Source organism: Oncorhynchus tshawytscha, linkage group LG04 (assembly GCF_018296145.1).
Source record: "Oncorhynchus tshawytscha isolate Ot180627B linkage group LG04, Otsh_v2.0, whole genome shotgun sequence".
Taxonomy (NCBI): domain Eukaryota; kingdom Metazoa; phylum Chordata; class Actinopteri; order Salmoniformes; family Salmonidae; genus Oncorhynchus; species Oncorhynchus tshawytscha.
Genome location: NC_056432.1, coordinates 33,805,612 through 33,949,790, shown reverse-complemented (window position 1 = coordinate 33,949,790; position 144,179 = coordinate 33,805,612). Strand labels below are relative to the sequence as shown.

Genomic DNA, 144,179 nt, shown 5'->3' with positions numbered 1-144,179 from the left:
GAAGAACCTTAAACTCAGCTCTCAACAGTGTAAACAATGTATCATCAGGTCTACGTGTCACATCTCCATCACACTGGGTGTAAATGTGCTTTAACGCTTCCCAACCATTTCCAGTGTGGTTTATTAGAGTGTAATGATTCTCTGTAGGTGGTTCCCTTTCTCCGATTTAACAGCACTGGGGTTGAGGGGGTAGCATTAGTGGAGGTGCTGCTGCTTCTTTCTGGTTCATCATGTTAAGTATAGCATGCTAATTAAGCATCTGTTTAACAAGATATTATTGTAGGTCCTCTAGTGTTGCTGAACAGATGTTCAGACATCATTGGGACAACAAGACTTTATCTCTAATGGAATGGAAACCTCATAGCGTTTGCTGTTTATGGCCATGTGTAGCACAGAAGTCATACATCATCTGATCATCTACGTACTGATAGAAATCACTATCTGCATTTTCAATTTGTTTCATTTAGTAGACACTCTTATCCAGAGAAACTTACATGGTTAAGTGCCCGGCTCAAGGGCACAACAACAGATTTTTCACCTACTCAGCTCAGGGATTCAAACCAGCGACCTTTCTGCTACTTGCCCAACGCTCTTAACCGCTAGGCTACCTGCCACCCTATCTAGGTTGCTAATATGTGTTGACAGTCTGTCAATATGGATTGGTAACCTAAGAATGGAAATCATAGACAGATTGCCCTGAGGGAATATTCTTGGGAGGGGTGAGGTAGCAAAGTTTGAGATTGTACTTTTGAACCCATAAGGCTAATAAGTATTGTAGGGGTTGGGATCGAAACAGAAGATGAACTTCTGTAGACTGCAAGGAAGTATGGATCAAAAAATATTCTTCTTCTTCTAAGTATTAAACAGCTACATGTGTTGATCCATCTCTGCTGATATCCAGAGGCAAATAAAATCTTAGTCTTACTGTTATAATGTTGTTGTTTTTTAAATGGTATTGTTACACTTTGGGTGAAAAGCTAAACCTCCCTTATTAATCATGTAAAACAGCGTATTCCATGTATCGGTGGAGCTAATTTTCTGTCTTGAAAAGGCCAGTTAAACAGAGGTGGAAAAACTCCCTTTACAATTAGATGTATGCACAGCCTTCTTCTGAATTCCAGGCAGGTTTTCTGTTGGTGAAATTCCTGATGATTTGAGGCGTTCCAAGCGTGCGCTGGGTGCTGATGTGCCCGACGGAACATTGGAGTGCAGGCTGGCAACTGCAGAGGATTCTGGGTAATAAAGCTGTAGGTGAGTGTGTGCGTGTATGCGCATGTCTGAGTGTGTGTGTGTGTGTGTGTGTGCACACGCGCATGTCTGTGTTAGTGTATCCTCAGTCACAGCTGTTCCTTGTCTCTCCTCTGTCTAATGTGATCTTACTGACAGACCTTCTCCTCAGTGCAGATGTCTACTACCGACAGGCCAGTGCCTGTGGGTGTAGCTCTGGTGTGGCTGGAGGTTACCCAGGTTAGAGTGCCCTCTGGCTAGGCTAACCTATTTCTCCTTTCCCCCTCTCCAGGCCAGGATAATGGATCGGTGTGGATGGAGGTCAGGAGGGGAAGTTTTCCCTGTTTTCTCTTCTCCTCCTCTATAACTGGACCTACAGTTAGTCTGTCTGGACGTTCATCTCTGGAAGCTTCACTTTTCCCCTAACGTAAACAGAATGGGGCACCAGAAGTCTTTCAATGGATAAGGTGGTCACAGTCTGGAGTTCAATCGAATCCACCAATGCTACGTTTACGCAGTAATGTACTACTGCCTGCACACACGCTTCTATTCGATTGACTATTTATTCCTTTGCGTGACCAAGTCACTTTACTATATATTTGTAAATACAGTGTAATAAAGTCCATTATAACTACATATTACCTCTCTTATTACTTCTAGCACTTGTTAATTTTGACTACACTCATTTTATTGTTTTTATTGTTATTGACTAATGTACTGCACTTCTTGCACCTGCAGTAAACTGTGTATGTGACAAATAAAATTTGATTGGATTTCTTGTTCCGAAGAAAGTGAACGCATTAGAGCCCAAGACCATTCTGTGCTTGTATTTGACCAGGGGGAAAAGAGTTACTGTATAAATACAGCAATGCGGGTTTGATTGAATCTGGTTCTGGAAGCATTCATGTCTTTCAGATGAGTGGGTTTACTACCACCTGTTTTTTACTATCCTTAGTGCCTGCCTCTCTATGTGATCAAGTCCTTTTCCAATCAGGAAACGTGTAAAACTTGAGTAAGGACAACAGTTCTTTCAATTGGGTGATACCGTCTCTATCTGCAGTTACTCATAAAGTAACAGCCTAAGAGGCTGAGGAGGTGGGCTGGATTTGATTTCAAGGATCCCCAGATGGAGCGGTGGTTGTAAAATGACAGATTTGTTTTGAAACAGCAGGAAAACTCAAAGCGAGTAGTTGACCTTTCTTCCATGTACACTCCACGCAAGTTGTGTAGTACTGATATACTGAACGTTGTTTGTGCATTTTGGAACACCAAAATGTGTGTGCATGTGAGTCTGTTTGTAATTTGTTTTGTGAAGTGCTAATGAATAACAGTTCCGTAGGCTACACACGCCCCCCCCCCCACACACACACACTCACACTCACTCACACACACACTCTCACACACCATAAAAAATCCAAACATACCAACTCCTTGTTTACTGAATGGAGTAAATACCATCACATGCCAGGATAATTTTCCCTTGGTAACTAAAAACATATGTGCAGACAGGCCAGTGTTGACACTTCCTACAGTAAGGTCTGTATTCCTTCATTCATTCATACACTTTCTTATGTTCTCTTCAGCAGTCAGCCTATCATAGTCAGCTAGGTAGGCCATCCAATATTAATCAGGTTTAAATAGAGATGTCTGCAAATACAAAAGAACTTCAGAGATAACAAGAATACATGTGCACAGACAATTGAAAACACATCAGTGCTTTCTGTGGACATCCAGTAGAGGAGAGAGACAAGAGATTCCATGGCTAGGGAAGCTGGCTCAATACAGGTAAAGGCTGTCTCTATCTCTATTTCCATGCATGCCCCCCCCACACACACACTGGAGTGATTAGCCCCAGAGAACAGAGGGAGAGGCCTTTACCCAGAGTTCACCAGTGTCAGCCCAGCTGCCCAACTGCCACTGGAAAATCGTGCCAATGCCACAGCAGAATTGTATGTGTCTTGTATGTTTTTGCACATCCACTTCCCTTTGTGTGTGTGTGTGTGTGAGATATTTTTTTTATTTTAATTTTACCTTTATTTAACCAGGCAAGTCAGTTAAGAACACATTCTTATTTTCAATGACGGCCTGGGAACAGTGGGTTAACTGCCTGTTCAGGGGCAGAACAACAGATTTGTACCTTGTCAGCTCGGGGGTTTGAACTCGCAACCTTCCGGTTACTAGTCCAATGCTCTAACCACTAGGCTACGCTGCCGCCTAAAAGCGATAAAGAGGGAGCGCTATTGTTTTCTGAAGCACACTCTAGACTCTAGCTTTTAATGACAACTAACCTCAGGGGCATGACAACAAAGTGATTTCGAGATATGGCTACACGAGACTAGATGACAACTAACAACCTGAGAATATGAACAACTGACAACACAAGTACTTTTTCCATTTCATTACCGAATTCACACCTGGCTTGAGGATGAGCTGTGGGAGGATGAAAATACCACTGTTGTGGTTAACCGAGTCAAAGGTTCCTGAAAGCCACTCTAGCACAGGTGTGATTGCAGATGTTCATAAACACATGTGAAACACAGCGGCTTTCAAATGTGCATCTTTGGTTGGGTCTTTTGCCCATTTATTAGCTGCAAAGATAAAACAATAGCAATACTTTCATATAGGCAGATTCAATTACCATAATTGCGTATCGTTGTTCCAAGGTGAGCAGGCTAAGAACTGGGAAAAGTCTAAACTTGTTCATTGGGACGTCCAACTCTGACGTCACCCCATTGAAGTTGAAATTGAAAACAGTTAAGGTAAGGTTTACTGTTAGGGTTAGGTAAGTTTTAGGGTTTAGGGTTAAGGGTAGGGTTAAGGTTAGAGTTGGGAGGGACCCAAGAACGTCCCATATAGCACTAACCATAAGATCTGTATGTTCTCCATACCTGTGCATTCCCACTTCCTGTGTGCATGTGACCAATGGCCCATGACCCATCATATAGTGCTCTCTGCTGTACAAATTACATGGCAAATACAAAAACAAACTATAGACAACATAAGTAGGCCAAATGGCTCTTACACAACATAAAAGTTACATTTATTCCAGAGAATTGGAACAGCTCTGCAATATACAGTGCATTCGGAAAGTATTCAGGCCCCTTCCCTTTTTCCACATTTTGTTACGTTACAGCCTTATTCTAAAATTGATTAAATTGTCCCCCCCCCCCTCATCAATCTACACACAATGCAGCATAATAACAAAGCGAAAACAGGTTTTTAGACATTTTTCTAAAAAACAGGAATACCTAAGGTCCCACAGTTGACAGTGCATGTCAGAGCAAAATCCAAGCCATGAGATCGAAGATAGAATAGTCTGTATAGCTCCGAGACAGGATTATGTCGAAGCACAGATCTGGGGAAGGGTACCAAAACATTTCTGCAGCATTGAAGGTCCCCAAGAACACAGTGGCCTCCATCATTCTTAAATTGAAGAAGCTTTGGAATCACCAAGAATCTCCAGAGTTCCTCTGTGGAGATGGGAGAACCTTCCAGAAGGATAGCCATCTCTGCAGCACTCCACCAATCAGGCCTTCATGGTAGAGTGGCCAGACAGATGCCACTCCTCAGTAAAAGGCACATGACAGCCAACTTGGAGTTTGTCAAAAGGGACCAAAAGGACTCAGACCATGAGAAACAAGATTCTCTGGTCTGGTGAAATCAATATTGAACTCTTTGGCCTGAATGCCAAGCATCACGTCTGGAGGAAACCTGGCACCATCCCCATCCCCACCTACATGGTGGTGGCAGCATCATGCTGTGGGGATGTTTTTCAGCGTCAGGAACTGGGAGACTAGTCAGGATCGAGGGACAGATGAACAGAGTACATAGATGAAAACCTGTTTTACAGAGCGCTCAGGACCTCAGACTGGGGGCGAAGGTTTACCTTCCAACAGGACAATGACAAGACAACGCAGGAGTGGTTTCGGGTCTATGAATGTCCTTGAGTGGCATGGCCAGAGCCCAGACTTGAACCCAAATATCTCTGGAGAGAGCTGAAAATAGCTGTGCGGCGACACTCCCTATCCAACCTGACCTAGCTTGAGAGGATCTGAAGAGAATAATGGGAGAACTCCCCAAATGCAGGTGTGCCAAGCTTGTAGCGTCATACTCAAGAAGACTCAAGGCTGTAATCACTGCCAAAGGTGCTTCAACAAAGTAAAGAGTAAAGAGTATGAATACTTATGTAAATGTGATGTTTCAGTTTTTTATTTCTTATAAATTTGCAAAAAAATTATAAACCTGTTTTTGCTTTGTCATTATGGGGTATTTAATCAATTTTAGATTAAGGCTGTAATGTAACAAAATGTAGAAAAAGTCAAGATGTCTAAATATTTTCCGAATGCACTGTATATACAGAAAAACATCTAGATCTGATCCATGTTTGGAAACCACATCTGTCATTGAAGATCCTTACCTCGATCCTTCCATTTGTTATTTGTGGGGGGGTTTCATGTTGTGTCGTGCAGATGTACAAAATAAAATTTTCTCTACCAACTTAGAAGACCCAACAAATATTGATAACTTCAAAGCTATTGAACAACGTCTTACAATACAATGGAACCGACTCATGTTCCCACAACAAACGACTGTATTTTTCTGAAACACATTTTTTACAGGGACTTAATCAGTGGGTATGAACACTGTCCCCAGGCTGATGTCTTCTGTAGAGTGTCCATGCGCTCAGGCCTCGCTGCTCCTGTTAAACGCTTTCTTCCTCTTCGAGGTCTTTGGAAGGTGAACGGTAATTGCTGAGGGAGGATTTAGCCTGAAGACGGAACAAAGCAGCTCCTTTGTTTTACCAAGGTAACCCACTGGGCACAGACGGCAATTCAACATCTAGTTTTGACTTACATTTGGTTGAGTTGTCAACTAACGTGAATTCATCAAAAAATGTCACGTCATTGGATTTACGTTAAAAGTTGGATGAAAAAATTATGAAAAACCCTTCTGTTGATGACTTTTTCTCAAATCCAATCAGTTTTCCACATTGTTTAAAGTTCGTCACATTATATTTTTTGTTGAAATGTGTGTGTGTGTGTGTGTGTGTGTGTGTGTGTGTGTGTGTGTGTGTGTGTGTGTGTGTGTGTGTGTGTGTGTGTGTGTGTGTGTGTGTGTGTGTGTGTGTGTGTGTGTGTATGTGTGCATGCTTGTGTGTAAGTGTCCGTAAGTGTCCATGCTGTGCCTCAGTCTCATTAGCAGTAGTGTGACCGCTGTGGTTATGAAATCATAGCGGCAGTATGGGATTTTACAGCTGGACCGCAGAAAGATTGGGCAAACCACAAACCACGTCACCCCTTTTAATGTTCAGATTCTTTCACCCTGACTTCATGATGTAATAGGCTTATCAAGAAACCCCAAACAGGCTGTTTTCCATTGTTTCACTGTCACATTACAGTCACGTTCACTGTCACGTTGGATGAGATGGACAGGATTTGGCTGGGGAGACAAAGTGTGTGTGTGTGTGTGTGTGTGTGTGTGTGTGTGTGTGTGTGTGTGTGTGTGTGTGTGTGTGTGTGTGTGTGTGTGTGTGTGTGTGTGTGTGTGTGTGTGTGTGTGTGTGTGTGTGTGTGTGCGTGCGTGCGTGCGTGCGTGTGTGTGGACGTGTTTAACTATTTTTGTAAAGAACAGAGGTCCCAACAAGAATAGTAAACTGACAAACATTTCACCATCTGGGGACATTTTGTCAGTCCCCACGAGGTCAAATGCTATTTCTAGGGTGTTTAGGGTTAAGGTTAGAATTAGTGTTAGGGTTAGAATTACATTAAGGGTTAGGAGCTAGGGTGAGATTTAGAGTTAGGAGCTAGGGTTAGGTTTAAGGTTAGGTTTTTAGGTTAATGTTAGTATTAGATGATGATGTTGCTCTTGTTGCGGGCGATTCCCTGATCCACCTCTACGCAGACGACACCATTCTGTATACTTCTGGCCCTTCCTTGGACACTGTGCTATCTAACCTCCAAACGAGCTTCAATGCCATACAACACTGCTTCCGTGGCCTCCAACTGCTCTTAAACGCTAGTACAACCAAATGCATGCTTTTCAACTGTTCGCTGCCTGCACCCGCACGCCCGACTAGCATCACCACCCTGGATGGTTCCGACCTAGAATATGTGGACATCTATAAGTACCTAGGTGTCTGGCTAGACTGCAAACTCTCCTTCCAGACTCATATCAAACATCTCCAATCCAAAATCAAATCTAGAGTCGGCTTTCTATTTCGCAACAAAGCCTCCTTCACTCACGCCGCAAAACTTACCCTAGTAAAACTGACTATCCTACCGATCCTCGACTTCGGCGATGTCATCTACAAAATAGCTTACAATACTCTACTCAGCAAACTGGATGCAGTTTATCACAGTGCCATCCGTTTTGTTACTAAAGCACCTTATTCCACCCACCACTGCGACCTGTATGCTCCAGTCGGCTGGCCCTCGCTACATGTTCGTCGCCAGACCCACTGGCTCCAGGTCATCTACAAGTCTATGCTAGGTAAAGCTCCGCCTTATCTCAGTTCACTGGTCACGATGGCAACACCCACCCGTAGCACGCGCTCCAGCAGGTGTATCTCACTGATCATCCCTAAAGCCAAAACCTTTCCTTCCAGTTCTCTGCTGCCTGCGACTGGAACGAATTGCAAAAATCCCTGAAATTTGAGACTTTTATCTCCCTCACCAACTTTAAACATCTGCTATCTGAGCATATATCGGTATATAGCCCACCCAATTTACCTACCTCATCCCCATACTGTTTTTATTTTATTTACTTTTCTGCTCTTTTGCACACCAGTATCTCTACCTGCACATGTTCATCTGATCATTTATCATTCCAGTGTTAATCTGCTAAATTGTAATTATTCACTCCTATGGCCTATTTATTGCCTACCTCCTCATGCCTTTTGCACACAATGTATATAGATTATTTTTTTCTACTATGTTATTGACTTGTTTATTGTTTACTCCATGTGTAACTCTGTGTTGTTGTCTGTGTCACACTGCTATGCTTTATCTTGGCCAGGTCGCAGTTGCAAATGAGAACTTGTTCTCAATTAGCCTTCCTGGTTAAATAAAGGTGAAATAAAAAAAATTAAAAAAAATTAGGGTAAGAGTACTGTGTGTGTGTGTGTGTGTGTGTGTGTGTGTGTGTGTGTGTGTGTGTGTGTGTGTGTGTGTGTGTGTGTGTGTGTGTGTGTGTGTGTGTGAACGAAAGGGGGAGAGTTAGTGAAGAATAGAGAGAGAGATGGGTAGGAAGAACTACAGTGTGTGTGTGTGAGAGAGAGACAGACAGACAGAGTTCAGTTTAGTGTTGAATTGTTAATTCTAAACCATTTCTTAGTGAAGATCAGTAGAAAATGGCATAGAGGCCTAGTTATTGGGTCTCTTGACCGAGCTTGATTTGAGCAGAAACCTCACCAGTTATCAAAGGATCTGGACCAGATTAGGGTTGCCAACTGTTCTCTCTGTGGTTTCCTGTTTTGCTGCAGGAATTCTTCGGACAAGTGCAAAAGGCACAGAACTGAACCAATCTGACAAGGTTAACCCTTTTATTGCCTATTTTTCAAGTGTCCCACTTTACATGCATATACAGTATTGACTCATTTTAATCAGCACCTCGTCTCTACAGTCTTAGAAAAAAGGGCTAAAAAAGGTTTCTTCGGCTGTATTGTATGTAGATGTTTGAAACTTTTTTTTATATTTAAATCAACAAAATGTGGAATAAGTCAAGGGGTATGAATACTTTCTGGAGGCACTGTATATCTTTCCTTTTTATCCCACTCATCCTTTCCCAATTTCCCCCTCTCCTCCTCTCGCCCTCATTTTCTTCAGCCTTCCATCTGAATTGCAAATGGCAGTAGTGCACTACCAGTTTAGCTTCTCAATATCATCAGGCCTGACCCTGTGGATCAGTGGTACTCATTGCAAGCCCTTAATTTTCGGCTCGCATGGTTTCCGATTTTCCATTCATAATACATAACAATGGTACAAATTCAATTCAATGTGTTTAATGCAGGCCTGAATCACTTCATTGAATATATATATTGTTCCCTGGACAGCAGATAGATGGCAGTATAGTGCAGCTGTTGAACAGAAAGGCCAAAATAGAACGTTTGCCGCAATAGAAAGCATCCTGTAGCTCTAACTCCAAAGGTTTTGGGACACTGTAAAGTCTATGGAAAACACCTCCTCCCAGCTGTCCACTGCACTGAGGCTAGGTAACACGGTCACCACTGATAAATCCATGATAATCGAAAATTTCAATAAGCATGTCTCAACGGCTGGCCATGCCTTCCTCCTGGCTACTCCAACCCCGGCCAACAGCTCCGCCCCCCCGCAGCTACTCACCCAAACCTCCCCAGCTTCTCCACCCAAATCCAGACAGCAGATGTTCTGAAAGAGCTGCAAAACCTGGACCCGTACAAATCAGCTGGGCTAGACAATCTGGACCCTCTCTTTCTAAAACTATCCGCCGCCATTGTTGCAACCCATTATTACCAGCCTGTTCAACCTCTCTTTCGTATCGTCCGAGATCCCCAAAGATTGAAAAGCTGCTGCGGTCTTAACCCTCTTCAAAGGGGGTGACACCCTAGACCCAAACTTTTACAGACCTATATCCACCCTGCCCTGCCTATCTAAAGTCTTCGAAAGCCAAGTTAATAAACAGATCACTGACCATTTCGAATCCAACCGTACCTTCTCAGCTGTGCAATCCGGTTTCCGGGTGCACCTCGGGTGAACCTCAGCCACACTCAAGGTACTAAACGATATCATAACAGCCATCGATAAAACAGTAATGTGCAGCCGTCTTCATCGACCTGGCCAAGGCTTTCGACTCTGTCAATCACCATATTCTTATCGGCAGACTCAATAGCCTTGGTTTTTCTAATGATTGCCTTGCCTGGTTCACCAACTACTTTGCAGACAGAGTTCAGTGTGTCAAATCGGAGGGCATGTTGTCCGGACCTCTGGCAGTCTCTATGGGGGTACCACAGGGTTCAATTCTCGGGCCGACTCTTTTCTCTGTATATATCAATGATGTCGCTCTTCCTGCGGGCGATTCCCTGATCCACCTCTATGCAGACGACACCATTCTGTATACTTCTGGCCCTTCCTTGGACACTGTGCTAACTAACCTCCAAACGAGCTTCAATGCCATAAAACACTCCTTCCGTGGCCTCAAACTAATCTTCAACGCTAGTAAAAAACCAAATGCATGCTTTTCAACCGTTCGCTACCCACACCCGCCCGCCCGACTAGCATCACCACCCTGGACGGTTCCGACCTAGAATATGTGGACAACTACATATACCTAGGTGTCTGGCTAGACTGTAAACTCTCCTTCCAGACTCATATTAAACATCTCCAATCCAAAATCAAATCTAGAGTCGGCTTTCTATTTCGCAACAAAGCCTCCTTCACTCACGCCGCCAAACTTACCCTAGTAAAACTGACTATCCTGCCGATCCTCGACTTCGGTGATGTCATCTACAAAATAGCTTCCAATACTCTACTCAGCAAACTGGATGCAGTCTATCACAGTGCCATCACCTTATACCACCCAACACTGCGACCTGTATGCTCTAGTCGGCTGGCCCTTGCTACATATTCGTCGCCAGACCCACTGGCTCCAGGTCATCTATAAGTCTATGCTAGGTAAAGCTCCGCCTTATCTCAGTTCACTGGTCACGATAACAACACCCACCTGTAGCACAAGTTCCAGCAGGTATATCTCACTGATCACCCCTAAGCCAACACCTAATTTGGCCGCCTTTCCTTCCAGTTCTTTGCTGCCAGTGACTGGAACGAATTGCAAAAATCGCTGAAGTTGGAGACTTTTATTTCCCTCACCAACTTTAAACATCAACTATCTGAGCAGCTAACAGATCGCTGCAGCTGTACATGGTCCATCTGTAAATAGCCCACCAAATCTACCTACCTCATCCCCATACTGTTTTTATTTACTTTTCTGCTCTTTTGCACACTAGTATCTCTACTTGCACATCATCATCTGCTCATTTATCACTCCAGTGTTAATCTGCTAAATTGTAATTATTCGCTCCTATGGCCTATTTATTGCCTACCTCCTCATGCCTTTTGCACACACTGTATATAGACATAATTTTCTCTACTGTGTCATTGACTTGTTTATTGTGTTATTGGATTGTTTATTGTTTACTCCATGTGTAACTCTGTGTTGTTGTCTGTGTCACACTGCTTTGCTTTATCTTGGCCAGGTCGCAGTTGCAAATGAGAACTTGTTCTCAACTAGCCTACCTGGTTAAATAAATGTGAAATAAAATAAATAATAAAAAGTGCTCAGCTACAGCGACTAGCTAATTTTGCAGTTTGGTCGACATGGATTGATTCATTGTAAAAAATAAACGTATATCTATTGACAATGAAAAGGAGGGGGAAGATCTGGAGAACAAGGTGACAGCTATGAACGAACAACCACCGGAGAACCAGGAAAATCAGGAAGATGGCGGTGGGGAAATGCAGCTAGCTAACGTAGCTAACTTGGTTAACATGGCTAAGAAAAGGATATCGTCGATTCAACAAGAACACAGAAAGTTTCAAGAGAAATGGACAGACAAGTATTTTTTCGTACTGCATGATGGGACTAGCTCACTCTGTCTTATTTGCCAGAAGGCAGTCAATTGTTTTAAACAAGAAAATATTGAGCGCCATTCCCAGTCACACCATGCACACTTTGACAAAACATATCCGCCACAAAGCAACCTCAGAAACAACAAAATAGCGCAACTGAAAGGACAGCTCAAAGGACAACAACAAATGATGGAGAGATCTAGCACTGTTGCAGAGAAAACGACAGAGGCAACATATGAGATTGCTTGGATACTTGAGAGAAACAAGAAGGCCTTCACAGATGAGGAGTTTGTCAAATAATGTTTTTTGGCCTCAGCCAAAATATTGTATGATGATTTCACAAACAAGGACGCTATTTTAAAGCAAATTAAGTGACATAGAAGACATCGGGGAGGACATCGGTAAGCAACTGATTACTAACATATTCATTGTGCCGTGTTTTAGTATTGAGGTTGACGAAAGCACTGATGTAAGTGACATTGCCCAATTATGTGTTTGGGTCCATTTCTCTCAAAATGAGTCATTCAGAGAATAGATTTTATGTTTACTGTCCCTTCAGGGACAAACACAAGGAGAGGATATTCTGTAAGCCCTTGTTACATGTTTTGCTCATAATCATATTGACTGGTGAAATCTGGCATCTGTGTGCACTGACGGCGCCCCAAACATGCGAGGGAAGGAGAAGGGACTCATAGGTCTGATGAGAAAGAGAAAGGATATTCCTGAATTTGTTATGTTTTATTTCATCATTCATCAGGAAGCACTAGAGGCTAAACTCAAAGACTTACTTACAGAATGTGATGCAGCAATTTGTGCGCGTGGTGAACATTATTATTGCGAGGGCACTGAATCACCAGCAATCCTAGGTGTTGCTGGAGGAGTACCAGACAGAATACAGCTGCTTGATATTTAACAGTGAGGTGAGATGGCTGTCTTGTGGTCTTGTGGCACAGTTTTGGAAAGAGGAACCAGAGCTGGATGATCCACAGTGGATATTAAAACCTGCTTTTTTGACTGACATCAGCTGCCACCTGAACACGGTGACTCTCCAACTCCAAGGGAAAGCTACAACCTGACAGACAGTTTGTTAATTTCCCAAAACTCAGAGCAGTCACCACATCCAACCCAGACATACCGCAGCATTTTAGCTATGATGCATTTGTGTGTGTTGGAAAAGTTGAAATTGAAGTTTGAATCAAGATTCAAGGATATCATGGAGTACAAGGAGTTTTTCAACTTCATTGAGAACCCCTTTCATGTGCCAATGTCATCTCTGACCCCAGTCATCACAGCCCTCTCTCCTGACCTTGCTGGAATAGAGAGTGAGATAGTGGAGTTGCAGGCAAATGACACATTGCAAGGTGAACTAAGGTGAATCAGCTGTTACCCATTTCTGGAGCCTTGTGTCAGACACAGAGTATCCACTTTTGAAGGAGTGTGTGCAAAATACGATTTTTTTTGTCAGCACTTATTCATGTGTAGCAACATTTTCAAAAACGAACATTGTGAAACATAAACAGAGAAACAGACTGACCAATGCACACCTGGATCCAGCCTCCAGTATTTATGCTGCAGTAGTTTATGTGTTGGGGGGGCTAGAGTCAGTATTTTTTTTGAGTATTTCTCCAATCTTATCCGGTGTCCTGTGGGAATTTAAGTATGCTCTCTCTAATTCTCTCTCTCTTTTTCTCTCTTTCTTCCTCTCTTTCTCTCTTTCTTTCTTTCTTTCTTTCTTTCTTTCTCTCTCTCTCTCGGAGGACCTGAACCCTAGGACCATGTCTCAGGACTATCTGGCCTGATGACCCCTTGCTGTCCCCAGTCCACCTGGTCATGCTGCTGCTCCAGTTTCCACTGTTCTGCCTGTGGCTATGGAACCCTGACCTGTTCACCAGACGTGCTACCTGTCCCAGACCTGCTGTTTAAAACTCTCTAGAGACAACAGGAGCGGTAGAGATATTCTGAATGATCGGCTATGAAAACCCAACTGACATTTACTCTTGAGGTGCTGACCTGTTGCACCCTCGACAACCACTGTGATTATTATTATTTTACCCTGCTGGTCATCTATGAACATTTGAACATCTTGGCCATCTTCTGTTATAATCTCCACCGGCACAGCCAGCAGAGGACTGGCCACAACTCATAGCCTGGTTCCTCACTAGGTTTCTTCCTAGGTTCTGGCCTTTCTAGGGAGTTTTTCCTAGCCACCGTGCTTCTACACCTGCATCGCTTGCTGTTTGGGGTTTCAGGCTGGGTATCTGTACATCACTTTGTGTCATCAGCTGATGTAAAAAAGGCTTCATAAATACATTTGATTGATTGGATTTCCTCACAAGGATAGCAACAACAGACTATACATTTTGAATGAATTCAGTCAAGGAGCAGAAGGGACATTTTATCTCATCTAACTACTTAGGTAAACCTTAATATGGGTCTTATACATCTGATGTAGCCTATTTGATGTGTGCATGTATATTTTTTTGATGTGCTGTACATCAAATCAATTGCATGTGCTCTGAATTTGCTCTGAATTTGCTCTCAATTGATAATATTGGGAGAAAAAGTACAATATCCATTGCCAGTTCGTCAAGTAAACCAGCATTTTTGTCATCAGCTCCTGCTTGGCTTCCCCCCTGTCCGCACTCACCTCGTCCAAGGTTCCGTTCACTTGGTCTCCAGCTGCTGATCGGGCGTTCTGGGACCTAAAACATCACTTCACCACAGCTCCCATATTGGTTCATCCGGACCCTTCCCGTCAGTTCGTGGTGGAGGCCGATGCTTCTGATATCCGAGTGGGGGCGGTCCTGTCCCAGCGTTCTGCCCTGGACCTCAAGCTACATCCATGCGCCTTCTTCCCTCACCGATTCAATGCCACGGAAAATAACTACAATGTGGGGAATTTGTGAGCTTCTCGCGGTGAAGATGGCGTTGGAGGAATGGAGGCACTGGCTGAAGGGTGCGGAACATCCATTCATCGTGTGGACCTACCACAAGAACCTGGAGTATCTCCGCACCGCCAAGCGCCTCAACTCCCGGCAAGCCAGATGGGCCCTGCTGTTCACACGGTTCAACTTCTCCCTCTCGTACCGGCCGGGATCCAAGAATGTCAAGCCGGATGCACTGTCCTGCCGCTATAGCCCACGGGTACCACCCCGGAGCCAGAGACCATCCTTCCCACCTCATGCCAGGTGACGGCACTCAACTAGGGTATAGGGAAACAGGTCCGGGAGGCGCAGCGGTCCTAGCCGAACCCTGGGGGGGCCTTGATAATCGGATGTCTGTGCCTGATGTCGTCTGCTCTGTGGTCCTGGAGTGGGCGCATTCCACCAGGCTTGCCTGCCACCTGGGCTCCCGTCAGACCCTGGCCCTCATGCGACAATGCTTTTGGTGGCCTACGATGGTTCCGGATGTCGACGCGTCCGCCTGCATGGTCTGTGCTCAGAATAAGACTCCCTGGCAAGCTCCGGCTGGTCATCTGCAACCACTCCCTGTCCCTCACCGTCCCTGGTCCCACATATCCCTGGATTTCATCACTGGTCTCCCCGCGCCTGAGGGAAACACTGCCATCCTGACTGTGGTCGATTGGTTTTCCAAGGCCGCTCATTTCATTCCTCTCCCCAAACTACCCTCGGCCAAGGAGACGGCCCAGCTCCGGATCCAGGGAGTGCCCATGGACATGGTCTCTGACCGGGGGCCTCAGTTCTCGTCCTGGTTCTGGAAGGCGTTCTGCACCCCCACTGAGTTGTCGGCCAGCTTGTCCTCTGGGTTCCACCCCCAGTCCAATGGCATGTCAAAGCGAGCCAACCAGGATCTTGAGCTACTCTGCGCTGGTCTCCTCACCTTCTGGAGCCAGTAACTGGTGTGGGTTGAGTACGCCCGCAACACTCTTCCATTTGAGTGTTCCCTGGGGTTTCAGCCTCTGCTCTTCCCTGAGCAGGAGGAAAAGGTCGGTGTACCTTCTGCCTAGATGTTTGTCCGCCTCTGTTGTCGTACCTGGAGGACAGCCCGGTCGGCCCTCCTCAAGACCACCTCCAGGTATCGACGACATGCGGATCACCATCGGACCCCGGCTCCCCGGTATTGTTTCGGGCAGAAGGTATGGCTATCCACCCGGGTGGAATCCTGCAAACTCTCCCCCCTGGTTTATCAGCCCATTTCCCATCTCCAAGATTATTAGCCACTCTGCTGTTCATCTTCTGTTGCCCTGTACCCTTCTTATACATCCCACCTTTCATGTGTGCAGAGTCAAACCGATGTCTCACAACCCTTTGTCTTCTGTTTCCAGGCCCACCCCTCATCCCTGACTCATTGACGGCCAACTGGCTTACACGGTGAGGCATCTGTTGAAGGGTCGACCTTGGGGCAGGGGGTTCCAGTACCTGGTTGACTGGGAGGGTTATGGCATGGAGGAGAGGTGCTAGGTCCCCGCCAGGGACATCCTGGACCGAGGCCTCATCAAGGATTTTCTATGCCGGGGGGGGGTACTGTCACACCCTGATCTGTTTCAACTGTCCTTGTGATTTGTCTCCACCACCCTCCAGGTGTTTCCAGTCTTCCCCATTATCCTCTGTGTGTTTATACAAGTGTTCTGTTTGTCCGTTGCCAGTTCTTCTTGTTTGTCAAGTCAACCAGCATTTTTGTTATCAGCTCCTGCTTTTCCCAGTCTCTCTTTTCTCACCCTTCTGGTTTGACCCTTGCCTGTCCTAACTCCGAGCCCGCCTACCTGACCACTCTGCCTGCCCCTGAGCCTGAGCCTACCTGCCAACCTGTACCTTTGTCCCACCTCTGGATTGTTGACCTCTGCCTACCCTGACCCTGAGCCTGCCTGCCGTCCGGTACCATTGCCCCCCTCTGGTTTACTTACCCCTGCCTGCCTTGACCTGTCTTTTGCCTGCCCTTGTTGGAAGATTAAACCATTGTCAATTCGATGTGTATGCTTTTGGGTCTTACCTTGAGTCCTGATATTGGGTTGTCTTACCCTGCTTTTGATTCAGACATTTCTGAATGAGGGGACTCTTTATGCAAATAAGTTGCAAATAGGAAGATGCATATTGTCCTAAACATGAAATACAGTTCAGTTGGCCTAAAAGCAAGTCAAATGGCCTATATATTGTTAAGCTCTTTTAATATGGAAATAATTTGTTTCTGTATTATGTCTCTTCTCTTTATTTTCCCTCTCTCTGTGCATTACAGTATATAGGTAAGCCTGTATTTCACGTGAAAACTTGCCAGTTAAATGGAAAGGGGTGTAGGCACGTCACCGCTCTAACAAGAAATGCTGGTTGAACACAACACCTGGTACCTAATAAGGTTTGTTTATGAGTGCTTCTACGTAAGTACAGTATGGAGAAGACTGGTCTACAGACAATAACACTATCAAAATGACAAAGATACCAAACATCCTTAGATTATAGCCTACAAACCAAACTAAACTAGGAACAATTGCCAATCTAAACCATAGAGATTTTATGCTATAAACACAAATCAGACACATACCAATCACCACATCAACAATGTCTGGATGATCTACTTTAGACTATGCAATGTGATACTACTACGGATAGAGAGAGAGGTGGAGAGACAGATAAGTGTGTGTGTGTGTCTTGTACCCTGTGTGGTTAGTTTACAGAGCTAACAGGACTAAACCTGATAGGTGCCATTAACAAGACAGCTAAAGTCAAAGCCCATTACAAATGGCACAGCCAAGTGTGTGTGTGTTTATGTGAGTCTGCCTATTCGTGCGTGTGTAAAGTGTATATAGTCAAAGGACCAGTTGCCTTGGAGCAGGAGCCTCATAGCAGAGCGTGCCAAACACTCACCCACAACAAATAGACTTACACTTTTAAACCAGACGGTTTCCCTTTCTCATGGATTAGTACCCGTGTACAAAACTGAGGTACCTTTGATACAGACTTCTACCCTTCACTGTTACTGAAAACCTCTCATTGAGTGGAATTAAGCCCCCTGAAAGCAAATCAAAGGCCTCTATTTTCCACTCTTACTAACAGTGGAGTGTTTTATACTGGGGCAAAGGAAGTGAACCCAGCTGAAACAATCCAACACTTCAGGTATTAATCATGCACAAATAGCTAGAGTAACAATCTTTTGATATTGATAATCCGTTTGCTATTGATAATCCGTTTGCTATTGATAATCCATCCAAAAACGTTTATTTTCTTCCTCTCTTACCTATCCATCTCCTCATTTCAATTCCATGCTGTCACTGTCACTTGTCCGCTCAAGCTTAACATTGTTATCATCTATCACCCACCTGAGCTTGACACCTTGATAAGCTAATTTCCTGAGGGTTCTTCACCGCTCGTCGTACTGGGCGACTTCAACCTCCTGAAGTCTACCTTTGATTAATTTCTTTCCAACTCTTTCTTCCCCTCCTTGCCACTTTAGACCTCACCCTTTTCCAGTCCCCTCCCACTCACAAGGCAGGCAATACACCTTATGCTGCAGTAGTTTATGTGTCAGGCTAGGGTCAGTTTGTTATATCTGAAGTACTTCTCCTGTCCTATCCGGTGTCCTGTGTGAATTTAAGTATGCTCTCTCTAATTCTCTTTCTTTCTCTCGGAGGACCTGAGCCCTAGGACCATGCCTCAGGACTACCTGACATGATGACTCCTTGCTGTCCCCAGTCCACCTGGCCATGCTGCTGCTCCAGTTTCAACTGTTCTGCCTGTGATTATTATTATTTGACCATGCTGGTCATTTATGAACATTTGAACATCTTGGCCATGTTCTGTTACAATCTCCACCCGGCACAGCCAGAAGAGGACTGGCCACCCCACATGGTTCCTCTCTAGGTTTCTTCCTCGGTTTTGGCCTTTCTAGGGAGTTTTTCCTAGCCACTGTGCTTCTACACCTGCATTGCTTGCAGTTTGGGGTTTTAGGCTGGGTTTCTGTACAGCACTTTGAGATGTCAGCTGATGTACGAAGGGCTATATAAATACATTTGATTTGATTTTGATTTGACTACTGCAACTTGCTGTTGGCTGGGCTTCTCACTTGTGCCATCAAACCCCTGCAACTTATCCAGAACTCTGCAGCCCGCCTTGTTGTTTATCCTTCCCAAATTCTCCCATATCACCCTGCTCCTCCACACACTCCACTAGCTTCCATTTGAAGCTCATATCCACTACAAACCACGGTACTTGCCTACGGAGCAGCAAGAGGAACTGCCCCTCCCTACCTCCAGGCTCTGCTCAAACCCTACACCCCAACCCGAGTACTCAGTTCTGCCACCTCTGGTCTCTTGGCCCTCCCACCCCTACGGGATGGCAGCTCCCTCTCAGCCTAGTCCAAGCTCTTCTCTGTCCTGGCACCCCAATGGTGGAACCAGCTTCCCCCTGAAACTAGGGTAGCAGAGTCCCTGTCCATCTTCCGAAAACATCTGGAACCCTACCTTTTTAAAGAGTATTTTATCTAATCCCATAGCATCCCTCCTCAACCACCAAAAAAAAAGAAAAAAAATACTTTTGTGAACTAACACTTGCACTTGACCCTTTCCCCCTTACTAGCTCTGACTTTGCCAATAGCTACTTTACCAGTGAAAAATGTACAGCCAATGTCAGAGCAGCAGTCCCAGTTTGACAACAGGCAAATATCACAGCATATCACAACACTGGTGGATAAGTAATACTGTAAAACACCATCATTACACAACGCAAAATGGAAACGTTTTTAAACATCCAATGTGTAGCACATTTAATTTACTGCATGGTGATGTCACCATGGAAGGCCAAAATTTCAGCCGCTCTCTTCAAACAGCTGTTACATTAAAAGGGCATTATCATCTTCACAGTATCATTCCAACCTCGTAGTGTGGAAATAAATATATAAAACACAGAAAAATAATGTTTTTGACTGCACTGGGCCTTTAAGAGGACTCAATATAATAGAATCCATGCATTTGGTGTAGTCGTGTGTAACTGTCAAGATGCAGTGTTCTGACAGCATTGATCGTTGAGCCATTCAGTGTGGTACGATAGCTGTCTAGTAACTCTCATTGTTACAAGACCAAGATATGCTTTACGTCTCGTGAGTAATGCATGGCCTCTACACAGCCCAGCACAACTCCTGACAAGTAATTTGTTGACTGATGTACTTTACTGCCCTCCCGTGAGAACGGTTCAATGAAACCCTATTCCCTACACAGTACACTACTTCTGATCAGAGGAATGGGGTGCCATTTGGGATGCACCCATAGTATACTCACACCAATGACAAGAGCACTGGCACTATGATTTATCTCTGCTAAGTTCATCATGAAGAACGAGACAATGGGAATGGAAAGATGTGCTCAAAGTAAACTTGTGTCAAGTGATTTTGTCTTACCTCTAAACTTTTTCTCTAATAGACAATTTAACATTATGTGGTGATTGTTTTGTCTCTGAAAACCAAAGAGCAGAGTACAGCTATGAAAATACAACTGCAGATTGATTCAGGAAATTGAAAATATTGATATTTAAATGTGTTACCGATAGGCTACCTCTAAGATTAAACACATTCATCCATCAACAACCGCACAATCAAAATGTCTGTGTGTGTGTGTCTCATTGCTGCATGCACAGATTTGACTTGCTCCCTCTGACTCCAGTCAAAAAGGATGACAACCTAGGACTATTAAAGCTGTCTTCATTGAACTACTCAAATGAAACACTAAACGTCATAAAATTAAAGGAACTATCGCCATCTAGTGGCAAGAAAAAAACACTACACCTTGGTTGTCACCATCTCTGAATGTGCAACACTTAAAAACTCATTGACAAAATCCATTCGAATCTTTATTTGACGTCAGGAACAAACAAACGAACAAGTAAACGTATAACAAAAGTAATCAAGTATAGGATATGTAATAGTAGTAAATATACAAATTCTTTGGTTTATAAATCATATTGACACCCATTTTGACAGACAGATGCATAACAAATTAAGCTAGAAAAATTACAAACAAATCTCTCTCCCATTTTTTCTCAGTGTGGTACCTTCCCCAATCTCTTGCAATGTTATTGCTCAGTAAATAATCATGTGATGTTGTCCATTAGCGATTGTTACCATCCTTATAGGTATAGTTAGATGATGGGTACCAAACCTGATGAGAAGGCAGAGCAGTTTCTACATGAGCGAGGAGTCAAGAGTCTTATAGCACTGCATTAAACTCCATTACTATTAGAGGGGCTTGGCTTGCACAGTAGCACTAATGTCATTTGTAAAGAACCGGTGCCACAGCATCAAATAACAACCAATGCCTTAGAAGTACATATTATTACTGCAAATACAGAGTCAGTGCTTTCACTGGACCAAACAATGATAAATCATTAACCATTGAGGAATAGTCTGCAATTAATATTAATTAGGCTAAGGGAAACACTGATTTTAGCTAACAATATAAAACACCATCAATTCAAATATCACCAGGAAAAGGAAATGGAGTAGAAGCTCTTTGAACCCACATGAAAATTAAAATGTACTGTAAGGGTAATGAATCTGTACATTTCACAAAAAATAAACGTCACTGGGCACAGATAATACTGTACATACAGCCAGCAATGCTAGCAAGGTCAACAAAACCCATCTACATTCATAGGTGGCATTTATTAAAACAAACCAAGGAACAGGTCACCAAAAACAAGGTAGGCAACATAGAAAACAGAAACCCCATCTGAGTCTCTCATTCCTTAGTGCTCTCATCTGTCCCTCTCACGGAGGGAGCCTCGTCTGGACAGATGGGTCTCAATGATACGAGACAGGCCCATTCTGCGGTTGGTCCGGGCTCGGATGAGAGATCGACGGGTGCCGGTTGTGCGAGTACGACTGCGGATCTGGGTGGTGGTGGTGGAGGAGAGTGCCCTGGGTGGATTGGCTGGGTTAGAGGGCGCACTGCTAGCAGTGGCTGGGGTGCTGGAAGCAGGACGAGTGGAGGAGGACCCAATAAAGGGAGCATTTGCATTGGTGGAGCGAGTATTGGTGGTGGTGTACCCCTCCGCTGCCACGGCAATGCGTTCCAGGCTAGAGCACATGGAGGACAGGAAGGGGAGTAAGCGTCTGACCAGGCTGGTGTGGCTGGTAACCATGCGTCTTACCGTCATTAGCATGACACTGAAGCGGAGGAGGCTGCGGCGGCTGTGGCCTCCACCGCCACGGGCCCGGCGAGTCCTGCCCTGCCTGGGAGGGGGGTTCTCTCTGACCTGAGGGTTGGGAGAAGCAGCACCAATGGTAGGGGGAGCCATTACTGCTGGGCTGGAGCTGGACACTGCGGTCGGTCACCTCCTGGTTGGTCTGAGAACGCACCTGAAGAAGTAAGATCAGAGGGAAGGTTGGTATGTAAATCAGATTGTGTTTCTTAGTTCATTAAGCTACTAGGGCACTGTTGTGGAACTTTCACATGGACATACGCTATATAAACAAAAGTATGTGGACACCCCTTCAAATTTGTGGATTCAGCTATTTCAGCCACACTTGTTGCTGACAGGTGTATAAAAATCAAGCACACAGCCATTCAATCTCCATAGACAAACATTGGCAGTAGAATGGCCTTACTGAAGAGCTCAGGTGACTTTCAACATGGCACTGCAATAGGATGCCACCTTTCCAACAAGTCAGTTGCTGCGGCCAACTGTAAGTGTTGTTATTGTGAAGTGGAAACGTCTAGGAGCAATAACGGCTCACCTGCGAAGTGGCAGGCCACACAAGCTCACCTCGGGTGCAACACTCACTACAGAGTTTCAAACTGCCTCTGGAAGCAACATCAGTACAATAACTGTTCATCGGGAGCTTCTTGAAATGGGATTCCAATCCCGAGCAGCCACACACAAGCCTAAGATCACCATGCGCAATGCCAAGTGTCGGCTGGAGTGGTGTAAAGCTTGCCGCCATTGGGCTGTGGAGCAGTGGAAACGCGTTATCTTGAGTGATGAATCGCGCTTCACCATCTGGCAGTCCAACGGATGAATCTGGGTTTGGTGGATGCCAGGAGAACACTACCTGCCCGAATGCATAGTGCCTACTGCAAAGTTTGGTGGAGGTGGTATAATGGTCTGGGGCTGTTTTTCATGGTTCGGGCTAGGCCCCTTAGTTCCAGTGAAGGGAAATCTTAAAGCTACAACATGCAATGACATTCTAGATGATTCTGTGCTTCCAACTTTGTGGCAACAGTTTGGAGAAGGCCCTTTCCTATTTCAGCATGACAATGCCCTCGTGCACAAAGCAAGGTCCATACAGAAATGGTTTGTTGAGATCGGTGTGGAAGAACTTGACTGGCCTGCACAGAGCCCTGAACTTAACCCCATCAAACACCTTTGGGATGAATTGGAACGCCAACTGTGAGCCAGGACTAATCGCCTAACATCAGTGCCCGACTTTACTAATGTTCTTGTGGCTGAATGGAAGCAAGTCCCCATAGCAATGTTCCAACATCTAGTGGAAAGCGGCTGTTGTACAAAGGGGGGGGGGGACCAACTCCATATTAAATCAGTGGTGGAAAAAGTACCCAACTGTCATACTTGAGTAAAAGTAAAGATACCTTAATAGAAAATAATAAGTAAAAGTCATCCAGTAAAATTCTACTTGAGTATAAGTCTAAGTATTTGGTTTAAAAATATACTTAAGTATCAAAATAAAAGTATAAATAATAAAAAAAATCTTTATATAATGCAAGCCAGATGGCACCATTTTCTTGTTATTTTTTTCATTTATGAAAAGCCACAACATTCAGACATTAGTAGAGATGTTCAGTAAATGCGTGAATTTGACTATTTTCCTGTCCTGCTAAGTATTCCAAATGTAAGGAGTACTTTTGGATGTCAAGGAAAATTTATGGAGTGAAAAGTACAATATTTTCTTTAAGGAATGTAGTAAAGTAAAATTTGTCCAAAATATAAATAGTAAAGTACAGATACCCCAACAAACTACTTAAGTAGTACTTTAAAGTGTTTTTACTTAAGTACTTTACACCACTGATATTAATGGGCATGATTATGAATGAGATGTTCGACGAGCAGGTGTCCACATACTTTGTCATGACATACTTTGTCATACTTTGTCATACTTTGTCACGTGTTACAGACACTCCTGACATCGAATTTACTTTACATGTGCAGTACTGAAAATATTATTTACTCTGCGTGTAAAATGCATGTCTGTCGGTTATATTTCTATCTGAATGAATGTTCTCATTGTGTCCTACTGAACAAGGCCCAGTGTTGACATAGCCTAAGCAGCCGCTAGTGGGCTTCCATAAAGAAGAAGCCCACTAGCGGCAGCCCAGGCTAGTGTTGACACAGCGCCAGGCCGAAGTAGCTAGCTGTTCTGGCGAAAGGCACCTGTTAGCAATCGAGTTGGAAGGTGTGTATTGGCTTTCTCCGTGCACGTTTGAGTAGTTAGTAACTTAGCTGTAACTTCTCACAAACAAAGCAAATCAAACAACCGTAGCTTGACAACATAAATTGACCAGCGCGTGTGAAGTACATAAATTTCACTCAAAATACTCACTCGGCTGCTCTCGATGGAACGAATAATGCTTTGAAGGATGGAAAAACTGAGTTAGCTAGCTAACTTACGCTGTAGCTATTCGTACTCGGCTGTAATTGGTAGTGAATCGAACTTAATACATGTGTCTGCATCTCTAAATCATGATACACTCAACGAAATCGCCATTACTAACTAAACCGTGGGATGGCACTTGTTGCACGTTTTTGGATATAAATTGATTGAGTGAACGGGTTAAAATTCCCATTCAAGAACCACAAGACACGCCCCTGTCTTTTCTAAACTGTCCACACCCACCACTGTAACGTTGATTGTTGCTTTTTCTTCGTGAGACAATTCAACATTTTTATTTTTGTTACAATGAACTAAAACATAGAGCCTCTAGCAATGTATATTTTTAATTGTGCAAAATATTTGGAGAAACTTTTTCTTTATATTTAAAAAAAATACTAATCGCTATAAATCCGAGAGTGACTTTCTCGAGCGGAGACGATGACAGGTCAGATTTATTTTCATCTTTTGAAGAAAACAAAGCTGTTCCATAACAATGACATTCAATGGAAAAGCAAAGGTACAGTGGACGACACGAGTCCACTCGGCAAAGCTGAAATTCTTCAACGTCTCAAGTCGTATTGCAAGAAAATAACGGTAGCTACAAAGTAATCTGATACGCCTGTGTGTGTGTGCGCGCGGATGAGTTTTCCTGAACCTATTTGCAATGTGTTTAGGGATAGATCACATTTACTGGGATGGAAGGGTGACCCAAAATAGGGGAGGGTTGTCAATTTAGTTATTTATTTTTGCTTTGGGGAGGGTTGTGTGTATTTTTTTTATTGGGCACAGGGGGGGTAATGTGTTTTTTCTTTCCTGGTTAACATTAACTCTTGCAGGTTTTACTATATAATTTCTTCCGTCCTAGCCAAATTTCCTCTTCTGCTTGCATGCGCTTCCCCTATGTCAAGGGTGTTTTGGTACTTCCATTATGCACTACGCTTTTCCATGTGCTAACCTTTACTATACCACAGGTCAGTACCAGTCTAAGTCTATCCTGCCATCTTTCATAGTGATAATAGTGGTAGGTGAAACATTTGTCCAGATCGGAAATAGGCTAACTAGCAATCATACCACACATAAAAGCATTCAAAAATAGGCTAACTAGCAATCATACCACACATAAAAGCATTCAAGTTGCATCAATTTTCAATATGAATTGACAAGTGCAAATATGAGTAGCTGATACTGTAGGCAGCGGACAGGTGCATCACTGCACATGAAAGAACAGTGAAGCCATGAAAAACAGCTCAAAAAGCTCCCCTATTGATCTTGTTTAGGGACAGTACAAGTATCCTACCCTAGACTAACCGACAACACCACAATGCATTGAATAATTGCATTATTGTTTTCAAGTGAGTAAAAATTCTACTCTAGGCTGAGGTGAAAATGTCATTTGAATAATGGTGCAAAAGCTCTGTGATTTGAATGTTTCATTCGATTTGGATCAGTTGTGGGTCTACTTACAACAGTTTATAAGGTCTAGAAAGGCACAGCAGGCCAGTCTGGCTGTATTTTTAATGCTGATACTGAATGCGCAGTCTGTTTCATATCATCATTCTCCCAAGTTGTCCTATAATAATGTGGCCACAAATTCTCCCAGCAGGCCCAGTTATTCAGGAAAGCTTAAAACAAGCTCTGCCTCCTCTCCAATCCATGCAGCTGTACCTAGCGCACCTAGAACCCAAGCTTCAATATAGCCTAAATATTTATCATTTAACTTATAAAAATGTAATACATCTCAAATGTGGCAAACACAATCAATCAATGTTTTAATCAGATTAGGCTACTTCAAAAGTTTCCTGTAGGCATGCACGCATCCTCAAAATGGTTTGACGTTTAGCAGGTTTCCATCAAACCCTTTTATGCTGTAAAGTAGCCCAAATGTTGAATAACAAATGTCACGACATCATGGGAAAGCATGCAGTTTCAGGCTACAGATTAAGTAAATTATGATAAACTTCACAGGGTGGTGAAAGTGCACAGTGATGAGGTTGATGCTCCTTTCAATAAATATAGAGGGTTTTATTCAAATCAAAGTTTATTTGTTACGTGCTCCGACTACAACAGTTGTAGAACTTACAGTGAAATGCTCACTTACAGGCTCTAACCAATAGTGCAGAAAAGGTATTTGGTGAACAATAGAATAGGTGGGTAAAGAAATAGTGAAAAATAACAGTAGGTAGGCTTTAAAAGTAGCAAGGCAGTATAGTTTGTACATATGATTAAAGTGACTATGCATATATGATAGACAGAGAGTAGCAGCAGCGTAAAAGAGGGGATGGGGGGGCACACAATGCAAATAGTCCGGGTAGCCATTTGATTACCTGTTCAGGAGTCTTATGGCTTGGGGGTAAAAACTGTTGAGGAGCCTTGGCACTCCGGTACTTCTTGCCATCCGGTGGTAGTAGAGAGAACAGTCTATTGCTGGGGTGGGTGGGGTCTTTGACAATTTTTAGGGCCTTTCTCTGACATCGCCTGGTGTAGAGGTCCTGGATGGCAGGCAGCTTAGCCCCAGCTTAGCCCCGTACGCACTACCTTCTGTAGTGCCTTGCGGTCGGAGGCCGAGCAATTTCTATACCAGGCAGTGATGCAACCAGTCAGGATGTTGCAGCTGTAGAACATTTTGAGGATCTCGGGACCCATGCCAAATCTTTTTAGTTTCCTGAGGGGGAAAGGCTTTGTCGTGCCCTCTTCACGACTGTCTTGGTGTGTTTGGACCACTCTAGTTTGTTGTTGCTCTCAACCTGCTCCACTACAGCCACGTTGATGAGAATGGGGGCGTGCTCGGTCCTCCTTTTCCTGTAGTCCACAATCATCTCCTTAGTCTTTGTTATGTTGAGGGATAGGTTGTTATTCTGACACCATCCGGCCAGGTCTCGGACCTCCTCCCTGTAGGCTGTCTCGTCATTGTCGGTGATCAGGCCTACCATAGTTGTGTCGTCTGCAAACTTAATAATGGTGTTGGTGTCGTACCTGGCCAGGCAGTCGTGGGTGAACAGGGAGTACAGGAGGGGACTGAGCACTCACCCCTGGGGAGCTCCGGTGTTGAGGATCAGCGTGGCAGATGTGTTGCTACCTACCCTCACCACCTGGGGGCGGCTAGTCAGGAAGTCCAGGATCCAGTTGCAGAGGGAGGTGTTTAGTCCCAGGATCCTTAGCTTAGTGATGAGCTTTGACGGTACTATGATGTTGTAGTCAATGAATAGCATTCTCACATAAGTATTCCTTTTGTCCAGGTGGGAAAGGGCAGTGTGGAGTGCAATAGAGATTGCATTATCAGTGGATCCGTTTGGGCGGTATGCAAATTGGAGTGGGTCTAGGGTTTCTGGGATAATGGTGTTGATGTGAGCCATTACTAGCCTTTCAAAGTACTTCATTGCTACGGACGTGAGTGCTACGGGTCTGTAGTCATTTAGGCAGGTTACCTTTGTGTTCTTGGGCACAGGGACTATGGTGGTCTGCTTGAAACATGTTGGTATTACAGACTCAATCAGGAACATGTTGAAAATGTCAGTGAAGACACCTGCCACTTGGTCACTTGATTCATTTGGCCACGCAGCCTTGTGTATGTTGACCTGTTTAAAGGTCTTACTCATGTCGGCTACGGAGAGCGTGATCACACAGCCGTCCTGAACAGCTGATGCTCTCATGCATGCCTCAGTGTTGCTTGCCTCGAAGCGAGCATAGAAGTGATTTAGTTCGTCTGGTAGGCTCGTGTCACTGGCAGCTCGCGGCTGTGCTTCCCTTTGTAGTCTGTAATAGTTTGCAATCCCTGCCACATAAGACGAGTGTCGGAGCCGGTGTAGTATGATTCATTCTTAGCCTTGTATTGACGCTTTGCATGTTTGAAGGTTCGTCGCAGGGCATAGCAAGATTTATTGTAAGCTTCCGGGTTAGAGTCCCGCACCTTGAAAGCGGTAGCTCTACCCTTTAGCTCAGTGTGAATGTTGCCTGTAATCCATGGCTTCTGGTATGTACGTACAGTCACTGTGGGGACGACGTCCTCGATGCACTTATTGATAAAGCCAGTGACTGATGTGGTGTACTCCTCAATGCCATCGGAAGAATCCCGGAACATGCTCCAGTCTGTGATAGCAAAACAGTTCTGTAGTTTAGCATCTGCTTCATCTGACCACTTTTTTATAGACCGAGTCACTTGTGCTTCCTGCTTTAATTTTTGCTTGTAAGCAAGAATCAGAAGGATAGAGTTGTGGTCGGATTTCCCAAATGCAGGGCGAGGGAGAGCGCGTCTCTGTGTGTGGAGTACAGGTGATCTAGAATTTTTTTTAACCTCTGGTTGCACATTTAACATGCTGATAGGACTGTTTCGAGGAACAGATCTGGGGAAGGGTACTGACACATTTCTGCAGTATTGAAGGTCCCAAGAACACAGTGGCCTCCATTCTTAAATGGAAGAAGTTTGGAAACATCAAGACCCTTCCTAGAGCTGGCCGCCCGGCCAAACTGAGCAATCGTTGAAGGGCTTTGGTCAGGGAGGTGACCAAGAACCTGATGGTCACTCTGACAGAGTCTAGAGTTCCCTTTGTGGAGATGGGAGAACCTTCCAGAAGGACAACCATCTTTGCAGCACTTCACCAATCAGGTTGTTATGGTAGAGTGGCCAGACGGAAGCCACTCTTAAGTAAATTTTTTTTTAAAAAGTCCACTTTGAGTTTGCCAAAAGGCACCTAAAGGACTCTCAGACCATGAGAAACAAGATTGAACACTTTGGCCTGAATGTCAAGCGTCACGTTTGGAGGAAAGGAAACCTGGCACCATCCCTACGGTGAAGCGTGGTGGTGGCAGGATCATGCTGTGGGGTTGTTTTTGACAGGGACTGGGAGGCTAGTCAGGTTTGATGGAAAGATGAACAGCCCAATGTACAGAGAGCTCCTTGATGAAATCCTGCTCCAGAGCGCTCAGGATCTCAGACTGGGGCGAAGGGTCACCTTCCAACATGACAATGACCCTAAGCACACAAGACAACGCAGGAGTGGTTTTGGGACAAGTCTCTAAATGTCCTTGACTGGCCCAGCCAGTGCCCGGACTCCCCAAATACAGGTGTGCCATGCTTGTTGTGTCATACCCCAAAAGACTCGAGGTTGTAATCGCTGCCAAAGGTGCTTCAATAAAGTACTGAGTAAAGGGTCCAAATACTTATGTAAATGTGATATTTCCATTTCTAAAAACCTGTTTTTGCTTTGTCATTATGGGGTACTGTGTGTACATTTAATCATTTTTAGAATAAGGCTGTAACTTAACAAAATGTGGAAAAAGTCAAGGGGTCTGAATACTTTCCGAATGCACTGTTGTGTATTTCTATCTCTCTCTGGGGATAGGCTTAAGATTATTTTCCTTTTATATAGGCCACTTTCTTATATATTAATGCATTTAGTGCTCAAATCTCTGACGGATCTATATTGTTTTAGGAAAGTAGCCTGAAAAACAAATAGGCTATGAAGTTTCGCGTATGCTACACATCAACACAAGGATTAGTGTTTTTGTCATTCTTTTATAGGCTATTTTAAGTACACTAATATGTGTCTCATTTGGCCAATATCCCTCCTTTATTGATGGAACTGGCTGCACCAAGTCAGATCTGAATGCATATGGATGTCCGTTTAAATTTCTCAATTGTCCAGTAATCTTCCCGGGCACGTTGTCCGGCTCCAAATTTTCCTAAAGGAAATCCTGGAATGATCATATTGTTTATATGCAGATTTTTAAATATTTGCATGAAAATCTGTTGCCAATTGTATGGAAACCTAGCTATAGACACCCCAAAGACAGTGGCAAGTGCGCTAGTCTAGTGTCTCTTTGATTATGCCTGCACATGATGGATCACCATTAGCTAGAAACATCTAATGAATAAGCTACATATTAGGTTTGAATATTTTCCCTGTATTTTACAAATGTTCCATCCAATAATAAAACTTTTCTCCTGGGTAACCTGGTATTTCCCACCCAAACCGTAAGTGTCATCCTAAAGCATATGTCTGGATTTGAATAGAGGTTTGGATCGGCATGAAAATTCATGTTGGATGCTACCTGAGCCTGAAGAGCCATACATGAAATACATTTTATAATCCCTACATTAAAAACCGTATGGGTCCATGCCCAAAAAAAGCTGAAATGATTGTGCCGTTATCCAATACATAGCCTATGATGGGCTACTGCACATTACGCACAACAGAAAAACATAAAAGCCCATAGATGTAGCTCTGCTCTCTTGGCTAAGTAAATGAAGCAAGCGCTAGTAAGCTAATGGTTTTGAATGTAGACTATTATTGTATTATATCGACTTGAATTACGCACCTCTTTCAAACCATGAATCTAGGAGAGAATGAGATGCTTGTACAGGACATGCAGCCTACAAATGTACAATTATAGGCTTGTGAATTTGATTTTAATTTGGACACACAGGGCCTATTTTACATTTTTATAATTAGTAGGCTGACTCATGCATACTTTTAATAATATTTCCCCTAATGTTGTGTGATGTGTGTATTAGCCTACCTCCCCTTTCTCTATTGTTGCTTCATTCCTTCTTTTCTTTCAACAGTTAGCCTAAATGAAATGTTTAGTTGTCCTGATCTTCATCATTTTAATGACATGCTTAAATAATTATATGACTAGAATAAGATGCAGATGGCTTTCTTTTCTCTTCACAAAGATTGAATGGTTACGGGTTTGAACAAATAACTGCTACAGCCTACTGCCATCCCGCATTCGCTCTTCTTTAAAACTTCCTGGCCGGTGGCCATGAGTTCTATTGGCTGCTGTATTTAACATTCAGCAAACGAGCTTGCATCCCTCTTCCAATAGTCTATTAGTATAAGAAATGCAACAAAAAAAAATTCTTCCAGCAAGATATTCTAGTCTAGCTTTTCCTGGGACTCCAAGAGCTAAGGAGCGTTTTTTAAAGGAGAGAGGCCAGCGGAGAGCATGGTATATATTGCACAAGAGACGAGGCTATAAATTAGAAGGTTATGCATAGCCCATCATTTGTTAGCTAATTATAAGGTTAATAACTGCATTTTATTTATTACCTGAAAGGGGTAGGCTAGGACATGTGTATCTCAATATCAAATTTGATCAGCATTATCTATTTTGGATTTACATTGTAGTCATTTAGCAAACACTCTTATACAGAGCGACTTACAATAGTGAGTGCATACATTTCCATTCGTTCTGGTCTCCGTGAGAATCGAACCCACAACCCTGGCATTGCTAGTGCCATGCTCTACCAACTGAGCCACATGGGACATGCAATTCAATTGATTGAGAGAGAGAAGACTGACAGTGCTCTGAAAGCCAGATGGAGATGTGTAAACTAGACTCGGATTTAGTCCTTATTACTGTAGCATATGCTGCAGCAAATGTAGGGACCACAATGGAAATAAGTCCCCACCTTAATTTTTCAATCCCTGTCATGTTTATAATTACTTGTGTATATGTATTTTATTTTTGGGGGACAAATAAAAATCAATCCAAACTGTGCAGTGGCAATTGGTGTCTTCGATATTGGTTAAGCCTACAAGGTAGGGAGGGATGTATTTTATGTTTGTCAAGTTTTATATAATCTATACTGAGCAAAAATATAAACTCAACATGCAACAATTTCTATGAGTTTTAGATCTGTCCCTTACACAGTGGGAAATGCAAAAGTATTTGCTTTTTCACTATGATCAGGTCATAAAATATTTACGGATACAATCTTGAAACCACTGATAGGGCTGTTAAGATGACCATATTACTGCCACACTGGCAGTCACGAGTCATGAACGGCAGTCAAATTCCACGTGACCATTTAGTCAAGGTAATTAGGCTTCTCCAAGCTCTGATTCTGCTGATGGTCATTAGTAGCCTACCAAACTTGCTAACTGCCTAGTACTCAGCACTCTATTGTCCCTCTAATCACTCTGACATCAATGCAAATGTTATCGACAATCTAATCAAACACTTCATGAGAGCCCATGAGGTCATGTTGCACAACATTTCTATAAGCTATGCGATTGCGTGAACAATAGTTTTGATGGCCTCTTAAAAATGGTATCCCATCAGCTTTCTATAGGCTAGGCCTACTATATTTATGTTAAGGAAAGTTGTTTGTTAGGTCTTACTCATCTTGTTGGCGAAAAAGTAAATGTGGACAGTTCTTTCAATATGCGCCTCGGAATTTGATAAGGGCCCATGCAGTTGCGTCCCGGATGTGTCGGTCTTCACTTGTAGCCTGTGAGAAAGACCTGATCACGTGACGGAGAGCCATTTGAGTGAGAGGTACTTCTGCATCAGCCAGGAGAAGGGAATTATAATATTCAGCCAAAGGGCCACATTTTTTTAGGGGGTATTTACGGTTTTATTTTCTGCCTATAGGATGGGAGCAACAAAATGGAGTTATGGTCAGATTTACCAAAGGGAGGGTGGGGGAGGACTTTGTTTGCATTGCGGAAGTTAGAGTAGCAATGGTCCAGAATGCTACCAGCTCTTGACGTGTATTCAATATGCTGATAGAATTTAGGAAGCCTTGTTCTCAGATTAGCTTTGTTAAAATCCCCAGCTACAATAAATGCTGCCTCAGGATTTATGGTTAGGAATTCTAGGTCAGGTGAACAAAAGGACTTGTTCTTGTATGTTTATGATTACACCATGAGTCGTTAATCATAAGGCATACACCCTCGCCCTTCTTACCAGAGAGATGTTTGTTTCTGTCGGCACGATGCATGAAGAAAATGGGTGGCTGTACCATCTCTGACAACATATCCCGAGTGAGCCATGTTTCCGTGAAACAGAGAATGTTACAATCTCTGATGTCTCTCTGGAAGGCAACTCGTGCCCTAATTTCGTCCACCTTGTTGTCTAGAGATTGGACATTGGCGAGTAATATGCTCAGAAGCGGTGGATGGTGTGCCCGCCTTCTAAGTCTGACCAGTAAGCCGCTCCGTCTGCCCCTCCTGCGGCGATCGTGTTGTTTTGGGTCGGCCTCTGGGATTAGATTCCATGTCCAGGGTGGAGGTCCGAACAAAGGATCCGCTTTGGGAAAGTCGTATTCCTGGTCGTAATATTGGTAAATTGACGTCACTTTTATATCCAATAATACTTCCCGGCTGTATGTAATAACACTTAAAATTTTCTGGGCTAACAATGTAAGATATTATACATAAAAAATGAATTGCTGCATAGTTTCCTAAGAACCTGAAGCGAGGCGACCATCTCTGTTGGTGCCGTCTAGTCTCTTGTTGTGTTCAGAAGAACACAACCAGTTTTTCCACTCCTAGCTTGAGGATAGTAATCCAACAACGTGTGAAACAGTTTACTTTTGTCAGTAGGCTATGAAGAACCACTATAATCCATGCAAATATTGTTTTTCATATGAATTGTATTTGATGTGCCTTCATGTAAAACTAGAGATTAACACTACCAATTTCATCTATTGACCTATTGTTTGACCTAAACACATTTTTTTATATTTTTTATTTCACCTTTATTTAACCAGGTAGGCTAGTTGAGAACAAGTTCTCATTTGCAACTGCGACCTGGTCAAGATAAAGCATAGCAGTGTGAACAGACAACACCACAGAGTTACACATGGAGTAAACAATTAACAAGTCAATAACACAGTACAAAAAAAAGAAAAAAAAGAGAGTCTATATACACATTGTGTGCAAAAGGCATGAGGAGGTAGACGAATAATTACAATTTTGCAAATTAACACTGGAGTGATAAATGATCAGATGGTCATGTACAGGTAGAGATATTGGTGTGCAAAAGAGCAGAAAAGTAAATAAATATAAACAGTATGGGGAAGAGGTAGGTAAAATTGCGTGGGCTATTTACCGATAGACTATGTACAGCTGCAGCGATCGGTTAGCTGCTCAGATAGCAGATGTTTGAAGTTGGTGAGGGAGATAAAAGTCTCCAACTTCAGTGATTTTTGCAATTCGTTCCAGTCACAGGCAGCAGAGAACTGGAACGAAAGGCGGCCAAATGAGGTGTTGGCTTTAGGGATGATCAGTGAGATACACCTGCTGGAGCGCGTGCTACGGGTGGGTGTTGCCATCGTGACCAGTGAACTGAGATAAGTCCATGATTTACCTAGCATGGACTTGTAGATGACCTGGAGCCAGTGGGTCTGGCGACGAATATGTAGCGAGGGCCAGCCGACTAGAGCATACAGGTCGCAGTGGTGGGTGGTATAAGGTGCTTTAGTAACAAAACCGATGGCACTGTGATAAACTGCATCCAGTTTGCTGAGTAGAGTGTTGGAAGCTATTTTGTAGATGACATCGCCGAAGTCGAGGATCGGTAGGATAGTCAGTTTTACTAGGGTAAGTTTGGCGGCGTGAGTGAAGGAGGCTTTGTTGCGAAATAGAAAGCCGACTCTAGATTTGATTTTGGATTGGAGATGTTTAATATGAGTCTGGAAGGAGAGTTTACAGTCTAGCCAGACACCTAGGTACTTATAGATGTCCACATATTCTTGGTCGGAACCATCCAGGGTGGTGATGCTAGTCGGGCGTGCGGGTGCAGGCAGCGAACGGTTGAAAAGCATGCATTTGGTTTTACTAGCGTTTAAGAGCAGTTGGAGGCCACGGAAGGAGTGTTGTATGGCATTGAAGCTCGTTTGGAGGTTAGATAGCAGTGTCCAAGGACGGGCCGGAAGTATACAGAATGGTGTCGTCTGCGTGGAGGTGGATCAGGGAATCGCCTGCAGCAAGAGCAACATCATTAATATACAGTGCCTTGCGAAAGTAACTTTCAGCTCATACAAGGAGAAGACTGATCAGAGATGCAGCCAAGAGGCCCATGATCACTCTGGATGAACTGCAGAGATCTACAGCTGAGGTGGGAGACTCTGTCCATAGGACAACAATCAGTCGTATATTGCACAAATCTGGCCTTTATGGAAGAGTGGCAAGAAGAAAGCCATTTCTTAAAGATAGCCATAAAAAGTGTAGTTTAAAGTTTGCCACAAGCCACCTGGGAGACACACCAAACATGTGGAAGAAGGTGCTCTGGTCAGATGAAACCAAAATTGAACTTTTTGGCAACAATGCAAAACGTTATGTTTGGCGTAAAAGCAACACAGCTCATCACCCTGAAGACACCATCCCCACTGTCAAACATGGTGGTGGCAGCATCATAGTTTGGGCCTGCTTTTCTTCAGCAGGGACAGGGAAGATGGTTGAAATTGATGGGAAGATGGATGGAGCCAAATACAGGACCATTCTGGAAGAAAACCTGATGGAGTCTGCAAAAGACCTGAGACTGGGACGGAGATTTGTCTTCCAACAAGACAATGATCCAAAACATAAAGCAAAATCTACAATGGAATGGTTCAAAAATAAACATATCCAGGTGTTAGAATGGCCAAGTCAAAGTCCAGACCTGAATCCAATCGAGAATCTGTGGAAAGAACTGAAAACTGCTGTTCACAAATGTTCTCCATCCAACCTCACTGAGCTCGAGCTGTTTTGCAAGGAGGAATGGGAAAAAATTTCAGTCTCTCGATGTGCAAAACTGATAGACATACCCCAAGCGACTTACAGCTGTAATCGCAGCAAAAGGTGGCGCTACAAACTATTAACTTAAGGGGGCTGAATAATTTTGCACGCCCAATTTTTCAGTTTTTGATTTGTTAAAAAAGTTTGAAATATCCAATAAATGTCGTTCTACTTCATGATTGTGTCCCACTTGTTGTTGATTCTTCACAAAAAAATACAGTTTTATATATTTATGTTTGAAGCCTGAAATGTGGCAAAAGGTCGCAAAGTTCAAGGGGGCCGAATACTTTCGCAAGGCACTGTATACAGAGAAAAGAGTCGGCCCGAGAATTGAACCCTGTGGCACCCCCATAGAGACTGCCAGAGGACCGGACAGCATGCCCTCCGATTTGACACACTGAACTCTGTCTGCAAAGTAGTTGGTGAACCAGGCAAGGCAGTCATCAGAAAAACCGAGGCTACTGAGTCTGCCGATAAGAATATGGTGATTGACAGAGTCGAAAGCCTTGGCAAGGTCGATGAAGACGGCTGCACAGTACTGATTTTTATCGATGGCGGTTATGATATCGTTTAGTACCTTGAGCGTGGCTGAGGTGCACCCGTGACCGGCTCGGAAACCAGATTGCACAGCGGAGAAGGTACAGTGAGATTCAAGATGGTCAGTGACCTGTTTGTTGACTTGGCTTTCGAAGACCTTAGATAGGCAGGGCAGGATGGATATAGGTCTGTAACAGTTCTATGAGGAACTATCAAAATGAGTTGAACACATCTTTTAACGGCAGTAATATACTAGTTGTTTTGAAGATTTATTGGTGGTAAATGCATTGAAAATTGATTTTTTTTTTATTTGATTTCAAATGTCAAAATTGTCCTTGTTTGTGGCATAGTCCTTGCCATTAAGTTCCCTTCAACCTTAACAAAGACCGGGAAGTACATGTCTCGTCTCTCTCTGTATTGCCAACATATCATATTGAATATCACAATAAGGGCAGAATTTACGTCCGAGAAACAAGGATAGTATTCGTTTTTTTAATGGAATTGTCTCTGTATACATGTTTTAACTACAATTCCTTTTAAAAATGTATGTTTTATACATTTTACTAGGCAAGTCAGTTAAGAACAAATTTTTATTTTCAAATAACCTTCCGGTTACTAGTCCAACGCTCTAACCACTAGGCTACCCTGCCACCCCATGGAGCATCAAGGGAGCACTTTAGGACACTGATAGTGTCAGTGGCCACCTGTACAAATGGTGCATCTTAATTTGATCACTATTTTGTCACCAAAACATTCCCTGCGCATCAGGAAATTTAAACAAGCTTTAACCTGCAGTTCACTTTTTCTCCATGAGTGGGCACCAAACAATATATATTTTTTAATCTAGTTCAACTGTTGCCTGGGGTGGCCTAGAGATTAGGGCTTCTGCCCACACCCTTCTGGCCCAAATTACTAAATTCCCCCAATTTATATTTAGTTACACGTTTCAAATAGACATTCCAGGGATAATAAATGACCATACCAGACACTTTTATTTTAGACGGTTGTATTTGATGGGTAACATAAATATGAAACAAATAAAATAATATCAGTAGGCTATACCAAGATTAGTTTCCATTCATACAGTGTTGGGTAAATTGCCACAGTAGATTTGCCTTGGTAAAGAAGGAATTACTTTAGAGTGTGCAAAGCTGTCATCAAGGCAAATGGTGGCTACTTTGAAGAATCTCAAATATAAAATATTTTGATTGAACCCTTTTAGTTACTACATGATTCCATATGTTGTTTTATAGTTTTGATTTCTTCACTATTATTCTACAGTCGTGGCCAAAAGTTTTGAGAATGACACAAATATTAATTTCCACAAAGTTTGCTGCTTCAGTGTCTTTAGATATTTTGTCAGATGTTACTATGGAATACTGAAGTATAATTACAAGCATTTCATAAGTGTCAAAGGCTTTTATTGACAATTACATGAAGTTGATGCAGATTCAATATTTGCAGTGTTGACCCTTCTTTTTCAAGACCTCTGCAATCCGCGCTGGCATGCTGTCAATGAACTTCTGGGCCATATCCTGACTGATGGCAGCCCATTCTTGCATAATCAATGCTTGGAGTTTGTCAGAATTTGTGGGGTTTTGTTTGTCCCACCTCCTCTTGAGGATTGAACACAAGTTCTCAATGGGATTAAGGTCTGGGGAGTTTCCTGGCCATGGACCCGAAATATCAATGTTTTGTTCCCCGAGCCACTTAGTTATCACTTTTGCCTTATGGCAAGGTGCTCCATCACGCTAGAAAAGGCATTGTTCGTCACCAAACTGTTCCTGGATGGTTGGGAGAAGTTGCTCTCGGAGGATGTGTTGGTACCATTCTTTATTCATGGCTGTGTTCTTAGGTAAAATTGTGTATATATATATATACACACACACACACACACACACACAAACAAACCACACATTTCATCACATTTCATTGCAAATATATATATATTTTTTGCAAAAATATAGATTTCATAAAACGGCATTAGCACTTACCCGTCCAGAAGTACCTCCTGTCCTTGCAGAAACATCTCCTCAGCTTCTGTTTGAATCATAACACTCAAAGAGTCCTCAAACAAAAAATATGTCTCACTTTCCTGATCAATCTCTTCTATAATCTGGTGCAAATCTGTATACTTAGACTTGGACTTCGCTTTTCCTGATTTATTCGCCATGATGTCTTCAATGAAATCGTTGAAAATACTACTTTCCAAAATACTGCTGTGTGTAACAAGTCACTGAAACTACTCTGAATGTCAAGGCGAGAATGGAGTTCGTTACGCGTGCGATTACAAACAAGGAATGGTGGTCCAACCCATAACCATCACATACTGGTGTTTACCTCAGCTCATTGGCTATCTACCCAGCTAGATTTCAAGAAGATCAGTGGTCATTGGGCAGAAATACAGTCAATCAACGAAGCTTCGCTAAAATTATTGGTGAGCAAGGAAGTCATTGCTCGTCATCTTCAAATCTGTTCACTTCGGTCAATACTCCCCGCAAAAAAAAAACAATCCCGTTTGGCTGTGTTGCAAACATCCAGAGGAATGCACTGAAACCAACCATGACTAGATAAACAATTGTTTACGATGTGTAATAACGTCGAATGCTCCGTAGAAAAAATTGATAGAGATGGAGTTCACGGGAAACAAACGGTTTACAAAATGTTTCGATTTAGGCTATAAAAATGGATTTTATCAAAGAAAACAGCACTTTATTTGATCACTGGGACCCTCAGGAAGAGAAATAAGGGTAAGATATCAGAATTTAAGTCATAATTTTACCTTCAGATGTGAATGTGTAAAAACTGTCATGGCGGAAAATATTTTTGTTGTTGATTGCTCTTCTCAAAAGCATGGTATTTGTTCTCTGTAATAGCTATTTTATGAATGTTTAATGTTACGACGTTGTATTTTTAGTTCTCACACTGAAATTTCCCCTGATGTTGATCCCTGTATGGGGATCGCAGCCATAAGAGGATTTATTAATAATTATAAACCTCTTATGGCTGCATCCCTTGTTCTCAATTTCCGCCTGAAGACATACCCTAATCTAACTGCCTGTAGCTCAGCCCCAGAGGCAAGGATATGCATATTCTTGGTAACATTTGAATGGAAACATTCTGAAGTTTGTGGAAATGTTAATTGAATGTAGGAGAATACAACACAGTAGATCTGGTGGAAGAAAAGAGAAAGTTTTGTTTTTTATTGTTGTAGCATCATCTTTCACATGTACTAGAATAGCCACACAGTCAGGTAGGATGCTGGAGAGTTTCAGACTGATAAGTTTCAGGAATGGGTGAGCTACATGACATTTAGCATGAAGTCACCCAGGTGTCCCACACAAGTTGCCCAAATGTACCCAAGTGGCCGAATTGGTGAAATGACCTATAACTATATACAACAGTGCAAATAACTATATACAACATATCAAAAAGCAATTCTAACACACACAACAAAAATATTAAAATGTTTTAAAAAATAAATTACACTGCTCAAAAAAATATAGGGAACACTAAAATAACATCCTAGATCTGAATGAATGAAATATTCTTATTAAATACTTTTTTCTTTACATAGTTGAATGTGCTGACAACAAAATCACACAAATTATCAATGGAAATCAAATTTATCAACCCATGGAGGTCTGGATTTGGAGTCACACTCAAAATTAAAGTGGAAAACCACACTACAGGCTGATCCAACTTTGATGTAATGTCTTTAAAACAAGTCAAAATGAGGCTCAGTAGTGTGTGTGGCCTCCTTACATTGCCTGGGCATGCTCCTGATGAGGTGGTGGATGGTCTCCTGAGGGATCTCCTCCCAGACCTGGACTAAAGCATCCACCAACTCCTGGACAGTCTGGTGCAACGTGGCATTGGTGGATGGAGCGAGACATGATGTCCCAGATGTGCTCAATTGGATTCAGGTCTGGGGAACGGGCGAGCCAGTCCATAGCATCAATGCCTTCCTCTTGCAGGAACTGCTGACACACTCCAGCCATGAGGTCTTACATTGTCTTGCATTAGGAGGAACCCAGGGCCAACCGCACCAGCATATGGTCTCACAAGGGGTCTGAGGATCTCATCTCGGTACCTAATGGCAGTCAGGCTACCTCTGGCGAGCACATGGCGGGCTGTGCGGCCCCCCCAAAGAAATGCCACCCCACACCATGACTGACCCACCGCCAAACCGGTCATGCTGGAGGATGTTGCAGGCAGCAGAACGTACTCCACGGCGTCTCCAGACTGTCACGTCAGTCACATGTGCTCAGTGTGAACCTGCTTTCATCTGTGAAGAGCACAGGGTGCCAGTGGCGAATTTGCCAATCTTGGTGTTCTCTGGCAAATGCCAAACGTCCTGCACGGTGTTGGGCTGTAAGCACAACCCCCACCTGTGGATGTCAGGCCCTCATACCACCCTCATAGAGTCTGTTTCTGACCATTTGAGAAGACACATGCACATTTGTGGCCTGCTGGAGGTCATTTTGCACAAAGGTGGAGGTAGCGGTCCTGCTGCTGGGTTGTTGCCCTCCTACGGCCTCCTCCACATCTCCTGATGTACTGGCCTGTCTCCTGGTAGCGCCTCCATGCTCTGGACACCACGCTGACAGACACAGCAAACCTTCTTGCCACAGCTCGCATTGATGTTCCATCCTGGATGAGCTGCACTACCTGAGCCACTTGTGTGGGTTGTAGACTCCGTCTCATGCTACCACTAGAGTGAAAGCACCACCAGCATTCAAAAGTGACCAAAACATCAGCCAGGAAGCATAGGAACTGAGAAGTGGTCTGTGGTTATCACCTGCAGAACCACTCCTTTATTGGGGGTGCCTTGCTAATTGCCTATAATTTCCACCTGTTGTCTATTCCATTTGCACAACAGCATGTGAAATTTATTGTCAATCAGTGTTGCTTCCTAAGTGGACAGTTTGATTTCACAGAAGTGTGATTGACTTGGAGTTACATTGTGTTGTTTAAGTGTTCCCTTTGTTTTTTGAGCAGTGTATTTAAAAAAAACAGACCCTTTGGAAGTCCTCTACACAATATTTTGCCTCCTGTGCCATGTCCCATAGCAGTCTCTTTCTGATGTAAAGCAGAGGCAAACTGAACAAGTGGTGCAGGTGATGGGGGACTTCATGAGACACAGAACACAACGACGCCTCCATGCTGTGCCCTTTTGGCCCTGAGGCACAGTCATGACTGCAGTAATGAACTATGGCATATGAACACCACTGGAGGCAGGAGTAGAGGGGGCAGAGGTAGAGCGGGCAGCTTGGCACCAGGGACTCCCAGTCGGAATCGCTATCACTGTGAAAGAAAACATTTAAAAAAATATTTGTATTGTATGAGCCTTTTATCATCACATAAAATAAACAGATATGTATTGTATAGAGCAGAGGGAACAGTCACTAAGGTGAAGTGCTATTCCATTCAACTCCGGCCATTGTTGTGGGCCTGCCCTCCCCCGAACAGCACCCAACGGCTATTTCATATGGAAATGGAGAGGAGTAGCAGGCGCAGTCGCCATGTGTGTGTTTGCTGTTCTACTCCATTCCATTTGAATAAAAAAATTGAAAATATATACAGTTGGGCAAAAACATATTTAGTTAGCCACCAATTGTGCAAGTTCTCCCACTTAAAAAGATGAGGCCTGTAATTTTCATCATAGGTATATTTAAACTATGACAGACAAAATGAGAAAATAAAATCCAGAAAATCACATTGTAGGATTTTTCAGGACCCTGTCTTTAAAAGATAATTTGTAAAAATCTAAATAACTTCACAGATCTTTATTGTAAAGGGTTTAAACACTGTTTCCCATGCTTATTCCATGGACCATAAACAATTAATGAACATGCACCTCTGGAACGGTCGTTAAGACGCTAACAGCTTACAGACGGTAGGAAATTAAGGTTACAGTTATGAAAACTTAAGACACTAAAGAGGCCTTTCTACTGACTCTGAAAAACACCAAAAGAAAGATGCCCAAGGTCCCTGCTCATCTGCGTGAACGTGCCTTAGACATGATGCAAGGAGGTATGAGGACTGCAGATGTGGCCAGGGCAATAAATTGCAATGTCGGTAATGTGAGACGCCTAAGACAGCGCTACAGGGAGACAGGACGGACAGTTGATCGTACTCGCAGTGGCAGACCACATGTAACAACACCTGCACAGGATCAGTACATCCGACCATCACTCCTACGGGACCGGTACAGGATGGCAACAACAACTACCCGAATTACACCAGGGGGCGGTGTGTCACTCAGACTATCCGCAATAGGCTGAGAGAAGCTTGACTGAGGGCTTGTAGGCCTGTTGTAAGGCAGGTCCTCACCAGACATCACCGGCAACAACGTCGCCTATAGGCACAAACCCACCATCGCTGGACCAGACAGGACGGGCAAAAAGTGCTCTTCACTAAAGAGTCGTGGTTTTGTCTCACCAGGGGTGATGGTAGGATTCGCATTTATCATCGAAAGAATGAGCGTTACACCGGGCCTGTACTCTGGAGCGGGATCGATTTGGAGGTGGAGGGTGCGTCATGGACTGGGGCGGTGTGTCACAGCATCATCGGACTGAGCTTGTTGTCATTGCAGGCAATCTCAGCGCTGTGCGTTATAGGGAAGACATCCTCCCTCATGTGGTACCCTTCCTGCAGGCTCATCCTGACATGACCCTCCAGCATAACAATGCCACCAGCCATACTGCTCGTTCTGTTCGTGATTTCCTGCAGACAGGAATGTCAGTGTTCTGCCATGGCCAGCGAAGATCCCGGATCTCAATCCCATTGAGCACGTCTGGGACCTGTTTGATCGAAAGGTGAGGGCTTGGGCCATTTCCCCCAGAAATGTCTGGGAACTTCCTGGTGCCTTGGTGGAAGAGTGGGGCAACATCTCACAGCAAGAACTGGCAAATCTGGTTCAGTCCATGAGGAGGAGATGCACTGCAGTACTTATTAATGCAGCTGGTGGCCACACCAGATACTGACTGTTACTTTTGATTTTGACCCCCCATTTGTTCAGGGACACATTATTCAATTTATTTTAGTCACATGTCTGTGGAACATGTCTGTGGAACGTCTCAGTTGTTGAATCGTGTTATGTTCATACAAATATTTACATGTTAAGTTTGCTGAAAATAAATGCAGTTGACAGTGAGGACATTTTTATTTTGGTACTGAGTTTAGATGTGGAAGAGAAGGCAAAGGAAGAGGCTAAGAAAGAGAAATTGGAGGGATTGAAGGAGAAGATTGAAAAGGGAAAAGAAATGGAGAGAGGAGTTTGGGCATAGGAAGGAGGAGGTGAAGCATGTGACTGGATATGAAAGGAGTTGGATTAAAGGAGAAGTTGAAGACTGAAAAATATGTGGTATGAAGAGATTGAAAAAGAGATGGAGTTGGTGAAGAAGGAAAAGAAAGAATGAAAGGGAGAGAGCATGAGTAAATAAAGAGGGTGAAGGAGGTGGATGATGAAAATGAGAGAATGAAGGAGGAGTAAAAGCTTTGATGGAGCTGGGGAAAGATCAAAAAAGACTGGAAAATGTCATACAGAATCTGAGGAATGTGACAGACACTGTAGTGATGGCAAACGATTCCCTCAGAAAGACTAAAGAGAGAGAGCGAGCAGCAGAAATATGCGAGAAAGATAAAAGAAATGCAAGATGAGAGGGAATTGATGAGAAGACTAAGAACAAGTTTAAAAACAGGATAGAAAATACAGGTACAGACACTTAATATAACAATCTGGTGAACTCAAATTACATTCTCTAATTATCCCAACTGTAGTCTAAAGGACTGATATCCACACCCTGATTTGTGTACTGCACATAGCCAGAGGAATAGAAGAGTAATATACAGTTACTTTCAGTGCCTTCAGAAATTATTCACACTCCTTGTCTTGTTACTCATTTTGTTACTCATTTTGCTGCTACAGCCTGAATTTGGCCTACACACAATGTCTTATGTCCAAATGGAATTATGTTTTTCGAAATGTTTACAAATTAATAAAAAATGAAAAGCTGAAATGGTTTTGAGTCAAGTATTCAACACTTTGTTATGGCAAGCCTGAATGAGGTCAGGAGTAAAAATGTGCTTAACAGGTCACATGAACTATAATAGTGTTTAACATGAATTTTGAATGACTACCGCATCTTTGTACCCCACACATCTGTTTAGGTCCTTCAGTCGAGCAGGGAATTTCAAACACAGTTTCAACCACAAACACAAATGCCTCACAAAGAAGGTAAAAAAGAAGCAGACATTCAATATCCCTTTGAGCATGGTGAAGTTATCACGATAAAGATACAGGCGTACTTCCTAACTCAGCTGCCAGAGAGGAAGGAAACCGCTCAGGGATTTCACCATGAGGCCAGTGATGACTTTAAAACAATTACAGAGTTTAATGGTTGTGATAGGAGAAAACTGAGGATGGATCAATAACATTGTAGTTACTCCACAATACTAACCCAATAGACAGAGTGAAAAAAGGAAGCCTGTACAGAATAAAAAATATTCCAAAACAAGCATCCTGTTTGCAACAAGGCACTAAAGTATCATGTTATGGGTATGGCATGGCTGCATCATGTTATGGGTATGCTTGTAATAGTTATGGACTGGAGTTTTTCAGGATAAAAAAACAATTTAGCTAGGCACAGGCAAAATTCAGTCTGCTTTCTGTCAGACACTGGGAGATGAATTCACCTTACTGTCACGGTTGTTTGTAGAGATGGACCAAGGCGCAGCGGATGTTGAGTTCCACATAATTTATTAAACGTGAAACTTTAAACAAAACAAGAAACGACCAACGAACCGTGACTACAGCGGTGCTACATACACTTACTCAAAATACAAGATCCCACAAACACAGGTGGGAACAAACACTACTTAAATATGATCCCCAAGTAGAGACAACGATTACCAGCTGCCTCTAATTGGGAATCGTACAAATCAGCAACATAGAAAATTAAACCTAGAACCCCACAAAGAAATAATAAACTAGAACACCCCCCAGTCACGCCCTGACCTACTCCACCATAGCAAATAAAGGCTCTCTATGGTCAGGACGTGACAACTACAGAAGGACAATAACCTAAAACTAGGCCAAATCTACACTGGAGTTACTACCAAGAAGACAGTGAATGTTCCAGAGTGGCCGAGTTACAGTTTTGACTTAAATTTTCATGAAAATCTGTGGTAAGAACTGAAAATGGTTGTCTAGCAATGATCAACAACCAATTTAACCGAGCTTGAAGGATTTTGAAAATAATAATGGGCAAATGTTGCACAATCCAGGTGGAAAGCTCTTAGACTTACCCAGAAAGGCTCACAGCTGTAATTGCTGCCAAAGGTGATTCTAACGTATTGACTCTGAGGGTTGAACACTTACACTGTATCTATCTAATAAAGCGATATTTGTGTTTTTTTTGTTTTGTTTTTTATAAACGTTAGAATTTTTCTTCCACTTTGACATTATGGTATTTTATGTAAATCGTTGACAAAAATGACATTTAACTCCATTTTAAGCTACTTTGTAATAAAATGTGGAAAAGGTCAATGGGTGTGAATACTTTCTGAAGGCACTGTATATGGCCACCACAGCTACTATTCACTAACATTATCTTGTAAATATAGTCAGAGCCATTATTCAGTTGAGATTGAATGAACCCCAGGTAACATTCTCTTGTTTGAATGCATAAACCACCTCAAAATAATGCTGCTGTAACTATAAAAATGAATGAATTGTTTCTTTCACTTTCAGATTTCCAGGTGGGACAGCTACTGTGATTATATCCCTGACCTCATGAAAGGGGAGTAGGAGGGAGGGAAATACACACACACACACACACACACACACACACACACAAACAACACATTTTCCTACAATTGGAAAAACTTTAAAATTTAAAATAAAGGAATGCAAAGACAGTGGTTATTTATTGGTTCTTGGTGTAATACCACCTTAGATTTAGAGGTTATAATAACGTAAGAAACACAGTGCATTCCTCTAGAGATTTGTAATGACGTCCATTTAATTTTGATGGTGAGATTATGATATTTTAGACAGTATATGGTGAGGAGGAGACTGAGGCCTCCCATACCTTACAGTACATGTTGTATATACAACACTATGTAAAAGCAGAGTCAAAACAGTCAGTATACTGTTACTGACAACACAAAGGCTCTAAAAGCAAAGTAATGCGTTTCATTTTCTATTCCACCGATGCTAAATAAAGCCATATTTTCTTGTTATAGATTTGACTACAATCGTCAGGGCAGATATTTGTGCAGATTCAGAATGGTGTTACATATGTTACCATGACTACAACATTTGGCAATTGAGGATTGTGGCAAAATACACTTTATGATCAAGACCCTGAAAATCCAGATGAGATTGATAAAAAAAAAAAATTGTAATGGTTTCAAAATGGTTGTTTTCCTCATGAAGTTAAAACTAAAACAACCCCCGAAATGGCACCATTTGTAACATAATGTCAAGGATTATGTTACATGTGGTGCCATTTTGACAACAAAGGCCTCTAGAATGATATGAATGTGTGTGAATGGAATGGGAAGGTTCCCTCAAGTTTCCATCTTAGAACAATGCTGAACTGTCTGGAATGCAACCATCTGTGGCAGGAGGCAATCTGAGCTGGGAACCTGAGTTACTGTATGGTTGATCCCGAATGGAGAGCAGTAGTGCTATACCAAAGATTTTTTATAACTAAACCAAGAGACCACAGCCTGTCGTTTCCGATAGGAACATATGAGTCATAGTGGGCAGAACAAGCAAGGAGGTGGGCAGGGCCAAGCACAAGCTAGCGTTCTAGCAAACATCTGCATATTTCTGTTAGGGAACGCCTACTCTGTGAAATTCGCTTGTGTGATAACCAATATGACTTTTGCATTCCTTCTAAACAACGCGATTTTAAAAAACTTTGACAATGGCTAAAGTCTACAAAACTTAGTCAACTCTATTCATAACAGGTTATAGTTTTGGGAAAAGAAAACTGTATTGACATCAAATGTTTCATCGGATGAGAACATTTGCAGAATGTAGGCCATAATCCATCTCGTTCCATTTTCTACCACTGCGCGCCAGTGGGCTTTCTCTCACTACCATATTTGGTAGTGAATGGAAACACCAAGTGGATGCTTCATATTTATACATCCAGTGAAATATCTGTCTCATTGTTCTATCTGTGGATATACCATACAGGAACAAAAAAAATGCTGTGACCTCTTGCACCCACCCAATCCATACAGTACTGTAATGTTAACACCATGAAGCATTCGCTTCCTAGTTAGAACTATACATAACACTGCACAGTATAACAGCGTGTCTCAAACAGAGACTCGTTACTACACATTCAACATTCAATAAGTACATTGAAAAGACTGATCAATATATTATGAATCAATATATATTATTTACCCATTTTTCTCTTCTCTTGGTAAGAATATATTACTCTATGTATACGTTTCACTTGAGGAAAAAGACGTTAGCCATGGCCAGCCCAAAAGGGTGAGTGGTATTACAGTAGAACTGTGACAATAATTAGTATAATTTGTCACAACTTGGCAGCTTGCTACTGGATGGGCTTGGCATCTGGAACTTAGTAAAACAATATACTCAGCAATTAAACATTAATAGTCAACCATAATATGCATTATAAAAATACAAATCATATCACACAAGTAAAATGATTGCATAAAAGGGTTGGTAATAAATTCTCAAAAGGAGGGTGGGTATAAGTTACAATTCATGTAGTTGCTACTGTAACTGTTACTGTAGCTAGACCCTCAGGTCAAGGCAGAACCACTATGCTTTAACTCGGGATGATATGGTACCCACTACCATACAGTTAACTCATTATGATAGTTTAATTAATTTATGTAGATATAAAAAATAAAAAAAACATTATATATTTCAGTGTTCTTCAGTCCAGGTCCTGGAGAGTGACATTACGTGCAGGATTTTGTCCCAGTTTAGCGCTACACCTCATTCAACTCATGGAGGCCTTGTTTGGAAGAATCAGGTGTGTTAGTGCAGGGATGGAACAGAAGCCTGTACACTTTGTAGCTCTCTGGGACCAGGGTTTGTGACCACTGCATCCAAATAGGTAGGCTATGTCCAAATAGATATTATTCATATGACAGCTTTCCCTCCGCTTACAGCTCAGCTGGTGAGTACAGTTATGGGTAGAATGCGTCTGAAATGGCACTCCATTCCCTACACAATGCCCTACTTTTGACCAGAGCCTGATGGGAGCCTGATGGGTCAAAAGTAGCACACTACTATATATAGGGAATAAGGTGTTGTTTGAGACGCAGACTGGTAGAAGGCTCAGTTGTCCAGTCACATCGTGTTTGGCCCAGTGAGGTCAGAAGAGGCTCCAGCTCTGCCCCTTCACTCCGTCTTCCAGACCGTGTTGAGAACCTTGACCACCTCCTCATAGATGATGAAGACGATGGCCACATCCAGGCACACACGACCCAGCCGAGGAACCGTCCCCTTATAGAACCTAGAGAACACAGAACAAGGAGAGTAGAACATCATGTACGTAGAACTCAGGATCTCTATGGAGTAGAACCTCAGGAATGAGACGGAATGAGCCGTAAACAATACCATTAGGTTTCTTAAGGGAGTTATACATAACGTTTGATCGTATAGAAGTGTATAGTGGTGCACTTACGCTCGTACACCCTCGTGTCTCATGATCTTCAAGGCACAGTCCAGCGTACTCTTGTACTTATGAGACTCCAAACCCTTAGAGAGAGAAAGACACAGGGTTATTCACTTAGACAGGGGTGGAGTTACGCCATACATGTATTTCAAACACATTCAATCCTTTCAGATGTACACAAGTGCCTGTAGCGGTACCCCATCCTGTACCTGCATCCTGGTCTTGATGACATCCAGGGGGGTGTTCCCAAACACGCTGGCTGCTCCTGCGACGGCTCCAAACGTTCCCGTCACCACAGGGTTAATAGCCTTATTGGGGTTATCCCCTGGGGAGAGGAGATACGGACAGAATGCTCTTTCACACTCACCCAAGTGGGATATACCCAGTACGCTTATCAAAGTGAGTACCTTTTTACAGGTGACCACTAGAGGTCAGCATTGTCTGTGTGGTGTCGACAGGCATCCAGGGCCGGTATTCATAAACGTGTCAGAGTAGGAGTGGATCAGGTCCCTTCTGTCGATGCAATCATACTCATTGTGATCTAAAGGCTAATCTGATCCCCAATCAGCACTCCTACTATGAGACACTTGATACATATGGCCCCTGGAATCCTGATAATGATGGCTGACACTCCCGTACCTTTGTACCAGTTCCTGAGGGAGGTCATGACATAGAAGCGGATGGCCTGGTTGGAGCCCTGCTTCAGGACGGTGGCCGTCAGACCCTGGTACGTCCCCTTAATACCTGGGGGACAGTAGCAGAGAGCAGCAGTTAGCATCACTGGATGTAGTAGCAGCATTATGCACTACCCTCTTTAAAGAGTGACTGAACGCACCAATTCTGCATGGGTTTTTCTGTTGCTCATTAAGAAAAATAAGATTTCTATCTTGGTTGGTTCAATGTGGCAGTTACTGATCTTTGTCCCCCATGAGACACCATAGGTACAAAGCCATTATCACTTCCTCAAAATTGGCAGAATTCATTTAAGAGAACACAATAAATAATTTTGAAATTCTTTAGGCACTTTTAGTCGCACAATTGGACATCTAGCTAATGTGTTTGGTGCAGTATTTCTCAAGTTCAAAAATATATGTGTTCTCTTCTATAAACAAAGTCGTCTCCACTGTGCTGCCGGGCAGGTCTGTCTCCCTGTCTATGTGTTCTGACGTACTATTGAATAGACCGCAATCACCACAGCTGTTTATCCCATGGTTGTGGGCAAGTGGGCATTGTCAAAATCAAAACCCAACCCACAAGTACACTGAGTATACAAACATTAGGAACACCTGCTCTTTCCATGACATAGACTGACCAGGTGAATCCAGGTGAAAACTATGATCCCTTATTGATGACACTTGTTAAATCCACTTCAATCAGAGTAGATGAAGGGGAAGAGACGTGTTAAAGAAGGATTTTTAAGCCTTGAGTCCATCGACATGGAGTGTGTATGTGTGCCATTCAGAGGGTGAATGGGCAAGACAAAAAATGTAAGTGCCTATGAACAGGGTATGGTAGAAGGTGCCAGGGGCACTAGGTTTGAGTGTGTCAAGAACTGCGACGCTGCTGGGTTTTTCACGCTCAACCGTTTCCCGTGTGTATCAATAATGGTCCACCACCCAAAGGACATCCAGCAACTTTACACAACTGTCGGAAGCATGGGAGTCAGCAGGGGTCAGCAAACCTGTGGAACGCTTTCGACACCTTGTAGAGTCAATGCCTAGATGAATTAAGGCTGTTCTGGGGGAAAAAGGTGGTGCGGCTCAATATTTAGATGTTTCTAATGTTTTGTATACACAGTGTCAGTCATGACGAACTCTTGCACACAAATCTGTTTTGGATGATAGTGATTTGATTTAGACATTACAGACAAAAGTCGACAATTACATACATATAAAAACATTAACAAGTAGTGTGTATCAGGTATACATATACACCACAGTTCAAAAGTTTGGGGTCACTTAGAAATGTCCTTGTTTTTGAAAGAAAAGCACATTTTTGGTCCATTAAAATAACATCAAATTTATCAGAAATACAGTGTAGACATTGCTAATGTTGAAAATGACTTTTGCAGCTGGAAACGACTGATATTTAATGGACTATCTACATAGGCATACAGAGGTCCATTATCAGCAACCATCACTCCTGTGTTCCAATGGCACGTTGTGTTAGCTAAGCCAAGTTTACCATTTTAAAAGGCTAATTGATCATTAGAAAACCCTTTTGCAATTATGTTAGCACACCTGAAAACTGTTGTTCTGATTAAAGAAGCAATAAAACTGGCCTTCTTTAGACTAGTTGAGTATCTGGAGCATCAGCATTTGTCGGTTCGATTACAGGCTCAAAATGGCCAGAAACAAAGAACTTTCTTCTGAACCTCGTCAGTCTATTCTTGTTCTGAGAAATTAAAGCTATTCCATAGAAAGAGGAGTGGGAGTGACTGTCCAATAAAAATACAAGATTAAGATGGGCAAAAGAACACAGACACTGGACAGAGGAACACTGCCTAGAAGGCCAGCATCCCAAAGTCGCCTCTTCACTGTTGACATTGAGACTGGTGTTTTGCAGGTACTATTTAATCAGCTGCCAGTTGAGGACTTGTGAGGCGTCTGTTTCTCAAACTAGACACTAATGTACTTGTCCTCTTGCTCAGTTGTGCACCGGGGCCTCCCACTCCTCGTTCTATTCTGGTTAGAACCAGTTTGTGCTGTTCTGTGAAGGGAGTAGTACACAGCGTTGTACAAGATCTTCAGTTTCTTGGCAATTTCTCACATGGAATAGCCTTCATTTCTCAGAACAAGAAGTTATTTGTTTCTGAGCCTGTAATCGAACCCACAAATGCTGAACAACAGTTTTCAGCTGTGCTAACTTAATTTCAAAAGGGTTTTCTAATGATCAATTAGCCTTTTAAAATTATAAACTTGGATTAGTTAACACAATGTTCCATTGGAACACAGGAGTGATGGCTGCTGATAATGAGCCTCAGCCGTTTCCAGCTACAATAGTAATTGACAACATTAAAAATGTCTACACTGTATTTCTGATCAATTTGATGTTATTTTAATGGAACAAAAATGTGCTATTCTTTCAAAAACAAGGACATTTCTAAGTGACCCCAAACTTTTGAACGGTAGTGTATGTCAGTTCATACACACAATAAGTAGGTCACATGAGGAGAGGCGTTGTGCCATGAGGTGTTGCTTTATTTGTTTTTTGAAACCAGGTTTGCTGTTCACTTGCGCTATATAAGATGGAAGAGAGTTCCATTTACTCATGGCTGTATAATACTGTACGTTTCCTTGAATTTGTTCTGGACCTGAGGACTGTGAAAAGACCCCTGGTGGCATGTCTGGTTGGGTAAGTGTGTGCGTCAGTGCTGTGTAATACGTTGACTAGGTAAACAATTAGGAATTTCCAACACATGGATGTTTCTTATAAAAACAAGAAGTGAAGCAGTCAGTCTTTCCTCAACTCTTAGCCAACAGAGACTGGCATGCATAGTAATAATATTAGCCCTCTGATTACAATGAAGAGCAAGAAGTGCCGCTCTGTTCTGGGCCAGTTGCAGCTTAACTAGGTCTTTCTTTGCAGCACTTGACCATATGAACAAAACTAACCTACTTGCACTTTTTAGTCAATTTTGGTACTGTAAATGTTTCTGACTAAAATCGATGTCACATAAGCCGTTTTCAAAGAGAGAAGTTGATTCTCAAGTTTCGTTCATCTTTAAACAATAAATGTCAGTGTGAATCTCAAATGACACTCTATTCCCTAGTGTACTACTTTTGGCCAGAGCCCTATGGGGGCTATATAGGCAATAATATACATGGCCTTTGTTGATCGTTCAAGGTCAGGGTGGTAGGATCAGATTACCCTCCCTAAACCCTAGCCTTAAATCAGTGTCTAGTCTAGGGCAACTTCCCCCTCCTCCCTTACCTTGGGTTCTGATGATCTCCCTGACTCCATGGTAGAAGCCTCTGTATTTGGGGTTGGCTGAAGACTGGTCGTGGATGAATTTAACCTTGAGAGAGAACACAGGGACAGCTTGATCACCAGACAGACAGACAGACAGACAGACAGACAGACAGACAGACAGACAGACAGACAGACAGACAGACAGACAGACAGACAGACAGACAGACAGACAGAACCTTGAGACAGAGAACACAGGGACAGCTTGATCACCAGACAGACAGACAGACAGACAGACAGACAGACAGACAGACAGACAGACAGACAGACAGACAGACAGACAGACAGACAGACAGACAGACAGACAGACAGACAGACAGACAGACAGACAGACAGACAGACAGACAGACAGACAGACAGACAGACAGACAGACAGACAGACAGACAGACAGACAGACAGACAGACAGACAGACAGACAGACAGACAGACAGACAGACAGACAGACAGACAGTATTATTAAGAAACCCAACTGTGCTCCAGGAAAAAGAGCATTATCATGTTTTTTTCTTTATTGTATTATCAGTTTGACAGAGCACTAAGAGCAGACAGACAGCCTCGAGAGATGTTCTTGTCTGTCTGACCTTTAATTCGGAGAATATTAAAGAGTATGATTGAAGGAAATGCATTCCTGGAAGGCTCGGGTCAATCCTCATTCAGCTGTTGGATTAGATTTGTAACAAATAGAGACTGATTTGGGATGAGGTCTTCCTATTCAGAACAAAACAATTATCAGCTAGACAGCTGACTCCTTACCAGTGGGTAGTGGGTATCAGTGACACCAAATCTGAGAGGGGAGTGGAGGGGATAAAGACAAGAGAGGAGAGAGGAGAGGGGGAGAGAGCGAGAGACAGAGAGAGGTGGGTATGGAGGAGAGGAGGAGGAGACTATAGTGGAAAGGTGGAGAGAGACTGGAAGAGGAGACAAGGCTATAGAGGAGAGGTGGAGAGAGACTGGAAGAGGAGACGGAGCTATAAAGAAGGCGATAGAGATGCTCCGTCTCAGACATACCTTGACAGTCTCCATGGGACAGACTATGACTACAGCCTCCATGACTCCAGCACCAAGCCCACATAACAGACCCCTGGTGCTGTTCAACTTCCCTGCCTCATCACGGGCATGGTTACTGAGATACTCAAACACGCCAAACCTGAGATGGGGAGGAGGGGAGGCGAGAGAGAGGAAGATGGAGAGAGATAACATGTTAGTGTACAGCCCAGTCGATTAGTTCAATCAATGTTGTTCTCATGAGTGAGAGTCATTGATAACAAGCAGAGTTGTTGTTGCTCAGGTTTGATACTGGTACAGTGATATCAGGAAGAGGAGTTAGGCTTGATTCTAGACTTGAGTTTGAATATTGTCTAAAACAGTGGTCAACAACGGGTCGATCACAATCTACTTGTTCATCTCCAATGCATTTCTAGTCGATCGCCAAACATTTCTGTTAAAAAAAACAACGATAAAGCCTTGTGTTTCTATTTTTTTTTATTCGTCTCGCGCGCTGTTGCTGGGAGGTGCGGCCAATTCAACTGCCGTGCGCGCCGGGTAGGCAAACTGTTGCCATTTCATGTGTCTGAAGGTACAAACTCTGCCTTCCTGGAGAGGAAATCAAGCGCACTATGCCACCACTGGCCAATCAGATTGCTCAGATGATCGAGTCCGCAGTAACGTGGCAGGCATAAAAGAAAGCTACGGCAAAATTGATACTGTGAGTTTTCAAAACGTGTAAAACCATGACTAGAGAGAGACTGTCAACGAATACAGCAAAGAGCTGCTGTTTTTATGAGTGAGTTCATGTTTAAGTTCTCACTCAGCACTGTCATCACTTTGTATTCAACACTTTTATAGCCCATAAAATGCGCGTTCTTCCTATTTCCACTCAGCGCTACAACAAGCAGTGCGGCAGTAATGAATGAGTAGGAAAGTGTATCTATAGGCTTGAGTTGTTGTTATTATTAGCGGCTTGGGTCTTTTTTAATATCATGGGATATTTCACTTTCTCTGTTCACAGGAGTAACAACATGAATCTGTGGTGCGACTGGAGTTCGCCATCAGCTGGAAGACGGTGTCCCTTTTTGGTCAGTGTCAGTGGAGGAAAGGGAGAGCGGGGGGATGTTGAGAGACGGACCCTCAGTCTGCTGCTCTCGCCCTCGGCTGAGACTGACCATCAGATACAGGCACCATCAGCCCAGTAAAAAAAAAGCACATTATTTAAATGTATGCTCACTCAGCTGTGCCTCACAAGTAATACAACAATGGATCGATTACCGGTGTGATTATATAGCCTACCTCAAATGTTTTAATATAAAAAAAATTAAATGTCCTGAACAACAATTCATTGGCAGGTAAATTCAAGCAAAGCCAGTATGCAGTGATAATGTATTGGGCCTATAGCTTACTACACAAACCTCATTGCTAAAGTACTGTTTTTAATGTGTTATTGTTGCATAGGCTTACATTTTTTAAGTCATGTTAATAAAAAATAAGAGCGGTAGTTCCTGGCATGCATTTTGACTCAGAAAGTGATCTTGACTCAGAAAATGTTGGTGACCACTGGTCTAAAATCGAATCCTAGAATTTCATAGAATATCAGACTAGAACCTTCAATCTAGAAAGTTTTAGAATCATAATTAGAATCTCATTAGACCCTCTATAGAATATCCCTCTATCCTGGCTCTTTGTTACCTAGGTGACAGTAAAACACATAGACTGATACTGTATAACTGTGAAAATGAGAAGGGTCAGAGTTGCTGATATCTCTGGATGAGATATGGAAACAACAAAGAGTCTTCAAAGAGTTCTAACTCCACTGGACACCTTAGAGGAAGCCAGGTTGGGTTTAATCAGCTGATGAGCAGAATTTCACACCAGTTTCCTCTCTGAGCATCATACAACTGCTTAGTAATCTTAGTAGAAGTCTTTGCCCAGTCCTATCACTAGTAAACAATGCCACTTTATATAATGTTTACATACCCTACATTACTCATCTCATATGTATATACTGTACTCTATACCATCTACTGCATCTTGCCTATGCCGTTTGGCCATCGCTCATCCATATCTTCATATGTACATATTCTTATTCATTCCTTTACACTTATGAAATTGTGAACTTGTGAAATTGTTGGATTACATGTTAGATTTTACTGCATGGTCGGAACTAGAAGCACAAGCATTTCGCTACACTCGCATTAACATCTGCTAACCATGTGTATGTGACCAATAAAATTTGATTTGATTAGAGGCAAGAGGCAAATTACTTTGTTCGATGCACAGGTGAAGTGAAACAAACTGCTAATGTTGCAGAATGTTTTACTACCCAGCAGGTAAGGCACATCCTTGTTTAAAAATGTAGCCATAAAGTCTGATGACTCAGCAAGCAACGGATGCCCAGCAACTGCTACCATGAAAGCGAGCTGAGCGTTCTGTCTCACCCCAGGAGTGTGTGTATGTGTGTGTTAAGTTTCACTGTAATCAGTTAGGAGATGCTGTGCCAGGGAGTCCTTCCCTGGGAAGGTTATTTATAGCAGGAATTGGATTGTGGTGATTTCAGGACCAAACACAACATGGAGGAAGAGAGGAGGAGAGGGGAAGGAGGGGAGAGGGGGAGGAAAGACACTTTTCCACTTAGTGTTGATTAAAGGTTTGCTTTCTTGTAACCTGGTAAAAAAAGAATACTGATATTTTATTGTGTTAATTCATTGTGTTACTATTGTCTCGTTATCTATTTGTTAATTTTATACTTTTTAACTGCATTGTTGGGAAAGAGCTCGTAAGTAAGCATTTCAAGGTAAAGTCTACACTTGTTGTATTCGCCGCATGTGACAAATAAACATTGCAAGATCAGGCGGGTTTCATGTCGCTAGGTTTCTTGTGCCTCTGCCTTCTCAACCCGAAAGTTTCTGGTCTGACCGATGTCTTCTTGTCTGTCTCGGACGTTGACGATCTGTCTCTATCTCTGGGTGTGTCTCTCTGTTCTATTTCCTCATCTCATCTCATTTCTTCTCCCTCCACCCCTCCTTTTGCTCTCACTCTCTTTCGCTCTCTTTTTTTTGCCTCGTATTTTTTTGTTCATTAAAATGCAGCATCTGTTTCTCTGTCTCTACTCAATCATGTTTGTTTGTTTGAGTGATAGCCGCTTCACAACTCACATACTCTGTAGTGCAGGAACACAGACACGGCCTGGCAAACAAAAGGCAATGATGCCTTTATAAATTGAAACAGGTCTCTCTCTCTCATCCACCTTAATTGGACTGCAAGGAAGTGGCAGTATAGTTGTTTTCACTATACTATACCTTACATCACCCCATTAAAATTACTTCAATGTGCTAAGACTAAACAACCTCTTCTCTTTAGCCAATTACAAGTGACAGATTTTTTTTAATCATCCCAACATGATGGATAATAGCTGGGCCGGCAGCCAAAGTCCAGGATGAGTCAGAGGCACCTTGGTCGTCACAGAGACCATGGCACATCTCCTAAACCCCATTAGGGCTCTATCTGCAAAGTCAGTTACCCCTCGCCAAGAGATGAGGGGTAGAGGGAGGTATTTGGGAAAGAAAGGATGAGAGGAAAAGGAAAGGGGTGGATGAGAAGGCAGGTGGAGTTAAATGGGAGGATGAAAAAGGTCAGTCTCTCTCCACTAAAGCCCAGTGTCACTCTGACCTCACCCTCACCACTCTCTTATCTCCTTCACTCCCCGTCCTTCCCCCCACTGCTGCACACTGTACATAACAGGCAATCAGCTAATGGGATGGGGGAGATGGTGAGAAAGGGGAGAAAATGATGGATTGGTAGGGGGAGGGGGACAGAGGGAATGGGAGAAGAAAAGCACTCCCTTCTTTTTTCGTAACCCAATTATGTTAAGAATACACACACACACACACACACACACACACACACACACACACACACACACACACACACACACACACACAGCTGTCAGACTAGACAGATGATGTGGCCTACTCTTGTTGCCCTGTCCTCTATGCACTGTTTCCCTACTGAGCCCTTCCGCGAGGCTGACTGACTGACTCTCACACACACACACCAACAGGTTTTCCTCTCTGTATCTCCACTGATACAAGAATTGGCAGCTCTGCTCCGCATGGCTGGGTCTGTCCACTCTAAAGACAGGCTCTGCGCTGTAACACACATACACACAAACAAACACATTCAGAGAAAGAGAGATGCTAAATACCCCTGTCTGAGACTGAGGTCTCCATAGAACGGTCATGTGTGAAATAAATATAATCTCTGGGAAAGAATAACATAATTACACACAAGACCAGCGGGACATTTCAGCTACGTATTGTGGGTAATAGACCAAAATAATTGGTGTGTGTGTGTGTTTAGGGCTAGATGCCATCCACATACCTGACAGCTGATTTGGGTATGGATCCGTAGAGCAGTGAGCTGAGTCCTCTGTACAGTCCTCTCACCCCGTGACCTTGTACCGTCTGCTTTACACAGTCACCTACACACACATCAATACATGAACACACAACCAGCTATGGACACACAGAGAGTATTCAAATAACTTCATATTCACACATGGAGAGAGAACTCCTTGACGAACATAGCTATTTAGTATGAGGCAGAGACAGCTGTGTGCAGAGCTCATTAAGATGGTCTCAGATCCTCAGAGCTCCAGCCAAGAGAAGCCAGACTGACTGTGTGTGTGTGTGTGTGTGTCATACAAACAAGTAGCGTGACAGCCTGCCAGAATCACTAATGCACCTGAGGATGATGGGTAATTTGATAATTAGATCCTAAGAGGGACAGAGAAAGAGAGAGAGGGAGCGAGATAGTGAGAATAAGAAATGGAGCATGAGCAAGAGATAGAGATAGATGGAGATGAATTGATTTGGTCGACACACTGGTGACCTTGTATCTCAGAAAGGTTAGATGCATCGGGGAAGAAGAGGTAGAGAGGTATGAAGGGAGATGGATAGAGAAAGTCGTTGTGTTGCCGGGTGAGAGGACACACACACACACACACACAGTCAGACACTCACCGATGCCCCTGTATTTTGGAGGGTTGGCCTTCTCGTCCAGCTGTAGCTGAGTCTTCACATACTCAGTAGGGAAGGTGATACAGATCTCTATACCCCCTGCTATACCACCTGTAGAAAACACAGAGCGGAGGTCAGATAAAGCTTTACAATCTGTCGAATGAGATGGACAGAAAGGAAAGCGACATTTAGTTACTGTAAATGTAAATGGCATCAGACTTGAACCAAACGCAAACGTTGTCGAACCGTCTGTGCTTGCTGGGGTTCTGTATGTCATGTCATTTTGTAGCGAATGAGTCTGAACTATGCAGAAAACAGAAAGCATTGGTCAGCTACATCTTATCAACCAGAAGATTCCTTTTGTGAATCTTTGGGTAGCTAGTCTTTGGTACCAGACTGTTGGTGCCAACAAATTGCCTTCTACAATGACAGGCTGGCTAAAGCAGGCATTCACTTTGGGCAGAGCCAGTACATCATGGATCATAACAATAACCCTAAATATGGCTGCCATCCGTGAACCTTAAAAGCCCAGAGAGTGTGAGAGGAATGTAATGTACTGGATAAAGATGGATGGAGCCGTTTTCTTTATGCATGAACCTGTAGCTATTAGATCCAATGAACGAAGAACAAAAGAATGAATGAATGATGTAGGATGTTGGACAGCTCTATATTGTGGATTAGTTCAGAGGATGGGGATGAGAGTGTTAAGAGCAGCACTATGTGCAGATGAGTCACTTAGAAAAGAGGGATGGGAGGGCGAGAAGGAGAGGAGAGAGGGGGGAGAGAAGGCTGACGTTAATTAAATGATCTGCTCTGTCCAGAGGGAGGGGCTCCATTACACAGGCCAAGCCCTCCATTAGCTCAATGACACACAGAATTACCCCATTTTCATTTATTCTCTTTCTCTCTCACTCTCTCGCTCTCTCTCTCTCTCTCTCTCTCTCTCTCACACACACACACTCACATTCAAATCCCATAGGCCCATCTGTATAAAGAAATAATGGGAAGGGTTCAGATATGTCATCCAACTGCGTGACAGCTTGGCATCCATCCAACTTCTGCCGTTATTGTAGGCCAAACCTCTCTATCTCTTCCCTGCAGCACTTAGAATTACATTATTCTGGAGGTGATAGGAGATATATTTAACCCATTACATATACAGAAGATATAGAAGGATTTTAAGTGGTTGCTGGTTATATTTCAGTTAAATTACACAGTATGGTTGAGTGAGAGTATTCAGAAGGGCTTAATGCATTTGCACAGTATTTCCCTCAGCCAAGATAAGGTTGTACAACAGTCTAGAAAGCTAAGTCATGATCCCTGTACACACACACACACACATACACACACACACACACACACACACACACACACACACACACACACACACACACACACACACACACACACACACACACACACACACACACACACACACACACACACACAACACACACACACAGCTCTAATTCCTCTAATCCCAGTGTTAAGTAAGGTTCAGCAGATCACATGAGCTCTACTACATTTCACACTAACACACTGACCCAGGATGTACAGGTCAGTATGTCTACAATAGGCTTCATTCATTCCAGACAGTACTACAGTTTTACATGTGTAGGCTATTGGTGAAGCAGTGTCATGTTACAAATTTGCTAAATGTACTATATGGTACAAATTTGCAAAACATATGATATGTTACGAATTCCAATTTGTTGTGGTTAACGTTAGCTAGGTGGATAATGCTAACATTAGCTAGCTGGCCAATGTTAGCTAGGCTAGGGGTTAAGGGTTAGGCTTAAGGTTAGGAGTTAGGTTAAAGGGTTAAGGCTAGGGTTATGGGAAGGGGAAGGGGAGGGGATAGCTAACACCCTAAGTAGTTACAAATTAGTAAGTAGTTGAAAAGTTGCTAATTAGCTGAAATTATAAAGTTGTCTGTGATGAGACTCGAACAGGCAACCTACTATCCTTATGTTTTTACCTTAAGTAACCTTCTGTCTTATGTAACCATACCAACCATAACATATCATACTAATTTGTCTCCTGGATTTACTACGTTACGTCTAGTCTATGAGACCAGTCTGATCTGCAAGCTGTAATCTAGAGTGCACATGCCAAGACCAGAGTAGGGTCATTTGCTATTTAATGCTATGGAAACACATTGACATTGACATTTTTATTAGGTACATGAAAACTTAAGCAAAAAAAATACATTTTGTGTGCACTACCTGATTTTTTTATCTGCAACAAATCATTTTGGTAAACAACCTGGTCTCAGAGCATTTTGTATTATTCTGTAAGGAAATCCGAGACACTCAATTTAGTATATGTTACGTTTGGTATGTATTAATTTGTGGATGTCCATCACCCATTTCGTATGATATGTTACGAATTACAATTAGTACAATATGTTACGAATTTGGGTTGTGGCTAGGGGAAGAGTTAGCTAACATGCTAAGTAGTTGCAAAGTAGCTAAAAAGTAGTAAGTAGTTGAAAAGTTGCTAATAATGCGAAAATTGTCTGTGACATGATTCAAACTCTCAACCTAAATAGAGCCCATCCAACCCTGTCCACCCTTACTCTATATAACCCATCGACAAATCATTCTCTTTCACAACCATCCCTCATGCACACACACACATACACACATACTCCACCCTTACAAAGCAGATTTACAGTGCTTTCAGAAAGTATTCATACCCCTTGACTTATTCCACATTTTGTTGTGTTACAGCTTGAATTCAAAATTTAAATTTATTTGAAAATGTATTGAAAATTAAATCCATAAATATACAATTTATAGTTCTGTAATCACACCCCTGAGTCAATACTTTGTAGAAACAGCGATTTCAGCCGTGAGTCTTTTGGGGTAAGTCTCAAAAGTATTCCACACCTGGATTGTGCAACATTTGCCCATTATTCTTTTCAAAATTCAAAAGGCACTCGCACATCTGAGCTATCTTTTTTGCAGGTGCATAGTAACAGTTGAATAAAATGAATTATGAATTGATGCCACCATTTCAGATTACTCTGACATTTTTCTCACGCTGTATCCAATGATTTATGAAAACTTGCTTGATGTGTCGATGTCCTCATTGTGTTTTTACAGACGTGTTTAATATGTTTTATATACACACTTTATTTGAATACTTATGAAATACACATTGTTATATTTGGTGAAACGTACTTATTTTCCCTCAACTCCAACCCCATTTGATGCATTGAATGGATGTGGGTGGAGCTATGTCTACAAAAGGATGCTAATTGAAAAAAACTCACAAAAGCTCTGACGAAGGCCTTGAGGTCGATACGTAAAGCTTATTAAAGAGCAGTGTTGCTATCAAGGGCAGTGTGCGGGTTTCTTCTTTTTTCACATTATTCTTTTCACAATTCTTCAAGCCCTGTCAAATAAATTAATTGTTGATCATTGCTAGACAACCATTTTCAGGTCTTGCCATAGATTTTCAAGTAGATTTAAGTCAAAACTGTAACTTGGCCACTCAGGAACATTCACTGTCTTCTTGGTAAGCAATTCAAGTGTAGATTTAGCCGTGATTTAGGTTATTGTCATGCTCAAAGGTTAATTAATCTCCCAGTGTCTGGTGGAAAGCAGACTGAACCAGGCTTTCCTCTAGGATTTTGCCTGTGCTAAGCTCCATTCCATTTCTTTTTTTTCCTTCTGAAAACTCCCCAGTCCTTAACGATTACAAGCATACCCATAACATGATGCAGCCACCATTATGCTTGAAAATATGGGGAGTAGTTACTGAGTTACTGAGTGGTACTCAGTAATGTGTTTTATTGAATTTGCCTGAAACATAACACTTTGTAATCAGGACAAAAAGTTTATTGCTTTGCCACAATTTTTTGCAGTATTACTTTAGTGCCTTGTTGCAAAGAGAATTAAAGTTTTGGAATATTTTTATTCTGTACATGCTTCCTTCTTTTCACTGTCAATTAGTTTAGCATTATGGAGTAACTACAACTTTGACGATCCATCCTCAGTTTTCTCCTATCAAGGCCATTAAACTCTGTAACTGTTTTAAAGTCACCATTGGCCTCATGGTGAAATCCCTGAGATGTTTCCTTCCTTTACAGTGACTGAGTTATGAAGGACACCTCTATCTTTGTAGTGATTGGGTGTATTGATACACCATCCGAAGTGTAATTAATAACATCACCATGTTCAAAGAGATATTCAATGTCTGCTTTTTGATTTTTACCGATCTACCAATAGGTGCCCTTCTTTGTGAGGCATTGGAAACCCTCTCTGGTCTTTGTGGTTGAATCTGTGTTGGAAATTCACTGCTCGACTGAGGGACCTTACAAATAATTGTATGTGTGGGGTACAGAGATGAGGTAGTCATTCAAAAATCATGTTAAACACTATTATTGCACACCAAGTGCCGAGTCCATGCATCTTATTATGTGACTTGTTAAAAACATTTTTTCTCCTGACCTTATTTAGGCTTGTCATTACAAAGTGGTTGAATACTTAACTCAAAACATTTCAGCTTTTCAATTTTCATTAATTTGTCATATTTTTGTAAAAACAAAAAACATTATTCCATTTTGACATTATAGGGAATTATGTGTGTAGGCCAGTGACAAACAAATCTGAATTTAATTCATTTTTAATTCAGGCTGTAACACAACAAAATGTGGAAAAAGTCAAGGGGTTTGAATACTTTCTGTAGGCACTGTATAGTTTAATCAACACCCTTCTGACTTCACAGCTGGGTTCCTGCTTGTATCACAGCCACTCAGAGTGCACACACACACACACACACACACACACACCACTGGGGCTGATCTTCATAATACAGAACATGTATTGTCTTGAGCCTGGTTGAGAGGACAGGTTGCAGCCCAGCAGTAGAGACACACATCCCAGCCAAACAACCAATAGGAACCCTCCACACCATTACACACTATTAGATCACCTATGGAGGAGAGAGACAGAGAGAGACAGAGACAGGAGAGAGACAGGAGATAGAGACAGGAGATAGAGACAGGAGATAGAGACAGGAGACAGAGACAGGAGATAGAGACAGAGACAGAGACAGAGGGACAGACTGAGAGAGGGAGGGAGACAGAGAGAGAGAGAGAGAGAGAGAGAGGGAAAGAGAGATAGGGAGAGGAAAATAGAGATAAAGAGGGTTGAGATAGAGAGAGTAAGACAGAAAATGGTGAAGAAAGGGGATATCAACAAATGGAGAGCGAGCAAGGGAGAAAATAAGTGCAAGAGCAGAGAGGGCGATAGAGAAGACCTCTGAAGTGCTATCTATTTGCCTGCTGTTGAGGTAACTCTAATGAGTGGTGGCCACATCATCTGCTCCTGATGAGAACTTCACTGAGAAAAACTAACTTTCAAAATCACCAGACCTGGCAAACAATAAACATAACCCAATCTTGCAACCCCACAGTTTATGGACCAGGACACCATAATGTGTAAGAACACAAAAAATACTAAACACGGGAACATGATGTATTCTTTAAATATATTCTTACTTATCCAAGCTAGTCATATTAAAATGAAATATATTCTTTAACAACAGAGACTAGAGAGAGAGAGAGAGAGAGAGAGGGAGAGAGGGCGAGAGAGAGAAGTGGAAGATAAAATGAAAGGCAGAGAGAGTATATGTGTCTGACAGGAAGGGCAACAGGGGTTTCGTGATTTGACGTTTTGCCCTCGAGGGCGCTGGTGGGTCGTGAGTCAGATTCAGGGAGAGTGTGTAGAGTCTATTACCTAGTGTATTGGGTGCAGTGGCGTGTGAATGAGCAGGGAGTGAGTGCACACTTTGACAAGCCCTCTGAGTCTGAGAGGAGACAGCCACTCAAAGAACTTAACTGAAGCACGAGAGAAAGTAAAAAAGAGGGCGAGAGAGAAATGGAGAGAGGGAGAGAGAGAGGGAGAAATGTTGCTCCAGACAACCATCCAAGCACAGAGCAATACAAAAGTACTTTCTCAAACCTCACACACACTTACACAAACACACGCACGCACAAAGCATGAACACACGTACGCACGCACACACACACATAGAAAACCCATCAGAACCAGAAACCCATTTAAAGCTGTCATCCCCCAGGCCAATAATGCCTCATATCAACAGCCTCCACCTCTCAACATCACCCATTGCCATTAGCTGCTAGGAGTGCAGGAGAGGGAGTAGAAGGAGCTCAAACACCCATCATGTGCCTCAAAGCCATTGTCTGGGTTTGTAAGACATGTAGGATTTTTCTTCCATTAAGCTACGACTTTCTCTATTCTGTCCATGTCACTTCCCCCCTCCAGGCCTATACAAGACCTATACAACCACACATGTACACATACAAAAGTCACTCCACCCTTTCACCCCTTCCTGCATTACACCAGTGCCAAAAGTGGAATATTTCTCAAAGGCTAAGCTACATCAGTTATGACACCACACACGTGGAGTCAAACTACTGTAGAGTCATACTGAGTCCAACTGGCTGTAGTCTTTATCTACTATGAGTTAACCTTTTACTGCAGTGGGTTAAATCAGGGTCACACGGAGTGTTTCTTGGTAGTCAAGAGTATACAGCTCACACACATGGTTTTGGGCTTTAAAAAAAGACACCTGTTTCATTTCAGATATAGATTTGAAATGTATTACATTTTGAGTTTGCATCCCAATATTACACTTTATATGCATCACAGAAGACTGAAATATAACAAAGCCGTTTGACATAGAAACACAAAAGTTTATTAATTATGAAATTAATTAAGGATATGTACTCCAGTTGCTAAACAAAGACTGCCACCAAACAAGCAGTACACACTCACAATCTCTCGCATACACACATACTCCTCCTTACCACTCCAAGTGTAGAGAAAAATAACCAGATATAGCCAGTCGTGTACTACTTATGTCGTTTTTTGGGGTATCTGTACTTTACTATTTATATTTTTACTGTGCTACATACATTCCAAAAATACATAGATACTTTTTACTCCCATACATTTTCCCTGACACCCAAAAGTACTCGTTACATTTCGAATGCTCAGGCAGGACAGCGATATGGTCCAATTCACGCACCTATAAATATAACACGTTGTCATCCCTACTGTCTCTGATCTGGCGGACACAATAAATACAAATACGGCATTTGTAAGTCATGTCTGAGGGTTGAAGTGTGCTCCTGATTGTCGTTTGCTTAATATAAGGAATTTGATGTATAGCATTTACTTTTACTCAAGCATGGCGATGTCATACCTTTTCCACCACTGTGCTTAAGTACATTTAAAAACAGATACTTTTAGCCATTTACTCAAATAGTAGTTTACTGGGTGAATTTTACTTTTACTTGAGTCATTTTCTATTAAGGTGTCCTTACTTTTACTAAATTGTGACAATTGAGTGCTTTTTCCATCACCGGAAATATCTGTGGTTCAATGTCTAGGCACTGAGAGAAGTGCTAGTCCGATTTATTAACTGTCAAACTGGGTGTCAGGAGGATTCTGTATCTTCTTGGTGTAGTTAAACATTGGCTTGGCTGTTCATTGAGTAATATCTCAGGTCAGAATTAGACACAAGAGCACTTTACCTGATTACTTTTATCTCGCTGAGTAGATCAGGTCCTTGGGTATGACACTGTGACTTCAACACACACACTCATATACTATAAATGTTTATACATTTTTATTTAACCTTTTTTTTAAACTAGACATACACACACAAGCTATTAATCTACGTAACAAAATATCCTTGTTCTCCCCTTAAATTTGCACCCATAGATTCAGACTGTAATAAAAACAGGGACTGAGAGAAAGAAAAATATTCTACAGATAAGCAGTAATCAATTGGCTAAGAGGAGTGGAGTGTACAACTAGAACAAACAGGTTAAATAAGAGTTTGGCTGACAGAGAGAGTAGCCTGTTCCTTTGGCTGTTAGCGTTCCCGGCCAGCTTGTCTGATTAGTCTGAGTGAAAGGATAGGATGGGAGGGAGGAGGCCAGGTGGGTTTCTCAGATCTAAAATCTTGATTGATGGCCTCATTTTATATTTACCAATGGCTGAGAGGAGGAGAGTCAGGAGAGACTGTTTATGAAATGGCACCATAGACTGTTAGGGCTGTGAAAGGTATTTGGACAGATAAAAAAATTTTTTGCACAAACCTGCGGTACCAAAGTCATGAGGTCAAATGTAACCTAGTTCAGCCAGAGGGTAAAACACTATGGGCAATTTCACGGAAACGGAATTGCGCGGAGATTGTTCACTTAGAATGTATGCCAAACAAATAACATTCATCAAAGTTTAGCAAACCATACAACTCTATGCACAAGGACCGCTTTTAACAAATTACACAGACTAGCATCACCACCCTGGACGGTTCCGACCTAGAATATGTGGACAACTATAAATACCTAGGTGTCTGGCTAGACTGTAAACTCTCCTTCCAGACTCATATTAAACATCTCCAATCCAAAATCAAATCTAGAATCAGCTTTCCATTTCGCAACAAAGCCTCCATCACTCACACCGCCAAACTTACCCTAGTAAAACGGACTATCCTACCGATCCTCGACTTCGGCGATGTCATCTACAAAATAGCTTCCAACACTCTACTTAGCAAACTGGATGCAGTCTATCACAGTGCCATCCGTTTTGTTACCAAATCACCTTATTCCACCCACCACTGCGACCTGTATGCTCTAGTCGGCTGGTCCTCGCTACATATTCGTCGCCAGACCCACTGGCTCCAGGTCATCTATAAGTCTATGCTAGGTAAAGCTCCGCATTATCTCAGTTCACTGGTCACGATTTCAACACCCACCCGTAGCACACGTTCCAGCAGGTATATCTCACTGACCATCCCCAAAGCCAACACCCCATTTGGCCACCTTTCCTTCCAGTTCTCTGCTGCCAGTGACTGGAACGAATTGCAAAAATTGCTGAAGTTGGAGACTTTTATTTCCCTCACCAACTTTAAACTATCTGAGCAGCTAACCGATCGCTGCAGCTGTACATAGTCCATCTGTAAATAGCCCACCCAATCTACCTACCTCATCCACATACTGTTTTTATTTTATTTACTTTTCTGCTCTTTTGCACACCAGTATCTCTACTTGCACATCATCATCTGCTCATTTATCACTCCAGTGTTAATCTGCTAAATTGTAATTATTCGCTCCTATGGCCTATTTATTGCCTACCTCCTCATGCCTTTTGCACACACTGTATATAGACTTTCTTTTCTCTACTGTGTCATTGACTTGTTTGTGTTATTGGCTTGTTTATTGTTAACTCTAAGTGTAACTCTGTTGTTGTCTGTGTCACACTTCTTTGCTTTATCTTGGCCAGGTCGCAGTTGCAAATGAGAACTTGTTCTCAACTAGCCTACCTGGTTAAATAAAGGTGAAAAAAAAGTTTGGTAACAGAATTTAGGTAAAATGTGATCACATTTTCCAAAAACTCTGTTAAATATCTGCTCCAAATTAAAATTCTGAGATGTCTGCAGAAAGAATGGGGTGTCAGCTAGGACATGACACTTTGAGGTTAAAAAAATCTGTTTTGGTTATTGAACTACAGTAAGTGAAGTGGATTATAATATCCTCCTTTGCATATTTGGGTATTATTCTACACACTGGCTTTTATTTTAATGAGCTCTGCCACTAAACAAGACCAAATTTGAACCAATCATAGATGTCTATTCATAAGTTTGGACATCAAAGTACAGCACAGTAGAGCACAGTAGGGCTCAGTAAAGTCAGTCAAGTAGAGTACGTTACAGTACAGTAAAGTATAGTACAGTACAGTACATTATAGTGTACTCAACTCTAGTGTGCGCTACTGTGTACTGTACTGAACTGTACTCCACTCTATTCTACTCTACTGTACAATACATGACTGTACTGTACTGTACTGAACCATACACTATGTTTATTTACTGTACTGTACTGTACTCTACTCTACTGTGCTCTACTGGATTATAATGTACTGCACTGTACTGAACTATACTCTGCTTTTCTTTACTGTACTGTACTGTGCTCTACTGGACCGGACCAAATCTGAACAAATCATGAACGTCTATGTTTGGGCCAAATGAAGGCCGGTCCAGACATCTGTGGATGTTGAAATCAAGGCTGGTCCAGACCAGACCAAAGAACTGTGACCAAAAATATGCCAGTGGAAGGGAGGACAGTAGCATGTGATCCAGCTGTGGTTTGTAACTACTATGATATCCTATTGAAGCCAAATTCCATCACCGATTTGATTTTTTGAGTTTCGACTTTTAATCACTTAATAATTCATAAGCAAAATGTATATTAGTAAAAATACGATAACTAATTGATTGGTCTCCCTGTGTTGATATTACATGCAACATGCAACAATTTCAAAGATTTTACTGAGTTACAGTTCATATAAGGAAATCAGTCAATTGAAATAAATTCATTAGGCCCTAATCTATGGATTTCACATGACTGGGAATACAGAATATGTTGGTCACAGATACCTAAAAGAAAAAAGTAGGAGCGTGGCTCAGAAAACCAGTCAGTATCTGATGTGACCACCATTTGCCGCATGCAGCGTGACACATCTCTTTCACATAGAGTTGATCAGGTCGTTGATTGTGGCCTGTGGAATGTTGTTCCACTCCTCTTCAATGGCTGAGCGAAGTTGCTGAATATTGGAGAGAGTTGGAACACGCTGTCATACACGTCAATCCAGAGCACATCCCAAACATGCTCAATAGGTGACTTGTCTGGTGAATATGCAGACCATGGAAGAACTGGGAGATTTTCAGCTTCCAGGAATTGTGTACAGATCCTTGCGACACGGGGAAACATGAGGTGGATGAATATCAGTGGGCCTCAGGATTTCGTCACAGTATCTCTGTGCATTCAAATTGCTTTGATAAAATGCAACTGTGTTCCTTGTCCGTAGCTTCTGCCTACCCATACCATAATCACACTGCCACCATGAGGCACTCTGTTCACAAAGTTGACATCAGCAAACCACTCAACCACACAACGCCATACACGCTGTGTGCCATCTGCCCGGTATAGAAAACAGGATTCATCCATGAAGAGCACACTTCTCCAGTGTGCCAGTGGCCATTGAAGGTGAAAATGTGTCCACTGAAGTCGGTTAAGACACCGAACTGCAGTCAGGTCAAGGCCCTGGTGAGGACAACGAGCATGCAGATGAGCGTCACTTAGACGGTTTCTGTGGCTACTTTGTAATTTCATAGTTTTGATGTCTTCACTATTATTCTACAATGTAGAAAATAGTACAAATAAAGAAGAATCCTTGAATGAGTAGGTGTGTCCAAACTTTTGACTGGTACTGTACATATTACCTCAATAACCTCAACTAACCTATACCCCCACGCATTGACTCGGTACAGGTACCCCCTGTATATAGCCTCATTGTTTTTATTTTGTTGTTCTTCATATTTTTTACTTTAGTTAATTTAGTAAATATTTTTCTTAACTCTTATTTTTCTTAAAAATGCATTGTTGGTTAAGAGCTTGTAAGTAAGCATTTTACAGTAAGGTTGTATTCGGCGCATGTGACAAATAAAAATTAAAAATAAATTATTTTGAGTTCGGTTTGTTGTTTTGAAAAGTTTGTTGTTTTGAAAGTGTATTGGAAAGTTTCTTAGTAGCTAGCTAACTTTTTAGTTTGGATCCCGCCACACAGTTGGCATCAGTTGTTGGGATTGCTAGTCTCTGTCCAGTGATCCTGCCGACCAAGGCCAAGTCTGAGAAGCTATTTGGTGTAGCAGCTAGCCTAGCTGCTAGCTAGCCACCTAGCTGTTAGCTAGCTGTCTATCGAGCTAGCAAGGTTTTCTTGAGAGCTTGAACGCAGCCCGGAACGCGGTTAGCCATTGTGGTTGGGACAGTGGATTGTTTCAGGTCTGTGGCTGTCTAGATCCCTGCCATTTGTTGTTTTCAATCTTCCTTGTGACCTGCCCTGTCTGGAACTGCGTGGAGTAACAGCGTAACCTACGTTGCTAAGCTACCATTACAAAGACTAAAGCCAGCGGGAGTACCATTGAAGGCAGTGGTGTCTCTATCACACGCAAAGGATTTTTTAAATGAACAAAAATAGTTGTACAAGCAGTTGTTACAACAACAAGCAAATAGCTTCAAGTATTTGTCCAAATACTGGTGGATTCAACTAATAAAATAATGGACAACCTGACCAGAGAGGTCTAGGACCTGAAGAACAATTTGCAGTTCTCCCAGGGTCACCTCGATGAGTTGAAACAGGAGTATGGCGAGATGACAGAAATCTGTAAGTCCTGAATGCCAAGCGTCATGTTTGGAGGAAACCTGGCACCATTCCTACAGTGAAAGCATGGTGGTGGCAGCATCATGCTGTGGGGATGTTTTTTGGTGGCAGGGACTGGAAGACTAGTCAGGATCGAGGGAAAGATGAACAGAGCAAAGTACAGAGAGATCTTTGATGAAAACCTGCTCCAGAGCCCTCAGGACCTCAGACTGGGGCAAAGGTTCACCTTCCAACAGGACAACGACCCTAAGCACACAGCCAAGACAACTCAGGAGTGGCTTCAGGACAAGTCTCTGAATGTCCTTGAGTGGCCCAGTCAGAGTCCGGACTTGAACCTGATCGACAGTCTTTGGAGAAACCTGAAAATAGCTGTGCAGCGACGCTCTCCATCCAAAATGACAGAACATGAGAGTTTTTGCAGAGAAGAATGGGAGAAACTCCCCAAATACAGGTGTGCCAAGCTTGTAGCATCATACCCAAGAAGACTGGAAGCTGTAATCGCTGCCAAAGGTGCTTCAACAAAGTACTGAGTAAAGGGACTGAATACTTATGTACAATGTAATATTTCCGTTGTTGTTTTTTATACAAAAAGCTGTTTTTGCTTTGTCATTTTAGAGTATTGTGTATAGATTGATAAGGGGGAAAAAAACAATTTGATCAATTTTAGAATAAGGCTGTAATGTAACAAAATGTGGAAAAAGTCAAGGGGTCTGAATACTTTCCGAATACACTGGATCTTCCTCAATGAGGACTATCCTGAAGCTGTGCGCCAGAAGAGGAAAGAACTTATCCCAGACATGAAAGCTGCGTGGGGACATACATCCGCTATGACAGGCTCATTGTCCACCCTCCCAGAAGCCTGGAAGGGATAAGAGAGCCAAGCCTATGGGTTCGTAACTTCAATCCCGCATGAACACACACACCCCAATTGATTAAAGGACTGCTGGATGTATATGTTTTTCTCTTGCTTTGTTTGCTCGTTTCCATATTATGTCTGTCTCTGATAAGCTACCCAGGAAAGGGCTGAAAATATCCCATATTAATATAAGTAGCCTTAGAAATAAGGTTAATGAAATCAATAACTTGCTAATCAGATAACATTCATATGTTAATCATTTTTGAGACTCACTTGATTATGCAGCAGTAGCAATACAAGGATAAAACATCTATAGAAGAGACACAAATGCTTATGGGGGAGGTGTTGCTGTATATATTCAGAGCCATATCCCTGTAATGCTTAGAGAAGATCTTATGTGTTGTGGTTGCAGGTTCACTTGGTACAAAAGCCTTTTTTGGGGGGGTGTTGCTATAGGCCACCAAGTGCTAACAGTCAGTATCTAAATAATATGTGTGAAATGCTTGATAGTGTATGTGATGTAAACAGAGGTCTACTTTCTTGAGGACCTGAATATTGGCTGGTTTTCGTCAAGCTGTCCGCTCAAGAAGAAGCTCCAAAAAACTTTGGAGTACTTTAAATGAAATTATGAGCAGAAAGACAAATTCAACTCCATCTTTCATCGAATCAGATGGCTTATTCATCACAAAACCATTTGATGTTGCCAATTATTTTAATGATTACTTCATTGGCAAAGTTGGCAGATTAGGCAGGAAATGCCAACAACGAACAGTGAGCAATCGTTTTCATGCATAGAAAAACAAATAATGAAAGAAAAGCAATGCAAGTGTGAATTTTGTAAAGTTAGTGTGGGAGAGGTGGAAAAATGATTGTTAACGATCAATAATGACAAACCTCCTGGCGTTGACAACTTAGATGGAAAGCTACTGAGTATGTTAGCTGACACTATAGCCACTCCTATCTGTCATATCTTCCATCTGACCCTAGAGGAAAGTATTTGTACCCAGGCCTGGAGGGAAGCCAAAGTAATTCCGCTACCCAAAAGCAGCCTTTACACACACATGATAACATATGCACTATATACACACGTACACATGGATTTTATATTGTAGATATGTGGTAGTGGAGTAGGGGCCTGAGGGCACACACTTAGTGCGTTGTGAAATCTGTTATGAATGTATTGTGTTTTTAAAAATGTATAACTGAATGAATTTTGCCGGACCCCCGGAAGAGTAGCTGCTGCTTTGGCAGCAGCTAATAGGGATCCATAATAAATACAAATACAAATACCGGTTCTAACAGCAGACCTATATAAGCTTGCTGCCAGGTCTTAGCAAACTTTTGGGGGAAAAATAGTGTTTGACTAAATACAATGCTATTTCTCTGTAAACAAATGAACAACAGACTTTCAGCATGGTTATGGAGAAGGGCAACCAAAATGTACTGCACTGACACAAATTACTGATGATTGGTTGAAAGAAATTGATAATAAGAAGATTGTGGAAGCTGTACTGTTAGATTTCAGTGCAGCCTTTGATATTATTGACCATAACATGTTGTTGAAAAAATGTATTTGTTATGGCTTTTCAACCTCTGCCATATCATGGATTCAGAGCTGTCTATCTAATAGGACTCAAAGGGTTTTCTTTAATGGAAGCTTCTTTAATGTCAAACATCTAACGTGTGGTGTACCGCAGGGCAGATCTGAACAAGTTGAGGAGACTAAATTACTTGGCATTACCTTAGATTGTAAACTGTCACGGTCAAAACATATATATTCAATGGTTGACTCCAAAAAGCAAGTTCTGCAGATTCTAGTTTTGACTTATCTTGATTATTGTTGAGTCGCGTGGTCAAGTGTTGCAAGGAAAGACCCAGTTAAACTGCAGCAGGCCCAGAACAGATCAGCACATCTTGCTCGTCATTGTAATCAGAGGGCTGATAATTTAGACACTACCGGTCTAAAGTTTTAGAACACGTACTCATTCAAGGGTTTTTCTTTATTTTTACTATTTTGTACATTGTAGAATAATAGTGAAGACATCAAAACTATGAAATAACACCTATGGAATCATGTAGTAAACAAAAAAGTGTTAAACAAATGCAAATAAATGTTATATTTGAGATTCTTCAAATAGCCACCCTTTGCCTTGATGACAGCTTTGCACACTCTTGGCATTCTCTCAACCAGCTTCATCTGGAATGCTTTTCCAACAGTCTTGCATGAGTTCCCTCATATGCTAAGCATTTATTGGCTGCTTTTCCTTCACTCTGTGGTCCGACTCATCCCAAACCATCTCAGTTTGGTTGAGGTCGGGGATTGTGGAGGCCAGGTCATCTGATGCAGCACTTCATCAGTCTCCTTCTTGGTTAAATAGCCCTTACACAGCCTGGTGGTGTGTTGGGTCATTGTCCTGTTGAAAAACAAATGATAGTGGGACTAAGCCCAAACCAGATGGGATGGTGTATCGCTGAAGAATGCTGTGGTAGCCATGCTGGTAAAGTGTGCCTTGAATTCTAAATAGACAGTGTCACCAGCAAAGCACCCCCACACCATAACATCTCCTCCTCCATGCTTTACAGTAGGAAATACACATGCGGCGATCATCCGTTCACACACCCCGCATCTCACAAAGACGTGGCGGTTGGTATCAAAAATCGCCAATTTGGACTGCAGATCAAAGAACAAATTTCCACCGGTCTAATGTCCATTGCTCTTGTTTCTTGGCCCAAGCAAGTCTCTTCTTATTGGTGTCCTTTAGTAGTGGATTCTTTACAGCAATTTGACCATGAAGGCCTGATTCACACAGTCTCCTCTGACCAGTTGATGTTGAGATATGTCTGTTACTTGAACTCCGTGAAGCATTTATTTGGGCTGCAATTTCTGTGGCTTGTTACTCTGAAGAACTTATCCTCTGCAGCAGAGGTAACTCTGGGTCTTCCATTCCTGTGACGTTCCTCATCATAGCTCTTGATGGTTTTTTTCGACTGCACTTGAAGAAACTTTCAAAGTTCTTGAAATTTTCCGCATTGACTGACCTTCATGTCTTAAAGTAATGATGGACTGTTGTTTCTCTTTGCTTACTTGAGCTGTTCTTGGCATAAAATGGACTTGTCTTTTACCAAATAGGGCTATCTAATGTATACCACCCCTAAAAGAAATTCCACAAATTAACTTTTAAGAAGGCAGACCTGTTAAGTGAAATGCATTCCAGCTGACTACCACTTGAAGCTGGTTGAGAGAATGGCAAGAGTGTGCAAAGCTGTCATCAAGGCAAAGGGTGGCTATTTGAAGAATCTCAAATATAAAATATATTTTGATTTGTTTAACAATGTGTTAACAATGTGTTATTTTATAGTTTGGTGTCTTCACTATGATTCTATAATGTAGAAAATAGTACAAATAAAGAAAATCGTTGAATGAGTAGGTGTTCTAAAACTTTTGACTGGTAGTGTAAATACTATGCATGCCAGTCTCTCTTGGCTAAGAGTTGAGGAGAAACTGACTGCATCATTTCTTATTTTTATAAGGAACATTGTGTTGAAAATCCCAAATTGTTTGCCTAGTCAACTTACACACAGCTCTGACGCACACACTTACCCCACCAGAAATTCCATCAGGGGTCTTTTCACAGTCCCCGAATCCAGAACAAATTCAAAAAAGCATACAGTATTATATAGAGCAATTATTGCATGGAACTCCGTTCCATCTCTTATTGCTCAAATAAACAGCAAACCTGCTTTCATAAAGCCTATTTAACCTAGATAGTTTGTGTGTCTGTATTGATATGTATGCTACATGTGCCTTTAAAAAAAATACATGTGTTGGATATGTGTTGTGTGAGAAAACTGCACATTTTAAAGTGACTTTTTAATTGTCCCCCAGCACAAGGTGCACCTGTGTAATGACCATGCTGTTTAATCAGCTTCTTGATATGCCACAACTGTCAAGTGAATGGATTATCTTGGCAAAGAAGAAATGCCCACTAACGGGGATGTAAACTAATTTGTGCACAACATTGGAGAAAAATAAGCTTTTTGTGCATATGGAACATTTCTGGGATCTTTTATTTCAGCTCATGAAACATGGGGCCAACACTTTACATGTTGTGTTTATATTTTTTGTTCGGTACACTTCACCAGTATCCCTCACAGGAATGGAGGTTTCTGTGATGAAGGCTACTAGGCTAATACCAGTGATGTATGCAGTATATATACTAGATTACTTTTAGGGGGTGATTTGTTGAAGCTCCTGTGCCTCCATCTTAGCACTACTCCTCTAATGTAAAAAACAAACATTTTTATGCATTTATTAATGTATCTACATTAGTTATTACATATACCTTAATGCCCACTTTTAAACTATATTATGTGAGTTAAACATAAAACATTTTTTTTTAATTTACAACAACAAAACATGTAATTTTGTAAATACATGTAAATTTGTCCTTGAAACACTTAATTGAAACACTGTAGAATTCCACCCATTACTATGGAGGACTGCTCCTACTGTGGAGTGCCAATATGGCCGACCGCTGGCTTCAAAGCCTCTCAATAGCCAATAGATAGCATCAGCAGAACAGGTTAATATACACCATTGTCTACCTATTAGTAGTAGTAGCCGTCTTAGCTATTCCAACCTAATTTTAGAGACATTCTGCTGTTCAGTCCACAGTGTTTAGGTTTCTATATTTGATCCTAATTCAATGCTTGTTTTTGTCTTCCTTCAGAGAGCGACGTGGTGGTTTTGGGTGGTTTACTTAAAATGCATTCCAGTTCAATTGTAGGGTTATTGGTTTGAATTGCACAGTGTGGAGTCATTTTCAGAAGACACACCCCATAATAATGACTGTGTCTGCTGCCTAAAAAGAACAGGGCTGCATAGTGGGAACTAAATGCTGTGGTTTGCTAATCGGACAGATGGAGCTGCAACAGATGCTTTCTTGTCATCTCAGTTAAACTGCACAATAACATGAATGATCTGTCTATCATAGCATAATGCAAGAGGTGAACATTTTAGCATTCACCAGTCCTTATAACTAACTGAGTTGTTACTGTCTGCCACTAAGGGGGAAAACTGAGGAGTGTTTGTTCTGTGGTGTTCTCTCATATAACCAGGCAGTACTGCTCTGCACTATTAGAAGGGTATAGCACGTTACCACTGTCAGTTACAGATAGGATCATTAGATAATTTCATAATCATCCATTTGAAATCATATTGATTAGATTCTAAATCATATTAAGTAGAACATTAAAAAAATGATAAAGCCAGTAGGCTACTAGTTTAAACAGTCTCACTATTTTGTTATGCGCTCTACAGGCAGCCCAAGCCAATCCCATCTTTAGTGAAATGAACACACTGCATGTGAAACTGATATTAATAACCAGGACTAGCATATTTGATATTTTATTGTGAATGAACACAATACAACATGACAGTTCTACTCAATGACATGGAAGCGCTCGATTCTTGCACGGCTACTAACCAATGAAACACCATCAGCACATCATTTACAAACCCTGGCTGTCAAGTGAAAGTGACATGATCGGGAAAAACAATGTTACTTTCTTCTACAGGCTGATGCTCCATCCACGCCGATTCTCTATCAAGTAAAAGCATTAAACCGTGTATCACAAAAAATGTAAAACCATATATATTGGCATAGATGGTGTCTGAACAAAGGATTACAAAACTTACCTGCTAGAATCGCCTTCCCTGGGTGAGTTAATTTGGCTTTCCCCCCAGGCGCCGCCGCCGCCAGGCACCGTGGTCGGTGAAAGGGACTGATTAATTTCCTGTTTCCTTCCATTGTAAAGAATAAATTTAACAAATATCTATCTAGCTATAAAACTAAGTCTACAAAACTGTTATTTTGTCCTAAAAAAACTAGTTGATGGTTATTATAACGTTCAATGCATGCACACCAAGACTAAGGACTGATCAATTTTGCTGTGATGCTGTCTGACCAGTGATGCTGAGTGTAGCCTTCAGACCTCCGCTGTATGTGGACAGTAGGCTACTACACAGTTGGCAGTCGTGCTAGGAGAGAACGCGTATATATCATGTAGCCGAGGGAGGAGAGACGGGGCAGTTCGGTAACACACCAGTAGGGCGGGTCTGTCTCATCTTTTCACGCGCAAACCTCGCTATGAGGTGGAGCGCTACATTAGCATAACATACTGTAAATTCCCTAGTTCAGCAAACAAACGCAGATATGTCAATTAAAGTATCAACCCCATTAGACAGCATGATGTTATTAACCACTTAAACTCTGCTGCCAAGCTGTTGAGAGAGAGAGAGAGAGAGAGAGAGAAGTGATCAAGGCCGTACAAAGTTGATTCAGACCCAAAACACCATCAATCAAGTGCTGTGCCCCAGTGACATCCATCTATCCCTATATGCTACATCCACGAGAAGGATGCAACCAAAACAATATTGAGACAGGTGTATTTGCCTTGCTATGAATAGAAAAATCATATCAAAACCACAACAAACATTTTATTTTGTTCCTAACCTCATTTACAAATTAGACCTTTGCTTACATGAACAAATAATTTAACATAATCACATTTTTTCCAGTTTTTTCTATTCTGATAATGGAGATGAACAGATACTACTTTGAATTGATGTAGCCTGTACACAAGGCCACATGTGTACAAAACCCCTACTATGACAGGTGGACACACAGAATGTTTGATCCGTATCTCCATCGGATGCTGTTCCCAAGATGAGGTTGAAGTGCAGCAGTACATATCTACCCCCACTGATCCAGGGTCAGTTTTGCTCCTCAGCTCCAACTGGTTTCCCTCAGGACTGTGGCATCAGAAGTTAGAGCCCAACACTCTCTCCATTATAGAAATATATGGCTTATTGCAAATGCAAAGTTAAAAACATTGCCTGACGTTTTGGTCAGAGACCGTCATCAGCCAGACCATGAGGAGAGTCATAACTGTGGCAGAGGACTGGTCCTGGAACAGTGCTTAGTAGAGAGTGAACGCTTTCCTTTGAGTAGTCTGGCCTGGTCATAGACATACAGTGGGGTCCGAAATTGACACCATTGATAAACATTAGCAATAATGACTGTATAAAATAAATAATTCTAATACTGAGCTATATTGTACGCTCCAAAAATTGGGAAATTATATTATTTTATACTAATACAATTGCTTAGAGAAAGAGATTTTGTTGAACAAGTTATATTTCTATTTCTCAAAAAGGTAGGGATCAAAATGATTGACACCTTTAAAGATGCTTATAAATAAACTAGTCAAAAGTCAAGTATTTGGCCCCATATTCCTAGCACACAATGACTACATCAATCTTGCGACTCTACAAACTTGTTGGATGCATTTGCAGTTTGTTTTATTTGGGTTTCAGATAATTTTGTGCCCAATAGAAATGAATGGTACATAATGAATTGTCATTTTTATTGTAAACAAAAATAAAACATGTTTCTAAACGCGTGTACATTAATGTGGATGCTACCATGATTACGGATAATCCAGAATGAATCGTGAATAATGAGTGAGAAAGTTGCAGAGGGTAAAATATCATATCCCCAAGACATGCTAACCTCCCATTATTGGTAATGGTGAGAGGTTAGTATGTCTTGGGGTATGATCTTTAACCATCTGTAAACTTTTTCACTCATCATTATTCATGATTCATTCAGGATATATCTGTAATCATGGTACAGTAGCATCCACATTAAATGTACAAATGTTTAGAAACATATTCTATTCTTATTTATAATAAAAGTGATTCCAAAATGACACAATAATACATGATTTACTATTCATTTCTATTGGGCACAAAATAATCTGAAACACAGCCAAAACGAACAAATGCATCCAACAAGTTTGTAGAGTCAAAAGATTGATGTAGTCATTGTGTGCTAGGAATATGGGGCCAAATACTAAACTTTTGACTACTTTATTTATAAGAATCTTTAGGGGTGTCAATAATTCTGACCCCTCCCTTTTTGAGAAAAAATGTATTACTTGTTAAACTAATTCTTTCTCTGAGCAAATGTATTAGTATAAAATAATATCATTCACATTTTGTTGAGCATACAATATACAGTGGGGCAAAAAAGTATTTAGTCAGCCACCAATTGTGCAAGTTCTCCCACTTAAAAAGACGAGAGAGGCCTGTAATTTTCATCATAGGTACACTTCAACTATGACAGACAAAATAAGAAGAAAAATCCAGAAAATCACATTGTAGGATTTTTTATGAATTTATTTGCAAATTATGGTGGAAAATAAGTATTTTGTCACCTACAAACAAGCAAGATTTCTGGCTCTCACAGACCTGTAACTTCTTCTTTAAGAGGCTCCTCTGTCCTCCACTCGTTACCTGTATTAATGGCACCTGTTTGAACTTGTTATCAGTATAAAAGACACCTGTCCACAACCTCAAACAGTCACACTCCAAACTCCACTATGGCCAAGACCAAAGAGCTGTCAAAGGACACTAGAAACAAAATTGTAGACCTGCACCAGGCTGGGAAGACTGAATCTGCAATAGGTAAGCAGCTTGGTTTGAAGAAATCAACTGTGGGAGCAATTATTAGGAAATGGAAGACATACAAGACCACTGATAATCTCCCTCGATCTGGGGCTACACGCAAGATCTCACCCCGTGGGGTCAAAATGATCACAAGAACGGTGAGCAAAAATCCCAGAACCACACGGGGGGACCTAGTGAATGACCTGCAGAGAGCTGGGACCAAAGTAACAAAGCCTACCATCAGTAACACACTACGCCGCCAGGGACTCAAATCCTGCAGTGCCAGACGTGTCCCCCTGCTTAAGCCAGTACATGTCCAGGCCCATCTGAAGTTTGCTAGAGAGCATTTGGATTATCCAGAAGAAGATTGGGAGAATGTCATATGGTCAGATGAAACCAAAATATAACTTTTTGGTAAAAACTCAACTCGTCGTGTTTGGAGGACAAAGAATGCTGAGTTACATCCAAAGAACACCATACCTACTGTGAAGCATGGGGGTGGAAACATCATGCTGTGGGGCTGCAAAGGGACCAGGATGACTAATCCGTGTAAAGGAAAGAATGAATGGGGCCATGTATCGTGAGAGTTTAAGTGAAAACCTCCTTCCATCAGCAAGGGCATTGAAGATGAAACGTGGCTGGGTCTTCAGCATGACAATGATCCCAAACACACCGCCCGGGCAACGAAGGAGTGGCTTCGTAAGAAGCATTTCAAGGTCCTGGAGTGGCCTAGCCAGTCTCCAGATCTCAACCCCATAGAAAATCTTTGGAGGGAGTTGAAAGTCCGTGTTGCCCAGCAACAGCCAAAAAACATCACTGCTCGAGAGGAGATCTGCATGGAGGAATGGGCCAAAATACCAGCAACAGTGTGTGAAAACCTTGTGAAGACTTACAGAAAACGTTTGACCTCTGTCATTGCCAACAAAGGGTATATAACAAAGTATTGAGATAAACTTTTGTTATTGACCAAATATTTATTTTCCACCATAATTTGCAAATAAATTCATTAAAAATCCTACAATGTGATTTTCTGGATTTATTTTCTCATTTTGTCTGTCATAGTTGAAGTGTACCTATGATGAAAATTACAGGCCTCTCTCATCTTTTTAAGTGGGAGAACTTGCACAATTGGTGGCTGACTAAATACTTTTTTGCCCCACTGTAGCTCAGTATTTTAATTATTTATTTTATACAGTTATTATTGCTCATCTTAGTCAAGGGTGCAAATAATTTCAGACCCCACTGTGTGTGCTTTCACCAACTCCCCTGACTATGGTTGTCATGTCATAGGAGTAGCTAGACTGACAGAGAATTTCGCCAGTGTCAGGCAAGGCAAGGACCAGTTGGACAGTGTAGAAAGTCTGGCACCTGGCCCACTGGTCGAATCAATGTTGTTTCCACTTCATTTCACCCCCCCCCCCTTGGTGGTGACATGTTTTGTTGAATTCACATTAGTTGACAACTCAAATGTAAATCAAAACTATACTGAACAAAAGTATAAACACAACATGAATAAATGTCAACAATTTTAGAGTTACAGTTCATAATAAGGAAATCAGTCAATTGAAAGAAATTCATTAGGCCCTAATCTAGGCCCACCCACTGGGGAGCCACTGTGCTTCTAAATTTGCATTGTTTGCTGTTTAGGGTTTTAGGCTGGGTTTCTGTATAGCACTTTGTGACATCTGCTGATGTAAAAAGGGCTTTATAAATACATTTGATTGATTGGTTGATGTGGAGGTCCTGGGCTGGAGTGGTTACACTTAGTTTGCGGTTGTGAGGCCGATTGGAAGTACTGCCAAATTCTCTAAAACAACGGAGGCACCTTATGGTAGAGAAATTCTATGGCAACAGCTCTGGTGGACGTTCCTGCAGTTAGCATGACAATTGCACGCTCCCTCAAAACTTGGGATATTTGTGCCGTTGTTTTGTGTGACAAAACTGTACATTTTAAAGTGTCCTTTTATTGTCCCCAGCACAAGGTGCACCTGTGTAATAATCATGCTCTTTAATTAGCTTCTTGATATGCCACACATGTCAGGTGGATAGATTTATCCTGGCAAAGGAGAAATTCTCACTAATAGGGATGTAAACAAATGTGCACAACATTTGAGAGAAATAAGCTTCTTGTGAGTATGGAACATTTCCAGGATTTTTTTTAGCTCATGAAACACAGGACCAACACTTTACATGTTGCATTTAGATTTTTGTTCAGTGTAGATGTTGAACTGACCTAGTGGGGGGTACGTTCTGGTGATATACAGTTGAAGTCGGAAGTTTACATACACTTAGGTTGGAGTCATTAAAACTTGTTTTTCAACCACTCCACAAATTTCTCGTTAACAACCTATAGTTTTGGCAAGTCGGTTCGGACATCTACTTTGTGCATGACACCAGTAAATTTTTCAACAACTGTTTTGACAGATTATTTAACTTATATGTCACTGTATCACAATTCCAGTGGGTCAGAAGTTTACATACACTAAGTTGACTGTGCATTTAAACAGCTTGGAAAATTCCAGAAAATGTATGTCATGGCTTTAGAGGCTTCTGATAGACTAATTGACATAATTTGAGTCAATTGGAGGTGTACCTGTGGATGTATTTCAAGGCCTACCTTCAAACTCAGTGCCTCTTTGCTTGACATCATGGGAAAACCAAAATAAATTAGCCAAGACCTCAGAAAAAAAAGTAGACCTCCACAAGTCTGGTTCATCCTTGGGAGCAATTTCCAAATGCCTGAAGGTACCACGTTCATCTGTACAAACAATAGTACGCAAGTATAGACACCATGGGACCACGCAGCGGTCATACCGCTCAAGAAGGAGATACGTTCTGTCTCCTAGAGATTAATGTACTTTGGTGCGAAAAGTGCAAATCAATCCCAGAACAACAGCAAAGGACCGTGTGAAGATGCTGGAGGAAATAGGTACAAAAGTATCTATATCCACAGTAAAATGAGTCCTATATCGATATAACCTGAAAGGCCACTCAGCAAGGAAGAAGCCACTGCTCCAAAAAAAAACATTAAAAAAGCCAACTACGGTTTGCAACTGAACATGGGGACAAAGATCATACTTTTTGGAGAAATGTCCTCTGGTCTGATGAAACAAAAATAGAACCGTTTGGCCATAATGACCATCGTTATGTTTGGAAGACAAAGGGGGATGCTTGCAAGCCGAAGAACACCATCCCAATTGTGAAGCACGGGGGTGGCAGCATCATGTTGTGGGGGTGCTTTGCTGCAGGAAGGACTGGTGCACTTCACAAAATAGATGGCATCATGAGTCACCAAATTACGTGGATATATTGAAGCAATATCTCAAGAAATCAGTCAGGAAGTTAAAGCTTGGTTGCAAATTGGTCTTCCAAATGGACAATGGCCCCAAGCATACTTCCAAAGTTGTGGCAAAATGGCTTAAGGACAACAAAGTCAAGGTATTGGAGTGGCAATCAAAGCCCTGACCTCAATCCCATAGAAAAATTGTGGGCAGAACTGAAAAAGCGTGTGCGAGCAAGGAGGCCTACAAACCTGACTCAATTACACCAGCTCTGTCAGGAGAAATGGGCCAAAATTCACCCAACTTATTGTGGGAAGCTTATGGAAGGCTACCCAAAACATTTGACCCAAGTTAAACAATTTAAAGGCAATGTTACCAATTACTAATTGAGTGTATGTAAACTTCTGACCCACTGAGAATGTGATGAAAGAAATAAAAACTGAAATAAATAATTCTCTGCTATTATTCTGACATTTCACAATCTTAAAATAAAACTGGTGATCCCAGCTGACCTAAGACAGGAAGTTTTTACTAGGATTAAATGTTAGGAATTGTGAAAAACTGAGTTTAAAATGTATTTGGCTAAGGTGTATGTAAACTTCCGACTTAAACTGTAGATCTTATAGTGTTGATTGCATTGTCAAAACTAAAAGAAGCAAGAACATCTTAGAAGTGGAGAAAAAAAACACCAAACCTGATCAAGGAAGTTTGTGAATGACCTGTAAACTTACCAAGTCAGATTGAATGGAATAAGTTGACAATGCAAACATTTGACTTAAACCCTTCATCATAAGGATGCATAACAATTAAACAACATTTAATGAACAGCCTGGACAGTTACCATTAGCTGAGATTAACCATTGTGACTGTCTGATGTGTTGTCTGCTTTATGACCAAAGGTTCTTAGTAAAACCCAGGGTTGATAGTACAACAATGCAAACACATATTACCAAATATACATCCAAGTTCCCTCTAGAGTTACTACTATGAGCATTGTGAAATGATCACAGACAGATAATGTGTGTGTAAACTTTATTATCCTTCAGAGACCATGACTTGTGCAGATACGGTAGTGCTTGTACACAGTTTAGATTTAGTTTTCCTACAAAACCCCAATTCAACGTTTTTACAATGTCGCGGCACAGCTCAGGGTCCAATGGACAACAGTGGACATGGCCGTCTGTCCGGATGCACGAGGCCAGAGTTACCCATAAACCCTAGCGATAGTTTTCCAGAACATTTATCAGACAGGTTCTACTTGAACAGGAAGAAAACAAACCCCAGGATGATGGCTGCTGCAAGCAATCATGCTGAATAGTTTATGTTTGTATTCTGCTCTTTTTGTATTTTGTCATTTTCTTTAAAAAAAAAAGTATCATAATAATGATTAAGACTACAACAATGCACTATAGACAATACACTATTTTATTCCATAATGGACTTATTTGCTCATTTAAGTATCGCAACATATCTTAAATTATACACTGTTTTTTTTGTCAGTACATGAATTGTTAACTCTGAACCACTGGTACATGGATACATACGAGCTCTATTCCTCTAGTATGTTTTTATTCTCTGTGTAACATTTGAGTTTCTTCGACCATTCTGTTAGTTGTTGCCAATGGTGAGACAGTAAAAGGCCTCAAAATACATTTGTTTAGTTTTGAACACAACATAGGTAATACTTGGTATATGTGTAACATGGAAATTGTGCTCCTGGTTGCATTGTTACAGCATTATATGTTTGGCAGCACATGCACAGACATCAGCATATCGCAGTTATGTTTCACATCATCAACAACCAGAGCTGTGGGATCCTGTACCGTACATCACAGTGTAGTGGAGAGACCCAACGTCCATCTTGACTTGGTTATTATCAGATAATACGACTCTAGTGAAGAGAAGGAACAGCGCAAACCCTCCCAGTCTTGGAGTTGTCAACAGATCCCTACATGCTTGATAAACTACACACAGACAGTACACCATAACCCAAGTAACTAGTATTCCTAGTCCATAATAGTACTGTATCTCCAACACATGGTACCTGTTAAGATCTCTATTGCACAGAAACAGTCTTGAAACAAACAAACACGGACTCAAATTTGAAACCTCCTCCTGTATAAGGCCTAGCAGTGCTTAGGAGAGGGTGGGGGAACTCGGTGCTGCTCCCCCTTCACCCGCCCCCTCTCTGGCTCCTCAGTAACAAAGTCTCTGTACCATCAGTGCTGTATTATAATCTCTAGAAAAACATTAGTATTTAAAAAAAAGAAGCTGTTCTATGGTTGACACAGTTGATGCAGTCTATAGAACACCTGGACAGAGAGGTGTACTGTACATTAGCGACATCTTATTAGTTATATTCTCTAGGAGCTAAGCGCTGTTGTCATGCGGTGCGTGTTGAATGGCGGGTAGAGGGGTCAAGTAGAGGGGTCACTTAGTCTTGCTGTATTCCATTGGAGAGGGGGAGAAAGAGGAAGTGGGAGTGAGAGGTGAGGAGCGAGAGGAGGTGGGGGCAAAGTGTAGATCTTTTCAGTTGAGAGATTTGGGTGTGGGGGTTAGGAGTGTCCATAGGTGGGCTAGGTGTGTCTCAGAGTAGTGAGATTGGGAGTATCAGGGGTGTCAAGGCAGGGAATACATATAGAATCCATAAGCAAGCTGTATCTGTATCCCAGTGCAGGGTAAGTGTGGTTCAGGTCGGGGCCTGAGGTTGGCCGAGGGGGGCGCGTTAGAAGCTCCAGGTAGAATTATTGGGACCTTAAGGTCTACATGATCTGTGTCTCAATCGACACCATATAGCCAATATATACTGCACTACTTTAGACCAGAGTCATATGGACCTGGTCAAAAGTAGTTCACTATACTGGGAATAGGGTGACATTTGGGACGCAGGCTTAGTGTAGCCCTAGGGGGGCTGGGTGGGGTAGAGGCGGTCTACATGTTGTAGTTGTAGGGAGGCTGGGTGGGGTAGAGGCGGTCTACATGTTGTAGTTGTAGGGAGGCTGGGTGGGGTAGAGGCGGTCTACATGTTGTAGTTGTAGGGAGGCTGGGTGGGGTAGAGGTGGTCTACATGTTGTAGCTGTAGGGAGGCTGGGTGGGGTAGAGGTGGTCTACATGTTGTAGCTGTAGGGGGCTGGGTGGGGTAGAGGTGGTCTACATGTTGTAGCTGTAGGGGGCTGGGTGGGGTAGAGGTGGTCTACATGGTGTAGGGAGGCTGGGTGGGGTAGAGGTGGTTTACATGTTGTAGTTGTAGGGGGGCTGGGGGGAGTAGCCTGGGGCAGTGTAACCGTAGCCTCCTGGGTATCCAGGCTGGGGTGCCACTGGAGCTGAGCCTGCCGTCAACATCAGCTGCTGACCTGTACACACACCACACACAGATAATTGTTACCTTTCATCAATAATAAACAACTGTCTTTCTCGTGTTGCATTCAGATTCCCTTACTCATTTCCCCCCCTATGCCAACTGATTCCAGAAAGTTTAACCAAGCCTTTTAATATAAATTGCATTACCGAACCTACCGAAAACTATGGGGGTGGGTTCTGTGACTTCTTCCTCAGTCTTCCTTTGGCTTTCTGACTCCTCCAGTTTATCCACCTGAGAACAAAGGGTCAGACAGAGGTCAGAGAGAAAAGCCAGTCAGTTGCCTAATGGGTGGGCTCACTATAATAAAACTGTGGCGTTGTAAATTATTTGTCAATTAACGTTCTACAGAGATACATTCTGATAATATTTTATTGGTGATGTTAACTTTTGTCATGAAGACAACAATATGCATAATATTATACTTCACCTTTCAATATCAGACGTTATAGACTAGTATCTATTTCTACAGTGAGGATGCCTTAGAGAAGATGCCATGCGGGATTGGTGAGAAACTACACTTTTCCTTACAAGTGAGGGAGCATCTTTAAACTACTCTAGAAGCACTGTATACAGCAAGGCTTGTGAAAGTTAATTTTGTATTCTCTGTGTTGTGGAGAAGCTTGGCCCACGCCAAGATGCTAACACTCCACTTTGCACTCCACGCAAAACACATCCCAGTCCAGGAGGAAAAAGAGACAAACCTCAATCACAACTTAACATGCTTCAGCTACAGGCCACTCCTTGCCTAACAAAATGCAATATTTCACCAACTTATCTAGAGCAGTTTATCAAAAGTATTTTGCTTGGTTAAGAGCATGCATCTTTTTTAAACTGTGAACTGCTATCTTATCCAAAGCTAGTTGAGGTCATTTTCCTCAAGTAAATGTTTAGCAATCTTCGCAGGCAGTGCTTCAGAAGTGTGAGCAGTAGTGTCAAATATAGGCTAAAGAAATCAAATCAAGCAAGATTTCTGATGTATTCAAGAGTCAAACAGAAATGTGTGTATTATTGTATTAAAGTTATGTAATTAAATCATCATCTATTTTTGGCATTGAGAATCTCTATTTTGAGTAATAATAGCTGTGAAGATGTGACTTGTCTGTATGAACAATTAACTAAAATGAACTAAATAATTAGAATGTCATAACTACAAAATAAACTGGCAGTGTGTGAATGATAAGAATTTCAGCAGCAGAAAAAACTACAAGGGAGTATGTGCCTCCTCTGATAAATAAAATAATGAACATGCATAGAAAGCTAATTGATGGTGTGCAACCCAAATGGTACCCTATTCCCTATACAGTGCACTACTTGTACGGCTCTGGTCAAAAGTAGTGCACTATGTAGGGAATAGGGTGCCATTTCGGATGCACAGCAGTGTGTGGGAGTGGTGGTTTTGGTTCTGTGGCTGTATAGCTAGCTAGCGGCTGTAAAGCCGATGCTTCTCACAATGTGGTATTGTGCACTACAATACCAATGTGGTATTGTGCACTACTGTACATAGCAGTTAAAGCTACATGAGAATACTCCGACAGAACTGTGTTTGCAGCAGGGGGCTTCAACTCCAGTCCTCCAGGGAGGGCCAAGTGTCTACTGCTCTTCATCTCCATGCTCTCTGGCAAATCACTGATCAGTTTAATGGCAGACATAGGAATCCAGCAGATACTGCAGTCCTGGAGCTGCTAACAACTAGCCTGGTCCCAGATCTGTTTGTGCTCATTGCGGTCATTAGTCAGGCCAAATATTGACATGGAAGAATAAACAGATTGTCACTCAGGCTAGCTGACTACTGATGCAGAGGACTATAGTGCAGCACCTTTTGTCATGTGTTACTGTTCTATCATACTGTTCTATCATGTGTTCCTGTTAACCAGGACCTCTATCATGTGTTCCTGTTAACCAGGACCTCTATCATGTGTTCCTGTTAACCAGGACCTCTATCATGTGTTCCTGTTAACCAGGACCTCTATCATGTGTTCCTGTTAACCAGGACCTCTATCATGTGTTCCTGTTAACCAGGACCTCTATCATGTGTTCCTGTTAACCAGGAGCAAACAGTCTGGGATTATCAGTGAGGGGAGAGACCCGGGGGAGGGTCGAAGTAGGTAAAGGGCGGCCAGTCCTGGTTCTAAGGGGTTGAGTGTGAGCATGGCTTTTGTTGCCCCGCTCTTACATATCTGATTCAGTCTTCAATCTAGAAAGACTAAAGGCTTAATCAGGTAGGTTGGTGCTGGACTGAAACAGAACCCCGCACCCCCTGTGACGCTCTAAAGAACCAGGACTGGCCAGACCTATGTTAAGGATTCTCAGTCTACATACAAGTCCATGCTAGGTTCTTACATCAGAAACCTAGGGTCTATGTTAGAACAGGAAACAGACAGAACAAAAAGGAGATAAATAAAGAGAGCCAGAGACCGTCACCTTCTCCTCAACCTCATCAACCTGGAAGAGAACCCACAGAGATGAGCTCACAGATCTTGGGGTCAAAGGTTACAGGAAGTGGTGTCATTACTACACATTGTTCTAGAGGAATGGTTGTCTTCCCCACTTAAAGAGTCTCATGTTTTAACTTAATTGCAAACACAAAGTGAAGAAATACAAAATAATAAAGCTGTGTGAAAGCTTTCTCCAGCAGCGTTATCACCATATTTAAGTAAACTTTCCACTATTTTAATTTGTATTACCAAAAGTATCTCTAAACCCTGTCTGCTCCTACAATACCTACAGAGAGAAGGTCAAGGACAACTGTCCATCTCTTACAAGAGAAAATTCTGGAAACCAGTCAAATTAGCAGGAAGAAATCCATTATTTTTACTATATTTTCACTGACCGAAATTAAGATTGTGTACGTCCCAAATGGCACCCTATTCTCTATATAGTGCACTACTTTTGACCTGGGCCAATGGGGCTCTGGTCAGAAGAAGTGCACTATAAATCGGGAATAGGGTGCCATTTGGGACACAAAAAGTGCTTGCCGTTTTTGGAGCAGGACTGACCTTGGTGAGGTACTCCCTCATGACTTGGATGAAGTATGGCATGGCAAAGTCCATGATGTTGTGTCTCCAGGCCAGCTCCAGCACCACGTCAGGGTGCAACAGGTCGTAGGAGGCAAACAGACAGGCAGCGAAACACTCCTTCCTGCCCTCCTCCAGGAACCACTGCAACAGGGTCTCAGCCAGCTCAGCATCCTTAGACTCAGCAGCGTACAGCATTCCATCCTGCCAAATACACACAGTAAGAGGGGGGGGGTGATTGATTTGATTAAAATATTGATTTGAGACCGAAGTCATGTCTCTGCAGCATACAGCATCCCATCTTGAGACTGACAGGGGAAGAGATGGATGGATGAAACACAGGAACATTTTGATTCACAGATGTTGCACCAATGGTTACATATCATTACAAAGCTGAAAAACTACGGAGAAGTGTCTTCCTTCAGTTATTTCAACAAGGTGTGGCTGACTAAATATTCACTATTTCCGACCTCCAAAGGGAAACAGTGCCCCCATCAGGCTCTAGTCAAAGTAGAGTGAAGTGTGAAAAGGTCCCAGAAAATATTTACAGTGCAAGACAAGTAAAAAAATAAATATATATAAATAATAAAAACTTTGCACAGCAGTTTGTCTGGATCCAGGTGCTGGTTTGGCAGGAACAACTAGTATCCCCCAAAAATGTTAACCTTGTATAATTTGTCCTTCTTGCAGAGTTCCACGCTCTGTCTCCAGCGGTTGTTGCCTTTGTAGAGGTATGCTGCGATGCGTCTGAACTCAATCAGCTCATGCTTCTCCAGTCTCTGGGCCAAACCAATGGTGTCAAAGTTATCATATGCATCGATAGACGCCCTCAGACCCTATGGACAACACAGACATACAAGTCATGCTTCCTGGAGACCACAACACATAATGCCATAGAACAACATAAGAGCATAACTAGAACACACACACTCCCTCACCTGGTAGTCCTCCTCCTCTGTCAGCAGGTTATTGAGGGCCTCGTTGACTCCCTTGTTGTTATGACTCTGGACTGACCTCAGGTAAGGCTTTACCAACTTCAACTGGTTAACCTGGAGACCCACGGAAGCGTCATATTATTTGGTCTTGCGTTGCTGCTAAATTTGCAGGGTTGTAGTATTGTGGGAACATGTTTTTCAGTCTATTCCGGGTTTAATGACAGGTGTTTTGACTGATTACCTTGGTGAAGTAGCTGACCGTGCGGCTGTGGTCTAACCGTGGTGACAGTATGGTCAGAAGGTCATTCGTCAGCAGAGGTTTGTTGTCCAGGTAAAAGGAAAGGGATTTGTAGTACAGCTCCACATTGGCCACCTAGAAAGAGTCATATAACACAATGAAGTTCCTTGCGGAGAGAGGTGGCTACAGTTGAGGTTAGAAAGCCTTCAGCCCTTCAGTGAGGTTTTCAACTGTTTTGTGAGTGAGGAGCCGATGAGGTCGTGCTACCTTGGCAATGATGTCCTTGAACTGCACCTCCTTCCAAGCGTCCGTAGGGTGTGACATCATCGTGAGGACAGCGTTGTCATATTCCTCGTATTTATCATACAGAAACACTAACTCCGCCCACAGATGGGACTGCTCTGCCGCTCGCAGCACCTGATTGGACAACCACAGGAAGTGAGGTCACAGACGTGACATATGGGGAAAAAGAGAAATATTTACAATCGTTTTATTTAGAGAGAGAGACACACACCTTAGGGATGTTGACGCGGGACCAGAAGAGTTCCAGGTGTTCTCTCATCTTCTGGGGTTTAAATTTGGAGTAGAGGATGGCCAGCTCTGTGAACATGCCCATGTGAGCGCGCTCCAAACCCAACGCGGCCTCCAACAGGCCTATCAGCTCCTCATAGTAACCCCGGTCCTGATGCACACAGACACAAACATGAGTTAACCACAGACACTGTACAGACACCTAAACTATCTGAAAACATTCCCTTTACCTGGTACTAAACTATAGAGGACACCAGCAGGTTAAAGTGATTCAGGGGATTTACCTGGTAGTAGCTGATGAGCTCCTCCAGTTCATCAGCGTGGATAACAATGTGTAGACCACAGATCTGAGCCAATCGAAACTCTTCCCCATCCACACACGCACAACACACCTTAAGAGAGAGAGAGAGAGAGAGAGAGAGAGAGAGAGAAAGAGATCGAGCGAAGTCATGATACACAACCCGTCAAATGACTTACACATACGTACAGCATAACGTGTGTGTAAGAATGTTTAGATGTACCTCCTTCCAGGTGCGTGTGCTGTTGGCTTTCCTGGCGCTGTCCACAGCAGCTTGGTACTCTCCTAGGTGTACCAGCGTGGATGCCAGGCGGGCAAAGTTGGACACGTTATTGTACAGCAGCTTGGCAGCATCGTACATCCCTTCTTCATAACACCTATCTCCCACCTGCAGGAGAACAAAGAGAGGGTGAGTTCAAAGTTGAAACCAAACGTCTCAGCGAACAATGTTCCATGTTGATAAATGTGCATTTTGCACGTATTTGACACATGTACCTGTTGTATATGGGCGTTGTTAGGGCCGCTGACAAATTCCTCTAGTTCGGCCAGTCTGACAGTTTTAGCCAGAGCAAAGATGAGCTCTGTCTCTACATACGACTCTCTGGCCTTCTTACGAGCCATCTGAAGGAACTTCACCAGATCCTCCCAGTTATCTAAAACACACACAATAAATTCTATACATTATACACACATACAGTGCATAGGAGGCTTCAAGTGAACTCTTGTTGGACGTATCTATCCACGCCACTGCCTTATTGGACGTATCCCCGCCACTGCCTTGTTGGACGTATCCCCGCTACTGCCTCAGTTTCCTTGCTTTTCCATGTTCCTCACACAGTGTGATGTGTTGTCTTACTGTTCTTGCTGGCAGCGCTGACCACCTCCATGTAGGCCGACGGGTCGTCGGCTTTGATGTAGGAATCGATGGCCTCTTTAACCAGGTCTCTCTGGAGCTGGGCTCTGGCCAGTTGACTCCATACCGCAGCCTCATTACAACGCTCTGCAAACTCATAGGCTCTGTCCAGGTTACTGATTTGCTCGATCAGGACCTAGAGAGACAGTTGGTCAGTATAAATAAAGACGTCCAATGATACAAATATTTGTAAGGTGCAGAAAGAAAAGTCAAGAAAAGCATTGTTGGTGCATTGAAACAGAACAGGGTACAATGATTAGCTAAATATTATGCATTATCTTCAGACTCTTGTTAACCTGAATGGCGGAGGTGTTGACGTCAAACTTCTTGAAGATGGCGAAGGCCTCCTCAAAGAGCTCGTTGCTGATGGCGATGTTAGCAATGTCGGGGGCATCGTAGTTGTCCAGGCGGTTGACGTACTCCATCACACGCGTCCGGTCTGCCTTGATGGCCGTCAGGATCAACAGGTTCTGGAGGTTTCTGAGGGAGAAACAGAGAAGACACACAGAGGCTAGATAAGACTTCCAACTACAGGTATTCGTAGAACATTGGAAATATTTGAGTCTTTTCAACCTCCGTATTTAAATGCGAGGCCAAGTAAAGTGTTTGTGTGTGTGCGCGCGTGGTGACTGACCGGTGCTCGCTGAAGACTGAGTTGTCCAGTACAATCTTCTCCAGTAGTTCAATGAGCTCATTGGGCAGGTCAGCTGTCATGAAGGCCTTGACCGTCACAGACACCTCCTCTGGGTCCTGGGTCTCTGACAGAGCAGTCTGCACCACCTGGGAAACACAATGAAACACAGGTCAGAACACAGGGAGATGCAAGTCAGAACACAGGGAGATGCAAGTCAGAACACAGGGAGATGCAAGTCAGAACACAGGGAGATGCAGGTCAGAACACAGGGAGATGCAGGTCAGAACACAGGGAGATGCAGGTCAGAACACAGGGAGATGCAAGTCAGAACACAGGGAGATGCAAGTCAGAACACAGGGAGATGCAGGTCAGAACACAGGGAGATGCAGGTCAGAACACAGGGAGATGCAGGTCAGAACACAGGGAGATGCAGGTCAGAACACAGGGAGATGCAGGTCAGAACACAGGGAGATGCAAGTCAGAACACAGGGAGATGCAGGTCAGAACACAGGGAGATGCAGGTCAGAACACAGGGAGATGCAGGTCAGAACACAGGGAGATAACAACATAGTGTTAACAGAGGGTATTGTACTTACCTGGTCTATGAGTTGGCGTCTATAAGGGTTATTCTCCTCAAGAACGTTGGCCCATAGTTCTGGGTCTTTCCGTCGGACCAGGTAACGAGCCTCACTCTTGAACAGGGAGTTCTCATTGCACACCTACAGCAGAGCACAATGAAACCAAACCAATCAATGCATTAGTCATCTCCTGTGGGTGTGTGCGTTGTGTGTGTGTTCAGACCTTGATAAGGTCCAGGTCACACTGGCCCCTCTCATAGGCGACACAGGCGAGGTGGGGGTCTCTCTTCTCACAATACTTCCCCACTACAGCGCTGTCGTAGAATGTGTTCTCCTTCAAGAAGCGCTCCGGGGTGTTGTTACTGTCAATGTAGATCTTAGCCAAGGCGTTGTGGGTAGCCGGCTCTTCACAGCCCTCGTGGATACGAGACTCAAGCCACGACAACAACAGCTTCAGTCTGGAACACACACAAAATCTCCTTTTGAGAAACCCTCGTGAAACATTTTGTCTGGGATCTTTGAGGCATTACCTCACCAGGGGGAAAGGACAGGCCTGAAAGTTCTGACAAAGTGTTCTCCCCATTTGAAGAACAGGAGCCGACAATGTTGGGAGACCACATGCGTAAGTGATGTGTCTGTACCTGTTCCTCTTCTCCACCTCTGCCACCAGCTCATCAGTGGAGAACTGCCCTCTCACCACCATGATCAGGTTCTTAATGACGTCTTCAGCACAGTCTACATCCAACAGACCTCCTATCACCACAGGCAGACGGCTGGGGTTCACCTACAGTACACACATGTCAAGGTCAGGCAATAGCAGGCAATGGCAATTACAGCAACAAAATAAAATAAGTGCTATTTATTGGTAAAACCAACAATAAAGGTATCTTGACATCTCTCTTCCTTCCCTGCAGTGCTGTGTTCCTCACTGGGCCTCCTGCCAGGCGGATGGCTCTTACCTTCTGAACGTAAATCTCTATGTACTTCTGCAGAGTGTTGCGGTAGAGATAGAGCACCAGGTCATGGACAAAGTCAAAGCGGTCACACACTATGATCAACGGCAGCTGGTCTGTCAATTTAGCCTCCTGATGGGGGAGAGAGAGAGAGGCAACACAGAACATCAATAGTTACATTACATTACATTTGCAAAAGGAAGCCGATATCCCATGAAACAACTGTGAAAGGTGAGAATTCAGTCTGGTTCGTGTCACTTCCGATCTTACATGTAACTGAAAGCTAGTGAACCTGGTTTGTAGTCTTCTAGGCTAAACATTTTAATTTGATTTTTTAAACATTTTAGTCATTTAGCAGGCACTCTTATCCAGAGCGACTTATAAATAAACATTCACTTAACCAACACTGCTGGGGTAGCCCCCGTACCTTGAGGAAGTTCTTGACCCTGTCCGGGTCGTAACAGTTGCTCTCTCTACAGATGCGCTCCACTTCCTTGATCTGCCCTGTCTTACAGGCCGCCTGGATGTATTTAAAATGGACGTCAGGGTCCTGGCTGAAGTTCACTATGGAGCCCAGGAAGTAGAACAGACCTGGGAGAGGAAGAACACCGTTTCACAATTGAATAAGTTTCCTAGTTTCCCTGTGAAAACATATGGTAGACTAGGCTCTAGCATCCTAGGCTCTAGCATCCTAGGCTCTAGCATCCTAGTCTCTAGCATCCTAGGCTCTAGCATCCTAGGCTCTAGCATCCTAGGCTCTAGCATCCTAGGCTCTAGCATCCTAGGCTCTAGCATCCTAGGCTCTAGCATCCTAGGCTCTAGCATCCTAGGCTCTGCATCCTAGGCTCTAGGGTCTGTGGCTCTAGCATCCTGGCCACAGCATCCCCAAGGCTCTAGCATCCTTTTCCTAAACATCCTAGGCTCTAGCATCCTAGGCTCTAGCATCCTAGGCTCTACATCCTAGGCGTAGCATCCTAGGCTCTAGCATCCTAGGCTCTAGCATCCTAGGCTCTAGCATCCTAGGCTCTAGCATCCTAGGCTCTAGCATCCTAGGCTCTAGCATCCTAGGCTCTAGCATCCTAGGCTGTGCATGTGTGCCAGGGTCTGTGGCTCTAATAGCTGGACCACATAGACCCCAAGCCGACACGTTTTTAAACATAAGAGAAGCAAGACCCAGGCGTACCCTCGTAGCTCTTGAAGGACTCAAAGAGCTCCACCAGGGTGTTTGTTCCCAGCTGCTCGTGGTATTTAGATGCCACCTGGACACACAGCTGAAGGTTCTGTCTGATGTTGGCTGATAACATGGCCCGAAGACACTCTACTGAGTCCTCTACTGACAGGGCGCCAAAGAAGTTTACCAGCCACTACAAGGAGAGAGGAGAGGGTTAAAACACAAAACACATTTTATTTGTCACATGCACCAAATACAACAGGTGAAATGTTGCAGTGAACCTTAGAGTGAAATGCTTACTTATAAGCCCTTAACTTCTTAAAGCATTGTTGGTTTAGAAAAAAATAGATAAGTAGAAAATAGAAAATAAAAGTAACAAATAATTCAACAGCAGCAGTAAAATAACAAGCGAGGCTATATACAGGGGGTACCAGTACAGAGTCTATGTGGAGGGGCACCGGTTAGTTGAGGTAATAATTGAGGTAATATGTACATGTAGGTAGAGTTAGTGACTATGCATAGATTATAAACAGAGAGTAGCAGCAGCGTAAAAGGGGGGCCTGGGTAGCCCTTTGATTAGCTGTTCAGGTGTCTTATGGCTTGGGGGTAGAAGCTGGGTATAACACACGAGAGAGAGGTTACATTTGAAGCCACCCCACATACACCTACGTACCTCAGGGTTGAGCAGGTGTGTGTGTACGACAGCCCGTTTGATGTCGAACAGGTCAGTGTAGTGCTCTAGAGCCCTCTGTTGCAGTCCAGCCTTCTCACACAGCTGGGCGATGTGGGCACGGTCATAGTGGCTAAACATCTGGTTGCCAAGGATCGCGTCGGCTACCTGGATACACACAGAACCACCAATTACAACACATACTGCACCAACAGAAACACAACAAAACATTATGAAAGGTGTGTGTTTGTACCTGGGGGGCGTGGATGAGGTTCATCTCCAGTAGGCGTGTCTGTAGGTGTCCCTCGGCTGGCTGATTGTTCTTCAGAGCGTCCAATAGGAAGGAGGTACACTGCTGGATCAGACTTCCCTCCATGAACACATCCACTATCTACACCAATCACGAGGGAGAGAGCGGGGACATTAGCAGCCAATAATAGTAGAGAAAGAGGTAATCAAGAGTCACAGGGACATAATCCTGCTGGATAAGGAAGTGCATTGCTGGATTAGATAGGATGAAGTTACCTCTAAACTGCTGATTCTAGGGGTATGTCCCAAATTCGCACCATATTCCCTATACAGTGCACTACTTTTGGCCAGGGCCCATAGGTCTATGCTTGTGGGCAACTTTTAGCCAGAGCCAGTTATGACAAGAGGAGGAGGGGAAAGTTGATATGCCCTTAAAAAGGAGGAATAACAGACAAGAGAGGCCCCTCACTGGGCAGTGTGTGTGTTCACGCAGGCCTGTGTCTGTGCTATGTGCGTGTGTTACCTGGTTGATGTTGGCCAGGGGCTCCTCATCTGCCACCAGCATCTGAGAGAACTGTAGACCCTGTTCTGGACTGACCCGCATCACATTCCTCAACAGAAACACCCAGTCTGGAGAGTAGCCCACCTAGGAGAGGAAAGAGAAAAGAGGGGGGAGAGAAAGAGGGGGAGAGAGAGAACAGAGGGGGAGAGAAAAAAAGAGGGAGGAAAGAGGGGGAGAGAAAGAGAACAGAGGGGGAGAGAAAAAAATAGGGAGGAAAGAGGGGGAGAGAAAAGAGGGGGAGAGAGGGCAGGAAAGAGCAGGGAGAGAGAACGAGAGAGGAGAGTCCACATAATACTGTCATCTGACAAGACAAAATGGGCAAGCTGACATTTTAGAACTAGGTACTTCAGGTCAATCAAATGTACTACTAAAACAGTGTTGTCTTATTACATCATGATCATGGCAGAATGCTATGAGATACTCAGAGTTGTGTCTCCCAAATAGCATCCTATTCCCTTCATAGTGCATCACTAGCCATATGGGTAGTGCTTTATATAGGGAATAGGGTACTATTTGCAACACATCCAAAGGGAGGTCCATCCATTCTCAGAGTGAAGTGTACCTTTTTGGCGTAGAGCACTATCTTCTGGAACTGTCCGGTCTCAGCAAAGCACTGGATCACCTTGCTGGGTACGTTGGCTCTGAGGTAGACACTGAGGGCTAGCGTAGGATCTACTGCCTTAACCAGGTCACCAAGCTCCTCACAACACTCCAGCTACACACACGCAACACATCAACTTTAGCTATACTGCAATTTCAGGGTAAATATACAAGCACAAAGGGAATCGATTGACAGACTATGGAGGGGGGACCTCTGTGTTTAGTTTTACCCCCCCAATTTCATGGTATCCAATTGCTAGTTACAGTCTTGTCTCATCGCTGCAACTCCCGTACTAGCTTGGGAGAGGCGTAGGTTGAGAGCCATGCGTCCTCAGAAACACAACCCAACCCAACCAAGCCGCACTGCTTGTTGACACAATGCCCACTTAACCCAGAAGCCAGCCTCACTGATGTGTCGGAGGAAACACCATACGCATTGCGCCCGGCCCTCCACAGGAGTCGCTAGTGCCCGATGGGACAAGAACATCCCTGCCGGCCAAACTCTCCCCTAACCCGGACGACGCTGGGCAAATTGTACGCCGCCCTATGGGTCTCCCGGGTGCGCCTGGCTGCAACAGAGCCTGGGCTTGAACCAGAATCTCTAGCAGCACAGCTAGACCACTCCGCCACTCAGGAGGCCCGTGGGGGACTTCTGTTTACATACACACAGTCTTAGTCTTGATGTGTGTGTGTGAGCATAGTAACAAGGCTGCCTAATCCACTCCAGTCAGTCCTACCTTGTCCTCTTTCAGCCACTTCTCCAGCAGCTGCTTGCGTCCTTGCTGTAGCACGGGCCTGCACAGCTCCAGAGACTCAAACTTGTTGAGCTGGCCCTGGTCCAGCAGGATGCCAAAGTACTGCAGCAGAGGAGAGGCCTGGCCCGGCTGGGCTGGCACGCTCTGGAACTTACGGATGGTCTCCGCTGTGCGCAGGACACCCTGGAGGAGAGGAAGAGGATAAGATACAGTAATTAAATGTTATTGTTGCTAAGTGTATAGCAAGGCTTAAGGAGGATCCAGAAAGAGACTGTATTTTCCCCTCCTAGTGTTACAAAATTCCAGTAACCTTCCCCAAATTCTCAGGTTTTCCAGAAATTCTGGTTGGGGGGTTCCGTATTCCCTACTGATTCTAGGAATCTTCCAACCAGGTTTTGGGGAAATATTGAGAAAGTTACCGTAATGTTGCAACCCTCCTTCAGCCCAAACCAACCCAACAGATCATCTCCCCTAGTCCTGGCGTCTGACCTACCTTGGGTGTGGATGCGGCCACCTTGGCAGCCTCGGAGTAGGAGCCCTGGGCGAACAGTGTGTTGAACTTCCTGGCAAACAGCTCCTCAGCCCCGGCCAGGTTAGAACGCACGGCCATCCTCAGGCCCAGGTCTGGGTTCTGCAGCACGTTGGTGGCATAGTTCACTATGTTTTCCTCCTCCACACACACTGACAACACCTGAGGGGGATGCCGAACATTTAGGAATTAAATACATCAATGGATTAATAACACATTTTTAGTGATGATTTTCAATAAACATAAGAAAGAACATGACACAAAAACAAATTAAAAAATATATATAAATACGTTTTATTTAGCTGGATAATGTGTATATGTGCACATGCTTTCCCTGGTATCCACCCATGACAAAGTGACCATAGAGATCCTGTTGTATACATCCGTATTGTAATTCTAATGGGTCTGACATTCTTACCTGTCCCTTCTTGTTAACCCCGATGATGCCGGAGGTGAGTTCGTGGGGGGCGGTGACGAAGATGGTCTCGGCGCTGATGCGGTTCATGTAGATACACACTCCTGACTCCAGGTCGTACAGGTGGATGTAGCCATACTTCGTGATCAGGTAGATCACACCGTGCTTGGTGCCAATCTGAGGACAGAGAAACCGGGGACACAGAGATTATACCCTCTGTATGGGCCAAAGACACCTAGGTCTCATCAGCATTGTTGAACGGCAGTTAAGTGTTTTAATAGTTAACGAATCCTAAACATATGTGTGTGCAGGTTACTGGGAAGTAAATAAATGTTGCCAAGAGAATGGTAAACTCAAACAGAAAACAAACCGCTTCAGTTGTACTGGTTAAATATGCATTAAGAAAACCTCCCAGCCAATCCAGTCTGGCTCGACTGATATGCATTCATTCATTGAGAGAGGCACCCCGAGTGGGTCCTTCCCTGGTGGGTCTTTAGGGGTCCTTACCTGCATGGCGACGGGGAAGTCTGTCTGAGCCTCAGGTGGGAAGAACACGTCAACAGCCTTCTTAGTAAACGGCTGGTTCCCTGTAGCCGGCTGACCCACCTCTATGATGTGCAGCTGGAAAACATGACCACACAGGTCAACATAGTGACCGCATACTAACCACACATACTGACCGTATGCTCTGACCGCATGCATTAAGTAATCATCATCATTCAACTGCAGAAGAGTCAACCACAAGCTTCCTCCAGTTTCTCCAGTCACAAGTAATGCTTACAGAGGGTGTCCTGGTTTGTTATGGAATCATTACTAGGTTCACCATGCCTGTATACCCCCTAGTGTCCGGTTCTCACCTTGCCCCCAGCCTGGCTGCGCACAGCGAAGCAGAACAGAGTGGAGGCTTTGGTGTTGCCCTCCACCTTAAACTCTCCGAAGGCTGCAGCATGGCCTTCGATGGGCTGGGACACCTTCCTGTCCACAGAGTACAGCTGCATGGCCCCCACCACACGGTTTTGCTGCAGGATAGAAAAAAAGAGGGGATGTCATCACTATCTGAACATGCTAGAAAAGAACCGAAGTACGGTGCTTTAAGAATACAAAACCTACACTTTATGTCTGATGTGTGCACACGCTGTGAAGTATGGGTTTGTATGTGAGACAATAGAAGACGGATCATAAGGTGTGTGTGTGTGTGTGTACCTGTGCCGAGATCCCTATAAGGAGGAGCCACTTCTGCTGTTCGTCTGTTCTGTAGTTTATGATCTGGCATCCGGCCAGACTAGCGTGCCGATCAAACACTTTGATGGGCTGCGAGTCCCCCTCCATGCTCCAATGGTAGACGGCCGCTTCAGTCACCAAGGCGACGGTGTTGACAGAGATCCACTTCCAGAACATGACTTCCTCGGTCATGGTGTGAGCCTTCATCTTACTCTTCATCTCAATGTTGAAGATCTGCAGGCACTTAGCAGCTGAGAGCCGAGGGAGGACGAGAGAGGCGAAACAGTGAGACACAACACATTGTTTTGCGCTGAACCTGAATGAAGCTAATGCTAAACTGTAGCTAGTGAACTCACATCATTTGGGTTGCTAGCTGACTATCCAGGATCATGGACCTCTTTCTAGGTATTGATGAGATTTGTACTTTGCACAAATCTGTAGCGTGTGTAAACTATCCCTTTGAGTTCCCAGCAAACTGGATTTCTATAAGTCAAAAGTGCTCAATTTCCCTGTTCAGTGAGAGCGTCGAGGCAGTGGGGATAAAGAGGAGGGAGGTAGATAGATAACACGCTCAATAGACCTAATAGATAGTATCTAGAAGACAGATCCTCCAGGACAACTTTGCAACTCTTCCCCTGGTTGTTGCTGTAAAGGAGAATGTGTTCTCAATCTCCTAGGTTGTGAAAAAAAGGTTACATGTTTTTTTTTTTTTAAAGACATTTGTCACACATTCCAGGCCCAAGTATTCTTAACCAGGGCATAGCCATTTAGACTATTTCGAAGAAAAAGTGAGAAAGAACTTCTAGAATCAGTGTCGCTGCCTACTACTGAACTGTTCTAGTCTCTGGCATGCGGAGAATAATGAGTGTGGAAATCAATCTCCATACTTTACTAACCTCCCATATCACAACCAGTTAAAAAAATGGAACTAAGCCTAAGGGACAGCATAGTAGTGACAGCATGTCCTGTAGTTTTAAGTTTGCACAGTGAAGTGAGCGAGGAACGCAACTGGTTTCACAGAGACCATAACATGTAGGTGAAAAGGTACAACATACCTGGTACACTGTAGAGTGAGATCTAGGGCTGGAGACCAAAACCTCTTACACACACTAGGGCTGGGCGATATAGTTAATGGGCTTTTCCCAGTCTAATTGTTTCAGCCAAACTTCAGCCAAAAATAATGGATAAAACTGACAGTAAGGTAGTCCTATTTGTAGAATATTGCATAAGAATCAAAATCCTAATATCGCTATTCCCAAAAACAACAAAACATCGTTGACAGAACAATCCTTCTCCTCTGACTGCATTTTCGGCTTCAATTGCAGTTCTTAATTTCACCACTAGGGGTAGTCAGACGATTGTTGTTGACATGTTGTGCTTGTAAGTTAGCTAGCAGTTCTCTTCTCAGCTGTTAGCAGTTTCTCACTGGAGATAAACAGATGATTGCCATCATTTTTTTTAGTCATTACTGAATTATTTAACGTAACAAATCAAATCCAAAACAGTCCGTGAATGAATGAATACCGTTATATTGTGTTCTATGGTTTACCGCCCAGCCCTAACACACACACACACACACACACACACACACACACACACACCTTCCAGTGTGTATGATATCTGATGATGGATACCACACACAGTCTACCAGCATACAACAGGTCATGCTAACATGTGTATGGTTCTCATAAAAGTATGTGAGGGTGTGTGTGTGTGGGGGGGGGGCTGTTTTGGGGAAACTCTGAAACTGAAAAGTTCTAAATCTTGAGGTCACAGTCAGGGGGTGTGGGGGGTTACCATGTGGGAAAGTTACAATGTGTGGATTCAAATGTACAGAATCAAATGCTCCTCTGTCCACAAAACAGTCTCATTGATCCGGTTACTTGTCAGAAGTAATCAGAATACATGAGTTCAGTGGGTTAAGAAGGTGGTGAAGCTTTTATGAGAAGGGACATGATGACCAAAGACACCACGGATAGACGGACGGACAGGCAGACAGAGACAGGAACTCACCGTCTGAGAGGTGACAAGACAGAAAGCAAGGGAAAGAAAGCCATGAGTCAGTCCGAGAAAAAGAGGAAGAGAGAGATGAAGTAGGAGAGATAGGCAGACTTCACGGCGGGAGAGGGAGGAGAGGGAGAGAGCGAGAGAAAGAGAGAGAGAAACACTCACCCTCTGATAGATGACAGAAAGCAAGGGGAAGAAAGCAAAGAGTCAGTCAAAGAAAAAACAAGGTGGAGAGAGAGAGAGGTAGAGAGTTGTGCAAAGCCTGAAGAGAAAGCATCAGAAGTAAGGCAAACCGATACAGACATGAAGGCTAAAGCGCTTGGGGCTCTAAGGGCTAGAAGCAGTGGCGGAAAATCAACTTACATGACCAATTTAGTACACTTCAGGCAATATGTCTGAGTGCACTGACTCCTGGTATTTATAGCACGGGAGAAAATAGTGCATTATAACAGATACACCCAACTCTTCTTTTGACAGCTATGTTAACGCTGGAGTTACATAAACAGCAATCCTGTGTGAATAGTACGCACGCTAAAGCAGACACGCATCTACTGTTCTTAACTTTTCAGGAACAAATGAAGAAATAGGCTGCTCATATTGCGGTGTACTGTAGTAAGGCTGAAATTACCATAGCAGCAGCATTGGATTAACAAGAAACTACTTAGTGAGTGCATTGTAACAGAGCGTTTTGGTTGTTGTTATTACACTGGTCGAATAAGGAGCCCAGGGAGGGTCGGTCAGGGAGCGGGGTCATAATGTGACTCCCAAATGGCACCCTATTCCCTACATAGTGCCCTATGGGCCCTGGTCATAAGTTGTGTGTTACCTGGGCGAATTGGGTGCCACTTGGGAGGCAAGCGTAAGGTCGTGGTGGTACCCTACCTTTGAGGGCGATGACCTTGCTGGCAGGGTTCATGATGGCACTGTCAGCAGAGATAGGACGTCTGCTGGGGTTATTGGGGTCAGCCATGTCTATGATCACCACCTGGTTCTGCTCGCCCACCTTCTCCCGGATGCAGATGAACTTGTCAGACTCCATGGTCAGGTAGCTGAAACCAATGTTAGCCGGGTTCACCCCCAGGTTCTGCAGCTGAAACACACCGCAACACACACAGCTTTTCAATGGATTGGGTATATTTTGACCTCTTTTGGAATAGTTGAAATGTGTGCCATTATTGCTCACATCAAATCAAATGTTATTAGTCACATACACATGGTCAGCAGATGTTAATGCGAGTGTAGCAAAATGCTTGTGCAACCATGCATCAATCTAAGTAACATAATACAATCATCTCTATCTAAATCCGTAATTTTAAGCTAGACACAGGCGAACTCAAATCAAATCAAATTTTATTTGTCACATACACATGGTTAGCAGATGTTAATGCGAGTGTAGCGAAATGCTTGTGCTTCTAGTTCCGACAATGCAGTAATAATCCAACAAGTAATCTAACTAACAGTTCCAAAAAAACTACTGTCTTATACACAGTGTAAGGGGATAAAGAATATGAACATAAAGATATATGAATGAGTGATGGTACAGAGCGGCATAGGCAAGATGCAATAGATGGTATCGAGTACAGTATATACATATGAGATGAGTATGTAAACAAAGTGGCATAGTTAGTGGCTAGTGACATGTATTACATAAGGATGCAGTAGATGATATAGAGTACAGTATATACGTATACATATGAGATGAATAATGTAGGGTATGTAAACATTATATTAGGTAGCATTGTTTAAAGTGGCTAGTGATACATTTCCCATCAATTCCCATTATTAAAGTGGCTGGAGTTGAGTCAGTGTGTTGGCAGCAGCCACACAATGTTAGTGGTGGCTGTTTAACAGTCTGATGGCCTTGAGATAGAAGCTGTTTTTCAGTCTCTCGGTCCCAGCTTTGATGCACCTGTACTGACCTCGCCTTCTGGATGATAGCGGGGTGAACAGGCAGTGGCTCGGGTGGTTGTTGTCCTTGATGATCTTTATGGCCTTCCTGTAACATCGGGTGGTGTAGGTGTCCTGGAGGGCAGGTAGTTTGCCCCCGGTGATGCGTTGTGCAGACCTCACTACCCTCTGGAGAGCCTTACGGTTGTGGGCGGAGCAGTTGCCGTACCAGGCGGTGATACAGCCCGCCAGGATGCTCTCGATTGTGCATCTGTAGAATTTTGTGAGTGCTTTTGGTGACAAGCCGAATTTCTTCAGCCTCCTGAGGTTGAAGAGGCGCTGCTGCGCCTTCTTCACGATGCTGTCTGTGTGAGTGGACCAATTCAGTGTGTCTGTGATGTGTATGCCGAGGAACTTAAAACTTACTACCCTCTCCACTACTGTTCCATCGATGTGGATAGGGGGGTGTTCCCTCTGCTGTTTCCTGAAGTCCACAATCATCTCCTTAGTTTTGTTGACGTTGAGTGTGAGGTTATTTTCCTGACACCACACTCCGAGGGCCCTCACCTCCTCCCTGTAGGCCATCTCGTCATTGTTGGTAATCAAGCCTACCACTGTTGTGTCGTCCGCAAACTTGATGATTGAGTTGGAGGCGTGCGTGGCCACGCAGTCGTGGGTGAACAGGGAGTACAGGAGAGGGCTCAGAACGCACCCTTATGGGGCCCCAGTGTTGAGGATCAGCGGGGTGGAGATGTTGCCTACCCTCACCACCTGGGGGCGGCCCGTCAGGAAGTCCAGTACCCAGTTGCACAGGGCGGGGTCGAGACCCAGGGTCTCGAGCTTGATGACGAGCTTGGAGGGTACTATGGTGTTGAATGCCGAGCTGTAGTCGATGAACAGCATTCTCACATAGGTATTCCTCTTGTCCAGATGGGTTAGGGCAGTGTGCAGTGTGGTTGAGATTGCATCGTCTGTGGACCTATTTGGGCGGTAAGCAAATTGGAGTGGGTCTAGGGTGTCAGGTAGGGTGGAGGTGATATGGTCCTTGACTAGTCTCTCAAAGCACTTCATGATGACGGAAGTGAGTGCTACGGGCGGTAGTCGTTTAGCTCAGTTACCTTAGCTTTCTTGGGAACAGGAACAATGGTGGCCTTCTTGAAGCATGTGGGAACAGCAGACTGGTATAGGGATTGATTGAATATGTCCGTGAACACAACGGCCAGCTGGTCTGCGCATGCTCTGAGGGCGCGGCTGGGGATGCCGTCTGGGCCTGCAGCCTTGCGAGGGTTAACACGTTTAAATGTTTTACTCACCTCGGCTGCAGTGAAGGAGAGTCCGCATGTTTTCGTTGCAGGCCGTGTCAGTGGCACTGTATTGTCCTCAAAGCGGGCAAAAAAGTTATTTAGTCTGCCTGGGAGCAAGACATCCTGGTCCGTGACTGGGCTGGTTTTCTTCTTGTAGTCCGTGATTGACTGTAGACCCTGCCACATACCTCTTGCGTCTGAGCCGTTGAATTGAGATTCTACTTTGTCTCTATACTGACGCTTAGCTTGTTTGATAGCCTTGCGGAGGGAATAGCTGCACTGTTTGTATTCGGTCATGTTACCAGTCACCTTGCCCTGATTAAAAGCAGTGGTTCGCGCTTTCAGTTTCTTGCGAATGCTGCCATCAATCCACGGTTTCTGGTTAGGGAATGAGCTACAGCCGTGTCTCAGACCATGAGACATGCCGAAAATTGGTCTTCTCACGAAAACGTCTGTAGCATCCGAACGGTTTGGCCTACACAATGGTGTTCTCCGTTTTGCTCTACGACCCCCACAAGCCCTACAGGACCCGCCTGAAGTCAGTAACGCTGAAGTGCCAACTTCTGTCTGTAGCACCCAAACAGTTTGGGCTACAAACTAATGATTAATGTGGAAAGGGCAGTCTTCTCAGTCACTGGACTTAAATAGGGGTTAAAATTGTGTCCCCAAAAATACATTTGCTGAACTTTCTTATCTCCTAGAATTCAGGCAGACACTTCAAAACCTTATGATGTAATTTCTGACTTTTTTGTTGTTGCCTTTTATCAATGCGTTACTATGGGCTATAGTAATAAAGCACACAACCAATATTTTATCAAATACTTTTTACAATATTGTTTGAGATACCTAAAGGGGTCCTAAAATTCTAAAACAAATAGCCTAGCTAAATGATCCTTGGTAGAGTTTTAGAGGTAATTAATGATGGCCTGCAGAAAAAACATGTGTTGGGCCAGTGGATCTTGTCAGGTCAGTAACTTTTCAGTGCATTTTTTGCATTCCAGTTCAACATTTACCTGCTCTGTCGCAGTTTACCATTGCAAACCATTGATGACTACACCCGTAAACGTCATATCATTTGTATTTGAGCAAAATTATTGGCTGTTCATTCAAGCACCTTCGAGCCCACCCGCAAGTCACTTCTCCAGCAGTAGCCGTCATTGCGTTGATGCCTTCACACAGCACATGCAAGCTGTCCCGAGCAAAAAGAAGCGGCCAGCAATCTACTCGCTGATCTTATTTATTTTAGGGAAAGGGCTTTACAAAAGTAAAACCTTCGATGGGAAATAATAGCAATGTGCCGGATACTGTTGATAGTCTGCAAAAAGAAAGCTAAAAAAAAAAAGAAATACACCTATCATTCCTCTTGGCTAGCCTACTGTAGCCATGTCCATACCTCTTTTGCAACATTTCTTATAAAGCGTCCTATTTTCAAATCTCAAAATGACATTCTTTAGGAACAAAAATTAATGCAATTAATACAATTCTAAAGAATTGAGCAATGACTTGTATTGCTAAATTATACTGCACAGCTTTTTAATACGTGTAATAACTACATTTTATTATTATGTTATATTAATAGCTGAATATAGAGAAAAAGCATTCCACCCTTTAAGAAATACACCATGTCAGGGCCAGTAGAAATGCTGCTGTTATTTACTGTGCTTTGATTGACGAACAGCAAGCTTGACTAGTTCATAAAAGGTGTCGAACTGACTGAATAAAGTCGATCTCATATATCCTGGCCATTCATAAAATCATACAACGTAGTTATATGTCCATGGTATTGATCCGGACAAGAAGTTTAGGTTGCCTATCAATCATTGTTTTTGAAACCAGCCAGTGAAAAATGTGCTCTGGCATCAGCTGCACAGTGCGGATCCCAGCCTGTGGAATAAAAGTGGGGATTTTATTTCTCAATCTAAATAACAAAATCCAAAGGCCTAATGGACACATGCTCAAAACTCACACACTTGATAGACTTAAAAAGGGGCAATCTGTAGTTGCTACATCCATTTTTGGACTTATATGATTCTTGAAGAATATAACTTAGAAATACCTCATGAGTTTAAGTTCAACTGTCACACTCTATGAGAACCCAAAATATAAGCATGTTTTTCTCCAATGTTTGGAAACATGGTCAATGTAAACAAACACTGTATGGCCTCATTACATGGATAAAACAATGTTGATATCATGGATGATCAGTCCATCCATAGCTCGGTCTATTAATCTGAGAGTGGTTACATTTCTCCAGGCCCATTCCTTTAGCTTTTTACCAAAACAGAGGTCCATTTTGTTATTGTTTCATCTGTGGATTTGCCCTTTAAAACAGCTGCATATTATCAAGATATCAAAGTGTCACCAACAAAAAGTGAAACAATAGACCTATAGCAAATGCAGAACATGGCATTCATTTTTCAAATGTAAATAGCACTTTTCAGTAGTGCTCAGTGCATGCCATTCCATGAGCGCAGCATTTATTTTTCAACTCGAATCAATGAGCCCAATCAGTCCTCCATCACCACAAATTCATCAACAACAGAGTAGGGCTGGCTAATAAGTCCTTAGTTTTGGTATTCTGCTCAGGTAAAATCATTTGGCTAATCTATACTTCCATATTTCCAAGTCATATTCTTGAAGTTCAAGGGGTATAACATTTATTCGAATGACTGGAATTCTGAACTGTTTTTTAATGGAAATATATAATTTAAATGGTGTTATTATATGTAGTAGAAAGCGATGGTTTAGTTAGAAGAAGCCTACATAACCTACATAACCAACCTATAAAGTCACATTTAAAATCCATATATGGCCAGCTATGTAAACTTTAACATTGATTTATCCTACAATAGATTCTGTTCAACTTGCAACATACATTGTTGTCTTCTTCTTATTGACTAATAAGGGGAAAGTAATCAAAAAAGTAACTGAATGTAATCAGATTACATTAGTTTGGGTAATTCAAAAGTAGCATTATTGTTACAAATTTGGACAGGTAACTAGTAACTGTAACGGATTAAATTTAGAAAGTAACCTACCCAACCCTGTCAGTAGCCTACCGAATTGCATCAGTACAAGAGCTGTTCATTTGGCCCCCAAATTTTCATACTGGTAGGCTTTTTGGCGATTATCTGCAGATAAATTATGAAAACAGTCGATGAAGATGGTGAACCCTCTTCACTGCAGGAACAATAGTTAGACTAGTGGAGAGATAGCCTCACTCTGGTACAAAATATGATAAAAGAAAACAGATTGAATTGTTTAAAAGCTAATGATACTTACAGTACATGGTATTTTCAAAGATATTGATATCGGTGTGCTGACAATGAAGTAGTCAACTGCTGCTTTCTGCATAGCAAAGCCAATGTTTAACACCTGCTTCATTCTTCAATCATAGCTGTATTGTGGATAGCTGAGAAGGAAGCTTGAAGCCTGTGGAAGTCAGCAGACTTTTTTATTTTTATTTAAACAGGTAGGCTAGTTGAGAACAAGTTCTCATTTACAACTGCGACCTGGCCAAGATAAAGCAAAGTAGTGCGACACAAACAGAGTTACACATGGAATAACAAACATACAGTCAATAATACAATAGAAAAAGTCTATATACAGTGTGTGCAAATGAGATAGGATAAGGGAGGTAAGGCAATAAATAGGCCATAGTGGCAAAATAATTACAATATATCAATTAAAACACTGGAATGATAGGTGTGCAGAAGATGAGTGTGCAAGTAAAGATACTGGGGTGCAAAGGAGAAAAATAAATAACAGTATGGGGATGAGGTAGTTGGATTGGTGATTTATGAGCTGCCCAGACTGCTGGTGCTTAAATTTAGTGAGGGAGATATGAGTCTCCAGCTTCAGTGATTTTTGCAGTTCGTTCCAGTCATTGGCAGCAGAGAACTGGAAGGAAAGGCGACCAAATGAGGAATGGGTTTGACCAGTGAAATATACCTGCTGGAGCGCGTGCTACGGGTGGGTGCTGCTATGGTGACCAGTGAGCTGAGATAAGGCGGGGCTTTACCTAGCAAAGACATATAGATGACCTTAAGCCAGTGGGTTTGGCAACGAATATGAAGCGAGGGCCAGCCAACAAGAGCATACAGGTCGCAGTGGTGGGTAGTATATGGGCTTTGGTGACAAAACGGATGGCACTGTGATAGATGGCATCCAATTTGCTGAGTAGAGTGTTGGAGGCTATTTTGTAAATTACACCGCCGAAGTCAAGGATCGGTAGGATAGTCAGTTTTACGAGGGTATGTTTGGCAGCATGAGTGAAGGACGCTTTGTTGTGAAATAGGAAGCCGATTCTAGATTTGATTTCGGATTGGAGATGTTTAATATGAGTCTGGAAGGAGAGTTCACAATCTAACCAGACACCTAGGTATTTGTAGTTGTCCACATATTCTAAGTCAGAACCGCCCAGAGTAGTGATGCTGGACGGGCAGGCAGGTGTGGGCAGCGAACGGTTGAAGAGCATGCATTTAGTTTTACTTGCATTTAAGAGCAGTTGGAGGCCACGGAAGGAGTGTTGTATGGCATTGAAGCTCGTCTGGAGGTTTGTTAACACAGTGTCCAAAGAAGGGCCAGAAGTATACAGAATGGTGTCGTCTGCGTAGAGGTGGATCAGAGAATCACCAGCAGCAAGAGCAACATCATTGATGTATACAGAGAAAAGAGTCGGCCCAAGAATTCAACTCTGTGGCACCCCCATAGAGACTGCCAGAGGTCCGGACAACAGGCCCTCCATTTTGACACACTGAACTCGATCTGAGAAGTAGTTAGTGAACCAGGCGAGGCAGTCATTTGAGAAACCAAGGCTGTCGAGTCTGCCGATAAGAATGTGGTGAATGACAGAGTCGAAAGCCTTGGCCAGGTCGATGAATACAGCTGCACAGTATTGTCTCTTATCGATGGCGGTTATGATATCATTTAGGACCTTGAGCGTGGCTGAGGTGCACCCATGACCAGCTCGGAAACCAGATTGCATAGCGGAGAAGGTACGGTGGGATTCGAAATGGTCGGTGATCTGTTTGTTAACTTGGCTATCGAAGACCTTATAAAGGCAGGGTAGAATAGATATAGGTCTGTAGCAATTTGGGTCTAGAGTGTCTCCCCCTTTGAAGAGGGGGATGACCGCGGCAGCTTTCCAATCTTTGGGGATCTCAGACGATACGAAAGAGAGGTTGAACAGGCTAGTAATAGGGGTTGCAACAATTTCAGGGGATCATTTTAGAAAGAGAGGGTCCAGATTGTCTAGCCTGGCTAGATTTTGGTGAAGGAGAAATGGGGATGCTTGGGCAAGTTGCTGTGGGGAGTGCAGGGCTGTTGACCGGGGTAGGTTCTTCCTAGGTTTTGGCCTTTCTAGAGTTTTTCCTAGCCACCGTGCTTCTACACCTGCATTGCTTGCTGTTTGGGGTTTTAGGCTGGGTTTCTGTACAGCACTTTGAGGTATCAGCTGATGTACGAAGGGCTATATAAATACATTTGATTTGATAGGAGTAGCCAGGTGGAAAGCATGCTTATTGAAATGAAAAATGAAATTTTCAATTATCGTGGATTTATCAGTGGTGTTTTCTAGCCTCAGTGCAGTGAGCAGCTGTGAGGAGGTGCTCTTTTTGGAGTTTGTGCTCCAGGATGCAAATTTCTGTTTGAAAAAGCTAGCCTTTGCTTTCCTAACTGCCTGTGTATATTGGTGCCCAACTTCCCTGAGAAGTTGATTATCTCAGGGCCTATTTGATGCTAATGCAGTACGGTACAGGATGCTTTTGTCCTGGTCAAGGGCAGTCAGGTCCGGAGTGAACCAAGGGCTATATCTGTTCCTGGTTCAAATGTTTTTGAATGAGGCATGCTTATTTAAGATGGTGAGGAAAGCACTTTTAAAAGAATAACCAGGCATCCTCTACTGACGGAATGAGGTCAATATCCTTCCAGGATACCCGGGCAAAGTAGATTAGAAAGGTCCGCTCGCTGAAGTGTTTTAGGGAGCGTTTGACAGTGATGAGGGGTGGTCGTTTGACCGCAGACCCATTACGGATGCAGGCAATGAGGCAGTGATCGCCGAGATCCTGGTTGAAGACAGCAGAGGTATATTTGGAGGGCAGGTTGGTTAGGATGATATCTATGAGGGTGCCCATGTTTACAGATTTGGGGTTGTACCTGGTAGGTTCATTGAGAATTTGTGAGAGACTGAGGGCATCAAGCTTAGATTGTAGGATGGCCGGGGTATTAAGCATGCCCCAATTTAGGTCACTTAGAAGCATGAGCTCTGAAGATAGATGGGGGGCAATCAATTCACATATGGTGTCCAGGGCACAGCTGGGGGCAGAAGGTGGTCTATAGCAAGGGGCAACGGTGAGAGACTTGTATCTGGAACGGTGGATTTTTAAAAGTAGAAGCTCAAATTGTTACATGATTCTTTAAAGGCCCAGTGAAGTCAAAATGATGTTTTTTCTGTTTTATATCATATTGTACAATAACTGGTGAAACTAACACTGTAAAAATGTGAACGTTTGATCAGTGTTATTTCCTGATAGTTGCTGGATGAAAAGTAGAGCTTTTTAGGCAAACAAAAATTCGACTCGACCCCCCCCCCCCAGGGGAGTCTGACTGGCTACTACATGTGCTTGTGGAAAACACTGAAACATCCATAGAAGCAGTGAGATTTGCTGGAGTCGTACCTCCATGAAAAAAAAATCATAGGAAAAAACAAAGGCACCAGTTGCTGACATTTGCCTAAAGGTCGGGAAAACAGTTGGTACCAAAATCACTCCCTCTATTAAAAGAACTCCCGTTCTTGTCCAATTTTCTGAGGAGGAAATTCTTAAATGTCGTTTCCAAGAAGGTTAGGCGGTGGTGGCACCCATCACAGTCAGCCCATGGAAACAGTGTGGGCATACAGTAGCATACGGCAGGCAGACAGACAACAACAGGATATTAGGCTGACTCTGGAAAGCTTTATTTTCAATGACAGCTGCTATTCATTTAGCTTTTACTGAGGCATTATACCATAACATGCAGCAGTAGTTTCTGCTGCATATTTAATTCAAATAACCCAACACTACGAAATACAAAACTGTACATAGTGGCGCTTGTTTCAGGAATCTCAGATGCCGAACACTAATAACCATGTAATTGTTGTGTAATTACCATGTTACGTAATTTCTAAGTAAATACCATGTAAACAGCAGCCTGTTCACATGGTTGATTCAGCACAGACCTCTGCTAGTGGGTTCACAGGGGCTTCCCGGAGTAGGCTGAGAATGTGCCCTGATCTCTAGTGTGACTCCCAAATGGCACCCTATTCATTAGTGTGTGTAGGCCCCAGGTCAAAAGTAGTGCACTATATAGGTAACATAGTGCCAACTGGGACACAGGTCTGATCTAGAGTGTGATGTGATCTCTCCCAGCAGGTCATCATTTTCAGAGAGACAGATCTCCATCATTGAGCATATCATTGTCCTAATGAGAAGAAGCCTCTTGATCTGAAGATATAGCCAATATCAGTGAATACTGAACATGGTTGGTTACAACCACAACATACCACCTGAAGGTTTTCAACCATTTTCAGTAATAGTATTCAGTGATACTGGCTAAATTCCAGGTGAAGTTGTTCTTGACCTTAGGCACAGATCTAGGATCACCTTGCCCTCCCCATACCCTAACCATGATGGGGGAAAAACACAAACTGACTCGTGTCTTTCGGTCTCCAATGGGCCTCACCCAGCTCTGTGAGGGGGTCAGGGGTTAGGATGGAGCACCAAATCAGACGATAACATCAGAGGAAAGGCCAAAAGAGGAGATATCTCCACTGGCTGCCAGAAATCTCTCAGGAGGAGGGAGGATAGAGGGAGATAGAGAAGTAAAGGAAGGAAGAGGTAACCAGTAAGCTGGGGGAATTGGGGAGGGGGGGGGGGCTGTACTCAAGAATTCCTGGAATACAGTGCTTGTTTGAGGCCTGGGTTAGGGTGGGGTGGCTGAGTCACCGGAAGCACCCCCGTTCCTATATAGAACATTCCAGACTAAATCACTCGCAACCACAACCCAGGGTGTTTCTCAATATGCACACTACAGTGCTCTACAGTGCTCCACACTTATGCTCCGAGTGTATTCTCCGAGGACCTTCTTATTAGTACGTTCTTGTGAGGACCAGAGTGTGGAGAACGCATAAAACATTACATTTGAAAAGAACTCGCACTCCATCTACTGGATTACCTCACGCTGTATCTCCCCATTCACAGAACCTTCTTCCAGTCAGGATAATGGCAGAGACTAAACTAGACATACACAAAGCAAACCTTTTTACTTAATAATTATCAGCTAGCTATAAGTCAATAGTAATCATCTAGCTAGCCAGCTGGTTTAACGGGCAAAAACAATCTAAATCTAATGTTATGTGAGGTAGATGACTAGCTGTCAATTCTTTGTGGGTAGCTAGATAGTAAATCCAATAGGGCTAACTGGCTATGGTCATGCGATCTACCCACACGACAGTGGGTATTGTAGGCAGGTAAACATGTCAGAATTAGCACAGTATGTATTTATTAACGTATCGAGATAAATGGATTGTAGTCCGGCAAACATATGAGATGTGAACGGGCAACATTTCATTCGGAAGTCTGAGTTCATTTTCTCGCTTCAGCTGCAAAACAGCCACCATTGGTTTCAATAACATTTTCCATCGTTTTTACACGGTTGCGTCTAGGCGTCACATTACGTCAACAATCCTGTAAATATTTGAAGTTTGCGCCAATGCATGCTTCGAAAGGAGAACAAAAACAAAGTATGCACCCAAGAAGTGCCCTCTGTGCTCCGTTTCAAAAACTCTGACCATTGCATGCTCCAGTTTGCGTGCTCAGAGCACGATAGTATTGCAAATTGAAACACCCCCGGTGTCTTGATACACACTCAGTTTCCACAGCCCAGTGAGTGCGCACACACACACACCACACGTTTTGTTCTTCTATCCTTGTGGGGACCTAAAAATGTACTTCCATTCAAAATCCGATTTCACCTCTAACCTTACCCCAAAACCCTTACCCTAACCCTAATTGTAACCCTAACGCTAAACTTAAAATAGCATTTGTCCACATGGGGACGTGGGAAATGTCCTAAAGAGGGAGCATTTTCCTTGTTTTACTATCCTTGTGGAAACTTTTGGGGATTTTTGGTCCATACAGGGATTGAAGAACCAACCAACACACAGTCACACACACCACTCCTTCATGGACATGTGTGTTACAATCTCACATTCGATGCGGACCATGGTTATGAGTGTAATCCATCGCTGTTTGTTTAGCCTAAATATAATTTATTAGTCACATGCACCGAATACAACAAGTGTAGACTTTACCTTGAAATGCTTACTTACGAGCCCTTTCGCAACAATGCAGTTCATTTTATTTTTGACAAATAGATAAAAAATAAAATATCCTGTCTGAGGCAGCAGGCCTACCTGCATGTGTATGTACAGTCGAGGCCAAAAGTTTTGAGAATGACAAATATTAATTTTCACAAAGTCTGCTGCCTCAGTTTGTATGATGGCAATTTTCCTATACTCCAGAATGTTATGAAGAGTAATCAGATTAATTGCAATTTATTGCAAAGTCCCTCTTTGCCCCGAATCCCCAAAAAAACATTTCCACTGCATTTCAGCCCTGCCACAAAATGATCAGCTGACATCATGTCAGTGATTCTCTCGCTAACACAGGTGTGAGTGTTGACAAGGACAAGGTTGGAGATCACTCTGTCAAGCTGATTGAGTTCGAAAAACAGACTGGAAGCTTCAAAAGGAGGGTGGTGCTTGGAATTAATGTTCTTCCTCTGTCAACCATGGTTATGTACAAGGAAACACGTGCAGTTATCATTGCTTTGCACAAAAAGGGCTTCACAGGCAAGGATATTGCTGCAAGTAAGATTGCACCTAAATCAACCATTTATCGGATCATCAAGAACTTCAAGGAGAGTGGTTCAATTGTTGTGAAGAACGCTTCAGGGGACCCAAGAAAGTCCAGCAAGCGCCAGGACCATCTCCTAAAGTTGATTCAGCTGTGAGATCGGGGCACCGCCAGTACAGAGCTTGCTCAGGAATGGCAGCAGGTGTGAGTGCATCTGTACGCACAGTGAGGTGAAGATTTTGGAGGATGGCCTGGTGTCAAGAAGGGCAGCAAAAAGGCCACTTCTCTCCAGGAAAAACATCAGGGACAGACTGATATTCTGCAAAAGGCACAGGGATTGGACTGCTGAGGACTGGGGTAAAGTCATTTTCTCTGACGAATCCCCTTTCCGATTGTTTGGGGCATCTGGAAAAAAGCTTGTCTGGATAAGACAAGGTGAGCGCTACCATCAGTCCTGTGTCATGCCAACAGTAAAGCATCCTGAGACCATTCATGTGTGGGGTTGCTTCTCAGCCAAGGGAGTGGGCTCACTCACAATTTTGCCTAAGAACACAGCCATGAATAAAGAATGGTACACAACAATATTGACTGACAATAACAGACTACAGTTTTAGGACAGCTCATTCCAGTTAGGTGCATTGTTTCAGCTGAGATTGTGGTTTGTGTGTGGGGGGATGGGGGGTTAGTATGCAGCGATATGCCTGACTGACGGTACTCCAGCCATTAGACAGAGCAGTTCCAGGCAACAGTTCTCCTGCCAGAGGTGCTCTGCTGGGCCTGATGATCATCATCACCTAACTTCCCCTTCCTGCCCTGATGTGGTTTGCTGGGTTAAATGGGCCTGCTTACCGCATCTGTCTATTAATGGAGACAACAGCAGCCGCCAAGAGCAGGGAGCTGGTAATCTGTTAGTAGTTTCAACTTTTATTTGTCATATGCACAAGTATAGTTAAATGTTTAATTTGCAAGCCCTTCCCAACAACGCAGTATTCCATATAATATAACAAACAAAAACACAAAATAAAATAAAAAAGAGAATTTGCATACTATATACAGGGTCAGTGCCAGTACCAAATGTAAAATGTGCAGGGATACTGGAGTAGTTGAGGTAGATACAGTATGTACACAGAGTGAGAAATTAACACCAGCCACCAGCCAAATGCTGGTAGATTTTGCCATTGGCTGGTAGAATGTCTATTTTTACCAGCCACACTAGCGGGTTGTCATAGAGCATTTGGGAGCATTATTGTTTTCCAATCCAGAGCCCACATGTAAAAAAATCAAACGTGTGTTGTGTGTGTGTGTGTGTGTGGTAGTCTGGAATAGAGAATCTCAACGCTACAGTGGTGAAAGTGTGGGCTACAGTGTTTTCTGTGATGCATCTTAATTCTTTATTTTATCCTGAAAAAAATTTGTCTGGTAAGAAAATGGAGTGGCTGGTAAAACTTGGGGGAAAGTGACTGGTAGCAGGATTAATAATAATAAACAATATGGCAGCAGCATAAGTGGTAGTCTGCGTGGTAATGAGTGTGTGTGTGTGTTCAGTGTGAGTGTGCACAAGCGTGTCAATGTAGGCGTGTGTGGGTAGAGAGCAGTAAGAGTGCATAGTCAGTGCATATAGTCCTTGGTGGTGGTGGGCAGCTATTGTCTATCTGTTTAAAAAGTATCATTGCTTGGGGTAGAAGTTGTCTCGGAGCCTGCTGGTCCGAGACCTGATACTCTGATACTGCCTGACAGAAGCAGAGAGAATCTATGGCAGGGGTGGCTGGAGTTTTTGGCAATTTCTCAGGCCTTCCACAGACATCGCTTGGTGTGTATATCCTGAATGGCTGGGACCTCACCCCAGTGAAATGCTGGGCTGTCCGCACCACCCTCTGTGTAGAGTAATATCACAAAGCAGGGTGGACAGGCAACATGGACGGACTGGGACAAGAAATCAGCCCAGGAATTTCTTATACACCTGACAATTTGTTTCTCTCAGGTCCCTCATTATTAGCCAAATAATGATCCATACTTCTGCAGAAAAAAAGTATACATAGACAAGCTCACTGGGCTAAAGATGGACCAGCCCATCTGGCATTTGCCCGAATTGCCCCACTTCCAATCCTTTAATGATTGGCTAAACCCCTTACAGGTATCTATCTCCCTCTTACTAGGGCAGTGTCAGGCTGAGGCTAAATGACAGGGTATTAAACTTAGGTATTCTGTGAGACTTATGACTGCATAAGCCCACTGAGCTAAAGCAGAGGGTGGGTGCTTTTAGCAATATCTGCCCTATATAATGCAGAGCATAATTTGTCACAGACTGAGCCCCAGAATAATCATGAATCTGCTAATAGACTAATGCACACACTGTACTGCACTGTAAATGAACTACTAAAGGGCATAGGTCAAGAATCCATTTACACAGACACTCTTTCTCCCTCACACTAGAGGTCTTCACGGGACCACCCAAACACCCGAGAGGGTCTGGGTCCAAAATCCAAACTTTTCCCTCGGTACAGGTCAGATCCTGTTTGATTGTCATCGGGTCTCGGGTCTATGTAACTACAGCTGATAGACCCGACCACAGCTCCGCACAACCTATAGCATATTTATTTTACACTAACAAGGTGAATTTATTGACTTATAGAAGGCCGATCCAAAAAGACCTACAGTGCCTTCAGAAAGTATTCAAACCCCTTGACCTTTTCCACATTTTGCTGTGTTACAAATTGGGATTAAAATGTATGTCTTTCATCTTTCCTTTTTTTTTTAATATTTTTTTTTTTACAATCTACACAAAATACTCTAATGTCAAAGTGGAAGAATTAAAAAAAAAAAAAATGTTAAGTGTAATGAAGAATAAAATACTAACATATCTTGATTAGATACCTATTCAACCCCAGAGTCAATAACTTTGGCAGCGAATACACCTGTGAGTCTTTTTGGGTAAGTCTCGAAGAGCTTTGCAGACCTGGATTGTACAATATTTTCCCATAATTATTTTTTAAAACTCTTTGCTCGACAGCAACTTTCAAGTCTTGCCATCGATTTTCAAGTAGATTTAAGTCAAAACTAACTAGGCCACTCAGGAACATTCAATCTCGTCTTGGTAAGAATCTCCAGTGTATATTTGGCCTTGTGTTTTAGGTTATTGTCCTGCTGAAAAGAGAATTCATCTCCCAGTGTCTGTTGGAATGCAGACTGAACCAGGTTTTCCTCTAGGATTTTCTTTTTATAAAAGCTACCTAGTCCTTGCCGATAACGAGCATATCCAAAATATGATGCAGCCACCACCTATGCTTGAAAATATGAAGAGTGGTACTCAGTGATGTGTATTCAGGACAAAAAGTTCATTTCTTTGCCACATTTTTTGCAGTATTACTTTAGTACCTTATTGCAAACAGGATGCATGTTTTGGAATATTTTCATTCTGTACATTCTGTTTCTTCCTTCTTTTCACTTTGTCATTTAGGTTATTATTGTAGAGTAACTACAATGTTGATCCATCCTCAGTTCTCTCCAATCACAGCCATTAAACTGTAACTGTTTTAAGGTCACCATTGGCCTCATGATGAAATCCCTGAGTGGTTTCCTTCCTCCCCGGCAACTGAGTTAGGAAGGACGCCTGTATCTTTGTAGTGACTGGGTGTATTGATACACCATCCAAAGCTAAATTAATATGTTTTACCATGCTCAAAGGGATAGTCAGTGTCTGCTTTTTATTTATTTATTACCCATCGACTGTACCGTTCTTTGCCAGGCATTGGAAAATCTCCCTGATCTTTGTGGTTGAATCTGTGTTCGAAATTCACTGCTCGAATGAGGGACCTGTGTGGGGTACAGAGATGAGGTAATCATTCAAAAATCATATTAACCCCTATTATTGCACACAGTGTGTCCATGCAACGCATTACGCGAGTTGTTAAGCACATTTTTACTCCTGAACGCATTTAGGATTGCCATAGGAAAGGGGTTGAATACTTGACTCAAGACAATTCTGTTTAGAATTTTTTCAAAACAAAATTCCACTTTAACATTGTGAGGTATTGTGTATAGATCAGTAGCACAAAAACTAGATTTTATACATTTTAAATTCAGGCTGTAACACAGCAAAATGTTGAAGAAGTCAAGGGGTGTGAATACTTCCTGAAGGCACTGTATTCATTAACAAGAAGAGAAACTTGGCTGATATTATATATTTTTTAATTTAACCTTTATTTACTAGGCAAGTCAGTTAAGAACAAATTCTCATTTACAATGATGCCCTACACCGGCCAAACCCGGACGACGCTGGGCCAATTGTGTGCCGCCCTATGAGACTCCCAAACACGGCCAGTTGTGATACAGCCTGGATTCGAACCAGGGTGTCTGTAGTGACACCTCTAGCAATGCGATGCAGTGCCACTCGGGAGCATCGGTCTAAAACAAATTATTTTGTCACTTGTCAACCCGGACCAGTAAGGGTATGGGTCAGGTCTAGGTCTGATTGTTGTCAGGTCCATTTGTGTTCGGGTCTGATTGTCCTAGGACCCGAGAAGACCTCTACCTCACACACGGCCTAGATTAGGGTCAGTCAGTCAAGCCTGGGAAAAAGGAGAATTACACTAATTTAGTGTTTAATTACATGTACAAGCCCACACAATGAGACACTGGCAATGCTTAATTAACAGTGTGTGTGTGTGTGTGTGTGTGTGTGTGTGTGTGTGTGTAGGCCAATGTTTATTGAGGGTGCTCTGTTTATTCCTAGCCTTATACAATTGTGAAAAGTCCAGCAGTGTAATAGTTCTATAGTCTTTTGTAGCTCAGTTGGTAGAGCATGGCGCTTGTAACGCCAGGGTAGTGGGTATGATTCCCAGAATCACCCATGTGTAAAAATGTATGAACGCATGACTAAGTTGTTTTGGATAAAAGCATCTGCTAAATGGCATTTACACTACATGACCAAAAGTATGTGGACATCTGCTTGTCAAACATCTCATTCCAAAATCATGAGCATTAATATGGAGTTGGTTCCCCCTATGCTGCTATAACAGCCTACATTCTCCTGGGAAGGCTTTCCACTAAATGTTGGAACATTGCTGCGGGGACTTGCTTCCATTAAGCCACAAGAGCATTAGTGAGGTCGGGAACTGATGTTGGGCCATTAGGCCTGGCTCGCAGTCAGCATTCCAATTCATCCCAAAGGTGAACGATGGTGTTGAGGTCAGGGATCTGTGCAAGCCAGTCAAGTTCTTCCACACCGAGCTCGACAAACCATCTCTGTATGCACCTCGCTTTGTACACAGGGGCATTTGTCATGCTGAAACAGGAAAGGGCATTCCCCAAAGTTGGAAGCATAGAATCATCTAGAATGTCATGCTATGCTGTCACGTTAAGATTTCCCTTCACTGGAACTAAAGGGCCTAGCCCGAACCATGAAAAACAGCCCCAGACCATTATTCCTCCTCCAACAAATTTTACAGTTGGCACTACGCAGTCAGGCAGGTAGCGTTCTCCAACCCCAGATTCGTCCATCGGACTGCCAGACGGTGAAGCTTCACTCCAGAGAACGCGCTTCGACTTGAAGCTCCCGACGGTTCTAACTAGCAGGGCAGAAATTTTACGAACTGACTTGTTGGAAAGGAGGCATCCAATGACAGCCACGTTGAAAGTCACTGAGCTCTTCAGTAAGGATATTCTCCTGCCAATGTCTGTCTATAGAGATTGCATGGCTGTGTGTTCGACTTTATACACCTGTCAGCAATGGGTGTGGCAGAAATAGTCGAATCCACTAATTTGAAGGTGTCTCCACATGTATTATAGTAGTTCTACATAGAGTTAAAACAATAAAGCCAGTCTCATCTGTGTCTACATGGCAGTGCATGTAAATCCATACCTAAACCCACCCAGACTATACTGTTTAATGCATAGAGGCTGTAAATACCAATTCAGGAGAAAAAACAAAGCAACTTGAGGCCCAGAGTCCTCAGTTTATTCCAGGCATTTCTATTAGGACTAAATGGATACACTTTCAATTAATAGACATGCCTGATCAAATAATGGTGTGTTGCCTTTCAATGGATGCATTTGTAGGAATGGAGGGGGAACGAGCAGAGTAGGGCTTGAACCAGCGCATCACAAGAAACTTGCACTTTGGTCCCAAGAAACTGGGCCGGTGCAGCTACCAAAATTAACAACATTACCGCATTGATGTGATCCACTACGCATATGGAGAGGTTTACTGGTGGGTTCTCGAACAAGGCCTACTAATTTAAAAATATGAAGCACAGATAGTTTATATAACCGCATGCATTTCTCTCAAATCACTCAATTCTAACAATAGTTAATTGTGTAGGCCTATAGCTCATTAACCAACATAGCCTAAATAACCAATCGATTCAGATTGAGAACCATGACCAAAAACGTAATCACGAGAGCTTGATTCTAGTTGAGTGGACAGCGCTATGATTTACGATCCGATTAACTTTCCTCTAACTCATTCTATGGAGGTCAAATGGTATACATTTGGAACGTATTCGTTAAATCGGATGTGTCATGTAGGGTTAATTAACAATCTTGGCACTTCAGTGCCGCGATCAAGGCAACAAAGTGTCAAAATACTGCGGTTTCGAGCTTTGACGCGTAGGCTCTGGGAGTTGTGACAGCGACGTTTTTCCACTTGAACAGACTGCGGCGTGAATCACTGTCTGTGTTTTCGGGTCTGCAGTAAGCATACTATCGCCTCCCAGTACGATTTGACTGTTCAATTTTATCAAGTCATCATCTGCCCTGCACAAGCTAGCTAGGCCTGTGGCTATATTGAGCATTCTCCTTGCAGGCTACAGCCCCATGTACGATTAAATTTAAATGCGTAGTTGTGTTTCTTACGTGCGGACCTGGAAAGCTAAAGAACTGTGCGAAAATGCATCTGTACTGCGTTTTTTCCCCCGGCTGTTTGTCTTCTTACCTGCAGATGTTCCTGAAATCGTATCGGCAGTATCTGGGCCATTCTTGAGGCTTTCTATGTTTCAATTGTCCGGAGAAAAGGAAAGGGGAAGGGGACACGAAGAGGAATGAATGTTGTATTGTATTGGAAGTCCCCAAAACGCCCCAAAAGTAAAATGCGATGTGCAATGATAGGGGTCTCGCCGGCTTGCGTTGATATCACCTGAATTCACTGCCTGCTCTCGTTCAGTAGCACCCAAACAACACTCCTGAACCAAAACTCTACGCTTCCGCTAAGTAAAATAGTCCAAAACATAATTACACTAGCTCTGGGAGAAAACTATTTTTGTGAAGCTCTAATGTTGCTTACAGTATTATACAAAATAATACACTTGCTACTTATAAGCCCTACAGCTAACCAAGAGGATTTCCCCACAAATAGCCTACCAATGCAGAAAAAAAAATCGGATGTCCTCAATGTACCCCTCCGCTGCCCCTTCCCCTTAATTTTCCCTAAGTCGAAATAAAGGCACGTGACAGGCGCCCACTCCCCTTCCGATTTCTGCAAACTCAAGTGCTGAGACGTTGGGAATATGCCTTTACCCCACCCTGTGAAAAGTGTCTAGTAGTGAGAAAATATGTTGGGATTGTAAAAGAGGAATTTAAATGATGTATTAGTCAAGGTAGGAGTAGGCATTTCGCTGCACCTTCAATAACATATGCGCATATGTGTGCGCGACCAATTTGATTTGATTTATGCTATGTATGTGCACCATACAGGTAACTCCTAAAATAATAGAAACACTTGAGTAAATGAGGTACAGAAAGTATATTGAAGCAGGTGATTTCACACAGGTGTAGTTCTTGAGTTAATTAAGCAAATAACATCCCATGCCTAGGGTCATGTCGTGGCTATTTCCTCATAGGATGACAATGCTCCCATGTGCAGGACACGAATGGTTTGATGAGCATGAAAACAATGTAAACTATATGCCATGGCCGTCTCAGTCACCAGTTCTCAACCCAATTTAACACTTATGGAAGATTCTGAAGAAACCCCTGAGAGCGTTTTCCACCAACGTCAACAATTTCTCTTGGAAGAATGGTGTCACATCCCTCGAATAGAGTTTCAGACACTTGTAGAATTTATGCCAAGGTGCATTGAAGCTGTTCTGGCTTGTGGTGACCCAACGCCTTATTGACACGGTGTTTCCTTTATTTTGGCAGTTACCTGTAGTTTAGAACACCTACTCATTCAAGGGTTTTTCTTAATGTTACTATTTTCTACATCGTAGAATAATAGTGAAGACATCAAAACTATTAAATAACACATGGAATCATGTAGTAACCAAAAAAGTGTTAAACAAATCTAAATCTATTTTATATTTGAGATTCTTCAAATAGCCACCCTTTGCCTTGATGGCAGCTTTGCACACTCTTGGCATTCTCTCAACCAGCTTCATGAGGTAGTCACCTGGAATGCATTTCAATTAACAGGTGTGCCTTCTTGAAAGTTAATTTGTGGAATTAGTGAATCCTTGCATTTATGGAGATCTAAACTAACAACTTCAACTTTGAGGGAAATAAATGCCATTCGCGCTGTTGTGTTGCAAATACAACAAAATGATAAAACACAAACAGGATTTCAAAACATTTCAGACTATATTATTATATAAATAGAAACTTACAGATGGCCCACTTACACAGTATTCAGTCACAACACAGGTGTAGACACAAAATTGAATTCCCCATCACTCACTGAAACGAGCACTGCATAAAGACTCAGAGCAAGAATGAGGTATTGAATATACCTTTTCATAGACTACTCACTACTCTATTCAGGTGCAAGCATTTTAAAATTAATCTAATTTAAATCAAAAATAGGTTAATAAAGTCATACAGATGTAATTACAGCATACTTAAACACACAAACACATACAGTACACAGATATACGGTAATATGTACACTTCTAGCCATTTTCATCACAAAACAAAAACAAGGGTTTGTAATGGATATCTTGTGGTGAGGAACATGACGATTGAAGGTAGTATTTCCAAGTTATCAAATGTATTTAGTTATTAATGGTAGCATTTAATGTACTTTATGAATGGGCTGGTGTAGGTGAGATACACATTTCTGTGGGTTATGAAAATATTTTTGTTTTATTGTCACATACAGCGAAGTGAAATGTACAGGTGCAGTGATGTGTTTTTTTTTTACAGGGTCAGCAATAGTAGCACGGCGGCCCTGGAGCAAATTAGGCGACATTTCAGTTACTGGCCCAACGCTCTAACCGCTAGGCTACCTGCCACCCTATAGTAGTGTAGTGTAGTTTGTCAGGCTGGGTGGGTGATATATATTGTGTGTGGGTTATGGATAATGTAGTTTATGGATGGGCTGGATGGGTGAGATACGTGGTGTGCTTGGCCTGACTCTTGCTATCGATCAGCAGCAGTTGGTTATTCTTGTGGTGAGAGATGATCTCCTGGAGACTACTGAAAAGCTATGAGAGAGAGATGGAGGGAGTAGCGAGGGAAAGAGAGAGAGAGAGAAAGGGAGAGAGAGTTACTACAGTATAGTTATTGCAGAGGTTACAGTACAGTACTAAGTTGCATTCCTTCATCTCTTTTCCACACATCCTCCGTTCCTCCCACATCCTCCCTCTATCCCACCTGACCTCTTCATTCTTTTCCCCCCACATTCTCCCTTTGCAAATTATTTTTGCAAATCCTCCTTTCCTCCTGTGGCATCTGTCTTTTCCCCTCTCCTTATCCCTCTCTTCTCCTCCTCCCTACCCTCTCACATTCTCATTTCCCCCCTCTCTCTCTCTTTCTCGCTCTCTCTCTGTGTCCCCCATCTCAACACTCTCGTCCTCATCCTCCCATTCTCTTTCACCGATTCATTATTTTACCCCTTGTTTAGCACTCTACCCCCCCTGTCTTTTCACCTCCTCGTTCTTCTTGCCCTCCTTTCCGAGGGCGTAGCCGCACGTCTCCTCCAGAAAGCGGATGGGGATGTTATAGACCTTCTGTCTGTATAGGACAGCCAGTGTGTAGGGCTGACGGGCGTTCTGGGCTGAACTGTGACGTATCAGGAATGCCCCGTCCTACAAGAGGGAGAGGGAGAGAGGGGGAGGGAATAGGCCGCGGGAGGGAGGGAGGGAGGGAGGGAGGGAGGGAGGGAGGGGGAGGGAGGGAGGGAGGGAGGGAGGGAGGGGGGGAGGGAGGGAGGGAGGGAGGGAGGGAGGGAGGGAGGGAGAATGGATATCAGTATCAAAACCCACAGGGTCTTTGAATGAGCATAGATGAATCAGACTCAGTGATGGTGTGTGTATGTGTCAGATGTAACCCGAGGCTACACACACACACAGTCAAATAAAGGGTAGTTACGATCAAGATTACTCTCACATCGTTACTTGTCTATTTCAGCATGAAATGAAACAGGTCGGCTGTGTTAGTAAAGACAAAGGGCCAGAGACAGATACGCTCATATAATCAGCAGCATTATAACACATAATCACAAAACATCAGCAGCTACTGAGCAACATATAGAGAGGAGGGGAGAGAACCACAGAGGACCAAGTGGACAGGCTAATAGATCAATGAAGTATTGATTCACTGTTGAGGAATACTGGCTAACTAACTATAACTAATCATATTGATTCAGGAATCACATTGGCCAGGTCCTTCAGAGCTGGGGATTCTTTACCTCTAAGTCATTTTCAGTTTTTCTTTTATATGGTACTTCAAGAACTGTGTGTGTGTGTGTGTGTGTGTGTGTGTGTGTGTGTATTTGCTTGCATTTGTGTGTGTGTCTGCTCATCTCCGGTGTGTGTGTATCCCACCTTGTTGATCTGCATTAAGAGGTCCTCAGCAGTCTTTCTATTGCAGTTTCCAGCGAACCACTCTTTCTCCTGTAACATTACAACAGTTCTCTATGACGCACTCCACTGCCTGCCACCACAGTTATATCCAAGGATACCCCATACTTCAGGTATATCACCATTTAACTAAGGTTTGCAGCAACATTTGTAGCACTTTAACACGGTATTATGCATGGTTACATGAGAGGTACAGTATGAGAGTGGAAGGCACATACCTCCTTTCCTGCCTGCATGGTTGTCTTCATACCAGAGGGAGAAACTTTGGCATAGAGAGAAATAATGAGTTGTTGACCAACGTGTAGAGTGCTCTACAGCAGGGTTTCCCAAACTTGGTCCTGCCCCCTCCCCTGGGTGCATGGTTTGGGTTTTGCCCTAGCACTCCACAGCTGGGGGCGGGGGTGCAGGACCAAGTTTAGGAAACCCTGCTCTACAGTCAATTCAAAATAAAGCATGTAGTTACAATCAAGGCCACAAGTATGCTGGACAGCACTGCTGACAGTAGCCACAGTCACCCTAGATGACGGGGTTAAACAAGTTATAATTATGTTATAATGAAAATGGCTTCCAATTCACATAGGTAATGAAAAATGAACAATATGCACCTCCAACATGTTCATATTATGTGGACAGAAAAACAACACAAATGTAAAGAAATTAAGGATGTCCTTCACTCTGATTAGCAAACCACAGTTGGAGCATTTCAGAGTTCCACACATCCTTTATTTCCATTTCTATGGCTTTCTATCCTTCAGCTGTGACCCAAAACTGGTCCTGTTCCCAGCATGCTCTTACCTGCTGCGGTAGTGTCTATAATGGGCGGGGGAGGGGGGCTGCAACACAGACAACAGGTCCAATGTTAGCCAACATGCTTACTATAATAGATGAGCGATATAGGCCTGTGGCTACAACAACATTGAATACGCAAGAACAGTAGGCCTTCATACTTCAATGACTTAGCTAAGTTATCACAAATCAAACTTTATTTGTCACATGCACCGAATACAAGTGTAGAACTTAAGGTGAAATGCTTACTTACAAGCCCTTAACCAACAGTGCAGTTCAAGAAGAGTTAAGGAAATATTTACCAAATAAACTGAAGTGAAAAATAATCAAAAGTAATACAATAACATAACAATAACAAAGCTATATACAGGGGGTACCGGTACCGAGTTAGTGTGCGGGGGTACAGGTTAGAGGTCATTTGTACATGTAGATAGGTGTGAAGTGACTATGCGTAGATAATAAACAGCAAGTAGCAGCAGTGTACAAAACAAATTGGGGGGGGTCAATGTAAATAGTCCGGTGGCCGTTTGATTAATTGTTCAGCAGTCTTATGGCTTGGGAGTAGAAGCTGTTACGGAGGCTTTTGGTCCAAGACTTGGCGCTCCAGTACCGCTTCCCGTGCGGTAGCAGAGAGAACAGTCTATGACTTGGGTGACTGGAGTCTCTGACAATTTTATGGGCTTTCCTCTGACACCGCCTATTATATAGGTCCTGGATGGCAGGAAGCTTGGCCCCAGTGATGTCCTGGGCTGTACGCAATACCCTCTGTAGCACCTTACCGTCAGATGCTGAGCAGTTGCCATACCAGGCGGTGATGCAACCGGTCAGGATGCTCTCGATGGTTCAGCTAAAGAACTTGTTGATGATCTGGGGACCCATGCCAAATCTTTTCAGTCTCCTGTGGAGGAAAAGGTTTTGTCGTGCCCTCTTCACGACTGCCTTGGTGTGTTTGGACCATGATAGCTTGTTGGTGATGTGGACACCAAGAAACTTGAAACTCTCAACCCGCTCCACTACAACCCCGTTGATGTTAATGGGGGCCTGTTCGGCCCACCTTTTCCTGTAGTCCACAATCAGCTCCTTTGTCTTGCTCACATTGAGGGAGAGGTTGTTGGCCTGGCACCACACTGCCAGTTCTCTGACCTCCTCCCTATAGGCTGTCTCATCGTTGTCTGTGATCAGGCCTACCACTGTTGTGTCGTCAGCAAACTTAATGATGGTGTTGGAGTCGTGTTTGGCAAGACAGTCGTGGGTGAACAGGGAGTACAGGAGGGGACTAAGTACACACCCCTGAGGGGCCCCAGTGTTGAGGATCACTGTGGCAGATGTGTTGTTGCCTACCTTTACCACCTGGGGGCGGCCCACCAGGAAGTCCAGAATCCAGTTGCAGAGGGAGGTGTTTAGTCCCAGGGTCCTTAGCTTAGTGATGAGCTTCGTGGGCACTATTATGTTGAATGCTGAGTTGTAGTCAATGAACAGCATTCTCACATAGGTGTTCTTTTTGTCCAGGTGAGAAAGTGCAGTGTGGAATGCGATTAAGATTGCGTCATCTGTGGATCTGTTGAGGCTATATGCAAATTGGAGTGGGTCTAGGGTATCCGGGAAGATGTTGTTGATGTGAGCCATGACCAGACTTTCAAAGCACTTCATGGCTACCAACGTGAGTGCTACGGGGCGGTAATCATTTAGGCAGGTTACCTTCGCTACCTTTGGCACATGGAATATGGTGGTCTGCTTGAAACATGTAAATTCAGCAAAAAAAAGAAATGTTCTCTCACTGTCAACTGCGTTTATTTTCAGCAAACGTAACATGTGTAAATATTTGGATGAACATAACAAGATTCAACAACTGAGACATAAATTGAACAAGTTCCACAGACATGTGACTAACAGAAATGGAATAATGTGTCTCTGAACAAAGGGGGGTTCAAAATCAAAAGTAGCAGTCAGTATCTGGTGTGGCCACCAGCTGCATTAAGTACTGCAGTGCATCTCCTCCTCATGGACTGCACCAGCTTTGCCAGTTCTTGCTGTGAGATGTTACCCCACTCTTCCACCAAGGCACCTGCAAGTTCCTGTACATTTCTGGGGGGGAATGACCCTAGCCCTCACCCTATTATCCAACAGGTCCCAGACGTGCTCAATGGCATTGAGATCCGGCCTCTTTGCTAGCCATGGCAGAACACTGACATTCCTGTCTTGCAGGAAATCACGCACAGAAGGAGCAGTATGGCTAGTGGCATTGTCATGCTGGAGGGTCATGTCAGGATGAGCCTGCAGGAAGGGTACCACATGAGGGAGGAGGATGTCTTCCCTGTAACACAACGTTGAGATTGCCTGCAATGACAATAAGCTCAGTCCGATGATGCTGTGACATACCGCCGCAGACCATGATGGACCCTCCACCTCCAAATCAATCCCTCTCCAGAGTACAGGCCTCTGTGTAACGCTCATTCCTTCGATGATAAACGCAAATCCGACCATCACCCCTGGTGAGACAAAACCACGACTCGTCAGTGAAGAGCACTTTTTGCCAGTCCTGTCTGGTCCAGAGACGGTGGGTTTGTGCACATAGGCAACGTTGTTGCCGGTCATGTTTGGTGAGGACCTGCCTTACAACAGGCCTACAAGCCCTCAGTTCAGCCTCTCTCAGCCTATTGCGGACAGTCTGAGCACTGATGGAGGGTTTGTGCATTCCTGGTGTAACTCGGGCAGTTGTTGTTGCCATCTTGTACCTGTCCTGCAAGTGTGATGTTCAGATGTATCGATCCTGTTCAGGCGTTGTTACACGTGGTCTGCCACTGCGAGGACGATCAGCAGTACAGACATTGCAATTTATTGCCCTGGCCACATCTGCAGTCCTCATGCCTCCTTGCAGCATGCCTAAGGCATGTTCACACAGATGAGCAGGGACCCTGGGCATCTTTCTTTTGATGTTTTTCAGAGTCAGTAGAAAGGCTTCTTTAGTGTCCTAAACTTTCATAACTCTGACCTTAATTACTGTTAGTGTCTTAACGACCGTTCCACAGGTGCATGTTCATTAACAGGGTCCTGAAAAAGTTGATGTTTCTTTTTTTGCTGAGTTTAGGTATTATAGACTGGGTCAGGGAGAGATTGAATGTTGACCTGTTTAAAGGTGTAGTAGGTGTAGTAGGATTCAATCTTAATCCTGCATTGCCTGTTTGATGGTTCGTCTGAGGGCATAGCGGGACTTGTTATAAGCATCCGGATTAGTGTCCCGCTCATTGAAAGCACCAGCTCTAGCCTTTAGCTCGCTGCGGATGTTGTCTGCAATCCATGGCTTCTGGTTGGGATATGTACGCACGGTCACAGTGGGGACGAAGTCATTGATGCACTTATTGATGAAGCTGATGACTGAGGTGGTATACACCTCAATGTCATTGGATGAATCCCGGAACATATTCCAGTCTGTGCTAGCAAAACAGTCCTGTACCGTAGCATCCGCGTCATCTGACCAGGTCACTGGTACTTCCTGCTTTTGTTTTTGCTAGTAAGCAGGAATCAGGAGGCTAGAATTATGGTTAGATTTGCCAAATGGAGGGCGGGGGAGAGCTTTGTATGCATTTCTGTGTGTGGAGTAAAGGTGGTCTAGAGGTTTTTTTCCTCTGGTTGCACATATGACATGCTGGTAAAAATGTTGTAAAACTGACTTAAGTTTGCCTGTATTAAAGTCCCCAGCAAATAGCAGCGCTGCTTTTGATTGAGCATTTTCTTGCTTGCTTATGGCCTTATAGAGTTGGTTGAGTTGCTGTCTTAGTGCCAGCATCGGTCTGTGGTGGCAAATAGACAGCTTCGAATAATATAGATGTGTCACGGTCGTCCTCCTCTTCATCTGAAGAGGAGAGGCGAGAAGGATCGGAGGACCAAAATGCGGCGTGATATGTGTTCATCATGAATTTTAATAAAGAAAACACTGAACACTGAAACACTATAAAAAAAACAGTGAACAAAATAACAACCTTGAAGCTAATGTGAGCTGCGCTGAAACAAGCCATCAACATAGACAATCACCCACAAACAAACAGTGCAACCCAGGCTACCTAAGTATGATTCTCAATCAGAGACAACTAATGACACCTGCCTCTGATTGAGAACCATACTAGGCCGAAACATAGAAATACCCAAATCATAGAAAAACAAACATAGACTGCCCACCCCAACTCATGCCCTGACCATACTAAATAATGACAAAACAAAGGAAATAAAGGTCAGAATGTGACAAGATGAGAACTCTCTTGGTAGATAGTCTGGTCTACAGCTTATCATAAGGTACTCTACCTCAGGCGAGCAATACCTTAAGATTTATTTCATATTTAACATCATGCACCAGCTGTTATTGACAAAAAGACACACACCCTCACCCCTCGTCTTACCAGACAAAGCTTCATCTATATTCTGCTGGTGCATGGAAAATCCCGCCAGCTCTATATTATCGCTGTGGTCGTTCAGCCACGACTCGGTGAAACATAAGATATTCCAGTTTTTAATGTCCCGTTGGTAGGATAGTCGTAATCGTAGGTCATCAATTTTGATTTTCCAATGATTGCATGTTAGCCAGTAGAACGGATGGCAGTGGGAGTTTACTCGCTTGCCTACGGATTCTCAGAAGGCAGCCTGACCTGCGCCCCCTTTTCCTTCGTCTTTTCTTCACGCAAATTATGGGGATTTGGGCCTGTTCCCGGGAAAGCAGTATATCCTTCTCATCGGACTCGTTAAAGGAAAAAGCTTCATCCAGTTCGAGGTGAATAATCGCTGTTCTGATGTCCAGAAGTTATTTTCGGTCATAAGAGATGGTAGCAGCAACATTAGGTACAAAATAAGTTACAGACAGTACAAAAAAACAAAAAAATAGCACAGTTGGTTAGGAGCCAGTAAAACGTCAGTCATCCTATTCGGCGCCATCTTAACACTTCAAACATAAGATCCTCTTTATAGACCTCAACAGAATGTAAATCGTTATCAGGCAATACTAAGTGGTATCCATGTGTTTGACTGTTGCTGCTTGTACAGGACTGAAAGTTCATAAAGCATGAACCTGCATCACATGTTTAACACATGTAAAACATGTATGTTCTTGCAGCGTATAGCGTGGTCTCATCCAGTGTGTACATGCATAGTGCTGTGAGAGTGGCTGTGTGCCCAAGCCTCACCTGGGTTTTGGTTCCTTTAGGGATGCAGGGAGGGGGGGTTTGATGCCTGGGGTGGGTGGGGGCAGCTTGCCAGGGAACGTGGAGCGTTTCACATCAGGCGGAGGAGCTGGGGAGGGTCACAGAAACACAGCAATGGACCAGGTTCTGCATTTTCACTTCATGGTTGTGTTCCAAATGGCACTCAGTTCCCAATGTAGGGCTCTGGTCAAAAGTAGTGCATGTAGGGAACAGGCCATTTGGGATGCTGACCTTATCATCATGATCCATCTATTTTTAGTCAGACAGAATGTAGTGTCACTTACCTGTTTTTGCCTCACTGACCAGTAGAGAACTCTGGAATGCAGGAAATTGTGAAACTCATTCAAATGTGGACACAGATAAGGCCTATACCCCTGCACTAAAAAACATGTTCAGTGGAGAATCTCTGAAATAGGCAAATTCTGTGTTAGAAACCGGCCAGTGTTGTGATGTGTTAAATCATGTGCCCGTAGTGTGTTAAATAATGTGCCCGTAGTGTGTTAAATCATGTGCCCGTAGTGTGTTAAATAATGTGCCCGTAGTGTGTTAAATAATGTGCCCGTAGTGTGTTAAATCATGTGCCCGTAGTGTGTTAAATCATGTGCCCGTAGTGTGTCAAATCATGTGCCCGTAGTGTGTTAAATCATGTGCCCGTAGTGTGTTAAATCATGTGCCCGTAGTGTGTTAAATCATGTGTGAACCATGGAGAAACTCACCGACTTGGCTCTGGGTACTGGAGGTTTTCTACAGAGAAAGACAGACAGACATACATGATGGGATTGAGCTGATATCGCATGTCAAACAATAAAACTCAAAAACAATAACATGGCTTCTCTCATGACATAGAATGGCACTGGTTTCAGGGATGGTGTCAAGGCCAGGTTAATCCAGTCAATTCAGTTATGCATTTGCATAACTATGAAAAGAATGGAAGTGGTGATATACACCTAAATTACACCAAGATGAGTTTGTGCATTTTTCATCTCGTGTCTTGACAGGTGTACTCACATGGGCATGGGGGGAGGGGCAATTGCTGTCTTGGGTAGGAGGGGCATCCTTACGGGCCCGCGAGGAGCAGGGGGGCAAGCTGGTGAAACAGGAGTACTTATTCTTGACAGTGCCAAGGATTATTTTCTCTCAAAATAAGCTAAATACGTTTTTTCTTTAATAATTTGGAATTCATGTCCTGTCTCTTTATCTCATATAAAATATATTATCTAGTCAAACCTCAGTATAAATGCATTGACACTGAGGCTGTATTAGTGGTTCTACAGGAGTAACTGACCTGCTGTGGGCTCCAGATACAGGTCATCACTGTCTGCCTGAAACAGAGACACAACACGCATATTAATCACCTCTCTCTGGCTGAATTAGAAATTGTCCAGAGACCAGACATCTCATGGCCCTATGGAACTATGAATATACTGATTGTCCATCAAGAATGTGTTAAAAGGGTACAGCGGATAAAAAGGCTAAGGTTTGGGGGTTGGAGTTAGGGGTGAGGCTCTGTCTGTTAACGATGTGTTGGGCTCACCTGTCCTTCATTAGGATCCAGGTAGACATCTGCAAAGAGAAAACAGAGGCTGATGCTGTTGCAGAATCACACATCCCTCTAGTGGTGACTTGATGTAATAGCACACCAATGTCCTATCAGGGTTCCAGGGTCTGACTATTGGTCGAGATCCTGCACGACTACATTGCAGATGCATGCCAGATCTTACAACAACTGGATAGGTATTTAACATATCAGCTATGCACAGTCGATGACTTGGAATGCAACCAATGATTGATGCAATGCACTGCTTGCACCTAAATTACTAGTCGGACAGGAACTAGATCTATAACTGTAGCGTTTACCTTCCTCTGCAGGGGGAGGGGTGGGAGCAGGGGCAGGGCGGGAAGGAGGAGGGGCAGACTTCTTAGGAGTAGACCTTTTCCCTGGCTTCTCCTTTCTGTCTACCTCAGGAGCTAGAGAGAGAGAGAGGGAAGCTTGACCATCTCAAACTTAACTTACTCGTTTGTTTAAGTCAATTCTCCTGTACAATTACATGCCTCAAGAATTATATGAATTTTTACACCTTTTCATCAATCAATATTCACATCTATGTATAGGGCACAATTCATATCCACATTTAAAATACACAATCATCATATAGGATAAACTCCCACCCATCCAGGACATTTATTCGAAACGGTGCCTGAGGAAGGCCCGCGGCATCATCAAGGACCCCACACACCCCAGCCAAGAGCTATTCACTCCCTTACTGTCGAGCAGACGTTATCGGACCATGAGGTCGGATACCAACAGGCTCAGAGACAGTTTCTATCTACAAGCCATCAAACTGCTGAACACTTGAACTGGATTGACCACCTGCTCTGATTCTCCGCACATTAGCACACATGCACTCACTCACTCACTCACCCACACAGACATACACACATCCACACACATATTCAGGCTACACACACATCACAACTGCTGCTTCCAGACTCAGGTCTGTTCAACGCTGGTCTGAATAATCGGATTCCACGCTTCAAGATTGCTTCGATCATGTGGATTGAGATATGTTCCGCATAGTGTCTGACAATAACACTGATGAATACGCTAATTTGGTGAGCAAGTTAATTAGAAAGTGCATCCACTGCTTTTAATCAGGGCAAGGTGACCGGAAACATGACCTAATACAAACAGTGTAGCTATTCCCTCCTCAAGGCAATCAACAAGCTAAGCGTCAGTATAGAGACAAAGTAGTTGCAATTCAACGGCTCAGACACGAGAGGTATGTGGCCGGGTCTACAGTCAATCACGGACCACAATGTCTTACTCCCAGACAAACTAAACAACTTCTTTGCTTGCTTTGAGGACAACACAGTGCCACTGACACGGCTCGCTTCCAAAACCTGCGGGCTCTCCCTCACTGCAGCCAACATGAGTAAAACATTTAAACGTGTTAACCCTCGCAAGGCTGCCGGCCCAGACGGCATCCCCAGCCGCGCCCTCAGAGCATGCGCAGACCAGCTGGCTGTGTGTTTACAGACATATTCAATCAATCCTTATCCCAGTCTGCTGTTCCCACATGCTTCAAGAGGGCCACCATTGTTCCTCTTCCCAAGAAAGTGAAGGTAACTGAGTTAAATGACTATCGCCCCGTAGCACTCACTTCCGTCATCATGAAGTGCTTTGAGAGACTAGTCAAGGACCATATCACCTCCACCCTACCTGACACCTTAGACCCACTCCAATTTGCTTACCACCCCAATAGGTCCACAGACGACGCAATCACAATCACACTGCACACTGCACACTGCCCTAACCCATCTGGACAAGAGGAATACCTATGTAAGAATGCTGTTCATCGACTACAGCTCAGCATTTACCACCATAGTACCCTCCAAACTCGTCATTAAGCTCGAGACCCTGGGTCTCGACTCCACCCTTTGCAGCTGGGTCCTGGACTTCCTGACGGGCCACCCCCAGGTGGTGAGGGTAGGTAACAACATCTCCACCCTGCTGATCCTCAACACTGGGGCCCCACAGGGGCATCCAACTCAATCATCAAGTTTGCAGACGACACTACAGTGGTAGGCTTGATTACCAATGACGAGACGGCCTACAGGGAGGAGGTGAGGTCCCTCGGAGTGTGGTTTCAGGAAAATAACTTCACACTCAATGTCAACAAAACAAAGGAGATGATCGTGGACTTCAGAAAACAGCAGAGGGAGCAGCCCCCTATCCACATCGACGGGACAGTAGTGGAGAAGGTGGAAAGTTTTAAGTTCCTCGGCGTACACATCACGGACAAACTGAAATGGTTCACCCACACAGACAGCGTGTGAAGAAGGCGCAGCAGCGCCTCTTCAACCTCAGGAGGCTGAAGAAATTCGGTTTGTCACCAAAAACACTCACAAACTTTTATACACAATCGAGAGCATCCTGTCAGGCTGTATCACCGCCTGGTATGGCAACTGCTCCGCCCACATCCATAAGTCTCTCCAGAGGGTAGTGAGGTCTGCACAACGCATCACCGGGGGCACCCCGCTATCATCCAGAAGGCGAGGTCAGTACATGTACATCAAAGCAGGGACCGAGAGACTGAAAAACAGCTTCTATCTCAAGGACATCAGACTGTTAAACAGCCATCATTAACATTGAGTGGCTGCTGCCAACATACTGACTCATCTCTAGCCACTTTAATAATGAAAAAATGTATGTAATAAATGTATCACTAGCCACTTTAAACAATGCCACTTCATATAATGTTTACATACCCTACATTACTCATCTCATATGTATATACTGTACTCTATACCATCTACTGCATCTTGCCTATGCCGTTCGGCCATCGCTCATTCATATATTTTTATGCACATATTCTTATCCATTCCTTTACACGTGTGTGTATAAGGTAGTTGTTGTGAAATTGTTCAACTAGATTACTTGTTAGATATTACTGCATGGTCGGAACTAGAAGCACAAGCATTTCGCTACACTCGCATTAACATCTGCATGTGACAAATCAAATTTGATTTGATTTAAATACTGCACAAGTTAAACACTTGCAGCTGAATTCCTTTCCTCTAAACACCTGTATCATACTTATGCTAAAATCTTTATTCTATTCTACTGAGCCATTTACTTTATGTATGTATTAGTATCTTTTATTATTTCTTATTATTGTTGTATTGTCGAGAGAAAAAACCTGCAAGTATGCACTTCTTTGGACAGTATATACCATACATACGACTAATAACACTTGAAACTTGCATGTCCTGGACAAAGAGGATAGAGAGAGGATGATAGAGAGGGGAGGATAGAGAGAGGAGGATAAAGAGAAGAGGACAGAGAGGGGAGGATAGAGAAAGGATGATGGAGAGAAGAGGATTGAGAGAGGGGAGGATATAGTGAAGAGGACAGAGAGGAGGATAGAGAAATGAGGATAGAGAAATGAGGATAGAGAGAAGAAGATAGAGAGAGGGGAGGACAGAGAGGAGAATAGAGATAGAGACAGGGGAGGATAGAGAGAGGGGAGGATAAAGAGAGGAGGATAGAGAAGATGATAGAGAGAGGAGGACATAGAGAAGAGGATAGAGAAAGGAGGATAGAGAGAAGAGGATAGAGAAAGGAGGATAGAGAGAGGAGGATAGAGAGAAGATAATAGAGAAAGGATGATAGAGAGAAGATAATAGAGAAAGGAGGATAGAGAGAAGATAATAGAGAAAGGATGATAGAGAGAGGAGGATAGAGAGAAGATAATAGAGAAAGGAGGATAGAGAGAAGATAATAGAGAAAGGATGATAGAGAGAGGAGGATAGAGAGAAGATAATAGAGAATTTTTATTTTATTTTACCAGGCAAGTCAGTTAAGAACAAATTCTTATTTTCAATGACGGCCTGGGAACAGTGGGTTAACTGCCTGTTCAGGGGCAGAACAACAGATTTGTACCTTGTCAGCTCGGGGGTTTGAACTCGCAACCTTCCGGTTACTAGTCCAACGCTCTAACCACTAGGCGACCCTGCCACCCCGTAATAGAGAAAGGATGATAGAGAGAAGATAATAGAGAAAGATGATAGAGAGAAGAGGATAGAGAAAGGATGATAGAGAGAAGATAATAGAGAAAGGATGATAGAGAGAAGATAATAGAGAAAGGAGGATAGAGAGGAGGATAGGGAAAAGAGGATTGAGAGGGGAGGATAGAGAAAGGAGAATAGAGAGAAGAGGACAGAGAGGAGGGTAGAAAGACGAGGATAGAGAGAGGAGGATAGCGAGAAGAGGATAGAGAGAAGAGGATAGACAGAAGAGGATAGAGAGAAGAAGATAGAGAGAGGAGGATAGAGAGAGGAGGATAGACAGAAGAGGATAGAGAGAAGAAGATAGAGAGAGGAGGATAGAGAGAGGAGGATAGACAGAAGAGGATAGAGAGAAGAAGATAGAGAGAGGAGGATAGAGAGGGGAGGATAGAGAGAAGAGGATAGAGAGAGGAGGATAGAAAGACAGGATAGAGAGAGGTGTCTCACGTTTCTTGGTGTTGGGGTCGATGTAGAACTCCTCAGGGTCAGGCTGATGGTGAGGCTGCTGTTTCTATAGAGGGGAAAGACAACATTAAATAACACTAAAGGTATGCAGACACACAGAGACAGGCTAGCCAGAGGTAGGCATGGGCATTGATACTCTGATAGTTTACCGATGCTTTGCCCATGGGCGCCATCTTGGCTGGCCTTGGGGGTGGTGCTGCCTGTCTTTTGGGAAGAACACGATTGGACCTCTCTGAAGAACTATCTGTGGAACACAAAAACAGCAACAAGAAAATGGTGTTTTCACATAAAAACACACCTCAAAACATTACATACAAATTATAACTTGAGATCCACGCACCAAACTCCCATTGGCATCAATGCATACTTTCCATGAAAGTCAGATTTCAGCTAATCTCAAATGAGAAGGATAGTCTACAGTGGTGGTGTTACCTAAATAGACGTTCTCCTCCACATGTCTGGGAGGAACCTTCATGGCCGGTCGCTCACAGGGGGGAGCCTCATATGTGTTCCCATCCTCATCGTCCTGTTATACACACAAGAAGACCACACAGGACCTCTCAACAAAATATCCATTGGCGTGTCAGTCTGGGCCCGTGTGTATGTGTGTGATTTCTACTTACAAACTCATCTTCTGGCCAGCCACCATACCCCGCATTGTTCTCTGAAACAAATCAATAGAGACAGAGAGAAAGTAGAGAAGGGGGATGGAGAAAGAGAGAGAGAAATTGGGGAGAGGAGAGGTAGAGCGACGAGGGAGAGAGCAGAAGAAACACATTACATTAGAACTTCCATATAGAGGATCCCTATAACAATGAGCATAATAAGGGGCATTTCCTGAAGGCTCACCTATTCTTTTGGGTGGAGCTGGAGGCCCACTGTGTCTGTAATGAAAAAGAGAGATGTTACTTGCGTGCTGTGTCATGTCAGTGGCTTATGTTTCTGGCCAGAGGAAGGCATATAAGACTGAAGAACAAAACGTTTATCTTCACTGTAGGCTACTTACAGGTTCTTCAATTTTCCAAAGAAACTCTGAAAAAGGAAACAGAATTGACTGTGAAGTCTGTAGCACACACACGAACACAATCACGATGCAATCTCAACAATATTGTTTTCATACCGGTTGTGTGACATCATACGATAAACGGTGCCGTTACACTATATGTCTGGCCCATCCCAGATATTTACATGTAATTAACTCTCCCATCAGACTCGCTATCAGAGCTAATACACAGGCTGTGTCAATGACTGCTTTATGTTCCGAAGGTCACTAAGCTAGACAAAAGAGCTTTAATCCAAAGCCAAGACCTCAGGTCAGAATAAATTAGAATGAAACAACTTTGAAGATGACTAACGATCACAAACTACCACAGGGGAATATTGAGAATTTAGATGTCCCAACAATCTAAAAGACGTCTTTTATACTAGCCTTAGTAGGTGAAAGAAACTATTTACACAAATGATTACACAAAGGACAAATGATCTAGTGAAGCCACATCAATGTGTGTATGTGGGAGAGGAGGATAATAGAGGCTGTAATGTGTGGCACACTGTCCCCATGATGAAACAGATGACTAAAACCAGGAAGTGTACTTGGCTGTGTTTTCACAGCATGGCAGGTCAGAGAGGAGAGGAAGGACTGATGTAAATGATCCCAGAAATAGAGAGGGGGAGGGAAAGGGGAGAATGAGACAGGGAGAGTGGATATGGGAGAGGGGGGGTGGCGGGGGGGCAAGAGAAGAACAGTTTGAGTTGATTCATTAGGTTAATGTTTAGATATCCTGTGCGTCAACATTGATAATGAACAAAGCCAGCCCACATGGTCTTTGCTAAAGTCTCTCTTTAGCAAACAAATCTATTTTCTGTTCTACTGTATCCCATTACTTAAACAGTGTCATTATCAATCAACGAACCAGTCAATCTATCAACTAATCATTCCATGAAACTTTTATAGACTGCAGGGATTCTCTGGCATTATGGTTAGCCAGCTGTAGGTCTGTTTAATTAGTGGAAAGGAAGATGTCATGAGTCATAACTGATATCTATGCCTCAGGTCAACACTACTTTGAATATAATTTCCCCCATTGTTACAGTCCTAGGCGCCGTCTTTAACATATTCATGTCCTGACACGTCTTAAATCACTAGCATGTCCTGTTTAGTGTTGTTAACTGAATAACTCAACTACCTTTGAAGTGATTTGTATATAGACCAAGAAAGACCGCAACATGTTGATTACGAAATACATAAAAGCAAATACAGCAAGTAAGCTGAGGATTCCTTACTTTGTTATTGTTTGTGTCCCAGGCAGCAGAGTTTAAATCTGTCATGCATGTTCATTATCCAATTAACAGTATCTGCGTAAACCCTTTCAAATAGCAATCTCTTGTTTTTCACCCAGTCTGAATATCCCAGTCTAATTTTAGAGAAGGGAGCCGGCAATGTATTCAATAATGAGCTCGGCTTGACAACATCTATAATATGAAAACGATACATTTATGGTTGTGTTCTGAGCTAGCCCTTTAAGCAAGGGAGAGTGATAGTGACCACAGAAAAGGACATTGTTATGGACCGTGGGAGACCATAAACTACCAGTAGAAAAGGGAAATGGCCGTGTGACTATGAATCGTATCTGATGCAAACAGGGACAGAGCACAGTGCAGTTGCCCTGGCTAATGCTAAGCTGCTCACAGGTGTGCTGGCTTCTGGTTCTGCCTAGTAAAGTGCAATGGTACAGCCATACATGTATTGGGTAACTATTTTCTAGAGGTTTATCTTACAGTGTATTTCACATCATGGCACATTACTATTGTACAAGCAAAACCCTTAGCTATCATGGACTTCAATACTACTAGGCCAGATAGCCTCCCAGTATGTGATCGTGGCTACTACGACCTCTTCTAAGAGGTCTGCACCTTTCTGGCACAGATCAGGTGGTTGTGGCTCCCTCTGGCCACATCCCAATTTCTCTCCTTCTTCCCAAAGTGTGCACTTCTTCACTTACCTTCACTGATTTAAAAGATAATGACTGATATAAGAAATATGGTGGAAACCCTCTCTAGCCCAATCCCGTCAATGCTTTTAAATGTGTGTGAAGTAGTGAACGAGTGTACACTTCAGGAGAAAGGAGATATTATGGGCACACACCCCCGAAAACACCAATGGATCTCAAGCTCTGTATCAGCTGTTCCCTTTCAATCACTACACGTATCATTATTTAATAACAAATAAATAAATAATTAACAACTATTAATGCGCATGGACATATTGCAGTGAAAACCTTTAATTTAGGGAATGATTTTAATGACTGGTAAACATTCTAATCTTAGGCATTACACAGCTGTGTGAGTGTTGATATTGGGTGCTTGTGTAGGCAGAGAAATTGAAAGCAATAACTGGGAGCAGGTGACACCGTTTACTTGATCAACAACAGAGCCACTGTACGAAAAGTGAAAGTCCACACTGTATAACACTGTAAAACTGTATGACTCACCATTATAACAATCCTCACAGTTCTCCATTCCGTAATGAAGGTAGCCTACTACTGTATTTCTAAGTTTCTGAACAATTTGTTGCAACGTTATATGCAAATTGGGCTGTGTCTAATTTCCTTTTATCAACGCAAAGTGAGACGTCTGTACAAAGTTTAAATGTTCTAAAGTTTATATGTTCTATCATTGTCTGACTATTTTCAGAAGGTAACAAATTGAAACTGTACATTACCATTGTCATAATTTTGGAGTCTCTCTTCTCAACTCATGAGGAAATTCCTTTGTTGCTGACCTCAGATGCAAATACACATTAGAGTAAGAGCGGGACAAGGAACATTGAACTATGAACAGTTAGGCTAGCAGCTACAACAGTCCTGATGCGCCTCTCTCTCTCTCTCTCTCTCTCTCTCTCTCTCTCTCTCTCTCTCTCTCTCTCTCTCTGATCATTTGCATTCCACCCCGTCACTCTGACTGCTAAGTGCCACCTGGTTTACAGCCTGTCCTACTTGTTGCCTGGCTGCCGCTAAAAAAAAAAAAAAAATGTTAAAGTTACATTTTTGAATCAGTAAAGTTGTATGGTCCTATATGCAGCATAAGGATAACTTCTGAGAACAGGCTAAGTCCAGTGGAGACCCATCATTCAGGGCAGGTGGGGTAGAGCCCCACCTGTTTTCAACCCAGCATTTTTAGCATTTAAAAAAAAAATAGATGTTATTTTGGCATTAATACGTGTCACATATTAGTTTGGAAACAATGTAAAATGTATATATATAATTTAGTTAATAAAACTGGATACAGACATGGTCTCTTTTTTGTTTTCTTGAGTAAGACAACTCCAAAATGCAGGTGATTCAGTGGTGGTGGGGCAAGCCAGCAGAAAATATGGAGCGTTGCTCAGCGTTCTGTCACTCATGGGGACACTACGTCAAGGCCAAGTCTAAGGGTAGAGCTAGAAAATTCTAGCCACTTGGGTACTGCCATAGAGTTACATTAGAAGTTCACATCCAAGAAGGCTCAAGGTCATTGGACACAGATACAATTATGTCAAATCAAATCAAATCAAATTTATTTATATAGCCCTTCGTACATCAGCTGATATCTCAAAGTGCTGTACAGAAACCCAGCCTAAAACCCCAAACAGCAAGCAATGCAGGTGTAGAAGCACGGTGGCTAGGAAAAA

At 43.0% G+C, this 144,179-nt stretch overlaps 3 protein-coding genes across 5 annotated transcripts; all 3 read right to left on the bottom strand.

The window, feature by feature from the left end:
- Positions 1–46,424: 46,424 nt before the first annotated feature.
- Positions 46,425–78,377, bottom strand: LOC112248610 (tricarboxylate transport protein B, mitochondrial-like). Its single transcript, XM_024417773.2, has 9 exons — positions 77,900–78,377; positions 59,086–59,193; positions 58,445–58,544; positions 54,080–54,218; positions 53,035–53,119; positions 49,741–49,845; positions 49,311–49,426; positions 49,111–49,184; positions 46,425–48,939 (listed from the first exon to the last, which is right to left on the bottom strand). Exons 1-9 carry the CDS (start codon positions 78,009–78,011, stop codon positions 48,825–48,827), a joined length of 954 nt encoding a protein of 317 aa, XP_024273541.1. The 5' UTR covers positions 78,012–78,377; the 3' UTR covers positions 46,425–48,824.
- Positions 78,378–85,009: 6,632 nt separating this feature from the next.
- Positions 85,010–124,042, bottom strand: LOC112248609 (clathrin heavy chain 1). 3 transcript variants are annotated; one of them, XM_024417771.2, is made up of 33 exons: positions 123,644–124,042; positions 104,511–104,718; positions 101,604–101,872; positions 101,258–101,419; positions 100,908–101,021; positions 100,404–100,577; positions 99,950–100,147; positions 99,439–99,639; positions 98,664–98,816; positions 98,063–98,185; positions 97,544–97,681; positions 97,294–97,458; positions 96,633–96,813; positions 95,877–96,040; positions 95,456–95,581; positions 95,138–95,280; positions 94,720–94,954; positions 94,515–94,637; positions 93,919–94,064; positions 93,581–93,764; positions 93,228–93,420; positions 92,867–93,024; positions 92,595–92,759; positions 92,358–92,465; positions 92,057–92,224; positions 91,810–91,959; positions 91,546–91,677; positions 91,308–91,418; positions 91,035–91,205; positions 90,352–90,573; positions 89,771–89,797; positions 87,511–87,586; positions 85,010–87,347 (listed from the first exon to the last, which is right to left on the bottom strand). In XM_024417771.2, exons 1-33 carry the CDS (start codon positions 123,683–123,685, stop codon positions 87,226–87,228), a joined length of 5,052 nt encoding a protein of 1,683 aa, XP_024273539.1. In that variant the 5' UTR covers positions 123,686–124,042; the 3' UTR covers positions 85,010–87,225. The 3 variants fall into 3 exon arrangements, with proteins under 3 accessions (XP_024273539.1, XP_024273540.1, XP_042176605.1); XM_024417772.2 differs by lacking the exon at positions 89,771–89,797 and having other exon boundaries at positions 123,644–124,041; XM_042320671.1 differs by lacking the exon at positions 123,644–124,042 and having other exon boundaries at positions 104,506–104,609.
- Positions 124,043–125,264: 1,222 nt separating this feature from the next.
- On the bottom strand, positions 125,265–143,401 carry LOC112248608 (B-cell linker protein-like). Its single transcript, XM_024417770.2, has 19 exons — positions 143,232–143,401; positions 140,517–140,542; positions 140,360–140,394; positions 140,134–140,174; positions 139,943–140,036; positions 139,660–139,754; positions 139,493–139,556; positions 135,335–135,445; positions 135,012–135,040; positions 134,763–134,799; positions 134,486–134,564; positions 134,194–134,221; positions 133,762–133,792; positions 133,460–133,565; positions 128,298–128,335; positions 127,721–127,764; positions 127,467–127,535; positions 126,570–126,728; positions 125,265–126,125 (listed from the first exon to the last, which is right to left on the bottom strand). The coding sequence occupies exons 1-19, from the start codon at positions 143,238–143,240 to the stop codon at positions 126,009–126,011; spliced, it is 1,212 nt and encodes a 403-aa protein (XP_024273538.2). The 5' UTR covers positions 143,241–143,401; the 3' UTR covers positions 125,265–126,008.
- Between the last annotated feature and the right edge of the window lie 778 nt (positions 143,402–144,179).

What these genes read in the sequence shown, in the direction of transcription:
- LOC112248610 (XM_024417773.2), bottom strand. Translation starts at nt 78,011, where the DNA reads ATGGAAGGAAACAGGAAATTAATCAGTCCCTTTCACCGACCACGGTGC. An exon ending in ATACCCAAATCAGCTGTCAG is followed by an intron (nt 54,219 to 58,444) that starts GTATGTGGATGG and finishes TCCCCATCTCAG; the next exon opens with GTTTGGCGTGTTTGAGTATC. An exon ending in CCTCAGGAACTGGTACAAAG is followed by an intron (nt 49,427 to 49,740) that starts GTACGGGAGTGT and finishes TCCTCTCCCCAG; the next exon opens with GGGATAACCCCAATAAGGCT.
- LOC112248609 (XM_024417771.2), bottom strand. Translation starts at nt 123,685, where the DNA reads ATGGCCCAGATACTGCCGATACGATTTCAGGAACATCTGCAG. An exon ending in GATTTCAGGAACATCTGCAG is followed by an intron (nt 104,719 to 123,643) that starts GTAAGAAGACAA and finishes GGTGTGTTTCAG; the next exon opens with CTGCAGAACCTGGGGGTGAA. An exon ending in AGAAGGACAAATTATACAAG is followed by an intron (nt 90,574 to 91,034) that starts GTTAACATTTTT and finishes TGTATTTGGCAG; the next exon opens with GATGGAATGCTGTACGCTGC.
- LOC112248608 (XM_024417770.2), bottom strand. An exon ending in GGTCAGTGAGGCAAAAACAG is followed by an intron (nt 133,566 to 133,761) that starts GTAAGTGACACT and finishes GACCCTCCCCAG; the next exon opens with CTCCTCCGCCTGATGTGAAA. An exon ending in TATAGACACTACCGCAGCAG is followed by an intron (nt 127,765 to 128,297) that starts GTAAGAGCATGC and finishes TCTATGCCAAAG; the next exon opens with TTTCTCCCTCTGGTATGAAG.